Source organism: Lemur catta, chromosome 4, assembly GCF_020740605.2.
Source record: "Lemur catta isolate mLemCat1 chromosome 4, mLemCat1.pri, whole genome shotgun sequence".
Lineage (NCBI taxonomy): Eukaryota > Metazoa > Chordata > Mammalia > Primates > Lemuridae > Lemur > Lemur catta.
This window is the reverse complement of record NC_059131.1, coordinates 86,767,390-86,911,568: the sequence shown is the minus strand read 5'-3', so window position 1 is coordinate 86,911,568 and position 144,179 is coordinate 86,767,390. Positions and strand designations below refer to the sequence as shown.

Sequence of the window (144,179 nt, the reverse complement as noted above, 5' to 3'; positions counted from 1 at the left end):
CAGTACAATTTATAATTGCAAAGATGTGAAATCAACCTAAGTGCCCAATGTAAGGCTGGTGACAAGCACCCCTCCCCTCCCTAATGGAAAAAGAAGCCCCTTCTATTCCTCCATACCTTCCCTAAAGCTGAAACAAAGAAATTCCTCACTCTTCCTGCCCGAAACCTTCCCTCCAGAGAAACTCCCATCCCCCACCCCTAAAAAGGTATATAAGCCCACCCAGACTTCTGGGCGGGGCACCTTCTCTGCTTCCACTCGTGGGACCATGAGGCTTGCCCGGGCCCCTCTCTTGGGACCCGTTACCCCCACCCAGGAGCACCCCAATAAAGCCTCTTTACTTATCCCTTTTAACTCTGCTTGTCTTTCTTTCTCTGGTGCCAGCCACTCCGTTATTAAAACCTTACACCCATCAATTCATGAGTGGATAAAAAAAAAATGTGTGTGTGGGGTGTGTGTGTGTGTGTGTGTGTGTGTGTGTGTGTGTATCATGGAGTACAACTCAGCCATAAAAAGGAATGAAATAATGTCTTTTGCAGCAACTCAGATGAAACTGGAAACCATCATCATAAGCAAAGTATCTTAGGAATAGAAAAACAAGCACCACATGTTCTCACTAATAAGTGGGAGCTAAACAATGGGAACACGAGGCCACAAAGAGGTGTAAAGGACTTTGGAAACCAAGAAAGGGGGCAGGTGGAAAGAGGTGAAGGATAAAAACTTACCTATCGGGTACAACAAACACTATTCTGATGATGGGCACACTAAAAGCCCTGACTTAAGCCTTATACCAAGTACCTATGTAACATAAACATTTATATCCCCTTAATATTTTGAAATTTAAAAAAAGTAAACCAGTGAATGTGACTGTATTCCAATAAAACTTTATTTACAAAAATAGGGCCAGATTTGGCCTGTGACAATAGTTTGCCAGCCCTGCTCCAGATTACCTTCATTGCCAGCTGTGGCCTGCTTTTTCCTCTCCTAGTTCCTACCTATGCTGTTCCCTCTGTCTATATTACACATTCCACTCCCCTAAAACACTTTTCTTTTATTCATGTTAGCTCTCAGTAAAGCATTACTTCATTGGTGAGAGGGTACTATCCACACCTTTAGACTATTACAAGTCCCCTTGCCATGTGCTCCCAAATGTATTTCCTCTTCTTCATCTTCGCCTCACTTTATTGTTACTGTTTATTTTCATGTCTTTCTTCCCTGCTCAACTGTGAGCTCTGTGAAGACAGGGATTATTTGTCTCCTGCATCATTTGATCACAGGGTTTAGCACAGTCCCTGACACATAGTAGTTGTTTGATAAATACAGGTGTAAAAAATGAGTGAGCACAATATTACAGAGAACATCTAAGACAAACTTTGGCCATTTCACATTTGTGTCTACCTATTTTACAATTTTTCCTAAAGCTATCTTGTTCCCAAGAAATGGATTCTTCACTTGTATGTATTTTTAAGCTCACAGGCAATTTTGCCTCTATTTTATAGTGTAAGAGTTTCAAAATGAGGAAACGTCTGGGAAATCCATGTTTAAGGCACTTTCATTCTCTTGCCACTATTTCCCTGCAATGGTGACCTTTAAATTTAGCCTGAGCATAAGTGGGGTTGTCAGAACATCAGGTTACATTATGCAACTCAGCTATTTGTGCCTTTTAAAGACAATGTAAGTTCCACCACGGACTGCATAGCGGGAAAGATACCCTGGTAATATTCTGGAAGCCACTGCAGCCAGGATCGCATCCAGAAGTGGGTCAGTAGTCAGGAAGGCACACGCTTCTTGGAAATCAATTTCACTGAAAACAGGCCCTCATTTGTCCCTGCAGAAATTAAGTAATTCTTGGCTCGTGCATGGCCTTCCTTCTTCGGGCAGATTGGAGAGAGCATGGAGTTGTGCCGGCAGGATTTATTTCTCTCTTTCAGGGGTGGTGTGTGGAGCTATGTGCTGGGATCTGTAGTAAACTGTGGGGTTGCTGGTTGTTCCAGTTAACCTGAGACTCAGAGGACTCCAGGCTGGCACTGGTTCCCCATGATCTCTCCTTTTTTTGCAGCTGTTTGATTAGCTGCCCCTAATTCCTTGTTGTTAAACAGTTCAAAGTTCATGCAGGCAATTTCTTCAGTGTGGTTTCAGAGGCAGAGCTCTTGGGGCAAGAAATGCAGCATGTAGGGTAGAAGGAGGAAGGAGAAGGAATCCAGCCCCAACAAGATTCTGCACTTGTTGTTGCATTGCTGTAAAACAAAGACCTCTCGCTGTGCTCCCAGTCCCAGTGAATATGCTGTAACTTGATGTCTGCAAAGAAAGATCAGAAGGAAATGGCACAGACGTGGAAATCATAAATTTCAAAAAACTAACACAATGCCTAGCTTGCTCCTTAAAAATCTGCAATGTGGCACTGGCCAAAAGACATGTTCCTGGGCTTTTACCCTTAACCCAGTCCAGTTTAAATGACAATGCGCTCACATACTTTAATAATTTTTAAAGCCCATTTGCCTGGAGACAGGCAGGATCATTTAGTAATAATGAGAAACATTGCTGGGCACTAAGTTCCAGGCACTGTTCTGATTGCTGTAGAGGTATTAGGTAGAGTCATATGCAGCTGCTGTTTTCCTAGGCCCAAAATGGCTAAATACCAGCAATTTCACATTTCCATCTAATATTAACTCTTTCGATTTTTACAACAATCCTCTAAACACTGTTGTTTTCTATTATTACAAGCTCTACATGGGTTTTCAACTCAGCTCTGCTACTCTAGTCAAATGTGCCTTAGTTTCCTGCCCTGTAAAATGAGACTAATAATACTACTTGCTTCACAGGATTATCAGGAGGACTAAATGAGCTAATAAATGTAGCAGTGCCTGGCACTTAAGTGCCCAATAAATATCGGTCATTATCATTAGCACTACATAAAGTGACGTTAAGGCCCCCTTCATTGTAGAAATACCTGTGCAGTGGCATTTGATGTTTTTTCCTGCCAATCACTTATTTCCTCTTCTGAAATAGCACCCCAATTTCCCTTTCAGATAACTTGTCCTACCCTGGCTGGGACTATCAGCCAAGGATCCTTGCCTCCCCTCGCTGTGGCATCTACATGTCTCCTGAGAGGGTCAGCCCAACTGTCTCCTACATCCTGTATTTTCCAAATTCAACCCCTTCTGTTTTTTTCCTCTGATTCTGCAGTTGTTCTGTGGCTTTGAATAAATTCCTTTTTTATTGCCCATGGACAATGGGAAGGTGGAAGAAATATGGGAGGTAATTTAGCAGATTATTAGCAAGTTAAGTTAGCAAGATAAGTGGTTTCTATTGTTGCAACCAAAGATCCTTATCACATATATCATTGGCAACAGACATTGTAATCATTCTTTTTATAAACAATGAAACTAATTAACCTTTACTGATTCTCTGTCTAGACTTTTACTATATGGTAATGTTTGACACATCTCTGCAAGACTAGACATCATTAACCCCATTTTGCAGATAAGGAAACTGAAGACCTAGATTTCCATGCAGGTTCACCCAGTCGGTGGTTGTGCGTCCTCGAGCAAGTCTCCAAACCTCAGCGTCCTGATGTATGAAGTGGAGTTGGTGACATTGCCCACCCATGAGGCGGTTTTGAGAATCTAACACGAAGATGGACGTATAAAACACTTTGTAAACTGGTTAAGTGCCATATAAATGTAAAATTGTATTATGATTTCCTTTGACCAAAGGATACATTTTAACTCCTTTTCTTGATGACTAATTTAAGACATTTTTTGTTCCCTCTGCATCATAATAATTAGCTAATTATGCATGTTTCTAAGTGAAAGCCCCAGCTAATAAGTACCCCAAGATAATGAGATTCTTTTTCTTGGGAGCAGCATTACACCTATGTGGATTTCCTGGCTGGCTTTATTCCCTGACCAGCCCAATCATGGCTGAAGCTTGCGTTCTTTGCTTTTCTGATCAAACTTAGAGCCCTTTTCTCTTCTTTCCCTTTATTTCCCTCCTGCCTTTCCCAATCTCGAAGCTCCCCAAGGATGAATAAATTCCAATAGTGACTACACACAGCCTTCTGAGGGTTTTTATTATATTAGGAATAAGATCCAACTTCCTGTATTAAAACCAGGATTTAAATGAAGGTTTTCCAAAGTCTACTGAGGATTGTATATAAAGAGTAGGCAGGAATCATAAAAATTAGGACTATTATTTCCAAATGCCAGCATTTTTAATAGGCAAATAATGCATAGGCTCAGGCTGCAGTATATTAGCAAAGGATAAAGAAAAATAAGTGGAAGATAAACATATTTCACTTGTGAAAACCAGATGAATATTCTTATTAGCCCACAGTGCCATCTTGTGGACCATTTTAAATAGGGCTTAGTTTGCAGTTGTGATTGCATTAGCTTGACTGTTTCTAATCATATAAAGCTACAGTCCCCAACTCCTGGGCCATGGACCTGGACCTGTACTGGTCCGTGGCCTGTTAGGAATTGAGTGGCACAGCAGGAAGTGAGCTGCAGGCAAAGCTTCATCTGCATTTATAGCCGCTCCCCATCGCTAGCATCATCTCATAAGCTCCGCCTCCTGTCAGATCAGCTGTGGCATTAGATTCTCATTAGAAGTGCGAACATTACTGCAAACTGCACATGCGAGGGATCTAGGTTGTGCGCTCCTTATGAGAATCTAATGCCTGTTGATCTGAGGTGGAGCTGAGGCGGTGTTGCCAGCACTGGGGAGCTGCTACAAATACAGCTTATCATTAGCAGAGGGATTTGACTGCACAATAAATGTAACGTGCTTGAATCATCCCAGAACTTTCAGCCCCCTGCCTCTGCTCAATGGAAAAATTTTCTTCCATGACACCAGTCCCTGATGCCAAAAATATTGGGGACCACTGATATAAAGCATCCCTTAGAACTTACAAATAATTTCCAGATAGTGCAAGAGAGCACAGATCATCACACCTGGGAGAACCCATATGTTTGTTAATCTCATTCTCATCAGGTGTGGTGGAGCACTCATCCCATGCTTTAAATAACTTTTCTCTCTTTGCCCTCTGTAATAGTAGATGTGCATGGTTCTTCTCTCCAACCATTTTCGTCTAGCCTCTTTCACCAAATCTTTTTTTTTTTTTTTTTTTTTGAGACAGAGTCTCACTTTGTTGACTGGGCTGGAGTGAGTGCCGTGGCGTCAGCCTAGCTCACAGCAACCTCAAACTCCTGGGCTGAAGCGATCCTACTGCCTCAGCCTCCCGAGTAGCTGGGACTACAGGCATGCGCCACCATGCCCGGCTAATTTTTTCTATATATGTTTTTAGTTGTCCAGATAATTTTTATTTCTATTTTTAGTAGAGACGGGGTCTCGCTCAGGCTGGTCTCGAACTCCTGACCTCGAGTGATCCACCCGCCTCGGCCTCCCAGAATGCTAGGATTACAGGTGTGAGCCACCGTGCCCGGCCTTATCTGTCTAACTCCTAAGGTGTGTTCTTTGCCTTTTTTTCTGCATGTGGTGGTTCTTCACTTTTCTGTAAGTTTTGTAACCTGTAAAGAACTGGTGGTCAGCCATGGTCCATGAACCTTCTCCCCAGAAAATGATATTCACATGACTGTTCCCACCACACACACGCGCACGCACACACACACACACTCCCACACAAATACCCACCTGTGCACACCACCACACACACCTACACCTACATACCTGCTCACACATTTGGCCAACAATTTCAGGGGGTTCACGAAGCTCCTGGCTCCATGTTTAGAACCTTTGCCTTACAGTATTTCCCTCAGTGATGTTATAGAACCCTTGACTTGTAACTTTCACACCTATGAATATGTATCTCCTATCCTTTTCTATATTCAGTCCTTCATTTCCAACCACCCTCTATTTCTGGTGTAAACACCCTGCCCTTTCCTGAGGCTAAGCCTGCAGGCATGTTGATACCTCTGGGACATTCAAATTCTGTTCACCATCCAAAGTCGGCTCATAGGCTAGCATGTCTGGGAAGCCAATCTCTCAGCAGAGAGAATTAAATTTTCTCCTTGTAATCTCTTAGTCCATATTTTAAAATTATTCATATATGTGGGGCGAATGAAAAATTTCCCCTTCACCCTCTGAAGGTTTGCTGAAAAATCAACTCACAAAAGGCAGATTAATTGGAGAAAAGCCATATAAACGTATTTAATCATGGTTTTACATATGACACTGGATCCTCCAGAATGAAGACCCAAAGCAGAAGCTTATATGCCATCTTGAGGTTGCAGAAAGAATGGGGACTTGGGTCCTGGCAAAACAAGTTATGGGAAGGGAGAAAAGAGGAATTCTGTCGGTGGCAATAAATAATTATGAAGCCCATTGAATTCTCCCTAGTAAGAACATACCATGGTCTGGGACAATGTCTGTTGGACCCACAGTTTAACAAAATTCTGCCTAGTTTTGTTGACAGACTTTAGCCTTCCTTCCTGCAATATGGGTTTAGTTAATATTTTTTTCTTTGGTAGGTCTGGACTTTAGGCAGATAACAGAACTTTAGCCTAAGCTTTGAGAGAGGTAGAGGATTGAAAGACAAGGGGAGGGGAGGACAAACAATCATTCTTGGTGGGTCTGTCTGGTCTTTATGTAGTTAGAGAAAAGTCTCTTCTAGCAACTGTCAATTTCTGATGGCATTTAACTCAAAAAACTCATTACACCAGGGAGCCATATTTTGGGGTAAAGTTCCCTGCACTCCTTCACACAAAATATTTCAGACTTCCTACTCTTCATAACTGCCTGAGCATATAAGTTCTTAAGGAAAGAGAACATGTCCAGTTTAGTTTTACAGCTTCTGTCATAACAGGGAAGGGCCTTACCTTGTAGCTGTTCCTTCAAAGTCTTTGAAGCTGGAAGACTTGGTTTAATTTCTCACTCTACACCTTACTCTATGGCTGTGAGCAAGACAGGTAAGCTTTCCAGGCCTCAGTTTTTCATCCCTACGTAGGGATCTGGTGTTTCCTATACGTGGGGTCTGTGGGAAAATTCAACGAGGCAAGGCATGTAATGCACTTTGTACATTTCCTCGCACACAGTTGGGGATCGAAACATGTTTCTTGAATAAAAGGCTTCTCAGAGAACAAAAAAGCAGCCAAGGTGACTGTCTCCAAAAAATGTCTTCCTATAATTTTGGAATCCAGGGGTTTGTCCCTTCTTTGCATAAAAGTGATTAAGAAGTCCCTAAATGTAAAAGTTCCTGAGTTAACTACTAAGGGTACAAAGGTGAGTTTTCTTTAATAGGTCCAATCTTTGAAACCTCTCAACCAACATTGGAATGGCAACCCAAGTAATTTTTTAAAGCATTATTTTATTTAGGCCTGTGGGACTGGCTTTGTAGACTGAGCTCATGGTTAGAAAGTGTAATCTACTACAGCTGGCTTCAGTCTTCTGGCACTAATGGTTTTAACAGCAACAGCCAGTTGTCTATAGTGCAGTAGAGAGAGCAGTGAAGTTGGAGGTAGAGGATCTGACCCAAAGAATGGGTTCTTTCTTCCACATTGCCCAGAGAATAAACATAAACTTCTACCGTTCATTGAGGTGCTATTGCTTATTGATATATATAAATTATTTTATGTCCTCCAGCATTACATTTTGTGCAAAAAATTGTTTTTATATAACTTTATATTTTTAATTAGAATCTTTTTATTTTACAACTTAAATAACAGGATCTTCCTGGATTCTGTCATATGACTCGCCAGACCACTCCCTGGAATGTTGATCTAAGTTAACACTCCTGGGGCGAGGTGGGAGGGCGGGGTGGCTGAAATGTGAAGTGTCCTGCTTTTCCTACATCCTTGCTGTCTTTGTTGAACTTAATATCCTCCAACAATCTGATTTTTGTCGATCTGGTAGGTGCCATGTGGTGTCACATTCCCATTTAAGTTGGACGTTTCTGTGATTATGAGAGCAGTTGAATTCTTTTTCTATACTTGTAAACCAGTGGAGGTTCCCATTCCATGACTCCCCTACTCATTGCCTTTGACCATTGAGTTGGTTTTCTTGCCTTTTTCTTGTTGCTTTGCAGGAGTACTTAGTATATTCTAAATACTAACCCCATTCAAAAATTCTCCCATTTTGTAAATTAGTGGGTGTGGTGGTGTGTGCCTGTAGTCCCAGCTACTTGGGAGGCTGAGGCGGAAGGATGCTTTGATCCCAGGAGTTCAAGCTGACAGTGAGCTATGATCGCACCACTGCACTCCAACCTGGGCAATAAAGCAAGACTCTGTCTCTAAACAAAACAAAAAAAAAGCCTCCTTTTTATTATTAGCTTAGCTTAGCTTACAGCTGTATGTTTCACATCGAAGTCTACAATTATCTACAAGTTCTTCCCTTTGTTTATGGTATAAGATAGAGATCTCTATTTTTCTCCTTAACATGAGTCTATTTCCCAATATTAATTTCTTAAAAATCTGTTCTTTATCCATTGACTTGTCTTGCCATCTCTATCATATGTCAGGTTCCTAGATACATATGGATCTGTTTCTGAACATTCTATTCCATTTCATTATTCTGGTTGAATATTCCTGCAACAGTACTGTTTATGTTTTCATGGCTTTGTAGTATGTCTTCACATCTACTAAGGAATTCCTTTTATTTGCTATTTTTTAAATTAACTAAGCTATTGATGGACTTTTAGTATTAACAACAAATTTGAGTTGTCTGTTAACTTTATCAGAAAGTAACGCTGGACTTTTTAAAATTGCATTTAATTTATAAATTAATTTTTAAAAGATTGACTTAGTTACAATTTTAAAATCATTCATCCATGAACATAATGTTATATTCATGTATTCAGGTCTTTATCTATTTCCCTTAATAAAGCTTTAAATTATGCTCTGTAATTGTGTGTTCTTTGTTAAGTAAATTCTTTCTTAAATATGCTGTAGATTTATTGCTGTTATAAATGTTATTTTATTTTCCATTATATTTCTAGTTTGCTGTTGCTGGTATAGAGAAACACTATTGATTATAATTTGATATAGTCTCTGCTACTATTACTCATATGTCTTATTAATTCTAACAGTTTGTGACTGAGTTTTTATGTAGTTTATCATATCATCTTCACTTAATGTCACTTTTCTCTTCCCTTCTGTTCTTAAAACTTCTATTGGTTTTTCTTTGACTGCTTAGAAGCACACAAGACCTCCACAACCACATTCACAGTAGCAATAATAAAGGGTTGCATTCTATTTTCCTGGTATTAATGAGAATGACCAAAGATGTTTCCGTTAAAGATAATCCTGGCTGGCTGTGGTGGTTCATACCTGTAATACCAGCACTTTGGTAGGCCAAGGTGAGAGGAACACTTAAGCCCAAGAGTTCAAGACCAGCCTGGGCAACGTAGCAAGACTGCATCTCTACCAAAAAAAAGATAGTCTTTACTGTAGGGTTTAAGTGTGTATCCTTTATCAAGTTTAAACAGTTCCCTGCTAGTCCAAGTTTTCTGGGAGATTTTAACATACATATATGCTGAATTTTATCAGATTTTTTAAAACCTATTAATCATATGATTAGTCTTCTTTAGTCCATTTATTTGAGTAATAACTAATTAACTTTTGTGAATATTTCTTGACTGCTCAAGGAGAATGTTATTCAATTATGTTTTTATTTTTTGGTTATTTATCTGCTATCAAATTGTCTTCTACTGCTTGAAAGTCATTCTTTCTACTTTTACAATACTTACCCTAATTACTAAGACCTATACTTGTGTTTATTTTTCTCTATGAGTTTCTTAAACTTAGCATTAACTCTATTTTCTCTCCAAATAAGACAAGGACCTTAATATTCTCTTCACTCCTTCTGATTCTTTTTTGGTTTTTGTTTTTGGCTTTATAGCATCTAGTAACCAACTCATCTGTTGGGTGCTCTTACTTCAACTGTCTACTTCTCATACTCTAGTTTTCAAGTTGTTTATTCTTTATAACTGCTTCTTCTGGCCTTTATTACAAATTCCCTTGACTATCCCTTTGAGATATTTGTCGTATCTATTTAAAATCCTTTTTTTATTTGTTCCATTCATTCTACTTCATCTGGTATAGATTATTTCCATTTGTTTTTGTTGTTTTGTTAATATTGATTGAGCTGTCAGATGTCTCATTATTCTCCCTGTGAGCTCACATCCCCTGCAAATATGAATTGCTGCTCCGGGTGATCTGTGCCAGGAGAGGCAAAAGTCCAGTCCCTGGTGGCCTTCCTGTAAGTCTGAGGAGGAGAAAGGACCATGCCTCAGGTCACTGAGCCTCTGGCATTACAATCGAAACAACTCAATATACACCAGGAGTGTGGCTTCAGTGGGATGTAAACATGAAAACTTGATCATTTACTTTTCTATAGTCATTGCTTTCAGTTAGACTCTTTACAATGTCCTTTGATATCTTGGAGAGACATCTCAGGCAGATGCCATAACTTTCCAGATACATTCAGTTATTAAAAATCCAGACCAGTTTAAAACTTCAGACTTAAAACACTATTCAAATCTCATCTCCTTTAGGTGATGATCAGGGAAACCAGTTTTCTGGTGAGTACATGTGATGCTTGTTTTTCCATTCTTTGGATACTTCACTTAGTATAATGGGTTCCAGCTCTCTCCAGGAGAACCAAAGAGATGTCGTATCATTGTTATTTCTTATAGCTGAGTAGTACTCCATGGTATACATATACCACAGTTTACTAATCCATTCGTGGATTGATGGGCACTTGGGTTGTTTCCACATCCTTGCGATTGTAAATTGTGCTGCTATAAACATTCGGGTACAGGTGTTTTTGTTAAAGAATGACTTTTGTTCTTCTGGGTATATGCCCAATAATGGGATTGCTGGATCAAATGGTAGGTCTACTTGAATCTGTTTAAGGTATCTCCATATTGCTTTCCATAGGGGTTGCACTAGTTTGCATTCCCACCAGCAGTGTATGAGTGTTCCTGTCTCTCCGCATCCACGCCAACATGTGTTGTTTTGGGATTTTTTGATAAAGGCCATTCTCACCGGAGTTAAGTGGACTACATGATGAGTGCCAGGTGCACTGTCGGGAGAATGAGAACGGACGCGCTTGGGACTCTGACTCGGGGGGAGGGGTGGGACATGGAAAATGTATATAACCTAAACTTATGTACCCCCATGATGAGCTGAAATAAAAAAAAATATATATAAAAAAAAAAAAAATAAAATAAAATTATGTGCAAAAAAAAAAAAAAAAAAAAAAAAAAAAAAAAAAAAAAACAAATCTCATCTCCTCTCTGCCCCCTCCTAAAGGGCCAAGCATCCTTATTCTGCATCCTCTGGGCCACTAGTTGAGAAAACTGAGTGTCTCTCTCATTCTTTTCTTCCTAGGTACAGAACACTCCAGACCCTACTTGTCCAAAACGCAGTCAGTGGCATCTTGGATCATGTGTGCCTCCAGGGGACACATCATTCTCTCCCAAGAATGCCTTACCACTGTCCATGCCACTCTGATGGTGGCAGCACCAGGTGGGCCTATAGGTGCTGCTACATCTCAGCAAGCTACCAGGAACAGTACAAGATGGCAGTCTGTCCTTCATGCAGACAGCTCTATGCCCCACACATATTTTCATCTCCTGGCTCCTCTGCCACCTCCCATGTAATTGTTGGAAAGCTAAGAACTCACTTTTCTAACTTTCCTTGCAGCTTGATGTAGCCGTGTGACAATGTTCTGGCATGTAAACAGTTTTCCAGGGTTGGAGTTAGCCTCTAGGAAATGTATTCCTTTCCCAATTAAAAAAAAGAAAGAAAGAAAAAGGACAAATGAATGAAGTGCCATCTTTTTCTCATTCCTCTTGCCTTGAATGTAGACTTGATGGCTCAAGCTGTAGTAGCCATCTCATAACCAGGAGGAAACGGCCAAAAAAATTATATAGATGTCAACCCTGACATTGTTGAGCTCCTGAGTCAATACCAAACTTATGTGAGAAAAATAAACCCTATTAGTTTCATCCCCGTAGTCACTTTTTCAGTTTTTTATAGTTAAAAGCATTTGTCAGTGAAACAATTGATTCTCTATCTGTAAAATGAGATTACCTAATTCACATGGATATTGAAAGATTTAAATGAAATCCTGTATGTAAATCGCTTTGAAGTCAATAGATGTTCAGTAAGTGTGAGACCCCAAAGACAAATTCTTTGCCTTTCTTCTCACTTCTGCCCCCATGAATTTAGTGAATTTTATCTTAGCCAACAATTGCATCATCCACCACAGTTCTCTACTCTTCTTGCCTTTTCCCATTCACAGTTCCAACACCTAGAAGTGACACAGCAGAGTGGATAAGAAGATAGAACTTGAGTCAGTGATCTGGGTTCAAACCCCAGGTCTGCCACAAATCAGCTATATGACCTTGAGCAAAGTGATTAATCATTTTTGAGCCTCAGCTTCCTCATCTGTCAAATAATATCAACATCAGAGTATTATGGGAATTATTGTAAAAAGTAATTTGCTTAGCACAGTTCCAGGCACATGGTAAGCAGTCAGTCTGAAGGAGGCTGTTTCTGGTCCCAATAATGTGTGAGAGCCAAAAGGATGGGACGGGACCATGTCTGACTTTTGACCCCAGGATCTGACACAGAGTAAGTACCCAATATGAATGGGCCCAGTGAATAAACAAATGAGACAAGATGCTGTGGGAAAGTAAGTCCAATCCATCCTGGTTGACCCACATCGAAGACAGTGCTCGGGAAATTGTGGGAAACCAGTATTTGCTGAGTGAATTTTTGGCCTTTAATCAAGATGAGTCTCCAATTAAATAATGGAAAACACCGAAAGATGAGATTTAATATAAGAAACTTCATGTTCATGGTCCTTTCAGAGATCAACCTGTTTCATTAATCTGGATATACTCAATCTTGATGTACCCTCCTTTGGAAATTAAATGTAAATAAAACTCTGGCATATAATTTCTTCCTTATAATGGAGACAGCCAATAGCAAAAGTCATCTTAATAAGTTACATGATGTCTTCTCCTCCTATTGGCATAAACAAATGTCTCTGTGATATAGCCTGAATTTTTAGACCTATATTAAAATAAGGAATTGCTTTCTTATCCACTTAATTACATCATTTTCTGCACTTTGTGAGGTTCACAATCTTATATAAAAGACTTTTCAAATTCACTATTTTTTTCCGCCTTTTCATTTGGTAATGCTATGTGCATATCCCCCTTTAGGCCCTTCTAGTAGATATTTCATATCTGAAATGCTAGCAGGGCACCCTATGAAAGGTAGTATGACCTATCACCAACATCACTATTCTCTGTTTATTTGAATTGAATTATTGCCACTGGCTTTTAAAATATACTGAGTCTTTTATAATGTTTAATTTTTCTACTATTATGTCTCTTGTTCTAACATAACTGATTTTGCTTTCTCTTTAATTTTCCAGAACCCATCCTAGAATTTTTCATTGCCTTTCAATTACTCTGAATTAAAAATAATATTAGTGATTCTCCTTAATATTTTATGAGAATAAAAAGGAATGATTTATTTATAGCCTTCAGTGTTCACAGTTTGCCCAAAGATGTAATCATTTTTATTTAAACAAGATTGTTGCCATTAATCATCTCTGAGTCATAATTCAAGATGCCTATAATTTAATCACATAAAATTTAAATTATACCTGAAACTCACTACTTATGCCAAGAAGTTTCCAATATTTAATATCATTATAATCATAACTCATATCTGTATACCCTTTTTGAGTTTACAAAAGCATTTTCACAATCATTATCAAATTTAGTTGACAAAACCACTCTGTGAGGTGGGAATTGTTTTACCAATTTGGAGATAAGAGAACTCAGGCTGAGAGAGGTTATCCAAATACAAACAGAAAAGAGACAAGCCAGTTTTTCTGACACCAACTCTGGAACTCAGTCCACCATTATTCTAGAACTGCCTCATGGAAACTAAAGAATGGAAGGAATTTAGAGAAAGTTCGTGGAGGAAAAAATGGCTACAGAACAAATGGACCTGGTATTGAAGTTAATTTACTTATTCTACAAGAATTGATTGGAAGCCTACAAGGTCCCATGCCCTTGTGCTTAGTGCTGGGATATGGTGGTAAGCAAGACAGATGTGGCCTCCACCTCCAAGGAACTCACTCTCTAGCACAGAAGAAAAGTAAACACACAGGCATTCCCAACAGAATTCAAGGTGCTGTGTAGGGAGAAGCTGGGGTTGCTGTGGGAAAGCCCTGGAAGAAGGAGATGATCCCTGAGAAGAACTCTCTCTGGAAGGGCAGAGTTGGAATGGCTGGAGCATCCCAGTCAAGGCAGTAAGATCATAGATGGTCTGATGAGACACAGAGGGAACAGACCATGATGGACCGTTGGTTACCTTTCCAAGGAGTCAGGGCTTTTCCTGAGGGTAATGGGGGACCAGAGAAGGACTTTTGGGAGGACAAGGATGCATGAAGACCTGTTGTGAAAGCTCCAGCACGTACTGGGAGATTTCAGCCTGATCAGTTTAAATGAAACAAAGATATGAAACAATTGAACCTGACATAAGACAGGTGCTTAATAAATATTAGTTTTATTTATCATCTTCTGGTCAAAGTCCAGCTTCTCTTTTCATATTTCTCTGCATTTGTAACATCAAAAATATTTGACGTGATTTTTAAAACATAAAACTGACCTCACAAGTGTATTGGTCAGGGTTTTCCAGAGAAACAAAACCAACAGGACATATCGTTGAACTTTGAACAGCATGGGTTTGAACTATGTGGGTCTACTTATATGTAGATTTATTTCAACCAAACACAGATGGAAAATACAGTATTCACAGGATATAAAACCTGCATATACAGAGGGCTGACTTTTCATATAGGCAGGTTCTGCAGGGCCAACTGTAGGACTTGAGTATGCATGGATTTGGATATTATGTGGGGGTCCTGGAACCAATCTCCCATGGATACTGAGGGACAAATGTATATATAGAAAGAAATTTATTATAAAGAATTAGCTCATGTGATTATGGAGGCTGAGAAGTCCCAAGATCTGCAGTTGGCAAGCTGGAGACCCAGGAGAGCAGATGATACTGTTCCAAGTCCAAAGGCCTAGAGCCTCAAGACCCAAGATCATTCAATTCCAGCCCAAAGGCAGGACGAAACCAGTGTTCCAGCTCAGGCAGGTCAGGCAGGAGGAGTTCCCTCTTCTTTTATTCTATTCAGGTCTTCAACTGATGGACCAAGCACAACCTATATTGGGGAAGGCACTCTGCTTCACTCAGTCTACCAATTCAAATGTTAATCTTCTCCAGAGCATACTCACAGACACACCCAGAATAATGTTTGACCAAATGTCTGGACACCCTGAGGCTCAGTCAAGTTGACATAAAATTAACCATCACAACAAGGAAGACAAGAGAGCTGTCAACTTTATTTTGAAAGACAGATAGAGATAGAAATAGAGATAGATATAATCTGTCACACATATGTACATTTTGTTGCTCTTATTTTCTTATTTTTGCCACAGGCATGTTCAAACTGCATGGTGGCCTGGCTTTCATGCATGCACAGGTGCAGCAGATGCTGGCGATATTGTACACATCCCCTCTGCTCGATTCTGAATCTACCTGCAGGCGAGGTGCACCATTCCTGGCACTCCAAGTGCAGGGAAGCCTGGAAGAGCCAGATATTAAACAGTCTCCAAGCAACCCTCCAACATAAAGGATGGAAGTCGGTCTATAAATGATCCAGCTTCTCTGTCCCTTAGTGGAACAATTTAGCAGCATGTTCTTCATGGTTTCTCAAAGAGTCCCCCACAGAACTGAGCCCCAGTTGCCCAAGCAGCACCTGCTGATTAGCTCACCTTTGCAGTTTCCTCAGTTCCACCTTCAGCTGTCTGAAATTATCTCCCAAATAAGCTAAAGGCCAGTATGGGGGAGATTTCAAACTAGGATCATTTGTATCTTTATATTTTCTCTCTCTGATGGATATTTCCCTCCACAATTATGTGTTTTCTACTTTCTCCAATCTTAAAACAAAAACTTTCAGCATGAGGCCAAATCTTCTTCCAGTTAGCGATCTATCTCCTCTAGTTCTCAAACTTCTTGAAAAAGTTGTCTACTTTTATTTTCTCTATCACTTTCCACCTTCCACCCACTCTCCAATCCACAGCAATGTGACAGCTTCCCCAATAATTCACTGAAATGGCTCCTGCCCAGATCACTGATGACCTACAGGTTGCTGAGTCTGAGACTCTTGTAATTCTTGATCCTCCTTGATTCTTTGGCGGCATTGGACACTGTTGAAAATTGCCTTCATGAAACTCCCTCTTCCTTTGGCTCTTGTGACACTATACTCTTCTCATTTGCTCTTCTCTCTGTCTCTCTCTGTCTCTCTCTGTCTCTCTCTGTCTCTCTCTCTCTCTCTCTCTCAGCTACTTCTTCCTAGTTCCTTTTGCCCTTTGTTTAGATGTTTATATTTCTCATCTCTTCTCAGAACATTTAACCCAGGCCAACAGTGTCGACCCTTCCCAGGGTGTTAGTTACCATTTATATTTGTTAGTTACCATTTGTATTTCTAGCCCACATTGCTCTTCTGATTTTCAAACTCATATATATAACTATACGATGGACATCTCCATTCACGCAAAACCTCAGCCTTGAAGCACCCTCTTTTCTCCCAAAACTGCTCCTGCTTCTCATATCAGTAAATAACACAACTCAGGAAATAACCCTGCTCTACTCAGTTACTCTATTCAGGCCAGAAACAGGAGAGTCATGCTTGCTTCGTCATCTCTCTCCCAATATCCAGCTATCAGTCAAGCTGATTACACCTCCTCACTTCCCTCCATCTGCACCACCGTCCACCCGGTCCATACCAACACCCTCTTGCACCATGGCTACAGCCTCCTACCTGGTTTTCTGACTGGCATTGTATTTCCTGTATCAGTTTCCTAAAGCTGCTGTGTGACAAATTATGCAAACTGAGTGGCTTTAAACAATAAAAATTTATTTTATCAGAGTTGTGAAGGCTAGAAGTCTAAACAAGGTGTTGGCTGGGCCATGCTCCCTCCAAAGCATGTAGGGGAGGATCTTTTCTCACCTCTTCCAGCTTCTGGTAGCCCCAGGTGTCCCTTGGCATGTAACAGCATCACTTCAACCTCTGCCTCCTTTTCACAAGGTCATCTTCCCTCTGTTTCTGTGTGTTTCTATGTCTTCACATAGTGTTCTCATCTGTGTCTCTGTTTTCCCTCCTTATAAGAGTATCAGTCATATTGGATGTGGGCCCACCATCATTGAGTATGCCCTCATCTTAACTTGGTTACTTCTGCAAGGGCTCTATTTTCAAATAAGGTCACATTTACAGGTATCGGGAGGTAGGAATTCAACATATCTTACTGGGAAACATAATTCAATCCATAACACTTCCCTTTCTTAGCTTTCATAGTGACTCAAAGTCATCTTAGCAAAAAGGAAGGTATGATTCCATAATTTAGCTATTGCCTTTTCATTCTCTTGCTGAAAATGTTAAACAAAGGAAATGAAATCTGGTGAGAATAAGGCCAAGTATTTATGCTTATCACAAGCTTCTATTTCTTAACGAAAAAGAGAGTTAGTCACAGAGCATTGTACCTGGAATCTGCAGATGATGGAACCTTTCATCATTTGCCCACATTTGGTGACACTCAGCAGCTTCTGCCAAAGATGGGTAAACCAAGGAGGACATGACTATGCCTCTGATTTGGAGAAGGCTACAAAAAAACCCAGAGGCCCATGAATAATAATATGAAAGACAGCAGCTGGTGCATAGTGAGAACAATGTCCCAGGGACCACACAGTGTGCCCCACCTACAGTATCTCATTTACTTACTATGATAGAAATAATTGTCCCTATCCAACAAAAACAAAAAAAGGAAACTGAAGCTATTTGACTCCAAAAGCTGCTCTCCCTTCATTATACATTGCTAATTACCCAAAGAGGGTATAGTATGGCCCTAAAGTGCCCCCCAAAAACTAGATTCACTTGAAGGGGCCCCAAATTCATAGTCATCCCTGGTCCACGTTAAAACACTCACCCAGTCTTTCTGCAGATGTCCAAGATGAACCCTTAGACCTGTGTAGTAGAGGCTGCACATTTGCTCACTGGACCCAGATGGGCAGAAAGAAATAACTTTCTTCTGTCTAATATCTGTCTTCAGTATAAAACTGCACCCAGTGGATAGTAGGAAAATCTAAATTTGCTAAGTCTCTTCCAGTTTTAAACAATGCGATTTCAAGTAAATAGCCCAAATTTCATATGCCAAAACACTGAAACACTTCTAATCCAAGCTTCCCATCATTAAAACTCAGCCATGGAGCTGAATTAAGAAAAAGAGAATGTGATTTAGGGAAATCAGATGCCCAGTGCCTGCCTCCTCTAGATGGGGCATATCAGAGGGAGTCCTGGGAGAGGAGAAGGAAGAGAATAAGAAACCCACTCCCCATTCTGGTCCCAGGAAATACAGGGGGATGTGAGGGGAGACCCACAGCCAAAGACACGGCGTGAGCTCTTTCCCCTTTGTGGGCTCTGGGTGGGAGAGGGAGGATGCATCCAAGAATCAGGGGATGCTGAGGGAAGAGAGCACTTGCCTCACTTAATCTGGGGCTCTGAGAGGAGACGGCCTCCCAGGATGTGCACCACCACAGCAGAAGAAACCATTTCCAAGCGCCTTCAACATGTCAGGCACTGATCCCACACGTCAGAGAACGAGACGACCTTATTTTAGTGGCATGTACGTGTGTGTGCACATGGATATGGATCATTTCATTCAATTAACCTTCCCCGAAAAATAAAAATGTTAGAGATTAAATAATATTTTAATTGCACCAGGGGCACTTTGGGATTTAAAGACAGTTTTAAAGAAGAATCCTTTTGTAAAGTGAAGGTAAAGTCCCCAGTTGTTTGTTTTGTTTAGTTTTTAATGCAAACTCAGATTTTTCCTATACTCCATTTGGTTTACTTAGATTACACACATGCACATACACACACAAAATATGTCTCAATTACCTTGACAGCCTATGATATTTGTTTTCAGACTTCATTTATCAGACTAGCAGAGGGAGAAATGTAGAAGAGAGGAGAAGGATGAGATGGATAATTTGCACTGTTAAATTTTTAGATAAAACTTCCCTACATCAATCTCATTTGCAGTTTACATTGTTTTTCTGTCCTATGAGTGGTTTCAAAACTTAAAAAAAAAAAAAATCAGGAGATGATGAAACAAACTGAAACATTGGTTTAGAAAATGACCACGAGTTTAGTGCAAGTGTATTACTATACTTCCTTAATTCTGCCATCTGGCAAGGTTTTCCATGTGATTAATGAGTCACCATTGCACAACATTACCCGAAGGCAAACAACTCCAATTACTGACCGAGCTAAACCATAATTACCATGCAAATGATTTCAATAATGTAATAAAATGGAATATCTGGTCATTACAGGGCAGACAATTCACAATGTTAATTGGGGTTAGTCTGTTTTCAGAGAGTAAATAATATTAACAGTAAAATAAATCCACACTAATGTTAGGTTTGACTTTGCTTATAATCAAGGGGAGTAGTCTACTTAAAAAATTACATTTACATTACAAAGGCAAACCATACTTGCTTCAGTCTCTATCATAAGGAAAATAATTTGGATCAAAAACACTAGGAAACAAAATGATGCTGAGATGAGATTGAGGACTTGAAAGGAGAGGTCAGCAGTTGAAGGTCTTTCTGCCAGAAGACAGATGTGGAAGTAGACAACCTTGGATTTCCAGAGTTGCCCAAATATACATGGGGTAAGAGGTGATGGTTGAGAATCTGCAGAATAGGGGGGAATAAAGAACAAGGAAACTGCTGATAAGGAACTCTCTTAAATCCTATTTTTCTTCCCCATTCTCTTCTCTATTACTGCAGTTTAAATATTACATTACCACCTACCGAGTTTGTAATAATGATTTTCAAGTCAATTTCCTTCTCACTTCCGCCCCTTCCGCATTCACATTTATCTTTTCCTCGTTCTGTGCTATACCAGGAGTAAAGCATGAGGTTCTTCCCTCCCACTGCTAAAGTCCCTGCTTCCTACCTCTGCTCAGAAGTACCAGAAGCTCCTTCCACCAGAACTTCCCTCTCACCCTCTGCACAGCCACCGGGAAGCATGTGACCTTGACTTGGCCATTCAGATTCATTCTCCCAAGACACCCCAGACTCATATAAAATGCCGTTTATTGCTGCGGCAGCAGTGCCCTGAATTTTTGTGGCATTTCTGCTGCTTACGCTCTGACAACAGGCATGGTTTCTGTTCAGGGCTCCTCTCATCCTATTTTTAAGCCAGGTTCTCTAGTTTCCCTCCCATTCTCTGATCCACACAACATCCCTCTAACAAACTCCCCTTTTATATGATCTTAGCCAGAGTTCATTTTTGTGGCTTTCCCAAGAGGAATGTTAACTGATATAGCTCTCCTACGAAATTTAAGCCAGATCCACATGGCATCCCTCTGGGATAGCAGAGGGAGAGCATCATGATTATCTGGTAAATTGGGGCTGTTTCTCAAGATTGCTTGTGGTCATTTTAAATTTGAACATATCCTGTGAGCAGATGACATAATCGAATGCAGAGGAAGTCGTGGTTAAGAACCCAGCTCCAGAGCCAGACCATGTGGGTTTGAAGCTTACTCCCTCCACTAAATAGCAGTCTGACCTTGGGCAAGCTGCTTAGAAGCACGATGGAGAAAGCAAGAATCCATTCCCCCTGGGATTGCTATGGGAATGAATGAGTTGTACATGTGGAATTCACAAAGCACAGCCTGAAACCAGCAACAATTGTAAAGCACGCAAAATGTGAGTATTAAGGCTTCTAAAAAAATAGCCTACTTGGGTAAGCAAATAAAACTTTTAGATTCAATGAACTACCTGACACCTGTCTACAAGTTGTTGTGTAGCATCCAAAGTAGTCTCCCTGGAGCTACAATTACTTCTATGATATTGCAATTATTCAATTTTATTTTAGAATTTCTCCTTCAGAATTTTATTTAGAGCCTGCCATACATAGGTGTGATTGCCTTTGTGCCAGCTAGACAGGGATTTAGTTATTAAATGCCAAATAAAGGAATTATTAGGATAGTAAACTACGTGTAACCATTCCTCCTTCTGGTCACCCAAGCCTCACCTTAAAATTGGTGCTGCAGGTAACCACAGAGGTGAGGGACTGTGCATCTTTGCTCCCATGGGCCCCCCGTGCTTGGGGAAACCAAGTCTGTGGAACAATCTCAAGTGCTTGCCAGGCAGGACAGTCTCAAGCCCAGGACCCGATGTCTCCTTGCTGGCCCTGACAGGGTGTCAGATGGCTTCCAAGGAAGCCTCAGTCCCACAAGATTTTCCTGCCTCTACCTCATCTCACTTCTCCTAGAAGGTCTTGATTAGTACCTGCTGCTGCTGGTGCTGCCTCTTGGTCCTTCAAGGCTAGAGTGGTCACTCCCCAGCCCTGTCCACAGCACTTTCTCGGGCTCTCCAAAGGTAGCCAGAGCCTGTCATTCACAATAGCCCCTGACACAGGTTAACTTGAACCAGTTCCCAGGAGCTGCATCCATGGGGTATCTGAGGGCCCACCCTGTGCCTTGCCAAGGTTTAACCCTCTGCACAGTTCATGATTTTAAGGTAGTGCTATAGTCAATACTGTGAGCAAGATACTTCAGCTACCAGCTGCCAATAAGAACAGGAAATTAAAAAGTCCACAGGCCTCCAGTGCAGGCACTGGCATATGCTGTGCTTTGCAGTCAGAACTCCCTAGTGTCTGCAGATGCCTTGGTGGAGGAGTAGTGGCGGTGGCTGTCATCAAGGCACAGGTGTATTTCAATGCCTGTGTGAATCAGAGAAACAGTAACGGTTGAATAGAAGGTGGCCTTGACAATCCTGTTATGATCTCAAAATATGGTCCAAGTCACCAGGTCCTACCGTGGGCACAGGTGGTGGAGCCATCCTCCAGCAGTAACCACTGTTTAGGTGGAGGCGGATACTGGCCCTGCAGGGCTGCAACCTGGGAAGGCTCTGAGCCCAACTGGTCAGGCTCTTCGATGAAAGCTTCTGTGGTTCCCACACATGGGCACCACGTGCAGCTCCATGAGTGAGGAGAGGCTTGGGAACACATGAGTGGCTAAACCCCTCAATAAAATCCAGGGCTGCTCAGAAACAAGGCCACAGCTGGGGCTCTCCCATAGAAGGCACAGGCTGCAGGGAGGTCCATCTCTGCTGGTAGAGGCCAAGCAGCCCCTGAAAGGGAGGCAGAGAGCCATGGAGGAGGCCCACTCCCAAGGGACTTCAAGATCAGTGTCCCCAGAACGAGGCTCCTTAGAGACAGATGCAGCACTTTGGAGCCAGAGCCCAGTGAGTTGCAAGGGGAGCGGGTTGGTAGAGGTCTTCCTCCACAACGTCCACAGAGCGCCTAGCACCACCTCTGCAAAAGGTGCCCGGTAGCCGATGTCCTGAGTTCTGAGCGCTGCCAGATGTCGGGATCAATGGTCTCTGTAAAGTGCCTACTGAGCAAGGTCATGTCAACAGACCGAGCCCCACCACCACCTCCACACATTCACTGATACAACCCAGGATAGGGCTAGGGAAGAGGGTAATTTATAGCTGGAGTAAAGGAAAATTTAGATTTTGTGGCGTGCCAACCCGTCCTCTTTCCTTTGAAGACAGGGACAATGTCTCTTACTCACCATTCCTCTGCAGCACCTAACGCAGAGTCTGTTATCCAATAGGAGCTAGATAAATATTTGTTCAAGAACAGTCTTAAAACAGTATTAAGTCTTCAGCAAAAGACTCTAAAAGATAGAAAGTGGATTTTTTTTTCAGTACTATTAGTCTCAGTCCATTTCTAAGTTGAAACAAAATGACAATCAGAAGCTCTTTTGTCCTAACTTTTAAAAAATCGATTCCAGGGGATAAAATGTATAGTTAAGAAATGAACAACACAAAAGAGGACATGATTAAGTGAGCTCTGTTGTGTTCAGAGATAAACAAGAACAGGGAGGCCTTGGTTGTCTCTCACCCATTTCCATGGTATCCAGCCTAAAAAGGCCCATCTCAAACAAAACCACTTCCACGACGTTTTTCCCTCCACCTCCTCGTTCCTGAAATAAAGCCTGCACCTTGTCTGAATCACCACATCTCTGTGGTACAGTCTGGTTTGGTTGCTTTGGTTTTCTGCTTTCTTCTATTATTTTTAATACTACAGAAAATAAAAGCAATACAGAAATGAATAGGTAAAAACTCAAAGTTTTCCCAGTCCTCAAGTACTATTTTTATTACTCCTATAAGATTTCTTTACTTTCCTTTTTCCTATAATACATTAAAATTTTGACTTGCCTACCGCTGCCTTTGAACCACTTAGAAGTTCATGGAAGGAAAATAATGTGTTGGATTCACCTTTGATCTACTTCAGCAGTGATAAGATTTGAGATTTGAGCTAAACCTTAAAGAATGGGTAGGTTTGGGTATGTGGAGAGGACAGGGCGAAATGTTTGGAGCTAGCACGGTCCCTGGCACTTAGGAGGAAAGTTATGAATGTTTGTTGAATGAATAAATGAATAAGAGATCCATCCTCTGTTTAGTAATGTGATGGACTAGATAAATTCAGGATTGATAAAGTTTATAAATATAAAGTTTCCCAAAAGAAGCAAGAGAAGGAAAAGAAGAAAGAAAAAAAATCAGTCTCAGTGATTAAGCCTTCAAAAATGTTGCTAAATTTAAACTAGTACAAATTAGGAGTTTTTATTTTCTAACTTTTTATACTTTCTCCTTCTTGAACTACTAAATCTTGTTCACATATATAAATTGCTGACTTTAGTGCTTTCCTTTAAATTTTAAAAATAAATATTCTCAAGGAAGATTGGCCGATATTTTCATTTCTCCTATTGTCTTTGCTTTGTTTTCTGGGGAGATTAGCCTTATAAAATGAATTTAAGAGCTTTCTGTCTTTCTCTAGTCCCTAGGACAGTTTGCATAAGCTAGTGAATAATCTTCCTTCATGATGTGATAAACTTAGCCTTGAAAATTGTCTGATCCACGTGAGTCAGTGTGTGTGTGTGTGTGTGTGTGTGTGTCTATTTTTGAGCTCCAATTTGATTTTTTAAATGTTAATTGGACTTTTCAGATTTTCTATATCCTCTTAAATCATTTTTGGTACTCTACATTTTTCTACAAGCTTTATAAACTAGTCCCAAATTTTTTGGCATAAAGTTGTTTGTGATATTCTCTTGTAAACATCTATAATCTCCTAGAGCCCATTCTTCTAAGTGGAAACACCACATGTACTCACCATTAAATTGGTCCTAACTGATCAACACTAATGTGTACATATGGGAGTAACATGCATAGGGTGTCGTGCTGGTGGGAGGAGAGAGGAGGGTTGGGTAAATCCACACCTAAAGGATGTGGCATGCACTGTCTGGGGGATGGGCACACTTGTTGGGTGGTGCAAAGGCAATTTATGTAACCAAAGCATTTGTCCCCCCATAATACTCTTAAATAAAAAATTTAAAGAAAAATCTATAATCTCTTCTATATCTGTGGTCATGAAACCTTTCTCATTCCTCATGGTAATTATCATTTACCAATGACAAATGATTAATATAAATCACCATTGCTGGATATTTGGCTATTTTGTTAGTCTTTTCAAAGAACTAGTTTTAATTTTTGTTGATTGTCTACTCTTTTTGCCTCCTTTTTAATTAATGTCTGCTCTTTATTACTTCCTTCTTCTCTTGCTTTGAGTTTATTCTGCCATTCTTTTTCTAACTACTTGGACTAAATAGTTTCTTTTGTAATTTTACATCTTCTTTTGTCTAAATAAATGTATTAAGACCATAAATTTAAAGTATTGCAATAGCTAAATTTCATTATCTTTTATGTGTAGTGTCTTATTGTTATTCAGTTCTTAATACCTCATAATTTTTATTATAATTTCTTCTTGAGATATACATTATTAATTGATAACTATGAATTTCTTAATTTTCAAAACTGTGGGGATTGTTTTTAGTATCGATTGCTAGTTTAATTGCATTTTAGTCAGACAACTTGGTCTACAGTACATTAGTTTTTAGGTAATAAAAATTTTGTAGCCGAGACTTTTCTGTGGCTTAGTATATTATGGGTATTCTCTAACTGATAGGATCAGGGCTCTATTATATTCATTTCATTGTATTGTCCAAATTGTCTAAATCCTTGAAAAAAAGTTTTGTCTATTTTATTTACCAGATTTTGAAAACATACATTAAACCCTCCCACATATAGTAAAAATACACCCATTTCTCCTTGAGATTCTTTCAGTGTTTACTTCAGTATTTTGAAAGACAGTGTACTTAAATGCAGATGAGTCAGAACTACTTTAGTTTCTTATTTATTGTATTGTTATGTGGTGATCTTGTTTATCTCTAACATTGCTTTTACTGCTATGAAAAAAGTATAGTAAATTAACATTAATAATCAATAGTAATAATTATGCTACTATTAATATTGTTATCACAGCTTTTGGGGGTGGAGGCTTGTATAGAAAACTCCTTGTTTGCAGAGTCAAGAAAAATAGTTCAGACTTCCAGCCCGTGAGCCCAGCACCCCTCTGCTTAGGCCAGCCCCTTGGTGACAGGGGACAGAAGCATGTCCTGGAAATTCACTCTTGTCTCTCCTTGACCTGCACGCCCTGGGCGGGGACCGGGGAGCCCCCACAAGGCCAGGTGCATAAGAGTTTGCTGAAGATCACTGCTTCATGGGCCTACCCCTGCAGGTGTTCCAAAGCAGAGGTGCCCTGCTCTGATCAGGGTCATCCTACTTCTACTGTATCGCAGCTCGTCTCTCTTCCAGCCCAGCCTTGCCCAGTTCTCTTACCTATGACAGGGACACATCCCAGTGTCTAGAACACTCGATGGCCACCAAGACACTTCAGCCTATTCTCAGCTCTGCCATAAAGAAGCTCAGAGACAAGGCAAAAGCACTTGGCCTGTCTGGGTGTATGTTTCTTCTGTAAAGTGAGAGAGGTACATTTTTTTTTAAAGTCTCATTGCTAACAGACTATGAATCTATAAATCTACTTGCAGTAAGTGATCCTGCTTTTCACATTATTGGGAATTTCAATTCCTAAGTGCTTTGCTGAGAAATGAAACAGTTTTCCAGAACCAGGCAGGAGAAGGCTTGGTGATGAGGACCAGCAGGAGGAGCCACAGAGAATAGAAAATACTTACTGGGTGGAACCTGCTGTAATAGGAGCAAATTTCTTTAAACAAACAATCTAATGATAACTTTTTCCCCAGAAAATTTCCTTTTTTCTGAACTCCACATCTCTGAAAAAAAGAAACGTGACAATTTTTCAAAAACAAAGCAGCTATAAGTATTTATTAAACAAGATAAAAATATACCATGCCTTTGAATTTTATCTTGGTCCTCCAAAAATCTAGCAAAGTAGATATCGATTTAAAAAAAGACTAAGAATATACATATTATAGACACCTCCTATATTCTAGGAAATCTTACCTATATCAGTGTTTTCACCCTAGAGTATTACATAATTTGGGAGAATCATACCACTTACCAAAAAATTCAGATACAAAAAGCACAAATCTAAAATTACTGGCATAGCTCTCCTCTTTCCTTATCATCACCCCTATGACTTTCACTAGGTGGCAGCATGGAATAACAAATAATGACATTACCAGCTTATAAATAGTAAAACTGAAAAGCTACTTTAATAGTAAATGTCAGCCACACATAAAATAATAGAGCTTTAGTCCTTTTTCAGCTTAACCTTAAAGGATGATGGATCTGTTATAGGCATTTTTTTCCATCACACATTCACACATTCTATTTTAAGTAAAAATTCTTGAAACTAAAAAAGTATGGTGGATAGGAGGACTGGGATTCTCTGAGACATCTTTTCTTCATAAATATTTAAATGAAGGAAATGAAAACTCACCGCTAAGCAAAAAGAAGTTTTAATAGATACCAACAACCAGTTATAATTAAGTGTTTCTCAAGGGCAGATCTTATTTGGCAAGGTCAGGATTTTATTTGGCAATTAATGACCTACAAAAGAAAACCAAAACTTTAGCTCTACAAGAAACATACCAATGCAACTGAAATACTTAAGGCCATAGGTAGCAAACTGGTATCCTACAAGTTCAGAGCACGAACATGTTTTTCTTGGCCTGAATTGTGTGTATGCGTGTGTTTGTATGTTAAAAACTGTCCACATTCAAATTTGAACTCCTTCATACAAAACTGAGAGAAATTAAGGAACAGCTAAACTAATAGAGCATCACTTTCATAGAACTGGAAGACTCAACATTATCAAGATGTCAATTCTACCCAATCAAAATCCCAGCAGGCACTTTTGTAAAGATTGACAAGCTATTCTACAATTTATTTGTAAATCCAAATGACATAGATTTACCAAAATTCTTTGGTTAAAAAAAGAGAGCAAAGTTGGAGAACTCAAACTTCCTCATTTCAAAACTTACTCTAAAGCTGCAATAACCAAGACACTGTGGTATTGCTACAAAGGTAGACATACAAATTCATGGAAGACAATAAAGAGTTTAGAAATAGATGCAAACATGTACTGTCCATTGATTTTTGCTGAAAATGCTGAAATAAATCAATGTAAATACAACAGTCTTTTTAGCAAATGGTGTTGGACAACCAACTATCCATATGCAAAAAAACAAACCTCAACTTTTAACTCACACCACACATTAAGATTGGTTCAAAATGGATGAGACCTAAACATAAAAGCTATAACTATAAAACTTCTATAAGGTGAAAAACAATTTCTATAAGAAAGCATAAAAGAAAATCCTTACAACCTTGGGGATAAGCAAAGATTGCTTAGGTAGACCGCAAAAGGCCACACTGTAAAAACAAATTAACAAATTTAACTTTATCAAAATTTAAAACTTGTCTTCTTTAAAAGACACTATGAGGAAATGCAAGAACAAGCCACAGACTGGGAGAAAACATTTGCAATCCATATATCTAACAAAGTACTTGTATTCAGAATATATAAAGAACTCTTCCAACTCGGTAACAAGAAGATAAACACACACCCAATAAAAAATGGGCAAATGAGGTGGACACTTCACAAAAGAAGATGTATGAATAACCAATAAACTCATGAAAAGACTAAGCAACATCATTAGTCATTAGATCGGTACAAATTTAAACCAAAATCAAATACAACTACACACCTATTAGAGTGGATAAAATTTAGGGATGGGCAATACCAGGAATTGGTGAAAATATGAAGTAACATTGCTGGTAGAAAACAGTTTGGCAATTTCTTATAAAGTTAAAAACACTTGCCATCTCACTCCTCAGTATAGACCCAAAAGAAAGAGAAACCAAAAGGATACTATGTCTATGCACATGAATGTTCAGAGCAGCTTTATTCATAACAGCCAATTGTTAGAAACAACCCAAATGTGTGGTTTGATTGAATAAATAGACTGTGGCATATTTATACAATGGAGTACCAATCAGTAATAAAAAAGGAAAAAATTACTGAGACACAAAACAACATGGATGAATCTCAAAAACATTATGGTGAGGAAAACAATCCAATCTGGTACCACTGATAGAAGCAGTCAAAACCAATGTGACATTCTGTTCTCTGCTAAGAGAACCCAGATCTGTGGTTTCCTGAGGTTGGAGGTGGGAGACTTTGAATGCAAAGGGGCATGAGAGAATTTATCAGGGTGATAGAATCAAAATTATGTCTTAACTGTGCTGGTGATTATGTAAGTGAATACATTTTTTTAAAACTTATCAACCTGTGCATTAGAAGGGGGAAGAGGAATTCTTTTATGTAAATTATACCACAATAAAGACAACCAAGTTAGTGGCCTGGCAGTGAGAGGAAAGGGATTATAGAAGGAGGAGCCCCAGTAATTACACCAATGCAGCTGTCTGCAGCTTGCCTTCCACACATGATACACGCACGATTCTGGTTGCCATGCCTCATGCTTTCTGCACTAAATGTATTAAGGATTCAATACAAATAGCAAAGAATTCTCAGTCTCTCCACCTACAAATTTATCATTCTGCATTTTTGCACGTCTGCTTTTCTTTCTGTCATCCTGACTTTTGCACTAGTCCAAACACACCACTGCAGTGTGTGTGTCTATGTATATTTTTTTCAACTGGCTTAACCTAAAATCCAAGCAAACATAAGCCTAACATAGCAGAAACTGGGACTATAGAACCTAACTTCCATAAAATTAAGTGCAGAGACTGTAAATATTTATTTCTAAGTTGTACTTTCACCAAATGAACAAGGTGACAGGGCAAAGTACACATGCAGGGAAACTAGCCTTGGGAAAAACCCAGGAACACTACTCGTTGAGATATGAAGGAGGAAGGACTGAAAATACAGATGTTTTGAGGGGAATGCTACAGAATTGGCAGCCTTGTGTCTCTCTGCATAGTGGGAGAAAATGTGGATGGGGTGGAGGTGGGGCTGAAAGGAAATAAACAAAGTTCGCAACGGCCACAGTGAGGAATTGGAAACAAGATGACCACAGAAATGTGGTATTGGGTCTGCTTAGTGCCAGATGTGGCCAGAAGTCACTCATTCGTGACTATGTCAACAAGTCTTCAGGCCAAAACATCTGCTCTGAGAGTCCTGGTTCTGCTCTTTCACATGTAGGCACTTGAGCATTTGGAAAATGCAGAAGATTATACATATATAATGTGTGTCTGTGTGTGTGTATATATACTCACACACACAAAGACTGTCTGGAAAGTAGCCATGTAATATGAAAAATAGGGGCAAACAATGGTTGGATACTTTCCGGACAGTTCTCATATACATATCTCACGTTACATCTCTGGCTAGTGTGAGTACAGAGGTGTCATTATCTTTGTGTTACTATGTGCCCCAACTCTTCTCCTTTCCAGTTTAACATCTCAACCTACAACCATTTCTCAAAGAGCATTTATTTTGCCATCTTGGTAGTTTTCTCTTGGAAATAGATAAATAACAACAAAAACATTAATAATTCTTCTTATTACCTTATGTGATGGTTCACTTTGTGTGTCAACTTGGCTGACCACAGTGCCCAGATGTTTTACCAAACATTATTCTGGATGTTTCTGTGAAGGCATTTTTTGAATGAGGTTCACAAAATAAATTGGTGGACTTTGGGTAAAATAGATTGCCTTCCATAATGTGGTGGGCCTTGTCTAATCAGTTGAAGGCCTTACTAGAACAACCACTGACCTTTCCCAAATGAAAAGAAATTCTGCCAGCAGACTGCCTTCGGACTGCACCTGCAACTCTCCCCTGGGTCTTCAGCCTGCCGGCCAGCACCAACAAACTTTGGACTCACCAATCTCTACAATCACATGAGCCTAATTCCTTAAAATAAACCCAGATAGATAGACATAGATATAGCAATAAGGACAGATATAAACATAGACATATGTGCAGATATAGACATATATAGATATAGATATACAATCCTATTGGTTCTGTTTCCCCGGAGAACCGTAATATACCTTATAAAAAGTGCTTTCACATAAGCTATCCAGTAGGTGGATCATGGAAGCCATTGTGCCAACCACCTTATAAAGCCTTTTCACATTTGTTTCACTTGGAAAGAGACATAAACATATAATCTCTTCTCCATTTATTCTCACTAACAGTAATTTGCAAACTCCCAACCTCACAGAGGCCACCAAATTTTTGTGATATCTAGTCTATTAATAGAGATTAAAAGAGTTACACAGAGATAAGTTAAGCCTCAATTCATTAGTAGCATTTCAAAAAAATAATTAGCGAGCAAGAGCTTGTTTATATACCAATTATCTCATTATCTTCAAATAAATTACTTTTATGCAAATAATACATTGTTTCCAACATACCAATTGTAAAGATTATTCCTTAAGTGGATTTGAAATTTAGTAACTGAGTTTTCTGGAATAAAGATGACTAATAATTATTATCAAGAACAGCAACAGCTACGCTGATGCAATTGGCAACTCACCCACATATTTCCAAAAACAGCCCCCCTTTTATAGATCCATGGTATAATACTAGCACCCTTCTCCTCATGCTGAGCCACCGGGTCTTTTCATTAACACAGTCCATTGATAGATCATTACTTCCAAGCCAACAAACCCTTGTTCCCGTGTTTAGGATGGGAAGTGAATTGGGGACAGTACACATGGGATATATTCTGTCTCCTTTCAACTCCAGTTATGTAGGATTTTTGTTTTGGGGGTGGAGCTGTTTTAGATCATAAGCACAGCGCAGCCAATCCGGACATTAAAATAGTGAAACTGTTTCGTACTTGTTGGAAAATGGCTCCACCTCAGACACCACTTCCTCTTCTCTGGCCCATCCTTAGGATACCTCTGAGACCTTCCCACCATTTCTAACTAAAGGGATAATGCATAGTGGAGTTGGGGCCTTCGGAACCCTAATCTGGAGCTATGCCAGCATTGATTCTGGTCAGTGTCCATGCCCTAGTGATTGCTAAATATTCTAAATATCATACTTGACTGCCAGAGAAAGTTTTGAGCATCTTTTCCTTTTTTAAAAAATCATAGATAGGCTTTTGATTACTCAACTTGTTTTTGTTGAAAAAATAATATTAAAATAAGAAGCAGAGCATTTTTGTAGTAATCTATACTTTGTAGCTCTTCCAATATATTGGCCTATTCAACAACTATTTATTGACCTCTGCCATGTTCCAAGCACTGCAGTCAGAATTTACACACACACACGTACACACACATCATTTACTCCTCATGACAGTCCTATGATTTAGGTAGTACTATAAGAATGTTTACCAAAAACCATACTAATAATAGTTTAAACTATTCTGTATGTTAGATGACAGACTACAAGCACTTTACATGGATTGGCTAATTTAATCTACATCAATGTTATGAGATATACTCTTTGATCATTTCCAATAGATAGATGAGTCAATTAGGACTGCAAAAAATTAAGTCACATCCTTAAGGCTAAAGAGCTGGTAGGAACAGAGCAAGGTTTTCCAATTCCAACTTTCCCCTGCTTTCTCCACTGTACCATGCTGCCTTGCATTAGGAGTTGATACTGTCAGGAGTATTGAACAAGTGGCTTGAGCTCTGACTTTCAGCTTTAGGGTTGGCATCTTATATTTTTCACATTAGCAAAGTGGCAAATTCATACCAAACCCAGCTGATTCCTAGACAAAGCTCTGTTGTAGTTTCATTTTGCTAATCCTTATCTTTAAAGGATAGGCATGTTCCTAGCCCCTAGAGACTCGTTCTGTGTTTTTCTTACAGATTGTATTTATTATTTAAAATGGAGATATCTTTCTCTGGTTATTATAGAGCAGAGGGGGAGACTTGGCCTTGTCCAGGGCAGAATGCTACACCCTAAGCTCTGAGGACAGGAACTATGTCTATTTCACTGTATCCCAAGCCACCAAGCCAGTGCCTAGAACATAAGAAATTAACAAATATTCTTTGAATACAGGAATAGGTGTGAATGAGAGGTGGTACTTTTTAAATGCCTCCAAAAGATACAATTGTCCTAAGTATGATAACCACGTATCTTAGCTCCCACAACATTCTTCAGGTTAAAAATTCACCATACCCGGTGTATGGTACCTAGCACTCGGTTCTCTCTTTATTCTTTTAAACAAATACTTACTGAAATATTCATTCATTTATTTAACAAATATTTGCTGAGCACCTGTTATACCCAGGCAACGTGCTGGCTTCTGGGAATGCAGTGATGAATGAGAAGGTAAGCCAGGTCCCCTCCGCAGAGAGCCTCGGTACTAGCTGGGAAGAAGGGGCAGGGATGACTACATCCAATAAACAAGTCAAAAACAATAAACAAAATAATCACCAATTGTGTGAAGGGCTATGAGGAAGGTAAACATGGAAAAGAGACGGGGTAACTGGGAGTAGTGATGAGAAGGTGACCTTTCAGTTGAGACCTAAAGGATGAGGGAGACGCAGCTGTGCAAGGAGAGGAGAAAGGAGCATTCACGGTGGAGAGGAGCGAGTGCAGAGGTGGCGCCCCGAGAACAGAAGGGAGGCGGCTGCTGGGACGGGAGGGCTCCGTGGTGGGGTTTGGATTTTACTCTCAGAGCAGTATAAGGCCAATGAAGGGGAACAAAAAGAATTGACTCTTAAGAGTGGGCTGAGAGGGAAAGGTAAACAGACGCAGAAGGTGGCAGCGGAAATGCAGAGAAGTGGATGGATTCCGGCTCTGCAGCAGCTGGGTGTATCAGCCAAGGGGAGGGAGAGGACCTGGCTTAAGCTGCCAAGACAGGGAAGAGCAAGGCAGGAGCAAGCTGCAATCAAGAACTTTCATTCTGTGCACGCGGCTTTGTTTTCCACTGCCTGTTAAATACCCAAATGGGAATACCAACAAGCGGTTAGATATACAAGTCTTCAGTTCAGTAGAGAAAGAGAGCAGAGCTAGAAGTAGCAAATTTGAGTATCAACAACAGATAGATAGATGGTCTCAAAACCAAGCTGATCCATACAAGGACCTGCTTCTCTAAACACCATTCATGAACCGTGCTCATCCTATTATCTTGAGCATATAATCTCTTCATGTCTCCGTTTTCTCGTCTGTAAAATGGGAATGGAAGTACCGCTTCTTAGGGTTGCTGTGAAGATTAGTAAAATCATCCATGTGCACTAGTGCCTGGATAAGCACTCCTGGAACGTTAATGTAACTGGTTTATATTTTTTCCCACAGCTGCCTCCACATGCACTCTGGGTGTGACTGTTACAAGACATATAAGGCCTGAATACTTTCCATGGGGTCCCCTCAGACATGCTTGCTCCATCAACTTCTGGAGGTCCTGGTGGGTCCATTTGCTGGCTTATGTCCTCACTGGCCATCCCAGGTAATTCAGCCAGCTTTGCACACTCAGAATTCTCTAGGCAAAAGAAAGCCCTCAGTCTCATGGAGGGATATGTCAATGTTTCCTCATGGCAGACATCTCCTTTTTCTAGGTTTGCTTTGAGGACTGCTCTAACTTGGCATAAGGGGACAAGCCTTCTTTTCATCCCCCAGAGTGACGAGCCAGTAACTGCCAAAATGCACTTACACCTTGAAGTACCATCCCAAGCCTTCTGTTTGATAGTTAATGGTGACTGACAAAGTTGGCAGTCAAAGATTCTGTTTGGTCATCTCTTAGTAAGTCCTAAAGAAATATGTCTAGTGTCACTGGAATGTGGAGAACTTGTACATGTAATCAGCTTTGGGCTTCAGCCAAAATTCAAAAAACAGGAAACATCCCTTTTCCCATTGTATATGTTATTTAAAATTTTTTTTCTTAGCATCAAATTTATTAGCCCGTATGATCCCCATGCAAATAAATACTGGTCCAGGAATCTGAAGTTTAAAGAGATTTAGGATGACTGACAGTATATGATTTTGCCTCTTCTTTCTATATGCTTATGATATTGAGTTACAAATATGAACAAGGCATTATAAAAATCTGTATTATAGAGCAGTTTGTAAAAAAAAGTCATCTGGTTCATTTTTGCATTGAAGGGAAGGTGACAATGAACCAATCCTTCTCTTCAGAGTTCATAACTAATTAAGAAATTTAGAGTCCGATGCATGGAGGCCAAAATATCAGCCTTATAATTTAGAAAGTCTAGGCTGGAGGATGTAGTTTATGTCGTAGTAAAATGTGGGCTGCTTCCTGCCCCTGCCCTCCACTACCAACTCAGAAATGCAGGCGCCATGTTCAGCAAGATTAAAACTGGTCCTCGGCTACCATGCGGAGGTGGGAGAGGCGAACGCATGCTTATTGTTGACAGATGAATCCCAGAGAGGGAGCCACATGACCTGTTTTGAAGGGAGGGACAAACAATCAGAGAAGCTTGGACCAAAAATGTCAGACTTTTCCCGCCTTCCAAATCAGAGTGGCGAGAAAGGAGACATATGCTAAGAGTGTTCCTTGCATCTTTTTCTTTCCTTCCTCTTCTAAGGAAAAGAAGGATGAGGGAGAAGAGAACCGTCTCAACAGGAAAAATGAAATGGTATAAAAATAGAGGCTAGAGAAAGATCACCCAGAAGTGGAAAAACCCAGGGATAACAGCATCTATGGACGCTCATTTGCTCTGAGCCAGCAAGGTATGATTTTTTTTTTTTTTAAGGAGAAGATATGCAGGAAGCAATCTGTTCAGAGGGAAAGTGTGAATGAAGGACAGGTAAGGAAAGGCAGCTGGGCTCAGGGAAAGGTGAGTGGGCTACACAGACTTGAAAATCCAGGGTTTCGATGGGGTAACAGTGGGAGACAGTGAAAAGGCAATCTGGAGCCAGGCCAGGGAGGGTTTGGTCACAAGCCAAGGAGTTTTTATTAGGTCATTAAACATGAAATGTCCAATTTCACATCAATAGTTTAGTTTATTATATCTCAAACAAGAAGCAGTACAATTAATCAAAGTATAAGCCTAAACTATCGACACAGTTTTGCCATCTTAAGAGTGGCTTGTTTATGCCAGCAGTGAAGAAGCCTGGAGAGTGAATGGCAATGAAATCACAAAAGGCATTTTCCACAACTTGTTGAGAATTGAATATTTTTCCTTGTGAAAGATGGTTTCACAAAGCCTGGAAGAAGTGGTAGTCAGTTGGTACAAGGTCTGGTGAATACCGTGGATGACAGAGAATGTCCAAGTCCAGTTTCTGTAGTTTGAGCAGCGTTGTTTTTTTCGATGTGTGGTCTTGCAAGAGGATTGGCCTGTCTCTATTGACCAGTCTCAGCTGCTTAATCACAAGCATCCGCATCATTTCATCCAATTGGTTGCAGTAGACATCTGCTGTAATTGATTGACCAGGTTTCATTAAGCTGTAGTGGATAATACCAGTGATGGACCACCAAACAGATACCATTAGCTTTTTTTGATGAATATTTGGCTTTGGACTGTGTTTTGGCACTTCATCTTTGTTTGATCATTGTGCTAAATGCTTGCAATTGTCAGAAAGAATCTAGTTTTCATCACATGTAACAATATGGTGTAAAACTGGTTCAGCTTTATGTCATGACAGCAAAGAAAGGCAAGTTTCGAGTTGATTTCTCTTCTAATGCTGTTTAATTCACGTGGAACCCATCTGTCCAGCTTCTTTACCTTGCCCATTTGTTTCAAATGGTCCAATATTATTGAAATAGTAACGTCAAACCCTGCTGCTAATTCACACATAGTTTGAGATGGATTCACTTCCACTATAGCTTTCAGCTCATCATTATCCACCTTGGTCTCAGGTCACCCATATGGCTCATTTTCAAGATTAAAATCACCAGAATGGGCCTTCTCAAACCATCAACATACCATGCATTCATTAGACACATCCTTCCCAAACACTTTGATGATATTTTGAGCTGTCTGCACTGCATTGTTTCCAGGATGTAACTTATATTGAAAAATAACATGAATTTTTGACTTATCCATGATTTCACAAATATTGCTTTAAAAATGTGAAATATAATCACAAGCCAAAACATGTGTTTGAAAGACTGAGGATTTACCTTCACAATAGGAAAAAAAACCCCAAGAAGTGTCAGAGTGAAATGTCAGAGATATCAACTGTCAAACTTAGTACTTGAGGAAATCGGACATTTCATATTTAATGACCTAATATATTATTTGGCCAGGAATTGGAAAGCAATCAAAGTTTTTGAGCAGGAGAGGAACATAATTAGAACAATGCTTTAAGAAGATTAAGTGGGCAGCAGGATGTAGAATATATTATCTGGGGAGGCTTTGGAAGCAGGAAGATCAGTTAGAGGCTCCTGTACAGATTGGAAGTGGAAGTAACATTAATTAGTGTCATTGCTGTGGGACTGGAAAGCAAGTGACATTCATGTAGTACTTTAGAGTTTACAAAGTTCTTGTTGCATTAATTACCTCATTTGATACACCACTTGTGGGAAGTAGCTCAAGGATAAACACACTATAAGACAGTTTGCAGTCAATAAAAGTTAATTGAATAAACAGAAGGAAGACTGTGGGGAGTCAAAGATGGCTCATAGCCCTCAATAACTATTAATAGCATAATTCACTCATTCTCCAAATATTTAATATTTACTGAACTCTTACTATATGGCAGGAGCTGTTCCAGGTGCTGGAGTTGCAGCAAAGAACATTAAAGACAAAGACCTTATCTTCAGGGAGCTTATATACTAATGAGAAGAGAGAATGAATAGATATATAAAGAAATATAAGCATCAGCTGGTAAGAAAAAAACAAATCAGAATAGGAGGATAGAGGGTCGTGGAGGTGCTTTTTGTAGATAGTGTGCCAGAGAAGCCCTATTTCCAGAAGTGACCACTGAACAGAGGGCAGAAGGAAGGGAGGCAGTGAACCACGTGAAGTTCTAGAACAGGAGTGTCTGGGGCAGGGTGAATAGCAAAGAGAAGCCCTGAAGTGGGGGCATATCTGGTGTGTTCAAGAGGCAGCGAGGAGGCTCATATAGGCACAGTGGAATCAACAAGGAGGAAGTGGCAGGAAATGAGTCCAGAAAGACAGCCAGAAGCCAAATCCCAAAGGGTCCCATAAGCCAGGTTAAGGACCGCCTTTGTGTGGAGGAACCATCTGGAGAGGGCAAGAGTGGACAGACAGAGACCAGTGAGAGTCACCACAGGAGTCCAGGCAAGAGATGATGGTGGCTTGAACTAATGGTTTTGTTAAAGAAAATGAAAAATGACCACATTGCAGACCTGTGGTAAGGTAAAGCTTATAGGATTTTTTTATTGGATTTTACGTAGAATGGGAGAAAAAGAAAACTTAAGAATGCTTTCAAGGTTTGTGCTCAGAGCAGCTGAACAAATGGTGGTGCCCTTACTGAGATGGTGAGCAGTGGGCAAAGGCATCAGGGGCTTGGCTTAGCACCTGTTCAATTTGATAAAACTGCTGAACATCCAAGCGGAGAGGTTGCAAAGGAAGGATATGATTCTGGAGTTCAGGGGAGATGTCAGGGTTAGAGATATAAATTTGAGATGGCTTCACCATCATCAAAAATAGAGAAGCCAGGAGAGAGATGCCAGTTCACATACTTATTTGGTACTTATTAAATATGTACTATATGTAAAGCACTTTGCTAGGCCCTCAGGGTGTGGAGATCGAAGACATAGCCCTTCCCTTCAAAGTGCTCACAGTTCAGTTGGGAATCCAAGCAGGTAAATCCCCAGCAACACCACAGCGTGAGAAGTTCTAGAGCAGAAGTTTACAGGGGGTGCTACAGAAGACAGCAGGGGGGGCCTGGATCCAGGAGTTCAAGGAAGCCTTCCTAAGTAAAGCAACACCCAAGAAAAGTTTTGAGGGTTGAAGAAGGGTTGTCTGGGGAAAAAAAAATGAAAGCCAGGCCCAAGGAGAAGGGTGTTTCAGGTAGAGAGGACACGGTTTTCAATAGCGTAGAGGCATGTGAAATGTGTTCATGCAACTGCAGTTATTTGATATGGCTGGAAAAGAGGGTGCTTGTGAGAGAGTGGCAAGAGATGAGCATAGAAAAGTAGGGGATAGATCAGGAAGTTCTCTTCACCCCATCCTAAGGAGTTGGAGGGGGAAAAAGACAAGTTCCATTTTAGAAATTCTGACTTTGAAATACAAATGGGATATGTCTAGAAGGTAACAGAAAATGGAAGACCAGCACTCCAGAAAAGGTCAGGGCTAGATTTCTATTTCTGTTCTATCTGTATCTGTGATATTTCAGAATCTCCCTCGAGAAGATCATTGTGGAAGCCATAGAAGCAACTTAGATATCCAAAAAAATAGAAAATGCAGAGAAAAGAGGGTCAGTAAAAGAACAGAGGTGTAGGCAGAGTCCACAATGAGAAGACTAGGAGAGGAAGAAGAGTCTGGATGGAACTCTCGAGGAAAGAACAGTCAGGAGCATCCAGCACATGGTCACCATAGCCGAGGAAAGAGAAAGATGCATGAAGGAGACAGTGGTTGGTGATGTCAAACACTGAGAGGTCACGGAGGGTAAAAATGGAGAGAAAATCAACAAATGTCATGATCAAATAAATGGTCTCTTGGGGAGAATGCTTCAGGAGGAAGTGGGGGTAAATGTCTGCAGCAAGGGGGTAGGGTAATTAGGGTGAGACTGAGAAAGTGAAAGCCGAGAAGGCAGAATTCTAACCCTTCTTTGTCAAGCCCATCCCATTTTCCTGCCTGCCTGTGGTACTCCACCTTGACTTGCCCTTTTCTCCTGGCATGTTGTCCTCTCTCTCTCATCCCCACTGTCTTCTGTCACAGTATGATGGCATCTCTTGCCACAACAATTCTAGCATTCAGCCAACTGCCAGGTTATGAACTGAATCATCAAGTAGACTTTATCAGATAAGGAAATAGGTGAAGGGTTATCGTGATGTAACAGCTATCATAGATTCTGTATAATGAGCGGAATCTCTCTAAGGACACCTTCGACTAGAAGAATCCCCACTAATCTGTTAACATTGGTAACTCCCCCAGGGTTTTGGCCAGTAGGAGGCTGTGGTAAGGAATGAATTTTCATTCTTACCATACACACCACTTTATTGTTTTAAGTGGTGGTGGTGGTTGTTTTACAACAAAAATGTATTGGTTTTCTGATTTTAAGTATTTTGGTTAAAAAAATAAAAGGCATGTCCTCTATTCTTCTAATCTGCAGAGGTACCATTTGGCTAAAATTGTCTATATTTCTTCTTCTTGTCTTCATGTTCTCCTCCCATAGTTCTTTGGCAGCCAGAATTAACTCAATGGAAATGTTGGCAAACTCTCGAGTCAGTCATTTGTTCTCTTTAATGTCATGGCCATGTCTAGGTAATTGTTCTCCTATATCAATTGATATCTAGCTTTTAATGTAATTGGATATTTGAATATCCAAAAGCCACTTATGCAAATTAAAACAATGACTCCTCTCAATAAGCCGGGAAGGATAACCACAGTCATTATTAAAATAAGTGAGGCTAATCAAAGCCCCATCTTCATAATTTTCTTTTTAGAAACCAACAGCTGAAATAAGTGGAATCAGGAAGGGAATAATTGGTCACTTAGCCTAATCCCTGCTATTTATAATAATAAACAGCGCAAATAGCAAACAAATGAACCACTGCTCCCCCTGAGCCAATCAATTACCAAGTCATGACAACTTTACCTCCTATTTCTTAAGTCTTTTTTTCCATCACTGACTCATTCAGGCCACCTTTCCTCTCTCATGGACCATAATGATAGCCTCCCAGCCTCTATTTTTGTTTCTCTTAAATATATCCTCCATACTGGCCACCAGAATCAGTTCTCAAATACAAAAACTAAGCCACTGCCTTGCTTAAAGCCCTTAAAAGGCTCTTAAAGTATCATGGCATGGCTGAGCTCCATATTGGAGCATGCGAGATTGTTGGTTTCCTGACTCCGACCTGTGAATCTTCTGAGCTCAGATTCATAGTGCACCAGACTGAGCTCTGTCACCGGGAGTGGGGGCTATTGTGTGGAGTTCAGATCACTGCCACACTCCATTTCCCCTCGTGGTGAGTTGCCCTTTGGGGACCTTCCTGTCGCCTGCTATCATTGCACCTTGGTCAAGACCACCAAGTGCAGACTTTCCTAAGTTTAACATTTGGCAGAAGGGATTAGTGCCTCCCTTCCTTCTCTTTCAGAAGGCTTTTAGGATCCATATGCAGAAGCATTCACTCCCTCCCCAAACCTCTGCAAATGGAGGAGAAACCTTTGCTAAGTCATGAGATTTTTTTTTTGTTTTTGTTTTTTAAAAAAAGGTAATTGCATACCATTTTCCAAAGTCAAGACATGCCTCAGCTCTTTACATAAAGGATGCTGCTCCTATATGACTTTCTATGTTCACCTCTAAATAAAAATTCCACCTCACTAGGCACACTATTACAAATATATGATTGGATTTGTATAAAATTCAACTCACTATAAACATGCACATATATCTTAAAACTTCATATCTTTGCTTAGGAAATTACTTTTCTGACAACATCCTATTATTATTGCAGTTTTGCAGATGGCCTAACAGATAATTTCCTGGTGTCAATGGCACTAAGAGCAGAGTCTTCTCTGACTTTAACCAGAACCCAAATGAATGCACCCCTTCAATTAACTGATTATTATTTCTTCTGCACCAGAGTTCTAAAAGAAAAAAGGAAGAAGCTAATGACAGATTTGTCAGAGACCATTTCAGGAGCTGTTGAAACAGCTTCTGCATCTATAGACCTCAAACATACATACACACACAAAAATACCTGTAGTTCTTGGGATCTGTTGACATTTTGGAGGGCAAGGTTTTCAAACTTGGCCCATTCAAGCCCTGAAGAACAGACGGAAGAAAACTTTAGGGGTGTAATGCTGACAGCAATAGAAATATCTGTAGGTTCCACAGACACACAATTAAATAGCAAGCAATGGTCTTTTTTAAAGATCCTTAACATGTAAAAATACAAAAGTTGACCACAAATATGTCTTCAAGTCTTTCAGCTTTCTGAGCTCATCCATTCTTAAAAGCCCAAGTTAAAGCCAACAAGGACCTTATTTCAGGGCATTACGCAGCTCTAAACCCTCTGGGAGGGCCCAGCAGTCATGTCTGGAAACCATCCAGCAAGGCACAACATAAACCAAGTTATGCAAGGAGTCTGTTCCTTTGGCTCCAGATTATTGGGAGAGATTAAGAAAGTTTTGGGTCCTTCTTCACATTATAGCTCCTTTTTTTCAAATAGTAAGAACCTTATAACTCAATACTAAGCCTCTTTTTGCCTTAGCTCTCGGGGAACACAGAGCTCAATTCAGAGCTCCCTGTAGTAGCCCCCCAACGAAAGGCTTGGCAGCATCCACTTTCCTTTTGGAATCACCTTGTTTATTGGGTTAAACTCTATAAAACCAGGGTAGAAATTCCAAATAATTTAATTAAGTAGAAAGCATAATATCACCATGGTTAATTGCTGCTAGACCAAGATACAGACATAGTATGGCTATGTTCTGTCAAGTAGAACCTAGATTATCAAAAAACAAATGTCTGCTGCTTCACTTTTGCTAAGTCCTCCTGTCTTCCAGAGTCATCATTCCTTAAATATCCTAATAAGACTGCCTGAGCCCCATACCATTGGTAAACTCTGTGACCACCTTCCCCCAACACAGACTCCATATGCACATACTCATCCCATCCTCATGTCAGTAACTCCAAGGTGCCCCAAGGAGGTTATGTTTTGAGTAATCAGTTCATCCTCTGGGGTGTCTTCTTTCCCCACTTCTTTGCTCCAAGATTGTTGGTGTAGTGGATGCTGGTGTAGGGATGGTTCTCCCTTTGTGAGAGAATTATCTCAACCAAACAGGAACTGCCTTGTCCAGATTATGCCTCCTCCCCCTTCAGAGAGGGCAGCAGCCAATGGCTGACTGACACAGGGTCTGAAAACCACACCCTTCGTGCTAAGGGGAGGCCAACCCTGTGGTGCAATTCATGCTCCAGAGAGCTCTCCATGGGATCCTGCCCAAGTTAGTCCACAGCCAAAACCACATCTGTGCTTGGCTTTCCTCTCTGACCCTGTTCTCTCACTCCCCATCTGAGAACACCCCCCAATAGATCACTTTCACAACAACCCCTGTCTTGGGCTCTGCTTCTTGGGAAATTTTCCTGACACAGTTGGATTTAGTAGACTTTTCCTGAAAATGAATAACCAATCAACATAGAACAGCAACAGTTCATATTTGAGTACCAATGCTACGCTGCTGAGAGAAGGGACATCGGAGTGAACAGCTACAACATACGCAGCCCTCTTCTCTAGACAGGGTTTTGTGACCCAAGAGGAAAGCATCACACCTATTTTCATGTATCAGAAGCTTTTATTCTGTCTTCACTTGACTGCCTCCCAGGGAGGAAAGTGAGAACAAAAAGAAGAGGAAAGAAAATCCTTGGCGCAGGAGGCTCCTGGGGTTTGACACTGTACTTAAAAGTTTCTGAAAGCTGTTAAAAGAGACATACAGCATAGGAAACAGATAATTCAACTCTTACAGATTCGCCCTTTCCCAAACTCACTCCACTCACTTTCTTTCTCAACCACTCTTACCCACAAACGAAAAAACAATTCCTTTAGGGATTGTGACAAGAGCTACCAGAAGGGATGTGTGATGCCACGAGGGAGGGGAGAGGTGACGTGATCACCAGGAGTCCTGTGGGAGGGATATGCTCAGGTCGGGCATAGCTCCCCCATCTGTGGGGTGTGGGTGGTGTAGGGTGCAGCGCACGGCCGCCAGGCTGCTGCAGGGTCCATTCAGGTGGGTGGGCTATGTTTGAGGGATCTACAGGCTGCCACGGGACTAGAGAAAAGGAAGCAATCAACATCCCTTGGTGAGGAGAGGGGGAAGGTCAGCAAAGTCTTCGCTAAGCATGAGACATCTGATCTGCAGCTGAGAGCATAAGTGGATCACCCAGGAGAAAAGGAGAACAGGGAAGTCCCGGGCAGAGAGCCCCCACCGCACAGAGCTGCCGATGCAGATGGCAGTGCCGAGACCAGGTAAGCACAGGTTACCTGTTGGAATGTAGTGGTACATGAGGTTGGGAAGGTGGCCTAGAATCACCTTGAGAAGGTTCAGAGGATGGCGAAAGTTGCTCCGGCAGGAAGTGCTTTCTTCATGTGTAGCATGAAGACCAATCTGCCCACCAAGTGGGAGATATAGATTAGAGAGATGAGACGGCAGCAAAACCAGTCAGGATGCCTGGAATTGATACCTGGTGCCCACTGTGTACTTATTACATGTCAGGCATTGTTCCTAGCATTTTCCACATTTCATTTCACTTAATCCTCCCTCTGACTGAATGTGACAAATACTCTTACGCATCTCAGATAAAGGGAGGAAACTGAGACGCAGGTTACGTAAGTTCCCCAGGGAATCAAAGCTAGTAATTACAGAGAATGAACTAAACCCAGAGAGTCTGACTCCCAAGTCTGCAGTCTCCCTTTTCCTGTTTCTGCTCGCCTATTCTGAAATAATTCAGGAGAAACATTGAAGGACTATCCTAGGGCAGTAATATATTGGAATAGAAAAAAGGGAACAAAACAAATGATATTTTCAAGTTGAATGTAGGTGAGGCAAAGGGGTAAGTAAAAATAACCAAGGTTTCCTGTTTTGATGAACCAGGGAAGGGGATTAGAATTAATAAGAGAGGGAGCAGCAGCTTCAGGGCTGAAAATATTAATAATACAAGGTTTGAGGCATGCTAAGTTTGCAGAGATCGGGAAGACATCATGGCGAAATGTTTGAAAATGTTTGCCTTCCTCCCACCCTCATCCTCTTCCCTCACGCAGTGGTAAGACACCCTCTCCCTTCGTCCGTAACTCGGTATCATGTTCACTTGGTCCGTTGCGCTATCAGTCTGTTCTCAAGGCAGTGCCTGGTATAGATGCTGTTTACACATTTGTGCCAGTGAGTTCTCTCTGAGTGGCTCTGACATCAATGAGGAGCTTCACCCCTTGTCAAAGGAATCAGTGAAAATGAAGAGAATGTAATGGGGAGGAGACCGCCTGGCACTCCTGGAGAACCCGCCTGCCTGAGTGTGGGACAGTCAGCCCTGCCTCCCGAGACAGAACCAGACATGCACACAGATCAATCAGTCACCGGATCCACGTAGCTTCCAGGTCCTCTCACCAGGCACACAAGCCATAGGGAATAGAGACACTTTGGAATGTCAGCTACTTCCCTAGAGTATCCAGACCTTCTTTCAAAAATGTTCTTGTTCTTGATAACCTCGTGCGCATTGTGTGTTTATTACATACCAGGCACTGTTCCCAGCATTTAACACATTTTATTTCACTTCATCCTCACTCTGACTGAATGTGACAAATATTTTTTGGCTCTCCCCCTCTCTCGTTCTCTCTTCTGTCCTCCTGCCCTCTCTCCTTATTGTTTTTATTAAAAGAAAGTGTTAAAATAAAAAACTGAGGCACAATACAAATTTTAGAGTTTATTTGAGTGAATGATGATTCATCAATTGGGAAGCACCAAACTGCAGGAGGTTCTCGGCTCTGTCAAGGGAGCATAACGGACAGGCTTTGATAAGGTGAATGCAGAAACTAAGGAAATATTTGATGGGTTACAGTTATTCGGTTCTCTTTTTGTTCTATCCTGTTGAAAGTCCCTAGTTATGTAAGTTAGTTGGCCGCTTCTGATTGGTTGAATGTAAGTTTTTCTCTAATATAATATTTACAAGTAATGGCCCAAGTTAAGTTGTGCTTATGCTTGCAATTTAATCACGGTTTAGGCTATTTTCAAGGGCTAACTGGTTTGGTGTGCTCAGGGATTCTTCAGTCCTGGTTTCCATTTCAGTTTGCTTTTAGGTCAAGCTGAGAAGGTGACCAAACAGTACAGTGTTCCTCTGAGTTACCACCACTGAGGGAGCTGAGGTAGTCACTGGGACAAAGACTCATGAAGACATTATCATCATTGATAGCTGCATCGGGAGGAAGGGTGATATTGTCACTGTCAGTGGCAACTCTAGAGCCATCGCTGGCCAGGCAGTTGAGTTCCTCCAGTTGCCTGATCCTGATGGCAATCGTCGATGTGTGAGTGGCTACTGGAAAGCATTTGAAACCCTTGAGAGGATACCGTGCACTGAGGAGGTAAACACAGTGACTACAAAGAGAGTAACAGCCAGGGATTTAAAATTTCCCTAAAACAGAGATTCCCAAGAGCCAAGACTTAGCCAACTAGACAAATCACTAGAAGTAGCATCACCTATTTGATGAAAAACGTGTATATGCTCTTTAAGATCTTTTAGATGTTTGGGCCACAGTTCCTGATTTACTAACATAGAAGCTACATTTTTCACCAATAACAGCACATGCATTGTCCTCCTGAGTAGTCAGGGTGTACGGGATTCATCTATTTTGCAAAACTACCTAAGCAAGGCTAGAAACCTCAGTTTGTAAAGCTTAGACAGAAATGGAAATATCATTAAAGCTTTTTTCCAAAGTCTTGGGGACACTTATAGCAGACTTTTCTAATCAGCAGTGCCAAGGAAGGAATCGAAGTCCTGACAAATGAGGAAACCCAGAACTGTATATAGCAAGAAGTTAGTGCCACATGGATTTCTCTCACAAGGAGTTATTTTGTGGACAAATGAGCCAAGAATAACAGTTTTGTTGCAGAGAAGGTATTTTGTCTCTGAACATTAGAAGTCACTCTAGTCCACAATAACCATTCCAATTTGGAGGTAATTCTTATACAAGTTTGTGTTGGATTGGAAATAAAGTCCAGTTCCTATTAAGGGTAAAGTTAAATTTTGAGGTTCTCAGTTTGGGCAAGTCTCAGATCTATCACCTTAAGTTCCTTAAGAACTAGGGGGCAGCAGCATTCCCAGTTATGGAAGTTATGTGAAAAGAAGAGTTTGCTGTAGGATATGGGACTGGGAAATAGCCAGTTCAGGAAAATCTATTTTGATGACAGTATTAATAATGAGTAGAGGCAAAGAAGGATTCTGTGTGGTTACACTGGGAAAGTCTAATCCAAACAGTTTCAACACATAATTGAGAAGTGATAAATTCCAGAGTAGAATCAATCTAATTACTAAAAATACAGAGAAGGCATTTATCTTTCATTTGAGGATGGGTGGAGTTTATAGTTGGGTAGGACTAGTTAGTTAGGCTTTGGGAATGTGTCCATATTTGAGTAGGTTGATACCAGACTATCTTATCAGCTGCATACAAGCGTAAAAATATATCATGTTCATCTGTGGGCACAAATCCAGCATTCTGATTGATTAGTTTTAGATGCTATTTTTCTGTACAGTATCCACTAAGGAGTGTTTGCAATCAATGTCAGTAAAGCCTAATAAAGCTCTTAATAACAAAAACATTTTAATCATGGTGCCAGTGATCTTGCATCATTGACAGATGCAAAAGACTCACTATTCATTGTGTCATTATTTATACTAGCAGAAGACTGAAAGCAATCCAAATGTCTATTGATAAGAGATTTATAAACTATGATATGTCCCTACAATGCTGTTTATGAGCCTTGCAGAAGAAAAATGAGAAAGATCTCTATGTACTGACAGGGAGTGATCTCTAAGATAAACTGTTAGGTTAGGTGCAAAAATCAAGGTGCTAACCAAGATAAATAGTATGTCAACTTTATATATACATGCATATAAATATATATGCTTATATTTGCAAAAAGAAATACTGGAAGAATGAACCAGAAACAAAATTAGTAACCAGTAGGCAGCTGAATCAAACAGGGTGCAGGGCACAGGCTAGAAGCAAGAGTACCCTGGGTCTAACTGTATAATTTTGACTTTGGAATTACATAAATGTTATGCATATTCAAAAAGTGAAATTCAATTTTAAAAAAGCATGAAAACATCTCATGCAGACATTAAAAGGAGCTATATTAGAGAGGAGTCAAACCAAGGTATAACCATGGTGTGTGGCCCTCTGAAGAACTACCCCCCAAGTAGGGTAACCTACTAGTGCCTGCTCAGCTCTCTAGATGGCTTTCTGAGGATAAGCATGAAATGGACTGAAGGTCACCGACAGGGAAAAGACAAGGAATGAATGGATAGAAAAAGGGAGACCACATGGCTCAGGAAGAGTGAGACCAAGAGGAAATGACAAGACAACAGGAAGTAAGAAGAAGCACAGACAAGACACGGCTTCCCCAACCACTGCCCCTACCAGTCTGCAAAGCCTTCTCCCCCAGTCTTGCCAGAGATCTTTGTCATTAGCAAACACTGTTTTTGTAATAAGTTAAAAATATTTTTTCTAACAGTCCCAGTTATTTAGCGGAGACTCGCTTCTCTGTTAGCACTTTTGCTTGTGTGGCAGGATACTATTTTAAGGTGTTAAAGTGTGTTATTTTTTCTCCCTATGTCTACCTCATTTTGCTCCCTGTGCCCCTGCTCCCCATTGGAGCAGGAGGCACCTATGTGTTCCTTGCCTCGGGAACCAGACGTGGATCGTATAAAATAAAAGCCTGTCGGTCTAACGTTCACTGTTCCTTCCACCTCCTGCCCTGGGGAAGAGGATGGAGGAGGGAGAAAACAGTATCTGGGGTCTTGAGGACAGAGAGGCTCCAGCTACCATTCCTGCAGAGTGGGGAAGACATGTGGGAAGGACCACGTGTCCATGGCCCTCTAGGTGAGGAAGTTTGGCCGGAAACCGAGAGAGACCCACTGGGTTTGAAGGGGCTCTGCAGAGAGGGACCTTCAGGGGCCATGAACAAAGACTAGATGGTCCCCCACCCATTCTTTGGCAGGGGACAAGATCCAGGAACTGTCAGACGCAATGTCAAAGAGAGAAAGAGAGTGCTGGGAAGAAATGAGAGTTTCTTTTCCTTTTCTTTTCCCAATAGCCTACCATAATGTAAAGTTCAAAAGTAATATTAAAGGGGTTCACAGACCATTTGAATGTGGTGTTTATTGCACACTTTAATTTTTAGGGTGACATTTATGCCCATTATCTCTGATTCTTTCTCGACCTGGTCAGATACCCTTGCATGGCAAGGGGAATAGAGGCTTGGTGCAGGCTTTCCCTGGGGTCTCCCAGACCCTCGCTGTCCCCCCACAGTGTCCGCCCCACATGGGGTGCCAGTGCCCCGCTGCCGGAACCCAGAGACAGTGGCACATCAGAGGAACCAAGAAACAGCAAAGCAAGCAAAGACAGAGGCTTGCAGAACTTGTCAGAGAAAGATGCAGATTATGACCTCTCCTTTCACCTTTATTTTGTTCATGTGCCCAGGATGAAATTCCACAGAGGTCAAACAAATATGCTTGACTCAAGAACAGCCAACAAAACTGTCCTGCACTTTGTCCCAAAGGCAAAATAAACAAAACCGAAAAAAGGTCAGACGAGGGACAGGGTGGAAGTGGATGCTAGCTTAAAATATAAAGGGATTCAAAGAGAATGCCCATTCTTCTATGTCCTGGAGATTCAGTAGCTGATCTTGGCTGCTACATAAGCAGATGTGTTTTCTTTAAGGTTAATTGCAGTCCTGGAACCTATCCACCCCCACAAAACAGATGTAACCTTTGGAGCTTGGTGAACTGGCAGGGGAAATAATTACATTAGGATAAGAACAGTGCATTTCATATGTTAACTGAATTCACCAGATTGTTATAGATTCTATAAGAAAAAAAAAACTGGGCAATCTACCAGTCTCTCCTTACCTAGACTAACTGGTTCTTTGTCTTGCCCACTTTTCACACAGTATTGCAGCAAGAACTAACTCATCTGCTGGACCAGGAGCTCCCTGAGGGCTTGGACCGTGTCTCTTCATGTTTTAACCTCCATTGCTTACCACGGTGCCTGGTGCTAGGAAGTGCCCAACGAGTATACAGCCAAAGTGCAGATGGGTGGTTAGATGAGCCCTCAGCAGATGGAGAGATGAAGCATTATCTGTGGGACAGCCCAAGTTGGTAACTTGTGCCACCTCAGGACAAATGCAAGGAGCAGGAAATGGGCAGGGTCACAGCAGTGTGTTTTGTTTTGTTTTATCTGACCTGTGGGTGGTAGATCTGAGTGATGTGGTGAGCTCGCAGCTCACAACTGGAGAGAGAGGGCATCAAAGCATATCTGATGTCCTGGCCAGTACGTGGCAGCAAGACTTTCTCAAAAGCAGTCATAGTGAAGAGTCATAGCAGGTGATAGTATCATGGGGTTAGGGACAATAGATAAGACCCCTCAACGGAGGATTTTGTTAAGGGATATGCAAGTATAGCAGTTCAGGAGAAATCTCCAGGCCCAGTAAGGAATCAAGAGGATTAATAGGGAACCCAAAGTAGAAGCCCAGTTAGATGGGCTGGACTGATGATGGTTACATTTTGTTGGCACATGGCTACTGGGGAAACACTGGATATGGAGATTTAGGCAGCAAGACTGATGCCAGATCTCACCCCCCCCCCCGGAAGAGACGAAGGCCTTAACATTATCCTCGGGGATCCCATTCCAAGTCTCCTGTACATTCACCGTCTCCCCTCCCAATCATCAGCACCTAACTATGCCCAAGTCTCTCCCATATTAAAAAGGAAACAAACCCATCAACATATAAGCAAACTTTCCTTCTCACTCCTCTTGTGTGCACCCAGCTGGGTAGCCCCTTCTCCACTCATTAGGCTGCTCTCACTGAGGACAGTCATGCTGTCATTGTTGCTAAATCCAAAGGACATGTTTCAGTATACATCCTCTTTGCAGCACCCAATACTGTTGACCACTTCCTCTTTCTGAGGGTTTCTTCCCACCTTCTATCTCCTCTTTGTGAACTCCTCCTTCTCTGACCATTTCTTCCCAGAATGTCAGTGTTCCTCCTGGTTTTCCAGGGTGCTCTTTTCTCATGCTATTGACCCTCTTATAAGATGTCATCCACTCCCTTGCCCATCCCTGGATGCAAATGGCTCCCAAATCTATTTTTATCCCAGATTGTTCTCTAAATCACCATACCTATATACACGCACCCATGTCCTGGACTTCTCCCCTTGGCCATTCCACAGGCTGAAGTACGCCGTTTTGATTCTACCGTGCTGAAGCAGTGTTGATCTTAAGAACAAAAACAAAACTGACAAGGGCCAAAATGACACACTGTAAAATTTGTTATAGATGAAATGCTGACTTGAGATTTGCAGATCATTGGTAATTCTTTTTACTCTCAAAATATTAAGGAGTACAAATGTAAGGGGTACAAATGGATCCCTTATTATTAAGGGGTACATGGACTGCTTTTATAATGCTTGAGTTGTGGCTATAGGGCCCATCACCCAAATAGTGTTCATTGTACCCATTAGATAGGTTTTTGTCCTCCCCTCCTCTCCTCTGCTTGATTTCCACTGAGTTTCTAAATTTTAAAATTGTAAAAACTGTCTCACAAAAATATTTGGCTTGGTAAATAAAAATGTAATATACAACTGAAAATACCAAAAATAGAAAATGCTAAAAATTATTATTGTTCACAAATTAATGAAAAATCAGAGAGTTGATAAAAGTTCAGCGATGCAAAATTTGACATGGTAAATATAGTGGAGCTAAAATTTACCATGAAAAAATTGTATCTGTAAAAGTTCGATAAAGATGAAGAAAAAGAAGTTGATAAATCAAGCCTTCATTGCAAAATGTACATAGGAAAGGTTTTATCCTGATGGAAATAATGTTAGTAAAATAAGAATGCCAGTGGAAACAATTGGAAAAAGTTTAAATATGCCATGTGGAAAATGGTTCCAGGGATTAAACTGACTTTATGGAGTTCATCCTGGAATAAATCTTTGCCACAAAATTCAACAGAGTTGATAGCATCCTGATAGAAATGCTTATATTTGAGAACAAAAAAACCCAGCAGGGTCAAAACATTCAAGATGATGACGTCAAAATGCCCTGCACCCCTTGGATACCTGAACTCCACAGTTTCCAAACTGGACTCACTCTCCACTCCCCACCTATACCCTAAACCACTTCCATTGCGTTTCCTATCTCAGAAAATGGCACTGTCACCCTCAAATCAAAATTCTGCACATTCTCCTGAAATTTTCTCTCTCTTCCTTACTGCCTTTCTGCCGCCTCCACGTTAGATCACATCCTGCCTTTTCTGACTGCTATGTATCTCTCCATGTATTCTCTCCACCCTATTTCCACTGTGAGTCCTGCTGCTGGGGCTGTTATCACGTCTGGGCTACAGCCTCTGAACTGGTCACATCCATTCCCTTGACACTCAAACCACTCCACATGCTGGCAAATAAAGAGATCTTCTTTTAGGAAATGCAAATCTGATTGTCTGCTCTTCACAGATTCCCTCTGCCCTGCGCCTGGCATCTAAAGCTTCCTGTGATATTTACATCTCCAGCCTCACCCCACCATCACAGCTACATCGTGCCTCTCTCTGTGTCTTGGACTTGCCATGCTCTCTCTGGTTCAAGGGCATTGCAGTGGTTCTCCTTCTATGCCAAATCCTGCTGCCTTGACCCCAGCCCCTAAAACCCCAGGGCTAATGAATTCCTACTCATCCTTCAAGAATTATACAGCAACTGTCTATTTTCTGGTTTATCTCTCCCACTTAATCATGGAATTCTTAGGAAAAGATCACCTTTGTATTCTTAGTACTAAGTACAATAATACTTGTAATTACTGACATGTAATAGGACCTCTTTAAATATTTGTTGCACTAATGGATGCAACTTACGTAATCTTCACAACAATCCTGCATGGCAGGTATTACTACTCTCATTTAAAGCTCAAGGGAGTTAAGTAATTTGTCCCAGTCCCCATAGCAGGTAAGTAGCAGTCTGGATTTAAACTTTGTCACTTTATCTATAAAGTGCATGTTATTTCTATTCCATCACGCTGTGCCTTTCAACTAGATGCAACCAAAACATGGAAATGAGGACACAGCTCCTACAAATATGGCATTGAGAGTCAAAAGAGAAGAGGAACATATCAAAAAATCATTATAATACGGTGTGGTCTGCAGTCGCAGATGCATGGGCCACAGGTGTATATAGAAAAGAGAATGGCCATGGGGATGAGGGAGGTTAAGAAAGATTATGAGGGGGATATTAGAGCTAGAGTTTAAGAGGTGAGAAAGATCTTACTGGTGAAGCTGGGAAGAGAATCCTGGGCAGATGTAGAAAATAAGTTTAGTTTTCTTATACATCAGTTGCTGCATCAGAATAAGTTCAAGAAATTAATATTCTCTCTGAGTGTATAGACAACAAAGCTGCTAATGCCAACATTTTGACATTTCAAAACTCTGAAGATGATTAAATGTATAAGAGTATAAATGGTAGTGAGGATGATTTCTCAGAAACATCAAGCACTATACTGAAAGTGTCTTTCTTGGACGCTGCCAGAGTCCTCAGGCAGGCCATTATGAACGTATTTCTTTATGTCTTTTGCCTCATCAATGTATTCTGCTGTGTTCCAAGTGCTAATTAAAATTGCATGCTGACTGCCAAAGTAAAAGCAAAAGCACTTACATTAACATAAGTGTCTAAATTAAATGGCTCAAAACAGAGAGTCTGATTCCAAGTTGATATATAGGTAATTTGCCCCAGTCCCCATAGCAAGTAAGTAGCAGTTCAGATTTAAACTTTATCACTTTAACTATAAAGTGTCCATTATTTTTATTCCATCAGGCTGTGCCTTTCAACTAGATGCAACCCAAACATGGATATGAGGACACAGCTCCGACAAATACAGCATTCAGAGTCAACAGAGAGAGTAACACATTAACCCTACCTTACCCTACCCCATAACTGGTGGGGGAGAAGGCTGACTCAGACATAAAATTTAAAAAATTGTGTATTCTTCCTGATATTTCTAATTACCCCAAATAATCTAGAACTTCAAATTTACAAAAAACATCTTTCAAGCCATCATCATTCCATCATATCCTTTCATTAGTCTAAAATGGTTTGATTTGAGATTTGGAGGCTAAATCTGATATTCTGTATGTGAAGAATACATTGCCTATCATTAATATGTATCTGTGAGTCCCTGTCAAAGAGAAATTTAATCCTTAGTGCATGATTCATTGTCTTATAACCAAATAAAACAAATAAAAATTTGTTCTACAAATGTTAGGCTGAGATCATTTTTCAGGAAAAAAAAGTAAAATTTCTTAACTAACTAGATATTAGATTTGGACACTGACAATAAGACTTAACACGCAGTAAATACTCAGTAAACACAGACTAATGTTCTAATTGTTCTATGCAACAATGTTGGGTAGAAGTGCAAGCAAATCCCAATATATACCAACTCAAAAAAAAAAAAAAAACTACGAATTATTCTTCAACTTGTGAAGACAGCCCAGAGGTAGTGTTGGCAACCTATGAATTCCCTAATTCCTCATTTCACTTCCGGACCATGCTTGCCAACTCTTCTGTCTAGTCCATGCCCCACCACACCCACCATTTGTTTCCTATTTTTCAGTCCTGGAAACTGAAACTTGGTCTTGAAGTTCTACTGAAACACCATGCATCATCCTACCTCTCTTCTTCTGCCCATGCTCCAATGTCTGCCTGTAAGGTCCTTCAGTCGCCTTCTCTCAGGCCCATTTTCCATCTGGCAAACACATCTTTCAAGACCCATTCAAATGCCACTTCCTTCTAAGCTGTCCTGGCTCACCTTAAAGCAGAATTAATCAACCTCTCCTTTGAACTCCCATGTCACTTCATTCACTCCTCTGTTGTGGTACTTGTCACATTGCAATGTAACCACTTTGCATAGAACACATATCTCATTTATCTTTGTTACTCTAGGGCTGCCGACCAGCAGCTGGCACATAAAAGCCAGTCAACAAATGTTTGCTGAGTAAGAAATACTAAGGTCTGTTGACTGAAGGTAAGCAATTTTAAGATAAGGATTATAATTTAGAGTAGGGTACTTGAGTTCACCAGAAGAAAAATATTACAAGTGAATGCCAAGTCAACATTTAATGCTGGCCTAAAATAACCTGAGAGCTACCTAAGAATCACATAATTCTAGAGCTGAAAGGAAACTGCAAGACAATCTAGCTCACCCTCTGCTACATGAATCAGAAACTGTGGCCCGGAGTGCATCCAGGTTTCACAACTAGTAAGTAGCAGGCTCCCTAACCCAGGCCTCCTGACTCCAAGTTTACAGCATTCTCCATTATACTCTGCTATCTATCTGATGACCTTTTCTAGCTTAGTGCCATCATGTGAGATGACATTTTATGGTCTAGTCCCAAACAAATATTTCACCTACTTTGGCACAGAAGCAAAGGAACAGATTGTTTTGAGAAAACTATTCATTAGTCAAAAACAAATGCTTGCATGGGTGAATCCACCTGTGTGTTTATATATGTCCCTGAAGGATTAACGGATACTGCCTTTCTAAAAAATTTAGTTTAAAAAACACATACTCAGAAGAAAAACTCTTGCTGATAAGTTATTCTTTTAAAAAAAATACTCCTAATGCAAAGAAAATTATTTGCTTTCAAGAGAGAAGCCAGTTCCACTGTTCATAAAACAGAACACTGTCCATAAAACACCAATAAAGAAGCCTAATCATACCAATTAGGCATTCTCTACAGAACATTATTAAAATGCTAGAGGGAAACAAATGACAGATTTGGAGTAGACATTAAGTTGTTCAAAGTCAAAAGAATCAACTTATTTTTGTACCTTTAATTACTTAAAATGAGACTCATTTTGTTGGCTATATTAAGATAAAGTAAAAACTATGTAAGGGTGTATCAAGCTTGTACAAACAGAATAAAATTGCATGAAACTTAATATTGTTCAGAAAAAGGATATCTAGCCAGCCATGTCAGATCATAAATACTAGCACTGTAATAAATATTAAAACTGAATATTTAAAAATGGTTTGCAGCACTAGGAATGAATTTTTATTTATACAACTGGTGTTACTGCATAGATAAATATATAAATGGTCAGAGTGTAAGTTAAGAGATAATAAATAATGACCAGCATTTGAATTAGCCTCAGTTTTTTAAGCAAGCAAATATTTATGTGTGAATTATACATGCCAAATTTTTAACCCTAGCATATATCTGTCATTGGTGGGCATATGCTCAGGGGAATGTGAATTAATGTTATAATCAGCTTAGGCAAAGCATAATTAGGAGGATAAAACTGTCACAAGAAAATAATGCTTGCTAAAGCCACAATATGTTTTCTTTTTTATTGCTATTTTGAAAAATTAACCACAGTACTATTCTGTTCCATGAAACTGTATACCTAAGTTATAGTATTTATTAAGCATCCATATAGATGACAATCAGGAAAAAGTTGTTCATTATTTAAAATTGATACTAAATTGGAAAATGTCAGAAACAACAGAAGCATTTTACATATAAACAAATTTAGAATTGAATAGAAAAGGCGAGTATAATATATAAATATAAAAGAGCAATTTGAAAACCTAAGGCCTTGAAATCAGACAAAGAAATTTCTAAAACCCAGAAGGCAAAAACTCCGAGATTACTTTGAGAATCTGAAAATTTATTATGCATTTGCAATAAATTTTGGAAATCAAGACAAAAGAAATACAAATACATGGGTTTGCATAAAAAGATATAATACTTAAGTAATAGATCTTTGTAAGACCCAGAGAATGAATTCACTTTTCAGTATCTCAGAAACAAGGAGGAGAAAGAAATGAAAACACTGATTAGCGAGCAGAATGACAGCTAATTACAAGATGGTGACAGCCTAAATTTAAAGGACATGGATGTAAAGAGAAAAATTACTCAGTTATTTTAATCCATGAGAGTTCAACTAGAAGCACTAGAAAAAAGTAAAAATTTACTCTACATATCAAATAAAATCTTCCAGTTACCAACTACTATTTGATGTGCAGCCAAAAAAAGCAATACATAATTCACCATTGGGGAGTAATAAAAACAGGATAATATAATAATTCTGAAAGGCAAAATCCAAAAGGACTAACAACATAAATTAGGTGGTAAATAAAATCTCCTCTGTTTCCTGAATTCTAAAATTAAAGTCTTTGCAAGCTGGAATTATAAAGAAGGATTTTTGACAGTTATCAAAAAATTCACTGGAAAGTCTGAGTTTATTCTACAAATAGATTCTTGTTAATTAACCGACTGAATGACTAAAACAGTTTCAAACATGACCTATCTATTTTTTTTATCATGATAATGAGAAATGAACAATGTTCTTTCTCCTCAAAGAGAGAAACCTGGAATGGAATGCCTACTGAGTCATTATCAGGGTCCCTTCATCAGCATTTTGGAATTTTCCAGAGATTTAAGATCCAATAGAAAATAAACCTCATATCTCATCGTGAATAAAAGATTCTATTAGCTAATAAAACATATTTTTATAAGTTCACATACTTTTATTACAAAATCAGAACCTATGTTTAGATCTTTGGAACAGAAATCTTTTACAAAATATCCCTTTTAACAAAGTATAGTTTTCAAAAAGTCCAATTTACAACAGTTTCAGTTATATATTCTCATGCCAAAAAACTGTTTTTAGAAATAAGATTTTGCTCATGACTAAGTTGTAACAGGTACATTAGAATCAAAGGCATATTATTTACTCTGTGTTACATCTTACAGAAACAAACTGAGCTAATGTCCTTTAAAAATCCATGGAATAAAGCCCAGAGCAGATAAAACATAATGAGTATCAGTCCAAGAATGATTGCCAAAGATAGAAAATATTATTACTGGAACCCAGAGATTCAATAAACTCACATAAATTTAGTGCAAAGGCTTGCTCTGGGCCCAGCCGTATATTTTATTTCTTTAGAACATCAGTTGCAAACCTGTTCAGATTTTTTAAAAACATCAACTCTTATTTTTCTCTTTAAAGACAACATGGTGAATAAATTAAATTCAGGAGTACAGTTTGTGAATACAGACATGTGGGATTTATGGTTTGGAAAATAGGAGTCATGTAATGTTCAAGTAAGTTTTCAACTGAGAAATACAGATGCAATTTAAACTGTATTCTGTGTCTGAGTCCATACTACAAAAATTAACTGTACAATGATTACTAAGTAATCGTCTCAAATACCACTTCAGGTGTTGCTTAATGCCACCTGAGAGCAGTATTCTCAGACTCAGTGTATGCATGGAGTACAATACAGGAAACTTGTTCAAAATACAGAAACCCTGAAGCCTGGGGTGAGAATGACAGCCTTAGAGTTCTGGAAGGTCAGGGAGAACTCATCACTTCTCACGCCAATGGATGACAGAGTAATGCATAGAGCATAAAGAAGGTGCGTACAGACTTACATGCCTTTGATATGGTATCAACAATTACTGCACTTGAATTCCCTGCATTCAAAATTTAGACCCAATTACAAAGTGGCTCTCTTAAGGATTTCATACTTTTCTACAAATCTTGATAGTGCAGGTCTATCTACTATTTTTAACCCAGGGTTCCAAGAATCTAAAAAGGGGTTTGCATGGATTTTAACACAATATTTGGGAGCTAGAAAAGGCAATCAGAACCATTTAGTCCAATACTCTACAGGTGAGAAAATGAAGTAGCGAGAGGGGTCACCGGTGCTCCTTTGGTCAAAGACTTTAGTTGGAGGGTGAGAAGAGTCCTGGCCTTTTCATGATTCAGAGTTCTTTCAAGTTAACAAAGCACTTTGATGTTTTTGTTACTCTGGAAAAGTGTATGAAACTAATTTCACACATATTTTAGGGGCACTGAAGTGCCATCAAAAGATAAATTGCTTTGTAGTTGGAAAATGAAAACTATGTAGTCTAAATGAAAGGAAGTATTCAAAGTTACTGCTAAGGAGAAAGAAAAAAGAAAATCATGTGTTTTTCAGCTCCCATTATGGAATGGATATTGCTCCCACTTACCAAGGAAAGACACTGAGGGCCCGTGTGGTTGTCTTTCCAGGGCCACATAGTAAATACATACCCAAGACAGTGTCTTTCCCAAGGCCCAACATTTTTTGTATAACACTGTGCTATTCCTAGGAGAAAAGAATGCAGATATACAAACTGAAAAAATCACTTATTTTAAAACTCTCATTATTTCATGAAATGGTAGACCATAATGATTTGGCTTGGACATTAAGCAATAAGAGTTTATAGGCTTCATTATGAAAATATCCTGGACCTTTGAATTCATAGTTTATATACAATGCATTCAATGTATTTTGTTTAGTCACAAAATCTCAATTGTTAAATCTTTAATTACTGAAATATGAAATTATGTAATTTAGTTTTGAATGCTGTATATACTACTCACCAAATTTCCATTCTTTTAAAAATGATATTTTGTGTTTTGCAACAGTAGCCACATAGTGGATGTAACAACTGTAAGATTCAACTTCTCATTTCTGAACACACATCCAATATTCATCACTTTCCTTTATTGAAATTATTTCCCACCAATGGAGTATTTTTTTTGCTTCCACTAGTACTTTTGTACTTTCAGCTAGTACAATGACGTGCTAGGGCACACCATTTTATTGTGGAATAATAATTCACAATAATTCAACGTTTAAGTTGAATTTCTATAGCTCATTGCTGTCTGAATCCTGGTTTTATCTTATAACTTAACTCAGAATATTATTTGATACCTGCTTAATGGCCAGCATTGCTATTTTTTTTAGATACTCTTGTTGTTTTCTAATGGTACTACCACAAATTTAAGTCTGTATCTTTCTTTTTACAACTAATATAAAGTGCATGATGATATTGTAACTATTTGTCTTAGAGAACTGCTGGTTCTACTATGTTGTATAAATATTTCTTACATTTAAGATTATTTGTAACTTTATATTTTGAAGATTCAGAATACATATTTGAAAATACCCTTTCCTGAATTCTGAAGAAGTTGCAGTAAGTTGAATTAACTCAAAGAAAACAACTTTCCACATACAATAAGCTACCTGATTATCTAATTATCAATACCTATACAGGGGAAAATAGTGTTAATTGAAAAAATTAATGTTTGTTTTAAAAATGCTTGTTAGTATGTTTACTTCAATGTGGGTTTGAAATTGTGCAGTTTCACAACAGTCAGATAAAATAATACAGCTCCAGGGAAAAGACCCAAAAGATGAGAAGTTGCAAATTCCTCAACTTTCCCCCATTTCCAGTTTGCTCCTTTTGCTGGCTGTAACACCTTCAGTACCCAGCCTAGACAACTGCTGCTCCCTTCTCCTTGCTATTTCAAAGGACAGGCACAGCCTTTGGAACACAATGTCTTTCCCCAGGCCTGATACAGAAAACGAAGGAAATCCATTCCTACCACTGGCTGCTGTAGGAAACAGAATTTGGGATTCCTTCACTTCCAGCTCCTGCTGAGTGAAAGGCAGGTGCAATAACCCAATAAATGCGGTGAGACAGTAAATGGAAACTGACATAAACATAGCAATAAAGCCTACTTCATTCTTGACAATCAGTACTTAATGGAATGGGGATGATGTTTCACTATAAAAGATCAGAGAATAGAATGTGAGCTGAAAGGAATCTTAGAGGTCATAACATTTTGCATACCGTTTGATTTTCAAAATGATTTTGAAGATTTGACCAGAGCATTTGTTTTCTATTGGTTCAGGAAGGCTCGGTTTGGACCAAACACAACCCAAACAGAATTTCATGCAGGATGGTCACAGGAATAATTTAGAAATGTAATCCTATGAGCTGTCCCGTTTCATAGAGGAGAAGGAAAAGGAGGTTCCTTTCCACTAGGTCGGCCACGGTGGGCTCCCAGCTGCTGGGCTGCTTTAGTCCATCTTCGTCCCCTGCTGCCAGACTGCCAGGTGGTTGTGCAGCCCAAAGCAGCCCTCTCTTTTTAGAACTTGCTTAGCATTTACCATCAGGTAAGCAGTTAGTGACAAAAGAATCCTCAGGGCCTTTCTGACAAATCAACACGAGCCCGATTTTGCTCTATTAAGGCACGTTTATAACTGGTTCTCAAGTTTGGGTCTAGGGAAGTTTCCAGACAGCCTAGTGTTCCTGGAGGAATCGGTTTTGCTTTTGCAAATCAAAAGGGTAAAAGGCACAAGTGACTAACCAGTTGGGAAATCGGGGTACCACTGTCCCCCTCGCTGGAGTGCACAGCACTCATATGGGACGCGGGTGGCCGCGGTGCCTGTGCCTTTCCCGAAGCCGGGGCACCTTCGCTTCCACGGCCCCGGCGCCGGTGGTCTCGACACAGCGCTCGGTGCAGGGCTACACGCCAAACTGGAAAGGGCAGATTCAGCACTAAAATGACCGAGCAAGGACACAGTGGCGGACAAGGGCCATCTCCTAACCCTAATCCCAAAAGGCAGTCTAGAATGTGCGCGGGCGCGCTAGACGCATAAAGCGCTCTGCTCATCCAGCCGAGTCCCCGGGCCGGTCGCCTCCCCTCCGCGCCCCCACCTGTTGTGAAGCTCCCCCGAGCTCCTTCATGCCCAAGTGATTTGGAAACTGCCAACGGACACCCAGAGGCCAGGGAATGTGACGGACGATCATAAATATGCAGAAGAGACGAAGCCAAGATAGCGGACACACGGGGCCGACGATCGCAGGGGTCGGGGACCTGGAGCCAGGCCCCCGCCCCCGCGGCCGCGACGGCGGTGACAAGGCCGGGAGGGCGGCGCCGGCGCACTCCGGCCACAGAGCCTGCAAAAGCGGCCCCGGGCGGGCTGCGGTGAACCTCGCAGACAACGGGCCGCGAGCGCTGCGGCCGCCGCCCCGGGGCTCCGAGGCCGACCCGCCGCCCGCCGCCGCCGCCCCCGACCCGCCCCCGCCGGGCCTCCGACCCGAGCCCCGGAGACGCTCGCTCTCCCCGGCCGCGCGGCCCGTCTGCATGGAACCAGGCGCGGTGCCTCGGCCAGCCGAGCCCGCCACGGGGCGGGAAGCCACCGCCCGCCACGGCGAGAGCAAGAAGAAGATGGCGGCGGCGGTGGCGGCGGCGGTCTCGCACGCGCCGCTGACGCCAATGGCGCGCGCCGGTCGACGGGCCGCGGATGGCGGCGGCGGCGGCGGCGGCCCGGGCTCCGGCGAGGGGCGGGGCGAGGCGGGGAGGGGCCCGGCCGGAGGCGGAGGCCGGGCCAGAAGCTGGAGGGAGGCGGCAGGGACGGTTTGTTGTGCTCGGAACATGGCGGGCGTCGGCAACGCGGCCGCCCCGGGAGAAGGCGGCAGTGGCGGCGCGGACGGCCAGGAGCGGGACGGCCGCGGCGAAGCGGAGCAGCCGGGCGGCAGCGGCGGCCAGGGGCTCCCACCGGCGCCTCAGCACACGGAGACGCTGGGCTTCTACGAGAGCGACCGGCGGCGGGAGAGGCGCCGCGGCCGCACAGGTGAGGCGGGCGGCGGCGCTAGGCCGCGGCGCCGGTCCCTTGGGGCCGGCCGGGGACCGAGGGCGGCGGGGCTGCCTTGGGACCCCGGCCCGCGAGCCCCGCGGCCGCCGCCGCCTCCCAGGGCCGCCCGGGCTGTAGGCGCGCGGGGCCGCCGAGGCCGCCGAGGCTCCGCGGCCGCTGACAGCTCCTCGGGCGGCTTCCACGCGCGGCCCCCAGGCCCCCGTGGCCAGCGTCAGGCCGGGTGTGGGAGGGCTGCGGCCGGGGAAGTGCTGTCCCGGGTCACTTTGCTCTGGAAAGGCCCTCACGTTGGCGGGCATCTCTCAGGTCTAAGGGAGCTCAAAAATGAGACGCGCACGGCTGATTTCTTCACTATATTCATACCAAGGTGACTTTCTTAGTCTGTATTTTAAGAAAACTTGAGCCACAGAAACCTGTTAACTTGCCCTCCAAATAGTTTTGTCACAGACATAGCTAACAGTGTGATAATGACTGAAGTTCAGTAGTTTTGCCCCGAACAGAAATATTGAGCACGCCTTAAAATGTTACATGTGAACTTTTCCTAAACTGAAACTTAAACCAAAAAAAAAAAAAAATTTGCTACATAAGAAAACGTGTACTTCTGAATTCTTTCAATGACTAGTTTTAAGTATATTGTTAAAATGTTACAATTTCTATAGGCTATAGGATGTTATTCTTGTTTCTAAAGAATTTTTTGAAAATTGCATTTTATTCATATTGCAGTTGCATATTAGGTTTAAAAGAGATAGGAAGATTTTGAGATGTATGTGTTACATATGTAGAGTGATCCCAATATTTTAGTTCTTACATAAGTCTAAGCTTTGGACAGCAACTGAACCATAGCTCCATTAAATTTCTTCCAACAAAAAAATTGTTCCTAATATTTAATGTGGGTTGTATTAGCCGTTATTTCCTGCAGCTCATGCAAATAGATGTTTTAATTGTAAGGCTGAATCCATCATTGGTTGTACTGGGGTATTGAAATTGTAGGAGTAGTTAGAGGACATAAAGCTGATCTGATGAGTTCCTAGTTGATTTGCTGATTCTCAGAGCAAGACATAGGTTCAATTTTAAAGCAGTACATTATCTTTGAAAAACTAAATGCAAACTGTGCCTTGTTCAGTCTTTTTCAGTTAACCACTTAAAAATTCTCAACCGTACTTTATTTGGTTTAGTGTTCAGTTAAACATTTGCTTGTGAGAGTATTTACTTTCTGAATTGGCAGGATCTTAGTAAGGCAAAGTATTAAATCTCTTAACTGTCTGTTTACTTAGATTTGGATATTAAAAGTGCTCTGTTGCAAATAGAAATGGATGTGGCCAGGTTTCACTATAGTTTCTTTAAAATATTTTAGAATTGCAGGAAGGCCAACAATTTTAAAGCCTTTTTGTGGTGTTTGCATGGAGAGGAGATGAGGTTGTCAGTAACCTTTTTTGATGAGCATTCATCTTGTGTTCTTGCAGTAATACCTAGCACTCTTCCCTAGCTCTTTCCGGATGGCTGTGGATACCTGAACTTCCAAAGACTTCATCACACCATGCATCCATTCTTTGTCAACATGGTTCACTGAGCATGGTTTACTTAACGTGTTTAAAGCTGGATGTTTAGCCCATGGTTGCCAAATGTTGTTACTAGGGGGACACTTCCAGCGTTAGCTGCTGGGGTAGTCCTCATTGTTTTCCCAGTTTCATTGGTTTTGTCTGGGGAGAGATGACAGTGGTCACTCTTGTTTTGCTGGGTAACACTAGCCTTGGGAGTCAGGCATTAGGTGAGACTCATAAATAAGACATTTGTTGATCAGTCTTAACAGCCTAAGATTCCCTAAATGAATATACATATTAGGTGCTTATCTAGTTTCTCTGCATCTGAGTAAAATAAATCAAAATAAAATGTAGTGTTTGAGGTTCTTTTTGTGTTTTATACCTGTCCTTGTTTAGAAAATAGATATGCATATTGGTTTATATAAACTGCTGTATATACCATATATTGTACATGTATCTACATCAAGTATAAGCTTTCTTTTTCTTAACCAACTCTTCTATCACTTGGTTCTCAGAACTCCCTTTTTGGCTTTTATATATGTAGTCTGACAGTAGGCTGAAACTTATCTCAGATGCTAATACTTACACCTGAACCTAGTTAGAATTGCATCTCACACTCACCATTCCTATATTAATTCGCTGTCCAGAATCATCATTATGTATTCCATTGTTGTCTGTGTGGTCACTGGCCTTGGACTCTGGGTATAGTGTTTATCAAGAACTGCAGATTCACCTCTTCTGTATTCTTTTTTTCCTGCTCTTAAAAATACGACCAGCTTCTATTGTCCTTTTTGACATAAGACCAAATAAGTACATATTATCATGGTTTTGTGCTTGTTCCTCACTTGACTCATCTGCAGAAGTTCTAGGTGGGAGAGTATCTGCATAACCTTATTTTCATTTAGGCATGTAGTTCCAGCAAGCCAACCTTGGACTAAGAATTAGGCAATCTGTATTCTTGGCTTCGTTCGGTTGTTGAATTGCTTTGTAGACTCTGTACTTGCTTAGAGTGCTTGCCTAATCCATTTGTCTCTGTTTCCTAAAGCCACTACTAAGTCGTTTAGTATCAGAAGCATCTAAGTTGGTTCTAGTCACCATGAAGGCTTAACAGAAGGCAGAAGGCTTGGTGCAAAATAAATGTAACACCTACTGGTGAGGATGAAACAATACCTGTGTAGTATAGGTGTTGGAGATGCATAGGAATAGATATTGCTTGTAAAACGAAAGAGCTTGAGTCAGATACGGGTGCACAATACTGTTTCTAATGGTAATGGTGCCAGGGGACCTATTTCTTTCCTTCTTTAATGGTGACTCTTCCATCTCTTTTTTGCTTCCCTTTTCTGCCTTGACCCACTGTTAGACTTATTCTTGCTTTACCTCCATAGACTGAGCAGAGGCAGGAAGAAACATTGAAACCCAGAAAAGTCAACAGAATTTTTAGCAATTCCCACAAAAGATTTCGAGCAGGACAAAGGTTTTTAACTATTCATATTCCCTATTTCATTTGTGTTCTTGAAATTTTGTCAAGTTCTTCTTACAGATACCACATTTTTAATATGTTTTCATGTAACCAATCCTCACCCTCCATAGAATGTATTATATAGTTATCCCTATGGCCCCAGACTTAACCTGATGGATGATTAAATGCTGACTGATACTGAAATTATGCTCTAGAGGCAATTTCTTATTTACAAATAAAAATAATTATAAAACTGGCTGGGAAAATAGGTGAATAACTACAACCCTGATACAAAGTAAAATTAGCTGCTTCTCTTCTGACAAACTATTACTCTGCTTTTAAAATTCTCATATGCTTTATTTAGTATACATAAACTAAACAAACAATGAAAAGTTACTCATTTTGGTCTTTGATCAGTTCAGTATCTTAGCTTTTTAAAATGGTTAACTTTAACCTAATTTACCCTCTAGAATTCAGTCTTAGCAGCTCATTTGTGCTCCAGTTTGCGGAATACTTGTGTAAAAGAAGTCTCTAAAAAAACTATATAGCGTTGAGTATCAGCTTAATAATATTCTTTTTTTTTTTTTTTTTTTTTTTTTGAGGCAGGGTCTCACTCTGTTGCTGCAGGCTAGACTACAGTGGCATTGTCATAGCTTACTACAACCTCAAACTCCTGGGCTTAAGTGACCTTCCTGCCTCAGTCTCCCAAGTAGCTGGGATTACAGACACGTGCCACCATGCCTGGCTAATTTTTCAGTTTTTTGTAGAGATTGGATCTTGCTCTTGCTCTTGCTCTTGCTCAAGCTGGTCTTGAACTTCTGGTCTCAAGCAAGCCTCCCACCTCGGTCTCCCAAAGTGCTAGGATTACAGGCATGAGTCACTGTGCCTGGCCTCTGTTCCCATTTTTAATCCTTTACTTCATAACCTTATGATCTTGGAAAATGTCACTACTCTTTTTGTACTTGTTTTCCGTCTATAAATTCATAAATATTCTCCCTGTTCTTTACTTCCCTAAATGACACTATAAACATTTTTTGAAGATCTTAAAAACTTGAATATACTGTGTAAAATGATTCCTTTCCTTACATTTGAGTTAGACAGAATTGGTGTTGTATTATTGATTCGGAGAAAAGCTGATTACTGATTGGCCTTAACAAGGGTGTGCCTGTATATTTGTTTAATAAACTTACATGTAATATTTTAGTGTAATCTTAGTAAAGTTTATTAAAGTTTTACATTATTTAAGACTATGAAGATTTGCATTATTTCATATTTTCCTAACAGTTAACCAGTATTGCTTTCCATCTTTTTAAATGTTCAATGCTATTTTAAGAAAGATATATTTAGACATATTACTGAACATACAAATATATTTATGATTACTCATTGCCTTTAATTAATACTTTTTTATCCTAGGTTCTTGTTTGTGAAATAAGCTTTCTCAGAAGATAATTAAACATGACCACAAAAGAGGTCTACAGAAAATACATAGGCAAAATATTTTTTTTTAGAAGATAATTAAACTTAATATTTCTTCTTTTAGCGGTGAGGAAGAAGCAATTTATATCATACTTTTTCTCAATTTAAGATACTGGATCATAGAGCAATTTTGTAATAGGAGATGAATATTGAGTAAAAATATGCTGGAGAAATTGATTTGGATTTATAATTGGTATTATTTCCCTTATATTAAATACTCACAGTTGATAAAACTTAGTTCTAACATAGAAGCACTTATTTATGTTATAATTAAATAGTAAATACTTATACTTTTAAAAGACTTTTACTGAGTGATGTTTTTATCTAGTAAGATCTAGATAAATGAACTGAAACTGGTTGACATCTAAAAAGTTGTCACTGTTCAGAAAATAAATATTTGGGCTGGGTGCAGTGGCTCACACCTGTAATCCCAACACTTTGGGAGGCTAGGGAGGATTGCTTGAGCCCAGGAGTTTGAGGTTACAATGAACTGTGATCAAGCCACTGCACCCAACCAGGATGACAGAGTGAGACTTTGTCTCTAAAATAAAAAATAAAATAAATATTTGGCTTATTTCATTTCAGAAAGGATTTGCTCTTAAAATGCAAAGACAGATGTTTGACATAACGAATGAGAGTGATTATTTTGCTAAGAAGGAATGAAACATCACCAGAGTATGGAAAGTGTTAAGATGTAGTAACAGAGTTCCTGAAGAGTGATATCCACAGGTAAAGAACAGTAGCCTTCCTAAATAATTAGCCAGGCAAGTATACCCAAAATCACAGGACAAATAAGTTCAGATGGGTCTGTAGAATGCTAGAGAACAATGTTTAACAAAACAAAAACACTGAAACACAGTACACTTTGGCACTGAAGATTGAGTAGCCTACTGTGAAATGTGACCTTCGCTAGGGAAAGTTGGGTGTGGACCAGACGAAGCAGCAACGCTCACTTGATAGCTGGGAGGACCAGGCAACTGAACCCGGCAACACATTCTCCTTCCTCCTTGGCATGAATCAAAGCCAGATTAGGGTTAGGTCATTTTCTCTTGGTATAATTTTCAGATAGATGGGTGATAATTATGATGTTGTGGAGAGAGCATGCTAAATTCTATTCTCAATTTGCCCCTTAACTTTTCTGTGTCTTTGGACAAATCTGTTTACCTCTATGAACCTCAATTTCTATATTTGCAAAATGTGAATGCCATTAACTGCTCTTTTTAGAACTCATAATTGTGGGAAATGTATAAGGTAATGTGTGTAAGACCTTTGTAAACTCTCTTATGCCATAAAGTGGAAGGATCCTAATCCCTTAATCAGAGCCACTTCCCCAGGGGTGGGTGAGAAGGAGGTAGGGATAAAGCCTTCAAGATATTTAACCCCTTGAAAGCTTGGATTTTTTTTTTTAATATTGCTCTATTGTATCTTTAAAGCCATTCCGCAGCTCATTGGCATGGCATTAATTGTGTGTGCACAAAGACTACCCTTACATTCAGAACTCAGGCTGGACTTGGGGAATATTGAGATACATGGTACCTGCTCTTAAAAAGTTCGTGGTCTTGTAAGGGAGCCAGGTACTTAACACTGTAGCTTCACAGAAGTAAGCCCAAGGTGCTGTGGGAGCACAGAGAAAGGAGGGGAAGCAGAGGTTCCAGTTTTCCAGAAAGAACACACAGTGACTTGTTCGCAAAAGCGCTTGAGGCAATGATAGGGAAAGTGATCTAATGGTGAAAAGTACACACTTTAGTGATAGACTGCTTGACTCTGAATTCTGGCTTTACCACTTGCTTCCTGTGTGGCCTTGGAGACCTCCTTAGCCTCTCTGTGCCTTGGTTTCTTCATCTGCAAATGTCATAACAATAGAACCTGCTTCATGGTTGTGAGAGCTTTGCATTCAAAATATGTTAGCTGTTTATCATTTGATTTTTTTAAAATCTTGTAGAATCTAAATTGGTGTTTATAAGTAAAATTGTTTATATATCTAGAAATAGAATCCTGACACAACATTGTTTTGTATTTATAGTTAAAATGCTTTCATGTGTTTATGTTGCATCATAACCTATTTATAGAAAATTAATTACTTAGCTTATGTAGTTTGTTAAATATACTTATTTGGCATATTACTTTTTAACCATAGAACCAGGATTGCAGAAATAGCATCAGTAAACATTAGGTAACCACCAAACCAGAATTGGTTAATACTACAGAACTTGTGAAATTAACAGTAAATAGTTCAAGATATTATGTCATGCTTTGTGGTTTTCATATGCTTTCATATAAATATTCTCTTAGTCCTTCCTTGCCTTGTGGAAGGCAAGCAGGTAACAGATGTTAAAAAAATTGCTCTAGGCCAGGCGCGGTGGCTCACGCCTGTAATCCCAGCACTTTAGGAGGGCACAGAGGCAAATTAGCTTGAGGCCAGGAGTTCGAGACCAGCCTGGGCTACATAGCGAGACCCCTTCTCTACAAAGGAAAAAAAAAAACCCAACACTGTAAGCCTCCACGTTCTCGTCTGTGAAATTGGCATTTATGACTTGACCAGGGTCACAGGGCTAATGTGTGAGAGAGCTGGTGCTTGAACTCCCTTCCTCTGGTTGCTAATTCATGTTCTTCTGTGGACCATGACAAAACTCTTACTATGGTAAAAGCTGTCATCTGCAGTCACCAGAGAAGGCACTGTTATGAAGGATGACTTTCTAAATAAACTTTTTTAATTTGCTTTTTTAAATTTAAAGTTATTGTGCAATAACCTGTTTCTATATCTCTGTAGCGCAGATGACACAGTCATGGGCTGCCCAGAGTTTCTCCTTGCACTCACTGTGGATGTCCCCAACCAGGGCACTCACAGGCTGTGACTGCATTATGGCACTCTGTTCTCTGGAGCGGGTGGTGGGAGGGGTTGGGGTTGAGGTTCAGCTACCTGTTGGGTTCCCCTTTCAGCCCTGCCTTCTATGGCTGCTGCATTGAGGAGTGAAGGAGTGAAGCTTTTCATCCTTTCCCTGCTCACTCCTCTGTTCTCAGGACAGTTCTGTCTCAATCATGGTTATTTATTAAGCAATTCTGTTAATGTTGGACATTTTGATTAATTCCACTTTTTTGTTCATATAGATCTTCTTTCAATAGAGAAATTCAGTGTTAAGGAAAAACAGGAAAATGCCAGAAGTTATGTCAGAAAAAACAAATCACCCACCTGAAAGTTTAACCCAATTTGCCCTTTGCATCACTTTCTCAGCTCTCCTAAGCCTTGGTTCTGTTCTTTGCTGCCGCCTCCTAAGGGGACTGTGATTTGTCTGCTCCATTTTGTGTCCTTGTAATTCTTAACTCAGTCGTCTCCCTTTCCATTTCATCTTTAGCTTTTAACTTGTTTCTCTTTCTGTGCTGTCTTGCCATACTCCCCTCTGTGGTTTTTCTTCTTCTTCTTCTCTGATCCATGTATTCTTTTAGCAAACATTTGTTGAGCACCTATTAATGTGCTGGGCCCCGATGATGCAAAGGTGGATAAGAAAAGCAGACAAGAAAATGAGTTTAGTTTAGCATGCGGCAGAGAGCACGGGCAAGTGCAGGCGCTGTGGGAGCTGAGCAGGGGAAAAGATGGATTCTGCGCAGAGAAACTTAGAGAAGTCTTCACAGGGAAGGTAACATCTGAGCGTGTCTACTTGAAGAAACCTGAACCTCCTCTTGCGCCAAGGAGCAGTGTGAACTCATTGATGTGTCTGGGAGAAATGAAAAGTAATATAAGCAGACAGTTATGACCTAGAGACTCAGGAGGCAGGTGTGAAGCATGACTGGGAGGTGGCTTAGGGCCAAGTCTTAGGGCATCTGGTGTCACCAGCACTGAGGAGGTGGACTTTATCCTGGAGGTAAGGAAGGGCCGGGAAGGGTTTCAGCAGAGTGGCAATCTGTGTGTGCATGCTGACTCTGGCTGCCAGGGGGAGCTTGGATTGAAGGGAGAAGAGATTGGAAAAAGTCAGGAAGCTTTTGCAGTGACCTGAGAGAGATGGAGAGGACCAAACTAGGATAGAGTATAGAAAGAAGGGGTGGGTGGGGAGGAGTTAATAAAAGTTTTAGAGGAAGAATTAGTAGGGTTTGGTAAGAAGAGAAAGATTATCAAGATTGGCCTTGGGCCTCTAGTGTGGCAGCTATGTCACTTGTGAGTCCAGGAACTAAAGTCAGGACTGTGGGACAGGCACAGAATCAGTGGGGAAGGTGGTTTGTGGGGTATCCAGGTGGAACTACCCAGGAGGCAGTGGAAATACAGCTCAGGGGCCACAGCTGAGGATGCGGTGGCTTCAGGATTTAGATAGGAAACAAAAGAAAAAGAAAAGGTGGCAGAGGACACATCAGAGAATACCGGTGTCAAAGAATGGCCAGCGTTTTACTAAAGCGAGTAGAGCACCAAGCCAGCAAACAGTTTAGAGTCAGGTAGAGGAGGAGGAGCCATCTAAGAGACTTGGGTCAGAAAAGTTGGCCATTGGAGAGGGAAAAACACCACTGACAGGAGGGTTGGGTGGCAGGAGGGACAGGGAAGCTGCCTAGTCAGATGCTGCCCAGAGAGTATGGGGAAGTGACCTCTGGGGCCAGTGAAAAATTGCATATGTGAATCTCCTGTGCTTTCTGAATGTCCTGTTCTTGGTTTTTATGTGAAAGAATTGATATTTATAGATACTAGCTAATCAAAACATTCTTTTCTTTCTAATTGGAAAACTGAACTGAGTTTGGGTATAATTTTGATCTTTCATAGTTCTTATTTGCAGCTCAGAAGACTTTCTTTTTCTTCCCTTTGAAGAGCAGGTCTTGTTCCGGTTCTAGCCAGCCTACAACATAAAGAAAGTTCCTAACCGAAAGTTTTACACTACATGAATTTGGTTAGACTAAGGCCTTTAAGTCTAGAACAGTAGAGTTTACATCTTGTATATATTTAACCCACATGACTTCAACTATAAGCATACTGAAAAGAGAAAGTACAGTGCACATAGTGCATTTGATGGTTCTGCCTGTCCCTGCACTAGACTGGTGTAGGTGGAAGGAAGTCTGCTTTTCACTCTGGTTCATCCCCAGATATCTCTCGTGGTATCACTAACTCTCCAAGCAGAATATGAATCTGGTATTTAAAGAATGTGTGTGTGTGTGTGTGTGTGTGTGTGTGTGTGTGTCTGTGTATACATGTATAAACATGATATAAACGCTAAACGTAAGGAAGTGTGTGAATACGCATATACATAACATAAACCCTAACCATGAGTAAGCAAGCCCATGACATGATGCTCAGAGAAATAGGGATCTGTTCCAGGACTGGAGGAGGTAAGCTATTTTAGATCCTTTGTTTAGAACCATCGTTAAAGTCTGCTTCTAAGCCTTCCTAAGGGCTTTTCAAGGGTATTTTTGACTATAAACTTTCTCCTTACATGCAGACTTTAGATGCCAGCACTCATAGAAGGTGCAACTCCTTAAGTAGATACACAGAAATGAAATCATCCTTCCCCCTCTGTCATTTTTTTGGAAGTAACAACTATGCTACATTTGGTAAAAAGACCACAAGGCTAGCTCAGAGCAAAGAGGACAATTTGAAACGTTTTGGTAGCCTGAGTTCTGGAAGAGTTTGGTCTCCTGCAGAGTAAGAGTAGGAAGGTGTAGGTGAAGTAAGAGGTGCTGAAGGCCACTCAGGGGACAGGCCATCAGGGAGGTGTAACACACAAAAGAGGTGGCCCAAGCACCACAGCCTTAGTTTCTCAGTTTGAGTCTCCATTGTAGCTGAGTGGAAAGAAAGCATTTAACTTCCTTTGGCCTTTCCTCATTTGAGATGAGATGACTGTGGAATAATTTGCTTCAGAGGAACAGAGGAAATGTGGGCGAATGGAAAGATCCAAGGAAAGGGAGATTTTTCAGATCAGATGGAGGTTCTACTTTGTGTAACTATTGTGATTATTGTGTTGGTAAGTCTTCATGTAGGGAAATGGCATTATTTAGACACTTTTGCAGGCCCTCTGAGGCTGAACTAAGAAGGGAGTGGTAGTTCACCCAGGGTAGTTCTTGGACTAAAGCAATGCCTGTTAGGTGACGTGATTCTCTTTTGACTATTTAAATACCTACTTTATATATTTTTGGTAGCTATTCTTTTTCCCTGCATCTCTCCATCAGTCCAGGTTCTATATCGTGTCTTGTTCAGATCCAGAACTGAGCTCTCAAAAAATGCTTTTTTCACTATTCTAGCTCTTAGTAATTATTCTCTTCCATATTCCTGTGGCATTTTCTGTTTATACTACACAGAACAGTAATTTTCTCAAAAATATTTGCTGTTGAGACCAGGCTGGGCAATAGCAAGATGCTGTCTCTACAAAAAATAGAAAAATCAGCCAGGCGGGGTGGCGTGCACCTGTAGTCCTAGCTACTAGGGAGGCTGAAGCAGGAGGATTGCTTCAGCCTAGGAGTTCAAGGCTGCAGTGAGCTATTATGATGCCACTGCACTCTACCCTAGGCAACAGAGCAAGACCCTGTCTCCAAAAACATATCTATATATATCTCTATATGTAGATATATACAGATACATATATTTGCTATTCATTTATGTGTAGTCATTCAGCTCTAGGCACAGAATTATAGACTACTTTGTTTTGGTCTCTTTGTTTTATATGTATATTCCCTGTGGCCCCAGCTAGCATGTAAGTTCCTTGATAAATACTGTTCTCTTTTGTTTTGTCATTTTCTTTTTCTGTAGAGCTTTCATTGTTGAGGTTCCTCAGTGCTGAACTAACAAGAGGGTACTTCCTTGAACATAATGAGGCCAAGTATACAGAAAGAAGAGAAAGAGTATACACTTGTATGCGAATACCAAGAGAATTGGAAAAGGTACTATTTTTTTTCATTACCAGACATCATTTTGAAAGTTATGTCAAAGTGTTAATTATGCAAAAAAAATTGTGAACAGCTAGAGTTTTTAAAATATTTAGAAATAATGTAATAAGTAATTAAATATATTGAAGAAGTAGGAATTTCGTTATAGAAAGAGGCTTTAAAAATTACATTTTTAGTGTAAGACCTAACAATAGTATCTTAATAGATTTTATCAAAATCTTAACTTTTGCTCCTTATTAAACTTATCATACTTCCCTGTGTGCCACATCCAGATAACTTTTTTCAAGGAATTAATGTCTACTTCTGTACTTTTTTAGTTCTCTTCAGTTTTATTTTACTAGAAGCAGTTGTTTTTCCACTGAGCATAATAAATTATTTAATTTCAGCCTTTTTAAAAGTCTCAGTTTCTTGGAAGGCCCACATATTTAAAAATATAAGTGACAATCTCTTCAAAGAAGAAGATGATTTGTTTAACCTTCATCACAGGACACATCACAGTACAGGGTGAGCATAGCAGCAACAGCACTAAATCTTCCCGTCTCTTCCTATAACTGTGTCTTAGCCTATCAAGACCAATCAGACAGGACAGGAAAGCAGCTATTTTTCCTCTAGGTACTGCTAGAGTTGGTGAGTCTGAGCAATTCTGAAATTTCTTGCTAGAAGAAAAGGATTAAGAAATAATTCAGGTTTAGCCTCATTGAAACATGTTTTCATACTTTTATAGTAACATAAAACTTGTAACAGTCCAGTCATTTGCTTAGAATGGTACTTTCTGTTAGACTGGCTATCAGAAGAGTTTGGTCGGTTGGCTTTATGGGTGCATTGTAATACAGGTGTGGTAGGCAATGAGAAGTGAGAACCCGGCTGGTTTAGCTGATGTTCTTTTATTTCTGACAATCCGTCAGTTTGGTAGAAGGAGAAGAGCCAGGTGTAGAGTGACGATTTCAGAAACATTACTTTACCTAGGTTCTTGGTAGAGTGTCACTTGCTAAGTCGTGGGAAGTTCTGTATTAGGGTAAGGTTTAGAGAGCTGGTGACCAAGCTGAGGTTGGAGAGAGAAAAATATGATGATGGTTTGAATGCCTTTGATGAGGATCATTAAATATGCTTAGTTATTACTGTGTTGCTGCTTTTCTAGGGAGGACTAGGGCTCCACAGCAGAGCCTGGGGTACTGACAGATGCGGAGGGGTGTGGGGGGCTCTGCAGCACCCCTGCCCAACGCACCAGCAGCTCTAGTTTGTGTATTGGGGTTTATCTGAGATTTTGGCTGGGCCTGGGCTGGGGAGAGCGCTATTTCTTCTACTGGGAAAAAAATGAAGGATTAAACGAAGTGTTTTAAGTGTCTTAAAACACTTTTAGGTGGTTTTTCAAAGCTCACTTTTTTTCTTGTGATAAACCATGACACTGGAAGCATGAGGACATGGGGCAGAAGCAGTGGGAGGGACAGTCTGCCAGAGCCTATTTTTGAGCAGCATAGTGCCAGCCACCTTCAGCTTCTGTTCACCTGGCCTCAGCCCTCCACAGGGGAATTTGCTTCTCCCACCTGCCTGAACAGTTCTGCACTCCCATTTTTCTCTGGCGAGGACACACAGGGATTTGCCTGCAACCCACAGCCAGACTTCATGAACACAAGCAGGGACCACTACAGCGGTGGGTGGTGTCTGGTCTGACCCCATTTATTACCTGTCCTGCGGCAAAACTAATGAGCAGCAACACCCCCTCCTCATTCTGTTACCTCATCAGGGACAGTTTCATTGCTGGAGCTTTCTTCTTCTTTAATGCAACATGGAAATGACAGGCAATGTTTCTGGGTCGATTCCTCACAGAAACTTTTAAGCATTTCATGTTTGTTGTTGTGAGTATAAATTGTCTTCTGGGGAAGACACCCAGGGTCTTGATGAGACTGAATTATAAACCAGTGTTTTTAATCTATGGACCACGGTGGGAACACTGATGGGTCAAGTAATCAGTATGGTAATTTGCCATCGGGATTTTTTTTTAAGAAAATAATAGAAAAAGTGTCAGCATTGCCTGTATTAAGGATAAATATTGTTCCATGAAACTTTGATTTAATTCGTATGAATGTAAAACATGAATGTCAGAAAAGTTGAATTAACACTGCTCATACACAATTGTAATAGTTTTCTTATCATTTTTGTTTCCCATGAAAGAGGCTTTAGTCCTATTTGGGAAAATTTGATTTTGTTTCTTAGAACAACTTGCCAGAAGCTTTATAGCTTAAATGTATAAAAGAATGTCATGTTTTTCAGTTTAGAGCAAGTTCTTCTTAACTTCTAAACAAGTGAAATGTAAAGGGAATCAGTTATGTTTCACTTTAATTCCAGGCTTAAATATTTCCCATAACAGCATGAATTTGCTAATATCCTTTATTTTATGCAAGTAGGGTTTCACTTACAGTTTTTATTTATTATAAGAGCTGAGAGCCTATCTAGACATTCAAGTTTATCTAAATTATTTTATGTTGTTGAATAGTTTTTGTTGTAATTACATTGTCTACCCTAATATAGAATACTTTACTCATTTTGTTTTCTTGGTTTTTGATAAATACTGTGATATTTTTGCCTAACCTTTTCAGGAAGAGAAACTTGAAACTTAATGAGCACTTTGTTTCTACAAAGGTTGTAAGTACTATAAAACACGTAACTAATGTTTATATTTTAAGGTCAAGAGAAAGGTCAATTCAGTATCTCTTACTGAATCTGTTTATCAGTGTAAAAAAAAAAATCCCCAAATTTTTGCGGAATACTGTTGGATAAACACCTATACTTGACATTTAGTAAAGGTGAATTGCTTATATATTTAAAATAGTATTTTCAATTATTAGCACTTTATTTTCACACTTGAACTTCATATTCTAATAATGTGGGGGTGTTGTATGGGCTTTTGGGTGGCATTTCTTCTCCTCCTTCTGTCCCCACACACCCCTTGAGTTCTTATCCAAGATCTGCCACCAGCTACTTATATGGTCCACTTTGAGAACTTTTTCTTTTCCATACTGCCAAGGAGATTAAACTACACTTTGTCTGTATTCTAAATTGAGAGGCAGGATAGTGAAGTGTTTAAGGGCATGAATGCTAAAGCCAAACTGCCTGGTTTTGAATCTTGGCTCCACAATTTATTAGCTGTGAGTCCTCGAGTAATTCACTTAACCTCTCTGTGCCTAAGTTTTCTCATCTGTATATTAACTACATGGTAAGTCCTATAAAAGTGTTTTAAAATCGTTTATAGTTTGTGACCTCAACAAATTGAGGGAATGCCTCATCCTGGTAGAACAAGAGGAATTTTGAAAGGTCCTTTGTCCCTAGATTGCATTCCTGTGGATGTCTCTTTGTGGTGGGGTAGCTTTCGTCTTTGGGCTGTGTACAGTAGGAGGTGATTGGGTGATTGGGACAAACCCTGGTGTGTAGGGTTCCCCATGTCCTAGTTTTATCTCACATTATACTTTTCATCTTCCTGCTTTGCTTGTCACTGAACTTAGGGGCTTCGCTAATCCTGGAAGGAGCATGATTCTTTGACTCTCAGCCCTCTTGGATTGCTGGCCACAGGCAGAAAGGGCCTCTAGGGAAAGCTGTTTTTTTCCCTCTCTTTCCTTTTAACCAGGCTGTCTTGGAGTAAAGCTAATCTCTTTCATGAAGTATTTAGCAGATGGCCATAAGAAATAAAACACCCTAGTTTTCTGCCAAGCTCATAGAGTCGGGCCTCAGCCAATACATGAGTAGAGTCTACAGTTAGAGCAGAGACAGGATAGTTCACCTAGATGCTTGGCGAAATCAGGGGCAGGGATCACCAGTTTGCTAGAGAGGAAGTTCCTGGTAAGTGATTTTGCACTATCCCATATCCCACCTTGACTCAGCCAGATACACTCCACCTCTGTTATCCATTTCTGTGTGAATAATAAAATGAATAGCATTTGTCAAATAAGGACTAGGTGTTAGGAACCGTCCTAAGCACTTTAAATGCTTAACATGCATAAAATCCCCTCAACAACCTCCTGAGATATATGTACTATTAAAGTTCTGTTTGCTCCACCTGTGCCGGTGTGGCAATCTTATATTGACTTCCAGAAAGATCTCACCTTCAACCCATGTTTTGGTGGAGGGATGTATATGCTACTGTGTGCTCTGCATTTTGGTCCCATAGGAACAATTTACCGTGCATCGGGTAAATTGTGCAAGATTAATTTTGTTATCTGTGTGAATCTAAAGCTGCAGTAAATAGTAAAGAAATCCTCATATAATATTTTCTAAAATCCCCTAATATTTAAGTGCTAATTTAGAGAGATAAAGATCACTTGTTTCCTTAATAATTAATTTGTTCTGTTTTAAGTACCTACTATGTTCCAGGCACTTTTGCAGTATGGAAGTACAGGGATAAACAAGACTCAGATCTTAGCCTAGTAGAGATAGAGATAGCAGATCCATAAGTAATTATAATAGAAGATACAAAGTGATGTGTCATGAAATAGTATAAATAAAATGCTATGAAGAATTTAGAGAAGGGAAAGTGTGCTTAGCAAACAGCCTGAAGAAGATGATATGGGAACGATTTGTAAAGGATATGGCAAGGGAATGAGAAAAAGAGGGAGGTTTTATACAGGCATTGTAGAGTCAGGGTGGGTATGCTAGGAAGATCCACAGGTGGGAAATTGTTAGATATAGGCAAGAAACCATCAACACACTATGGAAAGATAGGCTGGGTCCAGATTATGTTGAATGGTTAGGCTACAAAGTTTAGAATCGAGGCTGTGTAAAGACACTATTAAAGATGTATTTCTTGAGAATGCTTTTAGTTATATGGATAGAAAGCTAATCTTTTCAACAAGTCTAGAGGAAGGAGGTCCCAGTTGTCCCTGCAGCTTAATGGAGCCATCATAGACCCAAGTCCTTTATATCTTTATTTTGCCATCCTTGGCGGATTGGCCTTTGGTCCTCTTGCTTATTCCCTTCTAACAGAAAGATGACAGCTGCAGCGTCAGCATTACAACCAGGAGGGGGGTGGGCAGTGCCACCTTTTGGACTATGCCTTTTATAAAGAATTAAAAGCTTTCCCAGAAGTGCCCCTAGAATACTTCCCGTTCTGTCTTACTGGCCAAACCGAGTTACATGGCCATCCCCAGCTGCAAAGAAGACTAAGATAGTGAATATTATGTTTTTCTAACAGAGAAAAAGATTGAGAATGGTTATGGGGTTAGCCACCCCTCAGAGCTATACTTCTGAAAAATTAGTACAGCAATATTTAACATGGATTGGAAATGAGACAAACAAGGAGAGCTCAAGACCCTTCCTTTACTTCATTGTTACCCTGCCTGGTACATTATAGTTATTTAATACATTTTTCTAAAAATTGAATTTGACTGCTTGGTCTTAAATGGAATTACCTAGTTTTCTTAAGAACTAGCAAATTTTTATAAGCCTTAAGTTTGTCAGGTTGAAGGTATGATGTAAGTATTGCTGGATAGGCATAGAATATTGTTATTACTAGGCATAGGCTATTATTATTGTTGAAAGGGAGAAAAGTTACTGTCACACAGGGGAATTATTTATGATGAAGCATCAACAACCTTAGCTTCTCGTCTTAGGTCTGTTTGTAATGTCTGAGGCCTGATCGAAGCATTGAGTCTCCTTTGGTGTTTACTTTCTTAGTCTAAAGTTAGAAGGTTGGACCTAGGTCATCTCAAGAGGTCTAATAGTCCATGACAGTTGAATGAATTTGCTTATGAGGAACAGAGGAAATGGGGGTGAATGGAAAAATTCACAGAAAGGGAAATTTTTAAATATTTAGTGCAGGAACTTAGTGGTGCTTTTTTTTAAGGGTCCAGAGGAGTTAACATTTAGGGAAAAAATAATCCAAAAATGCCTTTCAAAAATAACAAACTTAGTCAAAATATCATCTAAAGTCTTTCTGTTGTTTGTCAGTGTGAGGTGTGTGTTAAGCAAATGTAGTAATAGCCATTGTTTCACCTTCATTTCAATAAAACAGTTCTGGGGTTTCACTGTGAGACTAGTAGTACTTACTCAGACCATATTTATGGCAGTGATTTCTTGGGCATACTATTTGGTTTCAGATTTCATGAAAACATGTTTAGAGAATCAATTCTCTAAATTCTCCTCATGATGGCAGGTTTTGTTTGTGACATACCCTTGCTCAGTCGTCTCCGCACATGGCTGCTGAGAAGCAGAAAAGACGGTGGGGACCCATGCACCTCGGAATCTCAGCAGCCTTGGCTGGGGTTCCTTCCCCTCCACTCCAAGACTTGCTGCACCTTGCTTGTGGCGGTGGTGACAGCAGCTTCCACGTTCCTTCTGCAGCTGTCTTTCTTAATTTTCTTGGGCAAGTTGGGCCCTTCAGATAAATAGTTCTAGGACAAGCCAGCAAAAACTTCAGGCCTCTACTCCATTTATTGATGTATGTTCAAGACAGTTTGTGAACTTGGCACTGTGGGGCTATGTTTTTCTTTTTGGATCTGTAACTTATGTCTCTCATGTTTGCTTTGCAAAGTCCTAAATCTCTCTCCTCTATCTTTCCATAGTCCTATATCAGTCCGTTGTGATCTCTCACTCAGATGGATATTCTCCTTCCCAACTGTCTTTGCTTACTGTCAGCCTGCTGCAGTACTGCTTGCCAGGTGATCAAGCCTAGATCTGAGCATAAAAGGTGTAGGATCATAGCCTGCAGGGGCTCCCCTTTCTATGTGGCAGAAGCTAAGCTCTTCCTTAGGTGACTTTCAGCCTTGCCATGGGCCCCTGAGGGCCCACCTGCCTCGTGGCTTGTTATCGGAATTAAGTAAGTTAATGAGAGTGAAGTGCTTCAAATATAACAATATTCAACTTCAACATGGATTGGAAAGAAGAGAAGCAAGAAAATCTCAAGATCATTCCATGCGTATAGTCTTTCTACAAATTAAAGTCTTGACTTGATTTATTTACCTTTAGTGAAATATCCCTTGTGTTAAATGTATGTCATATATAGTCTGTGATTATTATGAAACCATTTATCAAAATTACTTTGTTTCCATGGTTTTGTATATTAATGTAACCTTGCCTATAAGAAAATAACCTGGCTCGTGATAATCCCTTTCTTGGCCATCTCCTAGGTGTATAGAGTTTCTGTGGCATGAATTTTTTAATTCAGATGAATAAAATGATTTTATGTATAGGAATGACCTTGAATCTGCAGTAATCGCTTTCAAAGTCAGTCATTTGTAAACTTTATGATTGATAGCCTTTTCCCTTGACATTCTTCTAATAGTGGACCCCACATGTGGGTCTGTTAAGAACTTCTAGAACGGCCGGGCGCGGTGGCTCACGCCTGTAATCCTAGCACTCTGGGAGCCGAGGTGGGTGGATTGCTCGAGGTCAGGAGTTCGAGACCAGCAAGAGCGAGACCCCATCTCTAGACCCCATTTCTATTTTTAGAAAGAAGTTATCTGGCCAACTAAAATATATATAGAAAAAAATTAGCCGGGCATGGTGGCACATGCCTGTAGTCCCAGCTACTCTGGAGGCTGAGGCAGTAGGATCGCTTAAGCCCAGGAGTTTAAGGTTGCTGTGAGCTAGGCTGACGCCACAGCACTCACTCTAGCCCAGGCAACAAAGCAAGACTCTGTCTAAAAAAAAAAAAAAAAAAAGATAACTTCTAGAACATAGGATAAAACTTTGAGCTCCTTAGTAATTAACTGAAGGTCATTTTTATCCCTCTTATATAATGATTATATTCCAGCCTTACAGTCTGCTACTCATATTGCACCTGTGCATGATCTTCTCTCTGTTTGGAATTCTGTTCCTCTTGATTCTGCCTGACAAATCTAGTGCCCATTTTATCTCCTCTGTGGGAGACTGTTGCTAGCTGTCGCTCTTCCTTCCCTGGTGCCACCGCCCACCCCATTATAGACCTAACCTCTTCACCAGTGCTTCCAGAACACGTCTTTCATCTGGCACTTACTACACGATTTATGTCCAGCTCACTAGACTGTGAATTCCCTGGAGAAGGTGTCTTTCCTAATGACCTTTTATCCCGCCCGTGCAGAATTAAGCCATGTATAGTCTCTGCTCTTACAGGAGTAGACCCACAGCTTTATTAAAAAGTGAGACTAGGGGCAGGAAAGGAAAACTCTTTTCTAAGCCTGTTTACTCCTGCTTTCTAACTGACACCCCAGACCAGTGATCCTCGATGAATGGGTGGTATTTGGTGCTTGTCCTGAAAGAGGTGGTATTTAGAATTTCAGAAGACAGATTGTGTAATTCAGAGAAGTGTATACTAAAATCATTATGTTTCTTTCATTTTAGCCATAACATTTTACTTATTTTGAAATTTCAAATGACATTGAAAGAGGGGTGGGAGATTTTTGTCATAAAGGGAAACAGTTTTTTTTGTTTTTTCTTTTTTAAAAAAGGTTAAAGAACCCTGCTTCGTGCCCCATGGAAAGAGGCTGGCATTTTTATTGGTTTATTTCTTTTGGGGCAGGTATTTTTCAAATGGACAAGAGCAATAGTAGTAGGTTCAAAATAACTGTGAGAAGAGCAGGTTGTGGAAATCTTAACAAACGTAATATTTTGATGACCACAGCATCACAGAATAATTTTCATTTTGTAATTTTCTTTTTTTTTTTTTCTTTTTTTTTTTTTTTCCAGAGACAGGATCTCATTCTGTAGCTCCAGGCTGGAGTGCAGTGTTGCAATCATAGCTCACTGCAACCTCAAACTCTTGGGCTAAAGTGATCCTCTCAGCTCAGCCTCTCTAGTAACTGGGACCACAGGCGCATGCCACCACACCCAGATAATTTTTTTTTTTTTTTTGTAGTGATGGGGTTTCACTATGTTGCCCAGGCTGGTCTTGAATTCATGACCTCAAGCAATCCTCCTGCCTCCCAAAGTGCTGGGATTACAGGTCATTTTGTAATTTCTTAACATTGAAGTTCATGTGTTAAAAACTTATGTTAAATCTTATAAAATGTGTGTGTGTGTATGTGTATATAATGGCAAATCCGGTGGTATACTTGAGGGTAAAAGGGTCAGTGACAAGTGTCACTATTAGAAATAGCACTTCAGTTTTCTGCAGCCTGGAATCCTGGCCCCGCCTGTCCTGCTCAAGAACTTGGGCAAGCTCCCTATCTTACTGCACAGTGGGGGTGATGCTGCTGCCTGTCAGCACGGAACTGGGTGGAGGCCACACGCACAGGTGGGCCCCAAGCCCAGCACTGTCCAGTACCTGGTTACATTGCCCAGGACCTATAGGAGGCCTCTGAAGTCCTTCCAGACAAGATCTCCTGGAGACAGGCCAGTGAACATTCATGTCTTTTGATTGTTTGCACTTATAACTTTTTTATTCTAAAGAGGAATCATAAGATTATTGATTAATCAGAACATTATTTTGAAATAATTCTTTTTTCATGTACATTTTGGTAAACCTCTGCTCTGAGAATGAATTTTAAGAGAATATTTTTAAATTGAATATCTACAATTTGTAACTTAGTGCTTTTAATTTCTTTCTGTACAAAGAACTTCTCCATGTGTTCCAACTCACATACCCTCTGCAAAGCTCCCTATAGCCAGTTTGAACTGTTTTCGCTGCCTGTGGTAGCTACCCAGGGAGGGAACTAAATTTCCACCTGCTTGTCTGAGGACCGGATTTTCCGACTGTGAGTTACCACCCTTAGTGAGTCATGAATTTAGTAAGACCAGTATTGTTTTTTAAAAAGAGCATAGAAAAATATTAGCCTGTACTTCATAGAGTGAAAGCAAGAATGGTTCTCTCTCATAAAGCATTTCTTTTGTTTTTTTGAGGGTGTATGTGAATCTGTGCATAGTGAATAGCAGTTAAAGTGTATATCCAACTGTGGGTTGTGGTCAAAGTTTGAATTCTTTTCTTTGGGCAGCAAGCTTCTTTGCAAGATTTTGACCTTCTTAGAGCAGTGAACATTCAGCTGTCTCAGTCTCTGCTCCATAAGATCTGTACTGTAAATGTTTGATTAAGGGAGGGATGGAGGAACAAATCGAAGAATGAGCCAGTCCTGTGTAGCATTTTGTCTTCCATTCCTGGGAAAATGCATTTCTACCACAGAATGGTAAGCAGGTAAAAGCCAAGAACTCCAGTGTATGATTTCTTGGAGTATTTTCATTATGCTTTGGTTCTTTGCCATATTTTGGTTTCCTGCTTTCTGTTATATATGCCAGTTCAAGGAGATAACATTCGTCATAAGGTCTTTCCTGTAAAGGTGAGATACATGTAAAGTAAGATACGGCATTCTGCAAGATAGGTAAGGGAAGGTGAGACTAGAATGGCAGAGTTGGAGGAGGAAGAAATGGGAAGAGCAAGTGAGGAGGATCCGATGTGCAAGGTATGACTGTCAGCTAATAGGACAGATTGTCACCTATGATGTAAAGAGGCATATTCCAAAATCATTGTGCTGCTTTCCTTTTAGCCACACTGTATTTATTTTGAAATTTCTAATAGCATTTAAAGAAAGGCAGAAGATTTTTTATTTCTCAAAAGGGAAACAGTGTCATATGACTCTGATTTCACACCTTGTATATTTAGGGGGAAATTTTTGTTAGCCATTTCTTAAGAATGCTTGAATACTTTATGGTTATTTGCTCCAAATAAAAAGGAAATAGTAATTACCTGTTTTATTAAGATGCTATACAAATTAACTGAAGATGTGAGAGTACACATTGTATAATATTAATTAATAATATATTTATTAATAATATATTCAAAGCTTTTAATTCTTAATAACATATTTTCAAAGCTAGCAATAAATCTATGTGGAATTTTTATGTCTTTTATAAGTTTGATTCATTAAATTTCTATTATTTTGCATTTTTTTATGACACTAGACAAATTAGCAAGATGAGTTAGCACAAAGAAAACTACCTTAACCACTATACCTAGTAAAAATAGTAACATCTTTTTGTGCTGCTCAAACTGCTTCAAAGAGAGAGTGTAGGGGCTTGGGTCCGACAGACCAGGGCTTGAATGCTGGGTCCTTTCTCTGACCCACGGCCTTGGGCAGGCATTCAGCCTACAGAGCTGTGGTTTCCTAGTTTGGCAAGTAGGGGTGATAATAAACTACCACAGAACACTGTTAGGAGGATGAAGTAGTAAGCACTCACCCTTGTCCCTGCAATAATGCCAACACAGGGGACATTCTTTGCACAGCCACTCCAAATCCCTGGGTCCCCATGTAAATTAAATGGGATGTGCAAGTGCATACGTCCCCTTCGTGGAGCCGGGCTCACACCCCACACAGCCTGAGTTTCTTTACATCCTTCAAGGATGAATTTTTTCAGGATCACATCTTGTTTACTTTTTTAGGAAATTTCCTCATTTTCCCATGTAAGGAATTTGAAAGAATGAAGTGTTTTATGAGAAAGTGTAACATCAGAACAATAGGTACAGTAAAGCTGAGTCATGTTTCCAAGGTTCCAAACCCTGAAAGGCATGTCTGTTGCTTTTCTTTTGTATTATATATTCTTACATACGTGACTGATTTCTTTTCACCCAGTTGAAACGTCTTTAGGTTGCAGCCATTTGCTCTCTTTCCATCTTAGTGTTGAGATCTGTTGCAGTCACAGCTCCAGGTAGGCCAGTTCCAGGGCCAGCGCGCAGTGGGGGGAGATTACTGCCTGCCCACCAAGTTTATGCAGCTGTTAAAGTGTGAAGGGGAAGGCCCGTTAGACCTGGCTTACTGGTATTTACCATAAACAATACTAATGCAAATTCCTCTAAGCCAAAGAAAGGTGACTGTACTTTTATCTTTATTTTAAAGGGAAGTTTTAGTCTTCACAATTACTTTCCACCTCTGTGCTCTTGCTCTTGCTTCCTCTGCCTGGAAGTCCTCCTCCTCCTCTTCTCTGCCCTCACCCCCCTCTCCCCTTCGGCCCAGTCCACCCTCTCTATGTGGCAAATAGCCCTTGTCTTCCTCTGATGCTGTTTAAGGGTCTCCTCTTCTATGGAGCTTTTTCTCAGTCTCCCCAAGTTGGTTTGGCCACTGGGCCTCCCTTGTTCACTGTATACTTCAGGTCTGTCATAGCAGCTGTTAACACTGTGCTGACTGCTTGCTGGTATTTCCTGTGCTAAAATGTGAATAAGGTTTCAGAGGGCAGGAACCACTTCCTGGTGTCATGTTTGTGTTTGTCCACTGGGCTGAGCATGTTACTTGGCCCATATCAACAACTTAGTACATGTTGGTGGAACGGATGGATAATATACTCATCCTCAGCATAAGCTCATGAGAAAGACATGACATATTGTCCTTCCCAGCATCCTGTGCCCTCGTGCACACACACCCAAGTACCTTCTGAGGACGTTGGGTTTCTGGCAGTTTCTGCCCTCTGTGATCAACCAACAGTCCACTGCAAGTAGGTAGGGAAAGGTACTTGGTGACAGGAAAAAGCTATTTGGGTCTATATATTCAGATTAAGAAATCTGGCCTATATATGTAATATATTTTTGAGACATTCTTGTCAAAAATTAATAAAATTTGTTCTTTCATTTAAAGACATGTGTGTTAGTTTCCTAGGGCTGCCATAAGAAAGTACCATACACTGAGTGTTTTAAACAGACATTTATTGTTTCACAGTTCTGGACCCTGGAAATCTGAGGTCAAGATATTGGCAGGGTTATTTTCTTCTGAGGCCTCTCCTTGGCCTGTAGATGGCTGCCTTCTCCCTGTGTCTTCACATCTTTCCTCTGTCTGTGTCTATGTCCAAATTTCCTTTCTTATCCAGTCAAATTAGATTAGTGCCCACCCTAATGACCTTTTCTTATGGTCACATTCCGAGGTACTGGGGGTTGGAATTTCAACATATTGTTTTGATTAGTGACAACTCAGCCTACAGCAGTGTGAATTTTAACTAATATATGTAGGTAGGGCAATTTATTGACTAAAGATACATGGAATGTTGTGGTAAGGGCATATATATCATACCATATTTGTGTATCAGACATATAGAAAGTCACCACTCTTAGAATAGCAGCGTTTGGTAACCTGGATGTGGCTACTTGTCCAGGCTATCAAAAGACACTGGCCTCCTTCTGTGAAATAGGGTCCTAAATGTCTAATGTTACCAAAAAAAAAAAAAAAAAAAAAAGGGTATGGCAAGTACACAAGAAAGGGGGCAAGATAGAAACATTAGCAGCTAGTCCTGGAATTAAGAATAAGGCCTTTTAGGCCGTTAACACTTATAATCCCAGCACTTTGGGAGACTGAGGTGGGAGGATCACTTGAGCCCAGGATTTTGAGGTTACAGTGAGCTATGATCAGGCCACTGCGTTCCAACCTGGGAGAAAGAGCGAGACTCTGCCTCTAAAAAAAAAAAAAAAAAAAATGAAAGAAAGAAAAAGATAAAAAAAAGAATAAGGCCTTCTGAGTGCAGCAAGTTTCAGTGCACATGAATTTGTGTTTAAGCTGGTAATCAGTTTATATAGTTTTAACATAAACAATATTTTGACTCAATATATATTGCAGTCTTTCACTTCATTGAATCACTCTAATATGAAATAACAAAATTATGAAGAATGAAGTTAGAAGTAAAAAGTTTTATCTAAAAGGTTTTCTATGTTGTCTTTAAAGTTTAAGGAAGTACCCAGAAAGCCACATCAGATAGAGCATAGCTATGGCCAAGGGCCACTTGTCTTTTGAGCAATTGACTTCTGTAGGTGGTAAACCAAAGACTCTAGAAGAAGTACAAACTTGCACTTTGAAAAAGAACTTTCATTAAAACATGGCTCATGTATATAAGTATAACTATTAATTTCTTGTTCCCAGAGCTAAATTATGAGAAATTAATTTCCCATAATGTTTAGAAATTCCCTGATTGATTGAAATTTTCATCTACAATTATTTAAAGAATATTTTACTTTTTTTTTTTTTCCTCTTCTCTCCTTTTCAAATCCAGCTGATGGTTTTTGGAATCTTTCTATGCCTGGATGCATTTTTGTATGTGTTCACCCTGCTTCCTTTAAGAGTTTTCCTGGCACTATTCAGGCTCCTCACTTTGCCTTGCTATGGCTTAAGGTAAGTTTAAATTAACTATTTTAAATGTCTAAATTATTTTATTATTTTTACTACTTATAGGGTCTGCAGAATAAGATTAATTTGTACAATTTAATCCACACTTTGGCCCTAAATGCATAAACTAATTCTGTTTATTTTTTAATGGGTATTACATAATATGTTTATATAATATTATACTTTTTATATTCACTTTTTTTTTCAGAATGGTTTTGAACCAAAGCTTTGCTTTAGCTAGTAAAATAATATTAATGCAGGAGACAGAGTAGAAAGGGCTGGGGACTGAGAGTCAAAGACCTGCTTACCACTTTCCTAACTCACCTATCCCTTTATTTTCTCACAGTCCCTGGGCATCATCTATAAAAGAAAAACAGGCTCTAGGCTGGGGAGGTGGGAGGTGGATGGTGTCAGAATTTCCTAAGGAGCTCTTACCACAGGGGTTCCTCCTCCATTTCACTTGAGAATCCCTGTTGTAGTGGCTCATGGAGCCTTAGTTACTGATTGTAGGTAAGACTCCCTCTGATTCGTGATTGTGGAGAAACTCTTGAAGATTGTAGTCCCAGTGGGAAGAATCAGACAACCTAACCCAACGTTGACTAGCTGGTGAGCTGTGGGTAGCTACCTGATTTCTGTAAGTGTGTTTCCTCATCAGTGCAAAGGGGATATTGAAAGCTGAGCATCTTTTACCACAAAGATTGGGGACAGGTAAAAAGAATTCCCATCGTAGTGCCTGCTTCATAGTAGACAAAAACAGGTATCAATTTCCTTCCCTTTCTTTTCTACCAAAACTAGGAATACTAAGGTGAAAATGTTAAACTATCTGAAGCTTAATGCTTTATTGGTCTTGAGGTTAGAAGGAAGTTTGGATTTTACAGTTTTCTTTCTTTGTATGGTTACGTCAGTATGTCTCCACTCTGTGCAGTGACTCTTTATAGCATTGTTGTTTAGTTCTTAGCGGTTATCCAAGTACTAACGTGCATCACTTTTCTAAATACATTTTGTTCTACAAAAGTTTTAAAATGCTGAAATGGGCAATAAGATGTGAATCTTCTTTTAACTATAGTGACTATTCCATGGTATATAAAATACATAATTAATAAAATAATTTAATCATAGAAATTGATCACAAAATTATTGGTCAATATACAGAATTATATGTTGTTTTTTTAAAGACTTTAAGTTATGGAAGATTCTCTTTTAGAGTAGTAAATGAGCACATACTTAGTATTTAGTAATACATATAGTCCCTTTAAAAATGAGCCTTAATCAGTTTTGATAAGAAATCCTTCCAGTGTAAATTAGAATAATTGAATGATCATGATGATCATATTTTGAAAAGAGTAAAAATTCTTTGCAAGATTGCATGGAGTAAAACAATGATAAAAATTTAGCTCATGTTGTTCTTATTATATATGCAATACTTTATATTCTGTAACCATACTTGCCTTCCAGGATAAGAGTGAATAGTGTTACATATTCTATTAATCACAGGTTAATCAAATGGGAAGATGTTTTTAGGAATTTAGTCATCCACTTTAAGATATTTTCAGAACATCCTTTATACCTTTAGGAGAATTTTTAAGAGGCCTTATTCTTATTAACAAACCTTTTTAAAGACCTTTGTAGCATGATGATTTAATATTATTATACCAAGCCTAACCTCAGTGTACTATTTTCTTTTTATCACTATTGGGAGCTCCACAACATCATGGCATTTTAGTTACCTTTTCAGAAGACCAAAATAAAATCTAATAAAACAGTACTAAATATAAATCTTTATGTGTGAGTGCATAAAGAGAATGGACATACAGAAATTTAGATAAAGTCAGGTGAAACTGCCTGACGTAGAATAATATCATGTAGAAATTCTCCCATTTACATTATGAGCTAGATTGGTTATTCTTTGATCAACAGTGTGAGGCAAGTTTGTGTTCTAGCCATCCTTATATGAATGGCTTTCAGAGACACGTCATGCTCTAACCAGCTGCTGGCATGATGAGATAAATTGTTAAAAGGATATATAACCTAAAGACTCTCTTCCTTCTACGTGGTTTCTTCCTTGAGTATAGTCAACACACACGTGATGTACCCAGTCACCGTAGTGATTTGCCAGTGTTCCCAAGGGTCTCTCTTTGGGGGCACTTATTTGAAGATCCATCTTATACAGGCATCTAGAGCTGTGTTGCACTCAAGTTCATTTCTGTATGTCCCCTGTCACTTGGGAGGTCAGGGCATTTAAGTAGCATTTAAAAAGTCTTTCAGTGTTTGTTCTGAAAACTAAAAGAGGTGTTGCAGTGAATTGGAAAATCTTAAATCTACTCCGGTTTGTGAGTGGTTGATCATCCCTAGACCCAATCTCTTTTAGATATTTTAAGATTTTTTTTTTAGTACATAATGTAAATGGTTGCTTTTTTCTATTAATTTGAAATACTTTTCATTCTAAATTAATTTGAGAAACATTTGAAAATAAAGTGTTTCTATTTCTAAAATCTTATGGCTAAAGGGACACTAGAGGGCAGCCTATTACTACATTTAAGACTCCATTAAGGTTCCCTCTGTAAATATTTGTATGATATATATATAATATAAAATACAGTTAAGATCATATAACAGAATTTCAATAATTTTAAATACTCTGTGAGAGTAGGCAAGATTACACAGAGTATGAAAATACTGCCTTAATGTCTTAGTGCCTTAAGTATGCTTTATGAAAATTGAGTAGTTTGTCCTTATAGTAATATGGTTTGCAATTTTGGGTTTCTTTGAACAATTTAGAAAGAAACGTCTCTTCGATCATTATTTTAAAAGCACAAAAGTTGACCAGGTGTGGTGGCTCACACCTGTAACCCTAGCACTTTGGGAGTCTCTGAGGTGGGAGGAAATGAAAAAAAAAATTACTCAGATGTGGTGGCACATGCCAGTAGTCCCAGCTACTCTGGAGGCTGAGGTGGGAGGATCACTTAAGCCCAGAAGTTTGAGTTTGCAGTGAGCTATGATCACACTGCTACACTCTAGCTTGAGTGACAGAGTGAGACTCTGTCTCTTAAAAAAAAAAGCACAAAGCTTGAAATATTTGATAGTGTGAAAAGTTATATTAAACAAAGCTATTGTTAATATTAATTCTAAGACATTTCAAATATTTTAGGAATATACAAATACTTTTTATTTTTACAAAATGATTATTTAGAAATAGCCAGATTCTGCCTTCTCACAGCTTTCCTTCCAGTGTTCTCTACTTCTGTTAAAGATTATTTGATTTGTCCTGCCTATAGTGATGCCATGTTCCATCTTTTTCAGCAAGCAAAAAGTGCTCTTTCCTTCAGTCTGACTTTATTTTTTTCAAAGAGAAAAGAAGAAATTAAAGAGACCAGCAAAGAAGTTGATTGTATTCTTTTTTCTAACTAATGTTTTCTCTTTCTCATTCTCTTATATTTCAATCTTCTTTCCATAAAAAACTTGCTCTCTTCCTAGTCTCTTAGTTCTTTGAAAGTATTTTGAAAAAAGGGGGGGAAAGCCTATTTGTCAAGCTAATCAAGATGCTGACATAAAAACAGTAACTGTTTGCAGTCTCTAGTACTGTCTGTTTTCAGTATCACCTCAATAATAGAGGTAATACTGTTGCCTTCTTTTCATAGTTGAGATTAGTGTTCCCTCCTCCTCTGGTTACAGAGTTTAGTCCAGTATGGCATTTGTGAGAGACCTTTTAAAGCAGTTAGACCCCAGGTTTTCTGCTTTGTAATTTGATCTATGAACCTATTTCTAGATCTCCTTGCACACTTGCCATGGTTTTTGGCTTTGGTTTTGTTTTTTTGCCAGTGTTGACAGCTAAGTAAATAAAGACTTTCTACCTTTAACTAAGGCTGAGGACAAGCACCTTAAGTGCTTCTTGTTTCTATAGCACCTTAAGTAAACCCAGCTTTCATCAGAATTGCTCAACCAGCAGGGTGTTTGGCCAGCTTTTGACCCTGTTAGTAAAGTATTGTTCATTTTGAGATGGTAGGGCAGCTGTCTCAGAGTTCTGTGTTGTTTGCAGAGAATACTCTGCTTCTCTAAAAAGTTTACATCTGTCCTTGATCTCAAGAATACTCAACTGAAACTGTTTCTGGTGAATTAACAATCTTGAAAAATCTTTGTCTCACCGAAGTTTTGTTGTAGACTAAAAAAAAAAAAGTCATCTGAATTCCTTGAAAGCAGATTCATTATTTCTTCCCTCTTTCCAAGATAAAGCAGTGTCATTTTAGAAAAACATTTGAGAAACTTCTTGGATTACAATAATCTTTTTAATGATTGAGGACATAGAAAACAGAAATAAGTTTGATTCATTTTATGAGCTATCTGGTTTTTGGAAGAATGATAGGATTTTTTTCAGAAAAGCAGATTGATCTATATTATGTTAAAGAGGTATCAAATATTTTTCCAATTTACTTGTAGTATAAATAAAAAACAGCCAATCATATATCTTAATTTACCTGGCATTTTTGTAAACCCTCTTTTCTCTTAAAATTTGTGACTTCATTTTTTATTTTAGAATTCTCAGCTATATTTGAGTTAATAGTTGAGGGAGATTATAGACAAAAATGATGCAGTCTTGTCCCAAGAACTAAGTTATTATTGAAAAAACTGTACTGAAACATTTTAGACAGTGGTAAGTTAGTTGAGTAGGTTTTAGTAATAGATGCTGGAGTATTTTTCTTTTACTATTAAAGCAAATAAAATATGTATAAACAAATTTTCTGATCCCTTGCCTCCGTTTTACGTATAACTCTTATTTGAGGCTTGGTGGACTTTTGTTTGTTTGTTTGAAGAGGTGATAGTGTCTTTTTCTTTTGAGTTTATCCCATAGGAAAGCTCTTAACTCCCCAAAGAATCATGAATTTCAAATGCTTGAGAGTTTCTAAACCTATTGCGTTTCCTCTGTATGCCTTACTTCTTTTGAGACTGTTCTACCCCAAGTTAACTTCACATATATATTCTAAATAGATTTTTCTCTTTTTAGGCAAAATTAAGCCTTGATTTTGGCCTAAGTGATTAATGCCACCACTATAGCACATGTTAGGAAGAGCTCTTGGTAACTTTGGGGAAACAAGTGTGCCTGTTATTTCTTCTTACCAAGGCTGATCTATGTGGCTTATTTGTCAAGAGCAATATATTTGTTATATTAGAAAGTCTTCATAACTGTCAGGTTTTGTTGTCCCTGTTTCCTCACCATGGCGCTCTAAGTAGCGTAGCAACATTACAACCTTCTCTCTTTCTTTCTCTCTTGTAAATCAGACCGAAGGGAGGAGCACTTTCACTTCCTTTATAGAATGGAATGTGGTGGCACAGGGACTCCTTGTGGTGAGTAAACCCTGATTTTTCCTTCTATACTCTTGGCCAAATTGACATCAGTACAAGCAAATATTAATTAAATGCAAAAGTAAACAGCAGAGGCAGACATAACCATTTGGGGATGGACGCATATTGAAGAAAATGTGGTTCCCTATCTTTACTTGGTCTTAAAAGTTTTGTCTGCAATTATTTATAAAGGATTTGGCTATGATTTCACCTAATATGCAAATCACATCACAATTAAATCTTTAATTTAATTGCACATGTTGGTTTAGGCTTAACAGCAAATACTTCATCCCCAATGCCACAGGAAGTTGGCTGCATTTAATTCTTTCCATATAAGCAGTTTTTATTTTATAATACTCCAAATACTAAACATAGCTTTAAATCAGCTATTTTTTTTAAGTCTAAGGAAAGGTTTTAATCGTCATTTTAAGTGTTATGTAATTATTTTTCTACTGTATGTCAGGCAAACTTGAGATTGAAAATATTCAGTATTCTCATTCAAGAAAACATCTTGAACTCACTACTTTATTCCAATTTACTTTAAAATTATAAAGTAACTGCTCTTTCAAAAATGTAAACTGTATTAAATATTTTACATTTTTTGTTTCAATGGTGCTTGTATTTCTCCACTGTTTCAATTATACTGCAAATAGCTAAAAATCTCAGAGAGAGAAAGAGAGATCTAGTCTATGTGTTTTATAGTAAAATAACTCATGCTGATACCTTGGTGTGTTTCAATTAACTATGCAGGGATTCTCCCATTTCTCTTGCTCATTTTCATTGCTGCCTCTTCCTTCCTGATCTTCCTGTCCATTAGCAGTTTTTGCTTTAATCCTAGTCAGCATTTTATCTTCTGCTAAAGAGGAGGAAGAAAAAGCTTACCCTTGATCATCTTTCTTTTCTACGTAATTGTTTGCATAAATTTATGAGCCGTTTGAAACAACTGGAGACACGCTAATTGGTAAATTGTACAATGTAAAATTGTAAATTGTACAACTGCTAAAAATACGATAGAAGTATTTGTGTGAATAAAAGATAAAATTTAGAATGTAGAGAGTTTGGTTTCTGTAAGGGTGGTTTAATTTTTAAAAATTCTGTAGAGTGTCTTACTTTGAAAAATTTTTTAAGTTCTCTTGAATATGTTACTTCAGTATTATTTGTCTTGTGATGACACACAGACAAACCTGTAAATTAGATGAGTGGGTTTTTCACTTTGCCCAATAGCATGTTTCACTTGTTTATGCTTGCTTATGGGATTTTCGTCATCTGCAAAATGAATTGCCACTAACTACCATTTAATGGCCATTTATAACAAAGAACTTCAGCCTCAAAGTATTGTCCAAAAGCCAATTCGGGGTTGATTGGCAAGACCATGGATAAGCTTCTTAAGGAGTTTGAAATGCTTCTCAGATCGTCACCTAAAAATATCATGGCAGAGCAGGAACAATTGCTGTGATTGGTTCAAGTTGTTTTAACCAGGTAAACTTATCTGTAGATTATATCTTTTCTTAGAGACAGGCTGTGATACATCCAGATGTCTTTTAAGATGCCACCTTAGAGACAGGTTTTTATTTTGGCAACTTTTCTTTTTCATTAATAAGGACATTTACATGAAAACAAGACTGTTATTTCTTAAAAGTTGTGCTTCTTTTAGTCTTTGAGTAGTAGTCTTTAATTTTGAAAATCACTGTCATCTCTGTAGCAACCAGTTATGATGTTAGCAATGTAAGATTTTCACCAGAGCAAGGGCCGCAGAAAACAGTGAATCCAATGGAATATATACAGTCTTGTTTTTCCGCACGCATTTTTAGAAATAAAGAACAAAATGATAGATATGTATTTTTTCAGTATAATAATCTTTCTAAATGAGATCACAGTACAGTGATAAATTTTACTGAAAGATAAAAGGTTCTGAGTTGTTGATTCCTGTACATTTAGAAGTTCTTTTTTAAAAGTCTAGAATGCAGGTGGTTGTGAAGAGCCAGACTGCCACAGTTCTGACCCCTTCTGTACCACGCAGCCACAGTCACTGTACAACCGCAGGCGCGTTCTTGACCACCCCTTGGCTCATCTGTGAAGTTGTGATGATAATGGTACCTTCCTTTTAGGATCAGTGTGAATACTAAAATCAATATACACACTGCTGAGGACAGTGCCTGTGACAGGTCAACTGTGAAATGTAGCGTAAGGGTTTCTACAACTTTTCTTTGTTTTTACAACCTGGTCTAATCCTAGGTAAGATAAAACTAAATTAGTTTACTCTGAATTTTTAAATTTTAACTTCTTGGTTCAAAAAGTGTGGTATTATATTATTTTGGGATACGTATTTTCGATGTTTGGTAGATCTCTAATTTCTAACAATGACTTACATTAAATATAAGTACCTTTATTGATATACTAATACATTGTTCTTTTGTGCAAATATGTTTATTATGAAATACAATTGGATGTATACCCAAAAAGCCCTTTGTCTCTTAAATAAAATCACTTTGGCTGAGATCACCTAAGTAGATGCCATCTAGTACTAAAGCTCTAAATATAGTTTTCTACTTTAATTGTCAAAATCATTTTGATAATTAAGGCAAGTTAATTAATACTACCCTACGTTTAGTTCCTATCATTTTCTTTAATTCATAAAACATGACCTATAGTTCTTAAATACAAAGGCCCATGGCTGTTTGTGATGTGTGATTTTCAATATATGCTGAGCTGTGCCCACACTTCTGGTGTGGGGATGGTGTACAGCCTCTGAGCTGATGCTTCGCAGTTTGTTCCTGCCATCTGAGTGGAGATAGTTACACATAGGCCAAGAACTCAAGAGTGTTTAAAACGTCTCCTCTTCTCAGTGTTTGAATTAGAAGTGTGTTTAAGTGATCAAGATCCAACTCTTGACAGATGTAATAGGTCTTCCACTTTCAGTCTTGTGGGGATGGGGATAGGAAATAACCTTGATAGTAAGATAGCCCTTGGCAGAGGTCTGCGCTGTGGGCTGAGTGGGAGATGGGAGATGAAGATCACTCTGGATTCCGTGAGGAGACAAAGGCCAGAGTCTGTCTGGGAGGGAGAGGAACAACGCTGGAGGAAAGAAAGTCAGGGTGACAGAGAGGTAATGATATATGCTGATCAACTTTCTCCTTGATGAATTTTGCCCAAAGCCCTAAACTTCACTTGGTTTTTCAGACCTGTCTCAAGATATCCGCACATGTCATGACTTACGCATATTCTCACCTGTCTCCCATTTAGGCTCATTGGTTCAACCCAATGTATTTCCAGCCATCTTCAGCCCTTCCTGGGCAGTCTTCACAGAAGTTACCTCTCCTCCTCTCTTCGAGTCTTCTGCAGTGTCTCATATTCTGTCTGTTAACCGATCAACCAAAATTATACCTAACTGAAAACAATGTACAATATAGTATGCATTGTAGAAAACAAGGATGAGGTTCTGTAACAGCTGCTCACAGAGGTAGTATTGCATCATCATTGTCTTGTAAAGCAGTGTTTCAGGTAACAATCTGGAAGACTTACAGATTCCTTGTTGAACTCTGCAAGAATCTTTGGAAGAAAAGAGCTCCTGATCTGAAAGTAGGCAAAGGTTAGAAAAGAGCTCCAGAGAATAGGTAGCTGAGGAATACCAAACACATAGATGGCTCATAAGGCCAGTGGCCAATTAGAAAATGAGCTCACTCTCTATATTGTTGCTCAGAATATTGTCACAGTTGGTGGAAATTAACAGATTCTGCAGCTCTTCAAGAAAATACTTGGCCATTTTATTGATTGCACTATGCATAAAAGCTCCCAAAACAGGAGACTGAACATTTTGTCTTGAGGAATTGGGCTGCAACAGGTAGAGAGAAAACATCTTTCCTATTCTTGTCACAGGAATTTTAAATCCAGTGAAAGAAATCTAAAATTTCTACTTTTTTAATATGTTTCTTACTTTGTCTTATTAAGATGTTTCCTTTCACAATTTAGGTTTAGCTCTCCATGCTCTGACTTTGGAAGTAAAGAATGATTCTTCTGCTCATACTAGTTATAAACAAAAATATTTTAACTCAAGTCACAGAAGACTAACTTATGTAATATAAAAGCTATCCTATAAACCAGTACAAAAAAGATAGGAAAAGAGAATTCACAGGAAATGTAAATAACTGTTAAATATATGAAAAAGATGTTCAGTTTCCTAATGATAGAAATTAACATTGAAACTACCCTACGTACCATTTTTCACAAGTTAAGATTGACAAAGATCCAAAAGTTGATCCAACAGTGTATTTGCAAGCACTAAGGCTACAGGCTTTCTTGTAACATTGCTAGTGGGGGTGTCAACTGGCACACCCCCTACAGCAGGCGGTTTAGCTATTTCTATCAAAATGTCAAGTGAATATAACCTTGAAATTTTCAATTTTAGAAATTTATCCTACAGATATACTTTCATGTATGAGACATGTACATTGCATCGTGGCTTTTAATTACAAAAGACGGAAAATCTGTCAGTGGTATGTTAAATAAATTATGGTTCACCCACCTAGTGGAACACTACACTGCCACAGTGATATGAATTCCCGATGAACTGATACAGCATGTTGTGCTGTTAAATTAACAGTTCCAAGGTGCAGAGCAATGTGCATAGAGTGTAACGTGTGGAAAGGGCTGATCCGGTGTGACTTCATGACTAGGTTAAAGGCTTGTGTCATAATCACGGAAATCCTTTGCTTGAAGTACCTGTCAGCAGATTCCTGCCCTCTGTGTTCACTTGTTAAGATTACCAACTTCTAATAGTAATTTTGATTTGATAGCTTTATATTCTGTACTTAGACAGAAAATTTCACACTGTTGAGTAATCGTTTAGTATAAGTTTCCTTGAAGTTTTTAAAATATCAACCTAATTCTCATTTTTACCTCTGTATGCCAGTGTATGTTTAGTAAATATTAATTATTTTAAGTACTCATATTTATTTATTTAAAACTCATATTTTCTTTTTTTTAAATTTATATTTCTATAGATTTAGGGATATAAGTGGGTTTTGGTTACATGGATGAATTGTATAGTGGTGATGGCTGGGTTTTTTAGTGTTCCCATTCCCTGAATAGTGTACATTGCCACCCCATAGGTAGGTTTTCTTCCCTCACCCCCTTCTCATCCTCTCCGTTTCTGAGTCTTCAGTGTCCATTGTACCACTCTGTCCCTGTGTACCCAAAGCTTAGCTTCCACTTATAAGTGAGTACACGTGTTACTTGGTTTTCCATTCCTGCTTTACTTTACTTAGGATAATGGCCTCCAGTTCCATCCAAGTTGTTGCAAAAGACATTATTTCATCCTTTTTTTATGGCTGAGTAGTAGTCCATGGTGTATATATACCACCATTCCTCAATTAATGGGCACTCAGGTTGATTCTGTATCTTTGCACTTGTGAATTGTGCTGTGATAAACATACAGTTGCGAGTGTCTTTTGGTTATAATGCTTTCTTTTCCTTTGGGTCGGGATCCAGTAGTGAGATCACTGGATCAAACGGTAGATCTACCTTTACTTCTTTGAGAAATCTCCACACTGTTTTCCATAGAAGTTGTACTAATTTACATTCCCACCAGCATAAAACTCATATTTTCATTACTTCTTGTATGTTTCAGGGATAGACGTTTGCTTCAGCCTGCCCAGGTGTGTGACATTTTGAAGGGTGTCATTTTGGTAATCTGCTATTTTATGATGCACTATGTTGACTACTCCATGATGTACCACCTGATAAGGGGGCAGTCCGTCATCAAGCTCTACATCATCTACAACATGCTTGAGGTAAGGGCCCTCCTTTACCCTGTGTGGTCAGTCTCGCCCCACGGCCTACACAGGCCAGATCGGTGTGCACAACTTTAAGTCTTCCAATACTGAAAGTACTTGAGGGTCAGAAATATTTTCTACTGACTCTGGTAATGGTGTTTCTGACATTAATTTGTGCATCACACCATCTCTTAGAAATCTTGTTAAAACATGGATTCCAGCGGTGCAGTAGCTCACACCTGTAATCCTAGCACTCTGGGAGGCCAAGCCAGGAGGATTGCTTGAGCTCAGCAGTTCAAGACCAGCCTGAGCAAGAGTGAGACCCTATCTCTACTAAAAATAGAAAAGCTAGCTAGGTGTGGTGGCGCATGCCTGTAGTGCCAGCAACCCGTACCCCAGCTTCCTGATTCCAGGCTCACTGCCCTTACACTTGCTTTGCCCCACCAAGTAGGTTGCCAAGGGCTAGGCGTGCATGGAGTTTGTGAAGCAGACTGGCTTGTCTAAGTTTCCCCCTCCCTCTCATAGACAGAAGAGCCCAAACCTTCTCCCTCCTCTCCTCTGCTGTTGGAGTTGCTCTTCCTACTGTGCCAGTCTGGTCTCCTTTACTGCTTCTCCCTCTTAGGGGACTGCAGGGAGCAAGGGTTCCCTCCCACCCCCAAACTTACGTCTGTGTCTTCTGACTTACAAAGCCCTCTTACGAAACTACAAAAGATAGTTTTATTATTGTTACTAGCAAATAGGCCAAGAGAAAGGATCTGTGAATTGCTGATTAAAATGGTTTAAATACTTATTCAGTTTGTAGGCTATAATAGGTGACATGGCTTATGCATAGCAGACAAGAGTCCAGGTTCTAACCGAGAGAAACCACCTCCAATCAAATCCTGGCTCCTTCTCTTATAACCTAGTTATCCTGGACACAGTTGCTGGTTATTGAATATTGCTAATCCTCAAATTCTCATCTGTAAATTGGAAATACTAGGGGGATTATGAGGATAAAGTACACATTACACAGAATGGGTTTAGCACAATATCAGGCATGTGGTAAGAGCTGCCCCTGAGTGGTAGCTATTATTCATTCAACAGATATTTAATCGGCCACTTCCTATATGCCAAGCACAAGCTTGGACCCTGAAGATCCACAGGCGAACAAGCCTGTTCTCATGGAGCTTATATTCTACAGGTGAGAGATAGATAATAAACAAAAAGATACTAGGAAATGATAAATACGGTGATGAAAAAGAGCAGAGTAACATAATAGAGATCACAGGAGCCACAGATGGTCGGGAAAGGCTCTCTAAAAATGTGGCATTCCAGCTGAATCCCGAATGATACCATGTCCTCCTTTTCTCTTTTTTATGTGCCTCTTTTTGTGTGTTATACTATGTTCAAGGAGATCAATACTTAGAAATGTCTTTAGGAAGTAAATCTGCGTATTATATTCCATTTAATAAGCCTCAAAATACAGCTAGCATTATTTATAAATATTAGGTAAAGTAGGTCAAATGATATATTTGTCCTAAAGAATTTAAGTTTGAATCCTGAGTTTATATTTAAAGTCCTAAAACCAGAGGAACCATGATTTTGATGTGCCCACCTCCTTTTAGTTTTGCCACTACATAAGACTTTTTTTTATTACAAACAGCTAATTAGACAAAGTCTAATTCAAATTCTATAAATATTTGAGCACTGTGTGTCAGAGAATAAAGAAATATAAGTGAATAAGTAGACAAAGATCTCCATTCTTCTTTACCTTACCTTCTACTAGGATTTAAAAAGTCAAATCTCCAGCATTTGAGTTGCATCTGAATTTTAGTAACATTTAAATGCAATATTAAAAAACAACTTTCCAATAATTTCTTTCTTTAGGTAGCTGATCGTCTGTTTTCATCATTTGGACAAGATATATTAGATGCTCTCTATTGGACAGCAACAGAGCCTAAAGAAAGAAAAAGAGCCCATATTGGGGTGATTCCTCACTTTTTCATGGCTGTTCTCTATGTCTGTATCCTTTTAGACTCATTGGAAGTTGCAGTGGTCAATGTGTATTCTACCTTATTTTATTTGGTTAGCTGTTTCACAGATTTAAAGATATATATGTGTGTATATATATTCTGAAGATTAATGTGAAATACCTGCTTTCTTTTGAGAAATTGGCTGAAATAGTAATTGTGAATTAAAGAACCCCCGTGTGTTCGCAACCCTTTGTGCTGCTGGAAAACAGTTCTATTCTTGGTATAACTGATTATGAGGAAGGAATTTATAATGAAGTTATCTTTAAATCTATGAATTTTTTGTCATAACCTTGGGTTTAAAATGTATAGAACTCATATAGAAATAAAATATTAAGTGGTTGGGAGGAATTTTGGAGAAGAGGTATATGTGTGTCCCTGGCTTAAAGCTTCTCTTTTGGACAGTAAATGCTTTACTATATAAACAGTGTGTGCTTGTGTGTACCCATGTGTGTGTATATATATGTATGTGTGTGTACATACACACACACATACACATACACACCTACTCTTAAGTTCCATTCGTAGTCAGGACTCATTCACAGGAATGTGTCATTTTTTTCTTATCTCTATAAGAGTTAATGCCTGAAAGAAATTGGGCTAATACTTGGGAAGTTAAGGGATTAAGTGGGAGAATATCTATGAAGTTAAAAGCTTGTTCCAGTTTTAATGGATTAAAACAATTCTTAGATACAAATCACCTATTCTGTATGTAACATGAATATAATTTTGCAGTTTATGGATATTTGCAAAATCACATATGAAAAAGAATCTTAATTATCAGATATTTCTTATCGTCTTACATTCCACGTCTCCTGAAGAACCAGAGAGGAAAACCACTTCCAAAGTAACTGTTATTTTGTGTTCTTTTCTTGTTCAATATGTATATTATCTTAATTCGGAATGTATATTTCAAAGTCTCTTCTTTTAATATTTACCATTTATTTAACAAATTTGGGGGGGGGCGCCTATTTCCCAAGCACTGTGCCAAGTGCCAGAGATACAGAAAGAACAAAACAATCCTGTTCTGAAGGACTCAGATAAATGGCTACACAGAGATTCATTTCTACTTTTGTTTGTCTCATAGGGATTACATATATCTTATCCTGTCAAATTTATATCAACTATAGCTAATAGGGAAGTTATGAAAATAATAAAATACTTATGCTTGATTTGGAAAACATAGTCAATTTTTTCTCCATTATTCACTTTTGAAAGTATTTAGTATTATCTATTAATAATAATATGAAAAAAAACTTAAGGTTTTTCCTTGACATACTGTTAGTTTTACATGCAATTCTTATAATGGTTCAAGCAACAACCCTCAATGTAGCTTTTAACTCACACAACAAGTCCCTGCTTACTATCATGATGTCTAATAATGTAAGTTGAGATTTTATTTTACATTTTTGAGGTTATACAGGCAATATTAGCAGCAATATTCTGGATCGGATAAAATTCTTTGTTCTCTCTGTTATTTATTCTCCAGGAAGTTTTATATGTAGCAAGTCCAATTTGAAAACTGTTACAGTGATAAAGATGATATTTCTGTTTACTATTTCAGTTTGTTGAAATTAAAGGAAGTGTTTTCAAGAAGTTTGAAAAGAACAATCTCTTTCAAATGTCAAATAGCGGTATGTACAATTAGATTCTGCTTGCAGCTCTATGCAGTATTATTTTGCAATTCATTCTGAAATCCTAATGTCACATTTCCTGTGGGCCACTGTTTCTTTGACCTCTCTCCTACCCCAAAAATCAACGCATAGTGGTTCATAGTCCTACACAATACTAAAACTATAAAATTTCTAGAACAAAATAAAGGAGAATATATTTACAACCTTGACGTAGGCAAACATTTTTAGAGACCACACAAAAAAGCACTAACCATAAAAAAAGAGAAATTGAACTTCTCCAAAATTTAAAACTTACACTCATAAAAAACATTGAGAAAATGAAAAGGCAAGCCACACTACTAAGAGGAAAGATTTGAGATGCATAGATTTTTTTTTGTTTCCTGACAAGAGATCTTTTTTGTTTTCTGAATATATAACAAACTCCACCAATCAATAATGAAAGGATGGTCCAATTTAAAAATGGGAAGAGGCTTGAATACACATTTTGCAAAGGAAAATCTAGAAATGGCCAATAAGCCCATAAAAAAGTGCTCAGCATTACTGGGGAAAAAGTCATTAGGGATATACAAAGTAAAGCCATAATGAGATATCGCTACACAACCACCAGAATGGCTGCGCTTGTAGCCTGACAATGTCAAAAGTTAGGGAAGATGTGGATTAACTGACTCTCTCATGCACTGATGTTGTGAATATAAAATATTACAATAGCTCAGGAAAACTTTTTGGGAGTTTCTTATACAGTTAAATGTTCGCCTACCCTATAATTCAGCACTGAGACCGTATTTTCACAATAGGGCTTGTATAAGAATAATTATAGCAGCCAAAAGCTGGAAACAGCCCAAATGATATCAATAGGAAACAAACAAATTGTGTTATAGCTATACCATGGAATACTACTCAGCAATTAAAAAAGAATGAATGAAATGACATGGTCAACTATGTAGATCTTAAAAGCATGTTGAGTGAAAAAAAAACACAAAAATGCACATACTGTATGATTTCGTTTATATGAGGTTTATGATCAGGCAGTATAACTTACGGTGGTAGAAATAAGAGGAATTGCTTATTGGGAATGGGAATTGATTGGAGGAGGTGGGTGCAAGGGAGCTTTCTGGGTGATAGAACTCTTGTATATTTTAATTAGGGGATTGGTGACACAGATTATGTATTTATCAGACATCACATTTTGTACTTAAGATCTGTACATGTCACAGTATGTAAATTTTACCTTTATTAGACAAGGAAAATAATGGCATACAGATATATTAAAGCAAACAAATGTTTAGAATTATAGGAGATTTGAAAAGTAGGCAAGGAACAAAAAAGGGAAATGAAAAACTTTAAAGTCTAGATGATTCTTTGGGGCCATGATGGATCCTGGGTCATGGATCCCAGAGCTCTGAAGGGCAGTTTGTGCTGTCCTTCTTCATGTTTATGTTCTTCTCTTTGCATGCTGCCACGCTCTGTGAATTTGAAATGGAAGAGGAGGGAAGGGACTAAAATTATAGAATTTTTTGTCCACTTTTGTAGTAACCATAGAATATAGCGGTTCAGCTATAAGAATGTCATTTGTTGCATAAATCACATTTTTTACTAATTTATATTAATAACCTCCTTTGAGTAGGTGTTCTTTATAGAGCTTTAAACTAGACATGCAGATTTTAAGTTTTAAGGGTTTTCAGTCTTTGTGTATAAGAGCGTTGAATTTGTGAGAAGATTATGAATGGTTTCAAACCTTATTGTCAGCTTGTTGATGTAATTAATATCCCTTTTCTTTCTTTTATAACCAGCTCCCTAGAATGAAAGATTAGGGATTCAATATTCGAGTTCTAAGAAAACTCTGAAAAAATAGCATATTGATCAAGTATGCATATCAGCTCACCAGAAATTCAGTTTATTTTGGCTTAAAATGGTATCAACACCAATAAAAGTATTTTTGTTGTAAGTAAATTAGTTCAAGTTATAATACAAAGTGGTTTCCATTGTACCTTTTAGATTTTATAAGTAATTAACTTGACCCTAATGTAGATTTTAAGATCCATTCCCAAGTAAGGAAAAAAATCCATCATAGACAGTCCTACTAATATGGCCTGTGGTACTCAGATATTAAAGGGACAAATGAGGGATCCCCAAGAGCTGCATTGTACACTAACTATGAGGGCAATGCCTCCTTTGCACTCTTCAGGAGCCACTTAATGGGAGCCACTTAGCAGTGGTACTCACCTATCAGCTGCTTTTTTCTTAGGAATTTTCCTGTGAATTTTTTCTCCCTTAGAAGTTGTTGCCAAATACATAGTGTAAGGTTCAGTATGTTGTGCTGGTTCAGCGTGGAAGCCTTTGGAAATTTTAGAGCAATATTATCCCTTTCAGTATTATCTAACTGTACATTCTCTTTAGAGGAATTGCCTAAGGACACAGGAAATGGAGTTTAGTTAATAAAACCAGACTTTTAATAGTTTTTTTCACTTCATTTTACCGTAAGCGCCATCTGAATGTAGAACCTATGGCTTTCTGATTTGCATCCTTGAGATGAGAAATTTTGTGTCTTTATTTTACCCATTGATAATGTGAACTATGCATTCAGAAATATCCTTCACGAGTTAGGTTGTCTGAAGTAAGGTTCTAGCTCAGGATGACTCTATTTAACACTCCTTTTTTTTTTTTTTTGAGATGGAATCTCGCTCTATTGCCCCAGCTAGAGTGCAGTGGTGTCATCATACCTCACTGCAACCTCAAACTCCTGGGCTCAAGCGATCCTCCTACCTTGGCCTCCTAGAGTGCTAGGATTACAAATATGAGCCACCACACCAGCCTCTATTTAACACTCTTAACAGAAGCCTGTATACCTGCAATAAATTTGAATGACTGTTGGAAATAAAATAGTCACTCATTTCACGTTTAAGATGTGAATGTATGTTAAAGTATATCCCTTTTAGTGGCAATGTAGTAGGGAAAAAGGAGCTTAATAATCTGAATGTCAGAAATATCTTAAAAGCATTAATCACCAGTGTTTTTAAGTTTCTTAATAAAGGTTAAGAGAAAACCTTCCCATTTTTGTAGAAGTTTTAATTTTTAATCAATGTAAGAGTTCAATCCTAAACCAAACCCTGACTGTTCTAAATATGAAATATGGTATAAATATGTTGTTGATTGCATTCTTTTTCTAATATATGTTAGATCATCAGTATTAGAATCTATCATTCTCATAAAAATTTTATTTCCAGCCAGGTGCGGTAGCTCACACCTATAATCCCAGAACTTTGGGAGACTAAGGCAGGAGGATTGCTTGAGGTCAGGTATTCAAGACCAGCCTGAGCAACATAGTGAGACCTTGTCTCTACAAAAAATAGAAAAATTAGCTGGGCTTGCTGTAGTCCCAGCTACTGAGGAGGCTGAGGCAGGAGGATTGCTTGAGCCCAGGAGTTTGAGGTTGCTGTGAGGTATGATGATTTCACTGTACTCTAACCTGGGCAATAGAACAAGATCCTGCCTCAAAAAAAAAAAAAAAAGTATTTCCTTATATAATATTTTATTTTATTATGGAGAAACTTTAAAAATTTGGGTAAACTTATAGCTCACATTTTAAAAGTCAAATATTGGCTTCATAATATCTATGTAGAACATTTAAATATAAAAATAAAACTGAAAGTATGAGAAAACTTTTTTAATATTCATATAGCAGCCTTATTTAATAGTTGGATTGATACATGTGTGCTGGAAATAAAGATATACTTATTTTTTATGATGTTACTTTTCTTTGTAATCTTTAAATGTATCATCCTTCATCTTATAAAATTACATTTACCTACCAGAATTTATCAGTTTTTGTTAACCTCTACCATAGGTAGAAATAGTCTGCTTTTCTAAAATCTGTTTTGCCTTAAATATCCCCCTACTAAGATGGGCCAATATCCTTAGAATTGAAGTTATTGCAGATTTTCTCTATGCTGGCAACTGCTGTGTGTCCAAGGATCAGATATAGTTAATTTAAATACTGTGATTGTTTTTATATTTTTATAATAATATTAGAGTTCGAAAAAGTTACTTTGGCTTATTCCAAATAGTGTTTTTAATTTCTCAAGGAAATTTTTTTCCAGGAAATTCTATAATGAACCAAGTCCATACTATTTATTCATACTTAGTGGTAGGGTCAGAAATAAATATATTTCTTTTTTAAATATTTGGGAATTAGAAAGGACTTAGCACACATATTAGTACAGCTCTGTGAATAATTGTACAGAATTCCAATTAAAGGTACATTGACAAATTTAATTAATCCCATGATTTAAGATCCACAGTTAGCTGTAGGTAAGTAACAGAGAATATATTTTGTGTCAGCCTTTGATGAGACTTATTCTAGAGTAGACTTTTCTTAGTTTTCCTATGACTTGTATCCCCTTTTGCAGTCACAAAATAAATTGAGCAAGTGATCTAGAGCTAGTCAAAACGGCTGCGCTCAAATTCCGTATGTCCTTCCTTCCAATTGGGTCATGCCTCTTAAGGGGCTTATCTGTGCTCTGAGCTTAGGCCCCACAGTGTGGTGTTGCATAAGGAATAACACTACAGTTTCATAAGTCGAAGAGCAGGTTGTGCCCACTGGGCTCCGAAGGAGTGGAGGTACAGCTCTGACCATTACAAATACGGAGGTGAGCTACCCTGGAAAAGAAGGTACCAGCCACTGCCTGGAAGAGATTAAGGATTTAGGGAAGGCATAGAGAGTAAGACCACCTCACTAACAAAGACCAGGTTTTTCCTGTGGAATATAAGTCCCAATCATTTGGCTTTGGAGTAATGGGAAAAGGTGTAAGCAAGAAAAGAGGAGCAAAGACAGTTCCACGAAGGACATCAGGGTGACACTGAAATTCAGAGCCCTTGCAGGAGGTGCCACAGCTGACTGGCATTGGTGAGGCCCAGAATTACCACGATAGTAAAGTCAGGGAAATGACAGCAGAGTGTATAAAAGCTTTTGAGGTGGTTTTTATGTGACTGACTGTTTCTAACCACAAGCATTACATGGACACAACATGTGGATGTGCCACACTTACTGCAGACAGATTTATTCCATTTCTTGATTACATGGTATCTTAGACTCTGTGAGAAAATAACAGCTTAAAAAGTGAAATGTATAAATTGGCCTTTAGCAGTTCAGTTATTTGCTTTTATTAAATTCATTGAATTTTTTTTCAGATATTAAGGAGCGATTCACAAATTATGTGCTTTTGCTGATAGTATGTCTAAGAAACATGGAACAGTTTTCTTGGAATCCAGGTAACTGACTCTTAATGGATAAAATGTCTTCTAATTTTAATGTTATACCAAAATCATTCTTTTACATGACATAAAATGAGTATTGCAGAAAATGTCAAAAGACTTTGTTCCACTGTTTGGGTATTGAAAAAACAGTCATCTGCCACATAATGACGTTTTGGTCAATGACAGACTGCATATAATAAGACATTGCTCCCATAAGATTATAATGGAGCTGAAAATGAAAATTCCTATCACCTAGTGATATCGTAGCTGTTCTGACATCATATTGTGCAACACATTACCTTTTCTGTGTTTGGGAATGTTTAGATACACAGATACTTACCATTGTGTTACAGTTACCTATAGTATTTAGTATGGTAACATGCTATATAGATCGTAGCCTAGGAGAAATAGGCCATGCCCTGTGGCCTAGGTGTGTAGTAGGCTATACCATCTAGGTATACCTTAGAGTGTAAGTACACTCTGTGATATTCACACAGTGATGAAATTGCCTAACAACACATTAGACGAGACCATGCTTTGCATTGCATTTATTATTCTCAATATTGTGCATGTTATAGGCATTTAGGAACTTCTTATTTATCTTAAATCATTGCTAATTTACCTGGGACAAATCAGAAACAGATATAAAATAAGATATATGATTTTGGAAATATATTTTCAGAAATTATTTTCGTAGAGAAACCATAAAGTCAGATGATATCTGACAGTGGCTTGAGTTCTAATCTGAATGGATCCAAAGGCTTCTTGACTTGTGGTAGGAAAGCCTCTCCTTCCACACACATCTAGATTCTTTGTGTACCTGCATTCTTTTGGTGAATGTTGGTATATTTGTTTATAACTAAGTCAGCTAACGGTGTCCATGAAAGGCAGGGTGGACACACGTGGCTGGCCCTGGCAGAGGCCACATGGTATCAGCAACCCCAAAGCAGGGCTGTTGAACCAAGGGACAGATGATCCCTAAGCCTCCCAACAACTAGGTGTTTGAAGTCATATTCTCATTTATACCGTGACTTTAACAAATTATCTTAAGTCCCTTTTGTCAGTTCTGTAGCAGATAGGAGGATAAAAGGAGCACTTGCTTTGGTGATGAATTCATTGTTCTTTCACTCTTTTTTTTAGTTTGTTTTTTTGTTTGTTTGTTTCCTTTTTTAAAAAAATGCTGTTTATAGAAGCTTGCCCTGAGTTCGCAGATCATTAATAACATAAAAATAGTACTAGCTATTTTGTATACTAGGCACATTGCTATGCAACATTGTCTCATTTAATTCTCATAATAATGCAGACACTTTTATTATCCTTATTTTACACATAAGGAAACTTGAATTTAGATAATTAAGAAACTCGCCCTTTGCCAGTGATGCAGATTCAGAAGAAAAGAAATTTGCCCCAAGATCATATTGCAGTCAGTGGCAGAGTTTATCGTTGAAAGCAGTCCCCAATGTCTAAAACCTAGTGTGATGCCAGACTCACAAAAGCTGCCTGCACTGTCAGCATGTCAGTATGGTCCAGCTGCCAGGGTCTTGAGTTGCTTTAGGTCCTTGTCAGCATTTCTAACCATCTTTTTCTTGCTCGCTCTCATACTTAAACCCTTCTTCAAGGTCGTAGGAGGTTATCTCTGGGTGTTTTTTAATCAGGTACTTGGTACTGAATTGACATTTTAATAAATGTCATAAAAGTGATTAACATCTGTATGACAGTGAAACAGGGGATTGATCAATATCTTTAAATTATAGTGACCAAAGAGGGAGAAAATTCCTCAGTTGACTACAGGAGGAGCTGTACTGCTAGCTATGTACTGTCAGGTTGAGACAGCTATAGAATTAAAGGATTTTCTAAGGAACCTGCTTAACCTAGTCATCCCACCGGCATGTAGGTAGGAAGATATGTAGACACACGGACAGGTAGGCACGTAGGCTGCATGAAGCCAGGGCTCTGCTCACCACAGTGGTCTGCACAGAAAGCAGTGCTTGGCACATAGAAAATACTGAATAAATTTTTTTTGAATGAAATATCCTTTAACTTGATGTAGTGTAGCTGTTTTGACAAAGGTTATATTAATAATTAATCGAATACTACTTTTGTATTATATATTGAAAATATAGTTATGCTATGTAGAGTTTTCAGATTTCTTTGGTAGCCTGTGATATGGATTCTGTTCACATTAAGAGATTTGTTTTTCTTTTTTTCTATACTTTATAGATCATCTCTGGGTATTGTTTCCAGATGTCTGTATGGTAATTGCATCAGAAATTGCTGTGGATATTGTAAAACATGCTTTTATCACCAAGTTTAATGACATTACTGCAGATGTATGTATTTTGATACAAAATTCAATGTTTAAAGTTTACTTCTTCTTAATCTTATAAAGTTATAGAATATGTTTACTATAGTTATGAAGATAATAGAAGATTTTAATACTTTAAAGCTAGAATTACAATTTTAAGTTTCTAAACATTATTATGCTACTGAAAGTATTTTATTTGAATATTAAGCAGTACCAGTTCCATCTTTTTGGTGGAAATATAGACCAGCCAGTAGTTGAGGTCAGATTACTAACTCAAAATCATTGTAAACCACTAATATGGTCATAATCTGTTCACCTAAAGTTTTTAAAATCACATTGTTTCCATTTTAAAACTTAGACCATCAAAAGTTTTCTTTCTGGCTAGGTTTTAAAAATATTTAAATATATTTAAATATTGATTTTTTTTTCCCCTGTAATTGTGAAGAGGTTCTTGATAAGTTCTAGAACATAAGAGCCTTATATTTTTCTAGTGAAAGCTTTTGATGAAACTTTGAGAGATTTGTTTTATGTTGTAACCAGATATTCTGTAGAATTTCCAGAAATAGATATGTGGCTATAGGCTCATGGTCTATAAAATGTAAGAGTTTCCTATTACATTGCTCATTCCTAGCTCAGTCTCAATGAATATTATTAGTTAGCAGTTTTCTAGATTTTATTGGGTTGTACTGTTAATAATAGTCTTACTCTGATAACTTCTTTCATTTCAAAAGGCAATGGTTTAAAATAGAAAGCAGTTGCAATAGCTACAATTTGATGATTTGATTATGGGTTTCTGAATGCTTATAATATAAAGAAAATATGATTTTGCACTTTTTTGTAAGGCACTAGAAAGTAATTTCACCATTTGCTTTCTTGGCTTTTTCAATATAGAATGAGTCCCTTTTCATAGGACCATTTTCTCAGCATCTAAAGTCAAAATTAATAGGCTTGATTTAGATACTTGTGTAATTTTTAGTGGAAACGACATTTTATAAGTGCCTTCATAACTACTGTGTTCCCTAGCCTAGTAGTTGTATATTTTTTTAGTGTCCATTTGTCTAAGAAGGTATCATTATAATTAGATGTACAGTAATAATTTTTTAAAACTCTTCATTTAATTTAAAATTTCAAAATTATTGTATATGTATTATGCTACTTAAAATAGTCACCCTTCCCAAAATTCCAAACTCTCAGGATCATAAGCATTGAATATTTATTCCTTTTTGAAGAAAAACCTTTAAAAGATCTATGAATGTTAACAGTTCAGGGGAACCAAGGTTATGGTTTGCCCTTACTGTAGGAAACCAAGTAGAGAAACCATACCCGGATGTCTGCTTGGTTATTAGCACCTGTTCCTGGTCAATTATTAAACATTTTTATCTACAGAATTTTTCTTGTGATATATTTCCACTATATTACTTAATATTTCATTCTTATTTGTCTTTAGGTCTACAGTGAATATAGAGCCAGTCTTGCTTTTGACCTTGTTAGCAGCCGACAGAAAAATGTAAGCATTATATCAAAGGCATAGTCTGAAATAGACTAACAGTGGCTTAATTTAGCATGGAATATTAGGTAAGGGGAAGCTATATAAACTTAAACTTCCTGTTTATCTCTGCTCTCAATACTAAACATTTACAAATTAATAATACTTAACATTAAATAGTATATGATGTTTGCAGCATTGTAACAGTTATTCAACTGTATGTTTAAAACTCCTCATGAACTTTTGGATTTTCACGGTCATTTTACTAAATTGTATAGTGGGCACCAGATTCTCCTCTTGTTCATAGCCTCACCTGTTTAGAACATTTGCTGGTAATAAGTGAATATTACTTCTTAAATGCTGTTTAAGTCCCATTAATCCGAATCCATTTCTCCTCTCTCTGTTCAGGCGTATACTGATTACAGTGACTCAGTAGCACGAAGGATGGGTTTTATTCCTCTCCCACTAGCTGTTTTAGTAAGTCCATACTTTTTTCCGTTTTTGATAATGAGATAGCCATCATTATAGAATATTAATAGACGGATTATCAGTAAGATTGTTTCAAAAGGACTTGGTATAAAAATTAACAGTAAATAACTTGGAGTAAAGTTTTGTTTTAAATTATAGCGGTGTCCCTTTGAATGTTGAACCATCCAACAGATAAGTGATACTAAATTATTTTAAGTAAATGGCTTTCCTAAAAATGAGAATACTATTTTTTGCTCTCTCATTTAGCAAAGATTTTTCTTTTTTTAATGGAAATACTTGAAGGTGGCATTGGCGTGGCCACTGTGATGCATATTGTTGGAAAGGTAAATGGATCCAGTATTTCTAAAAGTCAGTTTGACAGTATCATACTTTGATGCAGTCATTCCAGTTCTAGGAATTTATCCTAAGGAAATATTAATAGTTCTAAAAGGCATACAGTGACTTATGGGCAAGGCTATTCATTATAATGGCATTTATAGTAGTGAAAATTCAGAAACAAAATAGGTTATATAAACTATAGTACACCTAAATGAAGACATATTCTGTTGCCATTGTAATTGCTACTTTTTTTTTTTTTACTACTTTTTAAAAAATTTTCAAAGCTTTTACAATGCAGATTTCTACTGTTATATTCAGGAAATGTGTTGGTTTTTTTTTTTTTTTTTTAAATAAAAAGAGTACTAAAATTTACTAAATCGGTCCCAAAAAAATCAACTTTGAATATTTAATGAATTGTTCAGAACAGCCTTGCCGATAGTTATTAGCCACATTGGGCTGTAATAATGCTAATTAAGAAGATTTGCTGCCTGTACTTACATTTGATTATGTTTTTTTTTGACTGCCTATTCTCACATCAAAACAAATTCACTTATCTTTTTTGCCAAAGAACATCTAGAGTTCTATAGATGCATTCTTGTGCAAATCAGCTAAGAAAGGTATAAAGAAGACCAGTTTCCCTGATTTTTTTTTAGATGATGAATTATAAATAGATTTCATGTTATTTAAATTTCAGTGTGACTTTCCAGGTAACCACATCCTAAACATTTTCCAATTATATTAATAGCATGTTTACTATATAATAATATAACTTTCTTTTGCTTGGGAAAAGGAACTCCTAGAATTTTGAAAAAATGGAGGCTTTTAAAGAATAAAATTATTTGTTAATGGTTTAAAATATTGATAAAATAAAATATTAAATTTTTCTACATTTGTTTCCTACAACTGGAAACATGATACATACAAGTATGAGGATAAACCTAGACTGCCTGATTTTTTTTCTTTTTAAGAGTGGTTAAATGGTTGGATTTAAACATGGCCTTGCTTTGCCAAATAATAATTGACTTGTCTAATCACTTGTCAGAAAACTCAGTTCACAATTAGTATGAGTTTTTAAATTTAGTATTTTAAAGTATTCCTATGGTCTTTGTTTTATTCTTTAAATAAGTTTTTTTATGGTTGCAATACCAAAAAATTGATGTGTAATTAATGATCAATTAACAAAACACTTGTGGAGAGCCTCCTGTGTGCTGGGAGGGGTTACATAGCTAAGCAGTGATCACTGGGTTTCTTCGGCAGCACTTTCCTCACAGAACCTCACCCTGGTGCCCCAGCTTTGGCAGGCATCCGAGAGCCTTGAGGGGTGCACCGAGGCCTCTATAACAAGTTAATTCTTTAAGGCACAAAATGGCAGTGTTTTCTTCTAAGTGTTACCTTGGGTCCTAAAGTGAATTCATATGCAAAGAAAGGAAAAGAAATCATATGTAGACTTTGGGCATATGTATCTTAAAAGTTACCTAATAATATACTGGATAAAAATGAAGTCATTTAAGCCTTAAATGTGATATTGGTTTGCCTTTCATGTTTATGAATAAAAATCCTAGAGCCATGTTAACTTCTGTTTCAAATGTCTGTACAATAGTCATTTCCCTGTTAGAGACTATGACACAGTTGAGGGCTTCCGTTGTGAGTTTTCTCATAGGGAGACTTTATTGAATATATGACAGCTCACTGCCCCACCTCCTCCCAATTGTTCTTTTATGAGAAGCATTGTTAAAGTGACTTTTAAAATGTATATTATATTTAAGACACCTTAATATGCCCTAATAGACATTTGATAACTTGACGTTACAGATAAGGCCACTTCTCCCTGATTCATTGCCATAAAGCTGACCCCCTAGACCTTAGTATGTGGGAATAGCTATTGCACCTATAATGCGTAAACATTTTCCTTTGACTGGTCCCACCAGACTTATTCAGCAGATTTCCAAGGATAATGTTGTTAGCCCTACATTTCTGTGAATTAAATAAGAAAATAGATATGTAACCATAACTATCCAAAAGAGACAAATTTTTTGACCTTTAAATAATTAATTTTTAATAGTGTTTAGTTTTTTTAAACAGTACAAACCTCCTAAGGTTCCCTTTACTCTGTGCTCCCTGCAGATTGTTGGGGGTTCTTAAAAGAATCAAAAAACAAAGAACGGGGGGAGAAAAGCAGGAAAAAGGGCCATGAAGTGATTCTAGCTCTGTTATGCCACATGTAGCAAGATGAATTCATTTGTACTTTACAGAATAATTTTTTGTTGTAAAAATCAGCTGATTTGCATCTCTCTTAGGTATAAGTGCATGTGTCATTCATGAACTAGGTATAGTGTCTGACCTCAGAGAGTCAACAGCAGCTAAACTGTTGCCTTAGCCACAGGCATCCTGGATTTGTCTGAACAAACCCAAATCTACCATAAAAGGTTTCATTAGCAAGCAGGTTTTCATATCAATCAACAAATCTAGAACTGGCTTCTTGGATTTAGACAAAGACCACAAGTGTGTACCTAAAATGTTAAAATCAGCATGGAGAAATCTTTTATTTAAATATTAACTAATAACTCTGTGGTTGTGTGTTCTGTTTGTATGTTTTTGTTGTTTTGGTTTGTTTCTGGCTAGCTCATCAGAGTTGTAACAAGCTCAATTAAAGTGCAAGGAATCCTGTCTTATGCCTGTGTCATACTCTTCTATTTTGGGTAAGATTAACTATTCTTGAATATGTTTTTGGTTATACAGTAAAGTATAAATGCAAGATGTGATGGAAGTTAACAGCACCCCAATCATCCTACTCCTATTCTGTGCCAGGGGCTCCCTTTTAACAGCTTGTACCTCCAAATGTATTTGTGACTCAATTAGATCAACTGCACTGCTATTTGGTAGTAGTATTAACAATACTTTAGATTTTTTTTTAATCTTTAGTGAATTCTTTTACTTAAAGCCCTTTTTGCTTAAGACTTAGGTTTCACCCGTATTTTCTTTTATGAAAAAAAAAACCTGCCATTGCCATCAGACGTTTTTCCATATTTAAAAACATCTTTGACCTTCTAGTATGTTTGCCACATTTAATTAATTTAGCACACTCTAGGCCTTTGTCATATAAAGCCTAAGGTGATACACAAGTGCAGTTTCTCTGCCTGAGGCTGGCTGAACTTGATCTACAAGTGTGTACTGTCATGCAGCTTACATTCTGGTTGGGGGAGACAAACAATAAATGAACAGCTGAAACAATTTAAGATAGTAATAAATGATATGAAAGTAACAATATAAAATGGTCTTGCCGTTGTTAGTTTTCTCAAGAAATGAACTGATGATAAAGTAGCCCAGCCTAGCATTTAGTTAACTTACTGACAAAGAAAACAGGGACCCTGTCTCATTCTCACTTACCTAGGGTATTTCAGGAGTTGTGCTCCAGGAATGATGTCTGTGAAAGAAATCAGATCTGAATATCTCTAGAGGAAAAAAGTGGGAGAGAATAAGCATAACAGTAGTAAGTTCAGCAGTAGATTCACTGAATTCTTCCCCAAGGATGAGATCTAGTTTCCAGAGACATCTATGGTGTTCTAGTTTTATGGTTTGAGTATGGTTTTCTGCAGTGTTTTGTGCGTGGGGCCTAGTGTACTGTCTGGCTCAGGACACTAGGCCCCCTCAACGCTCAGGAAACTTCTCTCAGAGCAGCATGGGAACAGTCACTTCCCATTGTCTGCACTTTCTGTTCTTTCCCGAGCACCCTGCGTGGTGGCTGTGCTTCCCAGCTCGTGCAGTGCCTGTCTCCGGCCCTTGCCCTGCAGAGCTGTTTAGGGGAGGTGGCTAATTTCAGTGGTACCCACAGCTAGATGATCAGGTTGTGCACCACTTCCTGTTTTGCATGTGAATGTATCCATAAATGGTTTCCTACATTAAGGTAACTCTTTTTAGACATTAAAAAACGTGAGACCCTCCTTTTCCGTTATATATTCTCACACCGATTCTGAAACTTCTTGGCATTGTGCTGTGCTTATCAAGCGACATTGCTGCAATTATTCTCATATTTTTTGCCATAAATAAATTAAGAAATGAAGCATGTGTATGCTAGACCTGAAAACCTTTGTTTAGTTACAGTTGCCTGTGCATAATCCACCAAAGGGGATGTGTTTAATCTGAATCACCTAAAATTCAGGACCTCGATCTCCCCTCCCCCAGTGTTGTACCTTTCTCCCAACATCTCAGGGTAATGCCCAAATTAGTAATATCCTCTCCTCCTTCAGAAACTTTCACAAAACCGCCTGGGCCACGAAGACTTTTGTATTTGTTAAACTCCGCCAAACCCAGGAATCTTCCTTCAGCAAAAACAAATCAGAATTCAGCTGGGCCACCTAACATAAAATGCTATACTCTTTTCCCCACCACACCCCAGTTCATCCTTTTCCCTCCAGACTTACTCTTGCCAGCTGTGACCAACCAGCACTGCTCAGGGAGCATCTGCTGGGCACCAGGGGCTGGTCCCAGGCGGGTCAAGGGGTCAGCTAAAAAGAAGACAGACAAGTGCCTGGCCTTGTTGTTTCTGAAATTTCTAGACATCAACCAGAAAAAGAAGTCTCTCTGAAGTGACGGTTGGTAGTAAGTGTTATGAAGAAAAGCACAGTAGTGTGAGATGAAGAGTGGCCTGAGAGAGGGGTGGGCAGGGGTGTCCTCTCTAGTGGGCTGGAGTAAGGGAGGGCCATGCAGCCGCCTGGGAAGAGAGCAGGCGAAGGGGCACAGCAGGAGCCAGGGTGGGAGCCATGGGGGAGGAGGGCCCTGCAGGGAAGGGCCCTGGGGAGGGGAGACCACTGGAGGGTCTGATCAGACAATGGCAAGACCTAGTGGGCTTTTTGCAAGGACCGCTTAGGCTCCAGTGTGGAGAATACACTGGAATGTGGCATGAGGAGAAGCAGTAGTCAGGCCAAGTCAGGGTAAGGTGACCAAGGTTGGAATTGAAGTGGTAGCCGGGGAGCAGTGAGAATTTGTCAACTGGGTATATTTATATTTTGAAGGTGGAGCTGGACAGGACTTACTAATGATTTGGTCGGATGCAAGGTGGGAGAGAATGAGAGGAATCAAATAGGATCACCAAGTTTGGGGCCCAAGCAATTAGAGTAATGGCAATTAGAGTAATGGCATTGCCATTTACTGTGACTCGGAAGCCTTCGAGAGAAGGATACATGGGGCGGGGGGGGGGGGGGGAGGGGGGGCAGGGGGAAGAAGGTGGGGTTGTAATCGAGATTGTAGTTTGGATTTCATAAGTTTGGAATTCTATTAGACGTCCCCGAGGTGGTGTCAAGGAAGCAGTGGAAGGGATGAGTGGAGTTTAGGGGAGGGTTGGAGTGGGGATAAATTTGAGAGTGTTATGCACAGAAAAGTACTTGCAGCTGCAGATCTGTATGGGTTCTTCCATGTTCATATTCATAGTTTCCGGGGAGGCTGGGCCCTGCAGGAAACCTTGTTTGCTTCTCACTTTGATCTGCTTCCAGGCCCCTCCTCAGACTTGTCCTCACTGACTTGTAACTTCATGCTATTGCCAGGATTCCATATCAGGCATAAAAAAACCGAAATCTGCTTCTTTGCCTGCTATAAAATTGGCATCAAGTCCTTGAATCTGTGTTATCTAAGGTCCACTATATGTGAGACAATACCAATAGGAGATTTTTTCCCCATAATTTTTTTGCCAGATTTATATCAAATGCCTTAAGATACTATATATCTTTTGACCCAGAAATTTCATTTCTGTAATTATAGGTACCTAGGAATTTATCTTAAGGAAATACAGATTTAACATAATGAGAAACTTTTTAGTAGAAGCAAAATATTGGAAATAATCTAAATATCCAGAAATAAGTGTTGTTTGGGTCTTTGTTATATGATAACTTACACAGTGAAATATAAGGCCATTTAAAATAACGTCACCAAGGAACATCAACTAACATAGGAGAATATCCGTGCTATATTGTTGTATAAATAACAGTAACAGCAGAATTGCTTGGCATTTCTGTGTGCCCAGCACCATTCTGAGCACTTTGCCCAGGTCCTCCCCTCTCTGGCCAGGCTGGCTGAGTGGCTTGCCCAGGGCCCCATGGGCAGGCGCTCAGCTGCAGAGTCAGGGCTCCACCCACACACACCGGCCCAGAGTCAGTGCTCCATCTCCCAACTCCGCTCCCTCCTGCCTTGGATTAATAAAATAGACCCCGTTTCTGTGCAGCAAAAAAGTACAAACAAATGTATACTCAGAGCAGACGACTGGAAGATAATATATCAGTTATTGCAGTGATTATCACTAGGCTGTGGAATTATGTTATTTTCTTGGTTTTTTTGTTGTTCATCTGCATGTACTAAATGTATTTGTTTTGTAATAAGAGAATAAATGTTAAATTATTTACTACCAGGAAAAACTTCTAACCCGTATAATTTCTTATAATGAGAACTAAGGAATTTAGCTAAGTTTTCCCCTCATGGTAAAGAAGCCTCAGGAAACACAGGCTTTGTGTAAGGAATTGGGACACTTCAAACCCAGTCCTCTGACTCCTGGGCCTGTCCCCCTGTCACCAGGCTCCACCGCCTTCTCCTTAGTGGTGGTAGTAGGTGGCATTTACAGTGATTTAGGTTAATTCCAACAGTGGTTGTTTGTTTTGTTTCCGGTTTTAGGTTGATATCCTTGAAAGTACTTAATAGCATCGTGCTGTTGGGGAAATCATGCCAGTACGTGAAGGAAGCCAAAATGGAAGAGAAGCTGTCCAACCCTCCCCCCGCCAGCACTCCGGGCAAGCCGTCCAGCAAATCACAGAACAAGTGTAAACCCTCTCAAGGTAGGTTTGGTTCAAAGAGTTAGATCAGCATTCAGTCAACAGTTAGCAACGCTGTAGAGATTTGGTTTCACTTCACCTAGTTGTTTTATAATTCTTTCAATTTTTTAATAGACAAATAGTAATTGTACATATTTATGGAATACATAGTGATGTTGCAATACATATATAGTGATCAGATATGGGTAATTAATGTATCTGTCATCTCAAACATGATCATTTCTGTGTGTTGGGAACATTCAGTGGTTATAGTTTAGCTCTCATCTCACATATACGTGACCCAGTGCTCCAGGTTTTTCCCTTTATCCATTCACTGTTCAATAGATGATGACTGAGCACCTATTACATGCCAGGTCCGGGGGAGAATACAGCAGTGGTCAAAAGGCCATATCTCTGCTCCCACGGGGCTCATTCTAGATTGTCGGGAGGAGGGAAAGAGAGAAATAGGCATGCACTGTATCAGGTGGCAGCGAGTGCTGTAGAGAAAACTAAAGCAGGCTCAGGGAAAGGGGAGTATGATGGGGAGTCGGGCACTCCCCCAAGTTTGAGGAGACGGCACCTGAAGAGCCCGAGGGTGGCAGTAGCCGGCCTTCCAGGGACAGCGGCTTAGGCAGAGGACGCAGGGACATGCCAAGGCAGAAAAGGTGCTTGGTGTGTCGAAGGACAGCAAAGGCCAGGCCAGGTGGCTAGAGTGGCCCAATCCCGGGGACAGGAACTTGGAGAAGGAATCTGTGGGGCCTTGGAGGGCTGTTGTGAGGACCTTGGCTTTGACTCTCAGTGGGAAGGGGGACGTCGCACCACTTTGGACAGAGGAGTAGCATGGGGCAGATGACATTTTAAAAGTATCATTCTCAAGCTTTATGGAAAACAGACTCAAGAGGGGGTGCCCAGAAATGGGGACAAGGGGGAGGAAGCTGCGTGTGGCTCAGAGCAGGGGGAGTGGTGTGAGCAGGGACAACTGGCTGGGTTCTGGATAACCCTGGGAGATTCCAGCAAAGGATTTGTGATGAGGGGGATGTGCAGTGTGAGAAAGAGAGTCTTCTGAACCCTAGTCAGGGACAAGTCCAAGGTGTCTGGCCTGGAAGATCTGAAGGAAGAACCAGGAGACTGACTTAATTTTGATTGTTAGATGGCAGTTCCCTGTTCACATGGCTATTTGCTCATATGACTTTTAGTTTCAATGGTTTGTTTTTAAATGTATGGAGCTACTGTGTCATATAGGAGACACTAGTGATAGAAAAGTAAATAAAGGATGCCCTCAGGGCCTCACGTACCCACAGCGGGACAGCACAGGGGGACCCTCCAAGTAAGTGAGCAAGGGGTTGAAAAGGGCAGGAGGGGGCTCTTCCTGGAGGTGATGATGCCTGAACTAAATCTTGAAGAATGAGAATAGGACAGGGAAGGCCAGTGGAAAGGACAACTGTTTCCTTGAGGAAAAGGGCCAGCATGAGTTAATTCACAGAGGCCTGAAAAAGCATCCCGAGTACTCTCAGCTCAGTGCTCTGAGAGTGTAGAGTTTGCTCCGGACAGCGGCAGGAGAGGAAGCTTGGGCTGGGCTGGAGCCCAACCTGAGGGGCAGGGCAGGCTCGTCCCACAGCCGCACAGCGAGCGAAGATAAAGGAAGGAGTGTGTAATCACTGGGAGACGTAGGTACTGCAGTAACATGAGGATTGCATTTGTTTCAGCCACCTAGGTAATTCATAGTGGGCCTGTACGTGTCTGCTAGGCTGTTCATTAAGTTAATAAGTGTTTGAGGATCTAGTCTAATGAGGGGATAACACCTCAAAGCACATGCTGTAGTGCGAGGCCATCGAATCAATGTCGCAGAATGAGAAGTGCATTCAGGATGAGTGTCTGAGTGTCTACACAGCCTATCTCGATGGTCGGGACAGAGACCACTCAGGAGGGTGTCGGAGTCAGGCCGAAAAGAGGATGCTGACTCTGAAGGCAGCATCGGGTTCATCACATTCTAAAAGGGACAGAGACAGTAGTGGGGGGTATATATTTTTTGCTTATGGTATGTATTTTTTGCTTCAAAAAAGCTGTTCTTATAAGGATTGAATGTATAATTCAGAGGGTGGCTCTAGGCCTTGGCCCAGCTGTCCCCAAGGCCAGCCTCCAGGATTCTTGTGGCCTAAAATAAACATTAGGGGTTTTATTTGTTGGTTTGCTTGTTTTTACCTCTGATTTGGACTCCTAAAGATGATGCCTGACTAAGTCTAGCTGAAGTGGCTACAAATGAGAGGTGGAATGCGGGAGAGTCTGCCTGGCCTACTCCCTAATGGCCTGCATACGGGAGCCAGGGTTGGCTTTTCAGGACTGGCAGCAGTCGTGTCCAGACTTGGTCATATAGGAGGCAGTTGTAATGTAGGAGTTCTGATTTTCCCACAGCTGGGTGATGGTGTTGTTTGTGTGGTGTGATCAACATAATAATGCCCGTCCATAAAATTTTGGATGAACGAATGTAGGTGATTAGCCTCTAAGTTTCATTTATAAATTATGGCTGCTTATACAACGTGCTATTTGGTTGTCATTTGCTTTATTTAAAAGTGTGGATAATGGGCAGCTTTTTCGGTATCTCTATGTTGGTGAGCTCATATTTATTACAACTTGGGGGGAAATCTTTTTCTAATTCAGTGGATCTATTTTATCACAGGCCTTTCCACGGAAGAAAACCTGTCTGCTTCGGTCACCAGCCAGCCTGTCCATCAGAAGGAAAACGTCATACCGTTACTTGTGACAAGCAATTCTGATCAGTTTCTAACAACTCCAGATGGTGATGAGAAGGACATAACACAGGAAAATTCTGAATTAAAACACAGATCCTCAAAGAAAGATTTGTTAGAGATAGACAGGTTCACAATTTGCGGAAACCGAATTGACTGAACCTGTGGCTCCGAGTGCTGACAAAGCTGGGTCCTGGGCAGCGAGTGCTGTGCTGCCAGGATGGACAGAGGCTGGACGTGGCACTTAAATATTTATTTAAAAACTTAAATTATTATCGGCAAGCAAATCTTAGTATCTTTCTTCCAGTAACGTGGTCTGGCTGAAGGTCAGATCACGGAATCACAGCGGCCTCCGGCCTCGACTCTCTGGGAAACTTGATGGATTATAAAACCTTCCTCCTGCTTGGCCAGGCAGCAGCATCACTTCCAGACCTGACCCAAGGCAACGTCAGAATCTGTTGTGCTTTGTCACGCTGGGCTTCCAGAATGTCCAACTTTGCCTCAAGGCCTCTTCAGTATAAGGATATACCTGGGAAAACTGTGAAGCTTTTACCATGACATTACCTTTCCAGTCTCATACCATTTTCACAAACAGTTTTCAAACTTTACTTCATCTGCCAAAGCATTAAAAAAAATTATTAAACATAAGTCAAGATAAATGTTCTTACCACCAGAATAATCCTTGAAGATGTATCTGAATTAATCAGAATTAAAGGCTACCTTAAATAAGACATGATGAATAGTAGCATTTTATAGGAAAAAAATAAACATTAAACCAGTTCATTTATTTAAAAAAAATTAATTAATGAAGGTTAAGCAGCACTGGGAAAATGTTTCATAATTTTTCAGTTTATTCTTTAAAGCAAAACGTAAGCTATATGTCGTTTAATTGCAGTGGATAAAATAGAAATTTCCTTACAAAAAGGCACTTTTTATACCGAAAAAAGCAGAGCAGTGTTAACTTTAAGGTATACTTAACTGGTTTCGCTTTAAAACTAATTGCTTCATAAATTATTATAGCTAAAGGGATTTGAGTAGGCGGAAAAGATGTCAATGTACAAGATTCAAAACTGTCGACTTTAACTGGATTTTTTAAAGTAAATGTTCTAAGTGGATTGGGCCACATCATCTTGCTTGGGCTTAGAAGATGCATTAGTTCCGTTTGGGTGGTCAGTGCGCCTGTGCTGGGGTGGGGTGTGCATTCTATGGGAGGGTATCTGTGGGGCCGTGACTGTCTGGGTGGGCCTGTGCTGGGCGTGGGTCAGGCCCGGGTTGGGAGAGGACCTCGAGTGAAAGTAAATGGAGTGTTTTAGGCGTGTGGGTGGCTGGCTGGGTGTGGGGAGGCATTTGTGTATGGCTGTTGGGAACAGCAACCAAATGGTGCTTTTTGGTTTTGTTTGAGAGCCAGATTCCATTTCTGCTTAATTACTAGTTTGTGGCCTACATCCTAGGACAAGTTATTTTCCACCCATTGTATCTTGAGAATCCTTTCTGCATTTCTATAAAAATTTTACAACTTCTGATTTCAGAACTGTCCAGAAGATGGTACTGTTAACCATTACTTTTGATGTTTGATTTTAAAGTTCAACTCTCATGCCCATGTTTCAGGCATATGTGTGTGCAGTAGGCAAATTCTAGGTGATTTGTCTGTTTCCTGGGTGAAATATAAAGCAAGCTTTAATGCTTTGGCTGTTCATTTGAAATACAAAAGTGAATTTTAATGTTTTACATTAACTAAAGAAATCTGAAGATTAATGTCGAGGAAATTGTACAGACATGCCTTTGTGAAACCAGGAAGTATTTTAAGTTACAAATGAGGAGACTTTTAATTTCTTTGTGTGTGTTTCAGTGGAGCCCCATTTTAGAATGATTATTCTTTTTTCCATGTCCTTTTCGCCAACAAAAGGAACAGTGCCCACAGTGAATGGCAATAGTTTGGGGAAAGCTTTGCCAAACATAGCCCTTTATCAGAGCAAGAACATGGTTTGGGTATATCTCTTTCAATTCTGCTTGAATTATTCTGTTATTGTGCTGTCGTTTTGGGGGAGATTTTCATTTCCTTTGCAGATGCTGTTGGGAGTTTGGGACGATGTTCATTTCTCCTGTTATAATGGCATTCAATACTAATTTTATAAGTGCATCTTGTGTGGAACTCAATAAATTCAATTTTGTAATCTTTTTTAAAAAGGTCACTGAATTTATTTTAATAATGTTTACTGTTGTATTTGGCGAAGTGGATTTCCCACTCTATAATAAGAATTTATTTCTAATTTACAAGTGATAGAACTGTCTTAATTTGAATTATTCTTTTGGTCTTAATGGTGGCAAAATGTTTGTCTTTGAAAAAAACAGATTAAGTCCTGATCACGGGCCATTTAATATCAGCAAATGAAGGTATGTGCATTTTACAGGTGTTTTGAATGTCACATAATATGTTTTTCACACCTGGGGGTTAAGTTCAAGATAGGCTTTGTTTTTTAAAAAATCTAATTAGGACACAACATAGGTCAGACCCTTATTAGCTTTTCCTTTGGAATAGAAGTATAAAAACCCAGCATCCTTCATGAGCTTGTCCAGACTTCCATGTGGACTTGGCCTGCATTTAAACTTATTATATATAAACATGAAAGAAACTTGCTATAATTAGATTATTAAAATATATCCTACCACTCCTGCTAACTCACTAGAGGAGATAAATTCACAAAATAATTTAAAATCACTACACTTTTTTTTATATACAGTAAAACTCATTGCTTTTTTTGGTTTTATTTTTTATTTATTTCAGGATATTATGGGGGTACAAGTCATAATAAAATCACTGCATTTTGATATGTTTCAATTGCACCTGGTTTTTCAACAAGGATTTGTTAATCATCTGTGTGTTGGGGACTGTTCTAAATGGTGGGATTGGCCGTGAACAAGGTAAAGTCCCTGCTCCTCTGTGGAAGACTGATAGTAACAAGTCAATGAAATAACATCTGCTGGTCACAGGTGTCCAATGTCCAAATGATTTCTCAGGCTTATTTCAGTTCTAAAACATGATTCTTTAGCGTTTTTATGTAAATGTGATTTTTTTTCTATGGATTTTCTTAAAAGAAGATAATTGTATAGCAGTTTTACAGTGCTTCTATGAAGTAGAAGTAAGAAAATTATTTTTTACTAAAGATTGCTAGTTGTCCTCCAGAACCTGTTCTTCTGTTCCCTAAGCGCAGAGCTGTAGCTGGGCACGGAGCTGCCTGTTGGGGGCTGCATCACCCAGCCCCTCTTGCTGTTAAGTGTGGCCCAGTGGTAATTACCCAAGGGATGTAAGTTGAAGGGGTGTATGCCACTATCAGGTCAGAACCCTTAAAGCAGGGCGTGGGTCCTCCTCACCTATCCCCCTTCCCACCAGCTGGAACCCAGAGAGGGTCATGACCTTGCCCCAAATACACAGATAAACGTACAATGTCCAGAGGGCGGCAGAGCCACGACAGAGAAGGAACCTGGGTCCCTGAACGCCTTTGCAGAGCAGAGTTGCCGGTCAGCTTGGAAGACTCAGCTTTACTAAACACAAGAGGGAAACAAACTTATAAAATGCCTTTGTTTCTAAGCCACTGAATCTGGAGGGTCTGTGTTCATGCAGTTAAGCCCACACTAATACACTAGGAAATCTGAAAGGAACTATTTAGAGAGCTTTACATAAAAGGAATGAGTGAGGTGGTAGATCTAACTCTCTAAAACACGTACTTCTGCAAATACTCTTTGGGTACTCATTTATTATTTATTGTTTGTAGAGAAAAAGATAAAGATTACTCTGCCTCACTTTTTCAGAGGTCAGACTCCCAGTACCCTCGGCCATCTTGAACTGAACGTTAAACTTGCTCCTAAGTGGCAAAGTTCTGTTTGTCATATAGTCTATCAAGCAGATCTTTCTTGCCCCTTATCTCTTGGGAAAGTCTGTGTGCAGTAAAACAGCAAATTACAAATACAGCCTAGGAGCAAGGAGCAGTGGAAACAAACAGTTAATAAACCAAGAGAGCAATAACAATACGTCTGAGGTCAGTGGTGCCACGGAAGTGATCGTTGAAGATAACACTGTTACAGTCCAATGTGACAGGTGGCGTTCAGTAAGTGCCTGAGACTTCTAGGATAGTTTAGACTGTTAGTTTAAAATGATTAAGGAGGAATATGTACAACTGAGGTGGAAATTGTTGAGAGGAAACTGGCATTCTAAGGGAGTTACAATGATCTAAATAGTTTGCTTATAAGGAACAGCTAATAGGCGTGCTGAGCAAACAAGGAGTTACTGTTCTAAATTTATTAAGAGAGTAAACATATTGGCAAGTTGGTGAAAGGCAGTTATACAGCAGTGTAAAATTGTACTTGAGGTTGTTGGATATTTAATGAGAAAGAAGAGTAGGTATCAGTACAATGTTTTGCTTTTAACATGCAAAACACTCCTGGGGACATGAGGAAACCAAGAGGGGTCTTGAGAGCATGTTTGGCATCTTTTTAAGGGAATTATTCAGGAAGTACAGGGAATGAGGTCTTGCAGGGTGAATAGCCTACAAAGTGGTTAGTTAATTTTGAATCTGCAGTTATTCTAAATAAGCACATTCTCATTTCATTTTAGATATATCTATGTAAGAATGTAATACTGGGAAAGCCAGAAATAGCTGTATTAGCTGCAGTAGTAGTAGTGAAAAAAGACAATAAAAATTAAAGTAAGAAAATACTTTAAATACATTTTTTAAATTTTTTTTTAAAGAAATAACTATAATGTCAGGTTTAACCAGGTAAGTGAAATGCATAACGAACAAAATACATAAATAAGTTGTTGGACTTAACAAATATTGCAGTCACTGGGCAAAGCACAGAAATGAATAAGCTATGCTCTCTGCTCACAGAGCTTGTCTGTGGTCTAGCAGGGGGACTGAAGGTTAAACTGACCCGGCCATTACAGCCCCATGTGCTAAGTGCTACCGTAAACCGAGGCTCTGGCTGCGGCAGAACAGCTACTTCAGACAGGTTCTACCATGTTCACCGCTGTAGCCCTAGCACCTTGTGCAGTTCCTGGCACAAAGAGGTGGCCCGTAAATATTTATTGGGTGAATAAAACATAGGAGCTATTGTAGAAGATGTACACTTGGACTGCCTTGAATAAAAGGTAGGAATTACATGGATAAGAAGCGAAAGGAAGGGCAAGGAAGGCAGAAAGAGCACAGCATGGCAGCAGCATGGGATCCCATGCTGCCTGGACAAGTATCAGGGCCTGTCGAGTGCCAACAATCATGCTGGGAACACCAGGAGGAAGGCTGCGGTCAGAGGGAAACTGGAGATGGAGGCAGGGGCTATGATCTCCGAGAGCTTTTGATGCCTCACTAGGAATCTTGGACTTGATCCTATAGGCAAGGGGTGGGGAGGCTTAAGTGGGATTTTATTTTATGTTTTTTTTTATTTATTTTGAGCCTGTCATGCTCTGTCTCTCAGGCTGCGGTGCACTGGTGTCATCATAGCTCACTGCAGCCTCTAACTCCTGGGCTCAAGTGATCCTCCTTCCTCAGCCTCCCGAGTAGCTGGGACTACAAGTGTGTGCCACCACGCATGGCTAATTTTATTACTTTTTGTAAAGATGAGGTCTCACTATCTTGCTCAGGCTGGTCTCAAACTCCTGGCCTCAAGCAATCCTGCCACCTCAGCCTCAGCCTCAGCCTCCCAAAGTGCTAGGATTACAGGTGTAAGCCACCACACCTGATCCTAAGTGAAATTTTAAGTTGGGTTGTTGTAACTATCAAATGAGAAAATAAATGAAAAAAACTACTGTGTAAACTATGAAGTGAGATCAGATCAATGTTTTAAAAAAGCCAGGTGGGTGCCCTCACTTCTTACTGAATTGCTTTTGTTGTCTTAGTGTGAAAGCAGTGCTAAGCTCGTTTTCTACATTCTTCTCATTTAACCTTTTTATCTCTCTAAAGAAGACACCCCCGTTATCCCATTTTATAAGTAGAAAAACTGTGGCTTAGAAAGGTTAAGTAACTTGTCTGAGATCACACAGGTAGCAAGTAGAGCAGAAAGTCAGACTCCTTTCCGGAACTGGAAAACCTTCACTCTCAACCTCTGCGCCATCTGCTATTTGGGGGAAGAGGGAGAAGCTAGGTAAGGAGACCCCTCAAGGAGGTGCCTGTGGCCATTCACACCATAGCAAGGGGGACTTCAGCGACACAGGGTGTGGTGACCTCTTGGACATTCAGGGAGTGCCAGGCGGTTTTGTGATGTTGCAGTCAGACACTTTGTGCGACACTGCAAACATCAGTCTCCTCATCTGCAGAGCAGGGTTGATAATGTCCATGTCTCAGGGTTTGAAGAGCAAATAAGACAATGCATCTGAAGCCCGGTTTGTGATTATAAAGCGCTGCATAGGCTAAGCGGTGCTGAACACCACTCCTGACGCCTCACAGCCCAGCAGTGGCCCTCACCCCTCGGTCCCTGGGCGGGGTCCCAGGGCATATTCCCTGAACCAGTGGCATCACACCAACTGGGAACAAGTTAGAACTGTGGATTCTTAGTTCCTGCCCAGATCTGCAGAATCAGAAACTCTGGGGGTGGAGCCCGACGATCTGTTTATCAGGCCTCCGGGAGATTCATGCCCACTGAAGTGCGAGAACCGCAGCAAGTCATCACTCTCTAGGATCTAGACCTCAGAATGGCAGGTCCAGACACTCAACCCTGTCTACTTTTCCCAAAGTGAACACTGGAGAGACCAAAACAGAATTTGGGGGCCAGAAGTTCTCTGGCACAGGCCTACATTCTATTTAAAATCCACATACCATTTCTGTCACTCTCTCAAGGCCAGGCAGCTAGGCAGAGGCAGAGCAGGCTCAGGACCCAGGACTGGGGGCTTCTAAAATAGATCTTCTTCAAACTATGGTGTTCCTCCTCCTGCACCCTCAGGGCTGCATCCCCGCTCCTGGCAATAGAGCCTGTCAGATGAGTCCTGCAGAAATCACAGGGCGCTCATTCAAGCTACGTCATGACACTCCCCAATACTTTTATCCCGAAAGAGTTGAGGAAGAGAAAAAGGGCACAAGATCCATTAAGTGGTGCAATTCTGCACCAAAGCACTTCGTGGGAGACTCATTCTGTCTTCCCTGAGCATCTCCACTGTTCTAGGAGCTGTCACTGTAGCCAGGAAGCCAGGCAGGACCTCTCTCTTTGGAAGCTCGTATTTCAGTGGAGAAAACAAATAACAAACATGTGAACAGCTGAGTATTTCAAAGGGTGATCTGTGCTATAGAGGTAGCAAGATAACGTGATAGGGACGTGATGCTTCTTGACACTGGATGGTCAGGGAAAGCCCCTAAAGGATGACGTGAGCTGAGACCTGAACTAAGAGAAGGCATCTCACTGGGGCAGAGACTTGCAAGTTCAAAGCTGCTGGGGTGAGAGAGAGCAGGGTGTATCCCACGAGCAGAAAGACTTTCGGTGGGGATAGGTGGGGGGACGTGGGCGTGGGGTGGGGGCAGCCTGAAATGGAGTAAGGAGTGGGGGGTGGAAGTCCGGGTCACCCAGGCCCCCAGGCCATGAGTTAGGATATCACTGGTGCGAGGACCAGGTAGGAGTGAGGACATTGCTAGTTCCACTGTGTGAAGAATGAGCTGCGCATGCACTCGGGGCTGGCCAGGGGCTGTTTTCGTGATGTAAACTGGGCTCGGCAGGTGCCAGGAGCCAGGAGCCCCCAGCCTGGCCTGGCTCGTCTCCACCTCAGCAGGGCAAAGCAGCAGCCACTTCTGTTTGAGGACACAGACCAGACGGGATTCTGAACCTAGCCTTTGCCCATTTGTTTCTTCAATGCTGACACCTAGTAGGCAGTCGATTTTTGTCTGACTTTGCTTCTCGTTGGATGATCACGGTGATGAACAGACTCCAGATCTGCTCCTGGTCTGATCCCCAAGTCAGCCCGGCCCCAGCACTTCCACGAGTACAAGCAAAGGGAGGTGTCTGCGAGCCCCGCGCTCACTGCAGAAAGCAGGTTAGCTCTCCCATCCAGGGGCCGGGCTGAGGACTGGAAACAGGAAGAAGCTGTTGGTGAGATGAAACTTGTAAAAAGTTCAGATTCCACTCATCTTTAATTGAAAAACACAACAGGAAAAAATAAGACCTTCCCTTGCAAATATAATGTATATGAATGCACTGTTCATTTCTCCTTCAAAGATGACTTAGGTCCTAGGATGATAGAACTTTAGCATTGAAGGGGCTCTAACGAGGCATCCGACCCTTCTTCCAGGGCAAGCTTCTTTTGTCCTATACCCCTCATAAGTTATCAAATATAAACTTTGGCTTCAAATAAGTGCTATAGTATTAATAATTTTAAAACCAGTACTTATTATATATCCACCACAAACCATCATACAAAGCCCTTTTAATTTATTACCTTATTTAATCTGCACAATGTCCCTGCAAAGTCCCTATTTGACAGCTGTGGACACCAAGGCTCAGGAGACTCTTTTCCCAACAGTCACCCAGCTAGGAAGCAACAGGGCCAAGATTTCCACCCTGGCCCGTTTGATCACAAAGCCCTGGTCCTTAACCAGCGTGAGGTCTGGAGCACGCAGGACAGCCTTCCACGAGAGTTCCCCCCAACAAGCACAAGATTTTTCTGTTCTTAAATCAAATCATTTTCTAAGAAAAGCGTGTACAGTTAACAGATTTTTCCATTCCTTCTGCCCTCCTTTCAGTTCACATTTTCCAGACTCTCATATGATTCTAATTCTCCATAGATTGGCTTTGCTGAGTGTTATTTTTAGTGTTTGGATCATGAATGGATTGCTCTGGTTATCCTGCTTATATTATGAATTACCTTTTTTTCCCCAAGGAATCATGACAGCATGAGACATCACAACATGGATTTATGTGATGTCTGGCACTTTTCAAAATAGTCTCTTTCTGACTTCTGATGCAACCCTGCAAGGCCGGCCAAATAGAGATGGGGATGTTAATGTACCAACTGGGAAACCGAGGTCCCGGTTTTCCGGGAGTTTGGAAACAGTGCCAGGACTGGGAAGGAGGGCTCTCCACCGTAGGCTGGCACAGACTTGCTAGGCAAGGGCTTCCAGCTTGTGCCAAACATGCCCAGCACTGCTGTCCCTACGCTGAGGAGGCGATGATGGGAAGAACATCTGATTATTTCCTTAGGATGCATTTCTAAAGTTGGAATTACTTGGACAAAGGTTCCAAATGACTGTTTTTTTTGAGATAGGGTCTCACTCTGTTGCCTCAGCTGGAGGAAGTGCAGTGGCATCATCACAGCTCACTATCATTTCAAACTTCTGGGCTCGAGCAATCCTCTTGCCTTAGCCTCCCGAGTAGCTAGGACTATAGGTGTGAGATACCATGCCCAGCTAATTTTTTTTTTTTTTTTTTTTTTGTAGAAATAAGGTCTCACTCTTGTTCAGGCTGGTAACTCCTGGCCTCAAGCAATCCTCCAGCCTTGGCCTCCCAAAGTACTAGGATTCAGGGGTAAGCCACCGCACCCAGCCTCCAAATGACTTTTGATGTGTGTTGCCAGATTGCTTTCCAGAGGCACCGTGTAAGCACGCCCATTGCCCCACACTCTCACCAGCCCTATGTTGAATGAATGTCCTCCTAATCCTTGCTAACCCTACAGGCGTTTAAAAAGAGTACTTAGTTTTAAGAGTATAATTAAATATTTTTTCATATATTTATTAGATATTTTTCAGTTCTTTTTTAGTGACATGTTTATATCTTTAAATGTTTTGCCATTGATATTTTTCTTGATGCTTTAAACAAATTAATGAATTACAGTTTAATCAGTCTTTTAGGGGATCCAAATGAGTCCATAAAAAGGTGGACATTCCTTGCCCCACCCAGATGAGGCAAGGCCCTCGGCTGGACTCGAAAATCAATTTGCACTCTTTGGTGTGCCACCTACAAAGAAGGAAGGAGAAAGGAAATGTTAACATGTTAAATACTCACAAGGCCTTTGTAAGAAGCCAAGAGGGGGATTCATGAAGCATCTCTCAGGTGGCATGTCTATGAGCAAAGATTGCTGTGGATTGTTACAGTCTGAGTTTCGCGCCGAAAAATCATTAATCTGCCATTCTGCTTCTGTAAACCTGCTTGCTCCTGCTCGCTACCCCCAACACAGAAATTCCTAAGTGACTACAACACCCATGTTCTGCGTAAAATGATGACAGCCCCCACGTTTTGCATGAAGCTATTACAACATTCATGTTTTGCGTGAACAAGATATGGCCCAGAGCCCAAACTGCCCAGATCCTGTTACACCAAAGATAAGAAAATGATGTAATGCTTACTCAAGGCTTTTTGTACGCGTGCTTGCTCTGTCTTAGTAATTGTCCACCCACAAACTTACTATATAAAAACTTTCTGTTTCAAAGGCTCACGGCTGCTTTCTGTGCCGCCTTTGGGCGGTGCAGAGAGTAGTCGCTGGCCAGCTAATAAAGACTCCTTATTTGGCTCAATTCGGTCTTTAGGTGGTCATTTCTCGCGTCTCAGACCATAACATGGATGGAAAAATAAATAGCATTCAAGGTCGCTAGATTAGGACTCAGGAAAACTGGATTTAGTGAAGCTCCACTGTGAAGTAGTGGAGGGATCCCCTACCTGCTTTAGGCCTCTGCTTTCTCTGCTTACAAAATGTGAATCGATGCTTGGAAGCAGTAACCAATTAATTTTCTTACAGATTTTCCATCCTTCATTCTGTGGTAATGTACATTTTGCTAATTCTTTTTTTCCTTCCCCACTGATTTCAATAATCTCTCTGGTCAGTTGAGCCGATGCTCAACTTGGGACTTCAGAGGCATCTACGGAAATCTTCTCTGTTTTTAGAAGGCAGGCCAGTGAGCCCAAAGGACCAAGACTTTGCAGATGTTTTGGGGTGGATTAGTAAAATGCAGCATATGTCCACCATAGAGTATTACTCAGCTGTAAGAAATAACGGTGATATAGAATCTCCTATGTTCTCCTGGAGAGAGTTGGAACCCATTCTACTAAGTGAAGTAACCCAAGAATGGAAAAATCAGCACCACATGTACTCACCAGCAAATTGGTTTCCCTGATCATCACCTAAGAGCACATTTGGGAATAACACCAATTGGGTGGCGGGCAGATGTGGGGGGAGGGGATGGGTGTATACCTACATAATGAGTGTGATGTGCACTGTCTGTGGAATGGACACGCTTGAGGCTCTGACTGGGGGTGGGGCATGGGCAATATACATAACCTAAACTTTTATACCCCCATAATAAGCTGAAATAAAAAAAAAGAAAGAAAGAGAAAAGAAAAGATGGAATAAAGTGGAAAGTTAGCAGACCCAGAAGGAACTAAATTGCACCTTCCTTGGACAGAAAGCTTAGGTGACCTCTTGGACACCTTCCAATCCCTAGTGTCCTGTGAACTACAGTCCCTCTTCCCAGAGGTGGCTGAGTGTGTGGGCCAAGGGAGAGTTGTCCTCTAGTCTACTTTCTATTGGAAAATTTCAGAAATCTTGGAAATCTATTTGCCAAGGAGCAACCCAGGTGTTGGGAAACTCTGTCTCCTTCTCTCAACACTCTTTTCTGGAAGGAATACACAGTGGAAAAGCGTGGACTTGGAATCAGAAAGATCTGAGTCTGAACCAAGGCTCCACCTCTATCCCAACACGTCACCTTTCTGATGCTCTCTCCCCTGTGAGTAAAATGGAAATAATAGTATCAGCCTCCCAGGATTGCTGCATGTATAAGTGAAATAATGTATGGCAAGTATCTCAGCAAATTATACTTCCTTTCTCCCCTCTTCTTCAGTCCTAGGGGTAACTGGTTTCATGTTTTGGCCATTTTGTCGATTTGCCCAACAAACATTCACCTGCAATATTCAAAATACAGTGCTAAGTACTGATGGGGGGGACACAAAGGCGAATCAAGCATGTTACCATAACTGTAATTCAGGACAGACACAATGAAACCATTGAGTATACGGAGAATGAGTGCTAGGGTGAGTCAGAGGACGGAGAGGCTGTGCTAAGCTTTGGAGGAAAGAAAGCATTTGGGCTGGGAATGGTGGCTCATGCCTGTAATCTTAGCACTCTGGGAGGCCGAGGTGGGAGGATTGCTTGAGCTCAGGGGTTTGAGACCAGCCTCAGCAAGAGTGAAACCCCCATCTCTACAAAAAAAAATACAAAAATTATCCAGGGGTTGAGTACATTCCTGTAGTCCCAGCTACTCAGGAGGATGAGACAAGAGGATCGTCTGAGCTCAGGAGTTCAAGGTTACAGTAAGCTATGTTTGTGCCACTGCACTCTAGCCTGGGTGACAAAGCAAGACCCTGTTTCAAAAAAAAAAAGAAAAAAAAACAGAACCCTATATATTATTGTTAACTATAGCCATCCTATATGGCTGATGCTTATTTTAATGGAAGTCCTGGCACTAGCTGAAGGTGATGGTCGGTGGTGGTGGATGGGGAAGGCCCACGACCGTGACACACTTGGAACTGGATTGTGTTTGTAAGGGAGGGATCGTCTAACAGGTTATGGTGGGCACTGCAAAAGTACACGCTCTTCAAGGTGTGAAGAAGGAGTCTTACCAAAGTGAACCCCAACTCATCATCTTCCATTCACTCTTTCATTCATTCAACAAACCAGCTGGGAAGAAGAATCCCAGAAGAGCACTTTTACTCTTTCACTGCTCTGTGTTACATATAAGAAACAGCCATCTGAAAGTGCTTGTGGTACTTATTGGATTCCAATAAATCAATTCCAATAAATTTCTGACAGCTATTTCTCACATCTAATTTAAAAATTAGGTACCTACATTTCTATATGTGACCGTGAATCCTTGTTGGAAAATAGTGGTGGTAAATAATTAATAAACAAGGAAACAGAATCTCCATTCTCTGGTAAGGTGGGGCTCCCCTGGACGGGGAGCTGAGGGAAACGATCGAGATATGACGATATATCCTTGCACTTTTGTAGGGCCTAATACTTTCTGTTTTGTATTTTCATCAATTATTTTATTTATGAGATGAAATAGCTTTAATTATCCACATCTTTCAGAGCAAGAAAACAAGACCTGGAAAGGTTAGATAGCCTGTGGGTGTGAGGTCACAGAGCCCAGCTAGTGACAAAGACAAGACTCACTCAAGTGCAGGTCTCTGACCCGCAGTTCTGCATTCACCCCACCACGCCCCCTGAGGTGTGCACCCTCCTGCCATCGTCAATTAAATTGCTGCGGCTTCCTAATTAAAATGGTGGTAATTAGTGCTGTCATTTTAACATAGATGACTGATGTCGCTGCAGTCTTTTTCTCCACTTTACAAAAGTCCTTTTACTTCCAACTGTTTAATTAGGCCACAATATAACACCCCCCAGCAAGCTGCTGACCCCATTTGCAAAGCTGAGGCCTTACCTCGTTGCAGAAATAGTATCCTAACTGGGAAGCAGAATTTTCTATGCATTCATGAACTCAGTGTAGACTCACAAAGGCAGCTTCCTAACCCCTGGGCTTCATCCTAGAGTCGTTCGTTTTCCGTCTGTACTGTTACAATCAGATGACATCAAGCTTTTGTTTTTAAATAGCTATTTACAACTCTTCAAGAGCCTGCATATGCCGGATTTCATGGGACGTTCAGGGCAGTCCCACAAGTTCATAACAGATTATACAAGTTGGTGCTTCTAGGGTGCTGCTGTCCATGTCCCGACTCTGCCAAAGTATCATAGGTGCGTTAGGTCTCTCATTCTGCACAAATCCTTTTTGAGCTAGGTACTGTTATAATTACCCCCCTTTTATAGATAAGACTCTGATTTACAGAGAAGCTGCAAGTTCAAAGTAGCGCGGAGGCAGGATTCAAACCCAAGCAGGCTGGCTTCAGGCCGTCTTGAACCATGATCCTGTTTGTGCCCCCGGCAGACTTTCTGCAGTGCTGAGGACTGTGTCTGCCAGCTGGACCGTGGTCCTGTCCACACAGCAGGCAAGGCCGGCAGAGCAGCCGAGCGTCACAGACCTGTCCTCCTGTGGGCCCCTCCAGACAGCACGCCGTCAGCTGGTTCCCCACAGGGACCAGAGTGTGCAGAGAAAGGAACCCATTGTTGTTGAAGGCTGGGTCCTTGCCACATCCTGTCTTTATCCTCACAGCAATGACAGTCTTATCTCAGGTTTGTGATTGAGGAACCTGAGCTCCAGGGAGGTCAAGTGGACTCCCTGAGGTCCCACAGCACGTGGAGACCATTCCTTTGTGGCAACCTCATCCCATTCAGGGTCAGAAAAAATGATCCCAGGTGGGGCTGGTGCCCAGCATAAACAAGGATTAGGAGGGAGCCATGGCCAGCTAGTGTTGTAACTGGCAACACAAACCAGGCTCAGGCAGAGTCAAAGCTCCTTAGTAAAAATCTCCACAATTCCAGGGCTTTTGTTCATCCAACGATCAAGGTCTAAGACACTTTACAGATGGAATGTGCTTTCCTTAGGGGAGACCAGACACAGGTGTTTCCAAGAAGAACCAAGGGTCATGTTGATGCATCCTACTGCTGCTGCCCAACTAGGTGCATTTGCCCGCTGCCCAAGGGGAAGCCAATACAGTGAGGCAGCAGGGTCTGCAGCAGAGAAAGAGTGTATTCCGCATAGCACTAAGCAGGCTAATGGGAGAAATTTCTCAAATCCACCTCCCCAAGATTTTGGGAGACAGAGTTTTTAAAGATAGTTTGGTGTAGGCAATTGAGTCTGCTAATTGGCTGAGTTCAGGGCAGAACCATAGGGGTATAGAAATTGTCTGCTTTGCTGACCAGGTTCTTGGGTGGGGGTCACAAGACTAGTTGAGTCAGTTCCTCTGTATGGGCCACTGATCTGGGTGGGTCAACTATTCCACTGGAATGCGGGACCTGGAAGATATTTCAAAAACTACTCCTAGGTTTCAAAGAGGTGATGTTATCTATGCAAAAGCTAAGAATCTTTATGACCACCAGCTATGTGGCTCCAGGGTGACAATTATAGAGAAACAAATGGTGGAGGGAGGGCGGGCAGTGGCTAATTATTATCATTATTTTTAGCTAGGCCTGTGCCTTATTTTCAACTAGGCTCTTACCACAGTTCTCACCCTGCACCCCTTTATCAATTTGTAAATGCAGCTTCACTACTTCCTTCCAGTTACTTCCAGGTAACAAGGTACAGTTTGGCCTGTTCTCTGCAGCAGGAGACCGAGTGGACTCAGAAGACCCTGCAGTCTCCCTGCCCTGAGACCTGGGCATCCAGCAGCAGCAAAATGACAAAACACCCAAAGGGGCGTGAAGAAAGGAGGTGGAGTTGCTAGCGCAGGCCTGGAGCATTTGGAAGGGGACTGACTGAATGAGAAGAGAGGCTGGCTGGGGAAAGCTGAGCCCTTGGGCCCTCTTCCTCCAGCGCATTCCTGCGCCAGGCATCTCACCTCCTCCGGGGACAAGGAAGACAGGACAGGTCTCCCTGCTGGCCTTACCCACCCCACGGCCTGCCTGCCCCACGGAGGGATGCACTGACCGTCTTGGGGGGATCAGCGTATCTCCCTGCTCAGGAGACAGCCCTGGGGCTGGAGTCGGGAGGGCAGCAGAGGCTGGCAGGAGAGCCTGGGGGGGCTCTAATTCCCCCTTCTCACCCCACTATGGGTGACAAGGCAGACCCCTGAAAGATCAATTGTCAGAGGCCCAGCCACTGGGCTACGTTCTATAAACTCTGGGAGGAAGTTTTAAACTCCTTCCGATGAGGTACCTTAAGGCTATGCAGGGGGAGGGGGGGTCAGGAGGTATAGGGTGGGGGAGATGCCAGGTAAGGGGGGAGGGGCACAAGGGGTGGGAGCTCAGAGGAGGGAGCAGGTGTATGGAGGGGCAGTGGAAGGGTGTAGGGGGTCGGTGCTGAGAGAAGGGTGCAGGGGCTCCCGGGCACAGGGGCTTGGGGCTCCAGAACAAGGTGCCCGAGTCCAGGGCACAGCGGGGGTTCAACGGGCAGGTTCTCTTTCCCGCCACCACGTAAAAGGGGAGATCAGATGGTGGCAGTTCCTTCTAGATGCTGGCCAGCCGGTGCACACTGGCCGGGCTGCTCCGGGGGGCACCTGGACACCCTGCCGTCTCCTTAGCTTCCAGCCATTCAAAGGGCAACACCTGGCACAGCTAAGGCCTGGGTCTGTGCTGATCCCTGGTGCCTACGCCTCCGGGTTGGGAAATATTTGACATCTCACCATAGGTTCTGAATAAAATTTTATCAGACAGAAGATTTCTAACAATTTAAAAAAATTGAAAACCATTCTTCTCCACCTGGCCACCCCTTCCATGTGCAAGCTTTCTAACTGGGGCCATGCTTAACTGCCTTTCATCTGCAAACCAGCCAGTCCAGAGCCACGCCCGAACCACCTCCCCTTTCAGGCCCCCACACTCTGGGCTGTTGTCCACCTGCACTCATCACCCCAGAGCCGGATACCAGACAACTAGGGACAGCCCCTGTGCCCCGGAGCCTGCTAAAATTATTCAAATTAGGCAATCCTGAGCCCGTTTACCCTGCCTCACCTGCCCCTCCCCGTGAAACCACAAGGAAGTCTCCTGCCCGCATTTTGCCCTCACGCCCTCTGCATCCTAACAGACCCGGGCTTTTCCATGTGTGGCCCTGCGTGCCCTGCCTCCTGCTCTAGGGACCTGTGAGTAACAAACTTTCTCCTTGGTGACAGTCACTTTTGTGTCCCACCATACCTGATTGGGATGCCCTTTAAACACTCTTGAGACCCAGTCTAGAACCTCCCCCCAACCCCGCAACAGTCTTCGGATAATTTTTGCAAGCACCTGATTCTCTGTTTGCCTGAAAACCACTAGAGGGTTTCTGTTTCCTGCAGTTAAAACTCTGATGGGCGCGTAGCCTGCCCCAGACTGCACAGCTGGCCGTGGACAAAGACGCACTGTCCACCTTGAGCACCCCAGCCCTCAACCAGGAAGTTCCACTCTATTTACACTGACGTCTGTGTCATAATCTACAGTCCCAGAGGTTTGCCTCTCTCTGAAAACACTGCCCCAACCACAGAATGTTGGCCATTATGTGACCTTGATCAGCCTCCAGGGAAAGCCGTTGCCTGAGCAAGTGTTGTGAAATTCCTTGAGGTCTGGATCATTTCCCTGTAGTGACCTGGGCTCCGGGTTAGGTTTCAGTCCCTGGAGAACAGGAATCCAAGACTTCAGTGAAGCTGGACTGAGCAAGGGACAGCAGGGAACCTGAGGAAGCTTCCTTTGCCTCCACATGTTCAGAGAGGCGCTCTGGCTCTCCTTGAGGCATAGGGAAAAGTTTTAGGTCAGGGCTCATCAGATATTTCTACCTGTATGTTTCTTGTGGATTCTTTCTCATTTTTGGTCCTTTGGGGGAAATTTCCACACTATAGGTGGCTCCTATAGCATGTTCTGGTCATTTGCAGGCATTAAAAAGATGTGAGTCCAATCTAAGCCACTCAGATCTTTCTTTTTTCTTTTTCTTTTTTTTCACCTCACACCCTATTGAAAGCGGTTGCCCTTCCCCCAGCCCAGGCAGGGCAGCCCAGGAATGGGACAGGGTATGTCCTTCAGCTCTGCTCTTTCCCCCCCTCCCGCATAAGCCTGTGTCCGGCTCTGCTGGAGGTGGGGGAGGGGAGGGCAGGGCAGGGAGGTGTGAAGACAAGGTGGTCTCACCTGACTCTTGTTGGCCTGTCTGGCCACGGGTCCCCGCAACGTGGTGGATGCCCAAAAGTTGGCCTCATGCTGGTTTGCTCAGGCTGTCATAACAAAGTGCCACAAGCTGGGTGGCTTACATCAACAGGAATTTATTCTCTGACAATTCTGGAAGATGGAGGTCCAAAATCATGGTGTTGGCAGGGCCATCCTCCCTCTGAAGCCTCCCAGGGAGGGTCCTGTCTCACCGCCTCCAGCTTTAGATAGCCCCAAGCTTTGCTTGGCTTGCGGCACTGTGCGGCCAACCTCTGCCTCTGTGTTCACACGGTGCTCTCCTCTCTGCGTCTGTGTCCCAATGTCCCTGTTCTGATAAGGACCCCAGTCATGTTGGATTAAGGGCCCACCTTCTTCCACTAGGTCCTCATCTTAACTAATGACATCAGCCCGATCCCCTTTCCCAAATAAGGTCACATTCATAGGTACTGGGGGTTAGGAATGCAACAATTTTAGGGGGACACAATTCAACCCATAACAGACCCCTTTCTCCTCTCTCTCTCCCAGGAGGTACTTTTGTGGGTTCTTCAGAGATACCCACTGTCCCCACCACCCCACCCCTGCCACCGCCTACAACCCATGAGCGTGGGAGCCACATTCTCTCTCTGGCCCCTCAAACTCCTTCTAACCTCTTCCTCTGCCACTCCAGGGACTCACCTTGGAGGTCCCCTTGCCTGGAAGGTGGGCCTCTTGGGCAGGGTTGTTTCGAGGATGTCCCTAGCCCGGCTCCTTCCTTGGTGTCCCCTTGGCCTGGCCAGCCCTGGGCAGTGCAGGCTGTTCCCCGTGCTGCCTCACGGCTCCTCCTTGTGCACCCACGATGGCTCCGGGAAAGGGGGTGGCTCTAGCGTGTGGCCTCCCACGTTCAGGAGGCCAAGCTATCAGGCAGCATATTCATTGTGCTCTGCTCTGGCCTCTCCCGCAGCTCAGAGGCCATTCAGCGCCAAGTCAGACACCAGACCGGCCACAGGTGCCCCCTCCCCTCCCTCAGGGGTTCTCCTCCTGTCCCTTCCCCTCATTTAGGGTGAGTTGCTCTCCCCTTCCCTTTCCCCTCAGAAAAGGAGGGGAAACACTCTACCATGCTCCACATCTGTGCGTGTGCTTTAAGGCATAGCCTTGTCCGATCAACCTTCTCTGAATTTCTCATTTTCCCTCGCATAAGCTGGAGGTGGGTGGTGAGCTAGGGTCATAAGATTTTGCCGATTTGGGTAGTCCTGTGGGCCTGTGTCCAACACTTGCTGTTAGAACATGTCAGAACCGATTGTCTTCAGTTGGAGGGACTCCGGAAATCTCAACAGACAAGTCTCATTCAGCATCCTGGTTGATGGATAACCTGCCTCATTTACGGTAAGCCCTCAGGAAATGGCAGTCTCAAAAGTCCAGGTTCCCAAAACTGCCATCCCAATGCTCCATCATTTCCTTTTGTGCATGCTACTGGCAGACAACTGCAGCCACGCAGGCTGCAGGAAATGCTGTGCCCGCCAGTGCATGCCCCATGAAAGACAAGCTACCAAGTTTCTGTTTTTTGCAGGGCACTATACTATTGCCTCCCAGGCCCCTGAACTTGGATAGGTAGAAATTCATACATGTGCCGGTGATGTGGTCAACCAAGACACACTCTCATTCCATTTCATCCTCCAAGAGAGTGTCTCTGACCACTTTATCCACAAAAGAACCCACCCCTCACCCAGACAGTCTCCCTCTGGCCTTCCTAAGTGTTCTTAAGAACAGTTATTACTACCTGAAGTGTATTAAATTTGAATTCGTTTGTTTGTCTCTCCACTGAAATATAAATTTTATGAGAGTGTAAACTAAAAATAAAATCTTAAGCCCCTTGCTGATTAAACAGACCCCCTTTTGGCCAAGAGGACCCCAGGAAAACCTTAAAACTGAGTTCCTGACCATGAAGAGAAGGGAACTCAGACAAGCCTCGTTATACCCCTTCCCTTTTGTGGTTTAGACACAACTGACCACCAGTAATGTTAAAATAGAGATCCTGAGGCTGACAAACACAGGCTCTTTGTGGCAACAAGATACTAAATTACAAACAGGACTTAGGCCATGCAAGACAAAGGTTAAGTCACAGCAGCAGGCTATCGATTTGCTTAACAGGTCACTTTGAGGCTATTGTGGCTTGCTCTACAATTAGCAGCCTTCTTTAAGTTAAAACATTCCTTTCTACTGATTCTGAGCCTTTAGGCAAAGCTTTATTTCTTTAACCAATTACCAATCAAAGAATCTCTGAATCTACCTATAATCTATAAGCTCCCCCTCTTTGAGATGTCCCACCTTTTGGGGCCAAACCAACATAGACCTGCCAGGTATTGATTTATGATTTTACCTTCAATACCTGACTCTGTGAATGTATAAAACCAAACTGTAACCCAGCCGCCTTGGGCACACTTTCTCAGGCACTCTTGAGATTGTGTAGCCCTGGGGCCATGGTCACTCATATTGGTTGAGAATAAACCTCTCTAACTTATTTTACAGAGTTTGGTTTTTTTCTGTTAACAAGAACTAAGTCCTGTTTCCATGCTTCCTGCTGCATCCAGGGTTTAACACAAAGTCCAGCACAGGGTAGGTGTAGTAGGTGGAATGGTGCCCCTCCTCTAAATAGAAGGCCATCGAAACTTGTGTGTCTGACCTCATTTGGGAAAAGAGTCTTCGAAGAGATAGTTAAGGATCATCCTGGATTAAGATGGGCCCTAAATCCAATGGCAAGTGCTCTTACAAGAGAAGAGAAGGGGAGGAGACATAGAGAAGGCCACATGAAGGCAGAGGCAGTTTGGAGTGACAAGGCACAAGCCAAGGAGTGCCTGTGAGACAGAATAGGGACGGGACTATTGCCCCTCACCCCTGACCGTGGAAGTCAACATAACCCAACTCAACTAGTTACAGAGGGCTAAAACAAATAGTTTCCTAATTGCCAGAATTCAGCCCACACCTACATAAGGAAAGGGCTAAACCGTCTATATCGCAAGTAACATTTTTCAGGACCACTGAAGTCAGACACTGATGCAAGCTGATAAGACACCTGGCTGCAAAGAAACCATACCTATCCTGATCTAGAATAGACCCCAATACTGACCTTACTCTGACTTTCTCTTCATTATAATCTGACTTTAATACTAAAAATCATGCCCAAGGGTGAAGATTTAACATGCTAATGAGACATGCTATGCATGAAAAAGCATGTACTAGAACTGTGCAGATGCAAAGAAATATCCACCTCTACATTCTTACATGTCACCCTTTTCCCACTTAAGCCTCTTTAAAACTCTTCCCGGACTCCCCTCAAGGAGCCAGCTGAGGACGCTTTCCCTTGTGCTTGAGCATAAGCCCCAGTAAAGACTTGCCTGCGACTCCCGTTCAGCCTCGTTAATTTCTCTTACACAGGGAGCCCAAGGGCCCACACCGGTAGGTAACACCTGGAGCCACCAGAAGCCAGAGAGGCAAGTGAAGGATTCTCCCCTAGATCCTTCCGAGGGAGCACAGCCCTGTCAACACACTGATTTTGGACTTCTGGTTTCCAGAACTGTATGAGAATAAATGTCTGTTGTTTTAAGCCACCAAGTTTGTGGTAATTTGTTATGGTATCCCGTTACAGATGAAAACACTAGACATTTAGTAAGTGTTTGCTGAATGAATGAGTGAGGTATTTCTGCATCATCCCCTGCAGCAGTATTCAGCTCCTTTCTATGGGACTCTGGAGAGGCCATTGCATCAAGAGGTCACCTCTAGAGGAAGGAGCTCTGGAATTGGTGTCAGGACCATGGAGTTTAAGTCCCAGCTCTGCTGTCAAATGTCAGTTCCTTCTCCTGGTCTTAGTCTCCCTAGTTGGAAGAGATGTATCTCTGATCCGTGATCCACAGGAACACTACAGAGACCAAAAAGGCTCTTTCAAAGCAGCTCTCTCCTGGCAGCCCTGCATGCCCCAGGTCTGAGGCCTCAGCTGGCAGAAGGCCCCTGGGATCCCTCTAGAGCAGGCCAGAGGCTGCGTGCCCAGCAGTGGCAGCTGCTGTGTGTGTGTGTCTGCCCACCCCTCGAGGCCCCATGGTTACCTTAGTGATCACCTCTCTCCCAGGGCTCCCGGCAGCAGATGGGACCAGCTGGCGGTAGGGCTGGGGGTGAGTTGTCCCCTGGCTAGGAGACAAGCCTTGCCCATCACAAAGGACTTTTACTTCTAGGTCAGGGTGGGGGACAGTCGCTTAGGGATGTCACCTATCAGTGATAAATGCTCATTTTCCATTCCATGGATCTGGGAATGCCCTCTGATTTTGCCATGTTTCCTAGGAAGTCCGCAACATAGAGAATTTTTGTACACTTGTAAAAATATATTTTTTGTGTGTGGAAAGCCCTATTTATCACAAAAAATAGCCTCTGTATTCTCCTGAGAATAGTGTTGGAGGGCCAACCCTGGATTAATTTCAGCAGGCTTATGTGAGTTTTTAAAAAATTCAGATCCCCAAATATCTGAGATGAAGTTCAGCTCACCTCAGTCTTCTGAACTTTCTAGCAACTAATTCTTCCTGGGCAACTGCAGGTCCATTGGAATGATTATGTCCCTGGAGGCCGGGTGGAGCCAAAAGGACAATGGCTTAGGCCCCAGGACATGTGAGCATTAGAACAACATGTGTGACTTGGGGAAGTTCCTAGATCTCTCTGGGCCTCAGCTGACTCATTGGGAAAATGAAGATCACACTATCTGTTGTGCCCACTTGAAGTAGGATCAAGAGGATCCAGGCAGACTTACACTTTGGATGGGCTTCCTAAGAAAGGGTGTGGAGAACCCAGATGAATGGAAAAGCTGGAGAAGGGGGCTTGGTGAGCAGTGAAGAATTAGCCTTGTCCAAAGAAAGGTGGGGTCTCTGCCCCCACTCCTGGGAAGTAATTGCTAAGCCCTTGGAATGTTCTGTGTGATTGAAGTGTCTTCGGTTATTTGGAGGCTTTGGGCTATGTCAGTCTATGCTAACATTGTGATGTATGGTGGGGGCCTGGGCCACACAGTATCAGCTCAAACTCTGGAGAGACTGGAATATAGTATCAGTCATGTGGGCTGTGTCTACATGGCTGACCCCCAATAAAAACTCTGGACACCAAGGCTCTGGTGAGCTTTACCTGGTTGGCAATACTCCATTCTTGTTGCCACACATCATTGTTGGGAGAAGTGACCACTCTCCACATGATTCTACTGGGAGAGGACAACTAGAAGCTCATACCTGGA

The 144,179-nt window shown here is 40.4% G+C and overlaps 1 protein-coding gene and 1 long non-coding RNA gene across 6 annotated transcripts; one reads left to right on the top strand and one right to left on the bottom strand.

The window, feature by feature from the left end:
- The first annotated feature begins 61,469 nt into the window (after positions 1 to 61,469).
- On the top strand, positions 61,470 to 123,453 carry TAPT1 (transmembrane anterior posterior transformation 1). Of its 5 annotated transcripts, XM_045550416.1 has the most exons (15): positions 61,665 to 61,741; positions 62,066 to 62,126; positions 72,954 to 73,084; positions 87,011 to 87,129; positions 98,087 to 98,249; positions 100,098 to 100,233; positions 101,526 to 101,623; positions 101,805 to 101,874; positions 107,062 to 107,142; positions 109,348 to 109,457; positions 110,880 to 110,939; positions 111,327 to 111,395; positions 114,348 to 114,424; positions 118,383 to 118,543; positions 121,197 to 123,453. In XM_045550416.1, exons 2-15 carry the CDS (start codon positions 62,084 to 62,086, stop codon positions 121,424 to 121,426), a joined length of 1,548 nt encoding a protein of 515 aa, XP_045406372.1. In that variant the 5' UTR covers positions 61,665 to 61,741; positions 62,066 to 62,083; the 3' UTR covers positions 121,427 to 123,453. The 5 variants fall into 5 exon arrangements, with proteins under 5 accessions (XP_045406369.1, XP_045406373.1, XP_045406370.1 ...); XM_045550413.1 differs by lacking the exon at positions 62,066 to 62,126 and having other exon boundaries at positions 61,470 to 61,741; XM_045550415.1 differs by lacking the exon at positions 61,665 to 61,741 and having other exon boundaries at positions 61,945 to 62,126.
- A 7,549-nt stretch (positions 123,454 to 131,002) lies between these two features.
- LOC123636508 lies at positions 131,003 to 139,717 on the bottom strand. The gene is made up of 3 exons (XR_006734564.1): positions 139,616 to 139,717; positions 138,926 to 139,072; positions 131,003 to 131,190 (listed from the first exon to the last, which is right to left on the bottom strand). It is a non-coding gene; the product is annotated as an uncharacterized LOC123636508 (long non-coding RNA).
- Between the last annotated feature and the right edge of the window lie 4,462 nt (positions 139,718 to 144,179).

What these genes read in the sequence shown, in the direction of transcription:
- TAPT1 (XM_045550413.1), top strand. Translation starts at nt 61,543, where the DNA reads ATGGCGGGCGTCGGCAACGCGGCCGCCCCGGGAGAAGGCGGCAGTGGC. An exon ending in GAGGCGCCGCGGCCGCACAG is followed by an intron (nt 61,742 to 72,953) that starts GTGAGGCGGGCG and finishes CTTTTTCTGTAG; the next exon opens with AGCTTTCATTGTTGAGGTTC. An exon ending in GTCATACTCTTCTATTTTGG is followed by an intron (nt 114,425 to 118,382) that starts GTAAGATTAACT and finishes TTCCGGTTTTAG; the next exon opens with GTTGATATCCTTGAAAGTAC.